Below are 144179 nucleotides of genomic sequence, written 5' to 3'. Positions count from 1 at the left end.
TGTGTTTTTATACTAGGGATCAATCACAGCCAATGCTTCCATACTTGGGAGTGAAGCATAAAGTATTTTTTTGTAAATCAATAATTTTCTGTAATTAAGCCACATCCAGAAAGAAAATAAATAAATCAGCAAATTATTCTTTTTATTGCCATTAGCCAGGATTGCATTTTTAATTTGCCACTGTACACTGCTAATATACTTTAGATTTTGTTAATTTTCATTTGTTTTAGGAAAATGTCTTATGATAGTGTTATGGCCTGAATTGTGTAACATCAAAATTCATATGTTGAAACCATGTCCCCCAATGTGACTGTATTTGGAGATAAGGCCTCTATACAGGTAATTAAGACTATATGAGGTCATAAAGGTGGGGCTATAATCCCAAATGACTGGTGTTCTTGTAAGAAAAGGAAGAGTTGCCAGAGATGTGTGCACAGTGGAAAGGCCATGTGAGGACACAGCAAGAAGGTGGCAGTCTGCAAGCCAAGGAGAGAGGCCTCAGAAGACACTAACTCTGCCAACACTTTGATCTTGGACTTCCAGCATCCAGAACTGTGAGAAAATAAATTTTTGTTTTTTAAGCTCAGCCTGTGGTATTTTGTTATAGCAGTCCAAGAAGACTAATACAGAGAACTATTTTTGTGAACTTGTAACCAGTTGCCAAACAAAAATTCTTTTCTTTGAAAGTTTTACATTTGGAGGGACAAATGATACCATATATGCTTTATTATAATGTGCTTAAGAAAATCAAACAAAGAAATATGGACCTATAGCAATTGAAAAACTGCGAATGCTTCTTTTGTTGGATGGCAATGCTTGTTATTATTTTTGCTTATGGTCCCCAGGATAACAATATTATTAAATTGCATAAAGTTTTAACATTGAATTTTTAAAAAATCAAATGTAGGGTTGAAAATACTTGTATTCCAGTCTCTCAATATGTAATATGGAAAATGGCATACTACTTACTATTAACATTTTAAAATATTTCCATACATGTCTTTCACAGAGTCAAGGGATTGGGCTTTAAACGGATATAAGAGTTCATCAAGTGGTAAAAATAATAACTTAAGAGTGTATATTATATGTCTTATATATGTTATTTTATTTTATTCTTACTATGATATAAGTAAGCAGAGAAGGTATGAGTGCTCCTATTGCACTGTCCAGGAAATGAAAGCTCAGAATGGTAAAGGGTTAGCTAGCAGGACTCACTGTAAGTGAGCATTATTTGGAATTAGAATCCTGGTCTTTTGATGTATACATTGCAATTTTTCCTATCACTCCATACTGACTTACATCTCACTCTGCTTTATTACTAATAAAAAGAATTTACCTAAAACTTATTTTCCAAATATAGTTAAATACACACGTCCAGTTTACACCCATCTTATAGTTTCTGGATTTATTTATTAATTTAACACTATTTTCTTCATCCTTCCTCTGGCAAATTTATCATTCCCCATGGGTCACAAAGAGTACAATCATTATTTTTCATTGCACATGCTCAGGGTTAGAGGAAAGAGACATTTGTTCTTGTGATAGAGGAGGGGAAATGAAGAACTATTGAAGGTAATGTTTTATTCTCTAGGCTTGAAGGTCACATGTCTAGGAATGCCCCCAAAGTGCCATGACTCTGAGCCCATATACACCCTTCTAGATACTTAAACATATTCTAATCACATCTAGGAGTCTCCTGCGATCCCTTCTGAAATATGCTGGCCTTCTCCTGAAGTTGGGCACTGCTACCCTGGCATAAGATTGCCACTCTGCCAGGCTCAGCCATCCCGGACTGGCGTTCATCACTACTGTCATTATGCTAAGCATGTCTGACCACATCCTCAGCCATAGAACCAAGACCAGGCTGGATCTTTTAATGCCTTACTGAAGATTCAGTGATAATGGGGAAAAGTACAACTCAGAGAGTAAATTATCAACCTCTGCTGTATAAACATGATCTCAGAGCCCCCAGGTTCATGCCCATTTTCAGGGTCATACAGTATTCCTAGGCACTGGTCACACACACACATGGCAGTGCCAACTCACACCTCTATTCAGCGTCCTGACTACCATCACACCTCTGAGTATAGTCGCTCCTATCCCAAGACCTCATCTGAAAGAAAACTTTCCTTTTCACCCTACTATGAGCTTTAACTTCTTGTCACAGGATCTCCATTTTTCCTGGTTGATTAACTGAAGGAATATCTTCTCCCTTGAGGAGAAACCCCTCCCCACCCTCACAGAGATGTGGCATTTTCCACTGGCCCCAATAGAACCATCATATCTGAACACAGTAGCCCTGCACCAAGTCGTTTCTCAGGATCCTTGTCATCCAGTCTTAGACAACACCACTGATTAGAAATCAAAGGTCCACAAAAACGTTTACGCTCAAAAACAAATGACTTTCCTTTTTCTAGTTTCTTTCCAGTATGTCTAAAATTATGTCTATCTCTTTCCTGAAATCCTCGACATCTGAGATCCTCATTCCAGAAAACAGCTGCTCGAGCAGTAATACATGCAATCTCAAAGAATAAATCACAGTATACAAGCAGACTACTTTACAAGTATATTCATAAAGCAGAAACACATCTCTCAAAGAAGCAGCAAAATCTGTAGAGACATGTCTTTGCCAGAAACTTATGCACAACAGTTAAAATCACCAAAGAGACTATAGCGTTTCTCAGTGTATAACATCTGCAGTCATGTTTACACACTGAGGACAAGAGGCAGGGAGGAAAGAAAGAGATGCTAAAATGCAGAATAAGAGATCCATGCAGAAAAAAATTCTCCTGGGAGGATTGTAACCAGGAGATAGAAGGAGATGGAAGTTAGAACGTTAAGTGGACAGATTAACCTCAGATAAGAGGAGACGCTGGTGAAGCCTTGGGAATAGAGGTCTGGGAAAAGACTCTAAGCTAAAACTGAAACCTCTAATATGATCTTGGGAATGGATAGAAAAAAAACACTAGATTTATTTCAATTCCACTTTTAGCACCTGGGTGGTTAGTAAAGACCCCTCCTTACCTTCCTAAGTTTGAATTAACCTTATAAAAAAAGAAGTATTACTGCACCCCTGCTTACTTCTCACATTAAGAAACAAATAGAAAATATGTGATCACAAAAAAATGGAAGACAGCAAACCTTCATTAAAGTATATAATATCTTGTTCATAGTCAAGAGGGAATATATACGAGAAGCCTTGTACGGTGGCTGGATAATTATAGGGCAGAGTCATTCCTTCCAGGAGACAGAAGATAGGATTTCCTCCTCATTAGCTTGAATGTCTCATATTGAGTGTAGGTTAATCTTTCGGTCTATGATATGGAACATGGGTCAGATGTTATGAAGGAGAGGCTGTGAGTCCACTAAAGCAGACCACCACCATGCCCACAATGTCATCAAGGCTGCCTCCTCTCAGGACTGGCATAACACGTTATAGGGAAAAGAGAATAAGTTTTGAAATCTTCAGATTTTAATATTCTGGATCCTTTGTTTATTAGCAGTGAATTAGACACATACATAAACTCCTTTAACATATGGTGATAAAAGTGGTGCGTCACGAGGTTGCCAGCTTTTCTCTTTCCTGTCTTAGTGAGGCAACACTGGTATGAGTCACTGTAAAAGCCAGAACCACAAAAACAACATCAAGGGCGACCATGATCAAAATGTCTGGAGAGTCTAGGTAGGCTGTCTTCAGCTTGTCTATGTGGGATGAAGCACTGGGCTTAGAAACCAGTCAGAAACTGGGGCAACGCCATAGAACCTCTCGGTTGGAGTGCCTCATGACTCAGTTTTTGGCCCTCTCTCTGTATATTTTCTCACCCTGAATGTTTTCATTTGGGTCCCTGACCTTAAATTCCATCTTACGAGTTTCCTGGGGTTCCATAGCCTAGTACCACCAACTAAGTGACTGAAACCAACAGGAATTTATTGTCTCACAGCTCTAGAAACCAGATGGTCCAAATCAAGGTGTCACTGTTGGTGGGAATGTAAATTGATACAGCCACTACAGAGAACAGTATGGAGGTTCCTTAAAAAACTAAAAATAGAATTACCATATGACCCAGCAATCCCACTACTGGGCATATAACCAGAGAAAACCATAATTCAAAAAGAGTCATGTACCACAATGCTCATTGCAGCTCTGTTTACAATAGCCAGGATATGGAAGCAGCCTAAGTGTCCATGGACAGGTGAATGGATACAGAAGATGTGGCACATATATACAATGGAATATTACTCAGCCATAAAAAGAAATGAAATTGAGTTATTTGTAGCGAGGTGGATGGAGCTAGAGACTGTCATACAGAGTGAAGTAAGTCAGAAAGAGAAAAACGAATACCGTATGCTAACACATATATATGGAATCTAAAAAAAAAAAAAATGTTTCTGAAGAACCTAAGGGCAGGACAGGAATAAAGACGCAGACATAGAGAATGGACTTGAGGACATGGGGATGGGGAAGGGTAAGCTGAGATGAAGTGAAAGAGTGGCATGGACATATACACACTACCAAATGTAAAATAGATAGCTAGTGGGAAGCAGCCGCATAGCACAGGGAGATAAGCTTGGTGCTTTGTGACCACCTAGAGGGGTGGGATAGGGACGGTGGGAGGGAGGGGATAGGGGGATATATGTATATGTATAGCTGATTCACTTTGTTATACAGCAGCAACTAACACAACAATGTAAAGCAATTATACTTCAATAAAGATGTTAAAAAAAAAAAAATCAACGTGTCAACCGGGCCATGTTCCCTCTGAAATCTGTAGGAGAATCCTTTGCCTCTTTCCAGCTTCTGGCAGTTTCCTGGCAATACTTGGTTTTCCTTGGTTTGCAGCTGCATCTTTCCAATCTCTACCTTTGTCATCCCATGGTGTTCTCTTCTTGTGTGTCTGTATCTCTGTGTCTCTTCTTCTGATGACACCAGTCATGTTGGATTTAGGGCTCAACCTACTTCAGTATGATCTCATCTTAACTTGACTAATTACACCTGCTATGACCATATTTCCAGAAAGTTTACATTCCAAGGTACTGGGGGTTAAAACTTCAACATATCTTTTTAAGAGGTACAATTCAACCTATAACACTACTAATATACTGGTGATTCCCAAATTCATATCTTTAATATTGATTGACCCTGAGCAATCTCTCAGTTGCCTACTTTGCATTTCCATTTGGATACCTAAGTAGGCATCTCAACATGTGCAAAACTTATTAACTGTCCCAACTTCCCACCTCTAAACCTTTCCTTTCTCAGCCTTCTTCATCTCAGTAAATGGGGCTAACATCTGCCTCATTGTTCAATTTAAAAATCTAAAAGTCGGGCTTCCCTGGTGGCGCAGTGGTTGAGAATCTGCCTGCTAATGCAGGAGACACGGGTTCGAGCCCTGGTCTGGGAAGATCCCACATGCCACGGAGCGGCTGGGCCCGTGAGCCACAGCTGCTGAGCCTGCGCGTCTGGAGCCTGTGCCCCGCAACGGGAGGGGCCGCGATAGTGAAAGGCCCGCGCACTGCGATGAAGAGCGGTACCCGCACCGCGATGAAGAGTGGCCCCCGCTTGCCGCAACTAGAGAAAGCCCTCGCACGAACCGAAGACCCAGCACAGCCAAAAATAAATAAATAAATTAATTAAATAAATAAATTAAAAAAAAAAAAATCTAAAAGTCATCTGCTGTTCTTCCCTTACCCTCATCTCTTGCATGTATTCTAGCAACAGCTTTTTCTCACTCTTCTGCCTCCCGGATAGAAGCTGAGTCATCCATTTCTCTTATCTATTCTGCCACCACACAGGTCCAAATCACCATGGAATACAAAAAACTAGCCTCCAAAATTATTTCCTTATATCATTGTCTTTCTATAATCCATTTTTTCATAACAGCAATCAGAGTAATTTTCTAAAAAGATAAATCAAATAATGACATTCCTCTTCTTGAAATGCTCAAAATCTTCCTGCCATTTATAATGACTTTTATGTATTTATTTTTATTTTTGGCTGTGTTGGGTCTTTATTGCTGCACTCAGGCTTTGTCTAGTTGCGGTGAGAGGGGGCTACTCTTCGTTGCAGTGTGCGGGCTTCTCATTGCAGTGGCTTCTCTTGTTGCAGAGCATGGGCTCCAGGCACGCAGGCTTCAGTAGTTGTGGCTCGTGGACTCAGTAGTTGTGGCTCGTAGGCTCTAGAGCGCAGGCTCAGTAGTTGTGGCACACGGGCTTAGTTGCTCCGCAGCATGTGGGATCTTCCTGGACCAGGGCTCGAACCCATGTCCCCTGCATTGGCAGGCAGATTCTTAACCACTGCACCACCGAGGAAGTCCCTAGAATGACTTTTAAACTTCTCACTATGGTCTACCAGGACTAACAAGGCTTGAGTCCAACACCATCATCTCATACCACTACCCCGTTGCTTGACGGAGTCATGCTTGGGGGTCACTGGTTCTAAAAACTCTCGTGTTCAAATTGTCCAGGGTCCAAATATGAGGTGCTCATAAGGATGCAAATGGGGTTGGAAGGAGTGGAGGAGGAGGGAGAGGAGAAGGAAAGCATAGTAACTGGCATTTCATGGTTGCAGAGGAGATATGGAGTCCACCCAGTTTGATAGATCCACTTTAAACAATCCTTTTTTTGTTTTGTTTTAATCTTTATTGGAGTATAATTGCTTTACAATGGTGTGTTAGTTTCTGCTGTATGACAAAGTGAATCAGCTATACGTATACATATATCTCCCTATCCCCTCCCTCTTGCATCTCCCTCCCACCCTCCCTATCCCACCCCTCTAGGTGGTCACAAAGCATCAAGCTGATCTCCCTGTGCTATGTGGCTGCTTCCCACTAGCTATTTATTTTACATTTGGTTGTATATATGTCCATGCCACTCTCTCACTTCGTCCCAGCTTACCCTACCCCCTCCCCGTGTCCTCAAGTCCATTCTCTATGTCTGCATCTTTATTCCTGTCTTGCCCCTAGGTTCTTCAGAACCATTTTTTTTTTTTTTTTTTAGATTCCTTATATATGTGTTAGCATACGGTATTTGTTTTTTTCTTTCTGACTTACTTCACTCTGTATCAAAGACTCTAGGTCCATCCACCTCACTACAAATAACTCAATTTAGTTTCTTTTTATGGCTGGGTAATATTCCATTAAACAATCCTTGTTTCACCCGTCTTCATACCACTACTTTCCATGTTATCTGATATCTCCAAGTTCTGAGCATTGCAACTGGATTATCTTTTACTGATACTTAAATTGAGGTATCTTTTCCCTCTGCCAGGTCAGGTATTTCTCCTCAACTGACTTTTTTAAAAGATTTTTTTGATGTGGACCATTCTTAAAGTCTTTATTGAATTTGTTATAACATTACTTCTGTTTTATGTTTTGGTTTTTTGGCTGCAATGCATGTGGGACCTTAGTTCCCCAACCAGGGATCGAACTCACACCCCCTGCATTGGAAGGTGAAGTCTTAACCACTGGACTGCCAGGACAGTACCATGTCCTCAACTGACTTTCTAGCTTCCAAATTTCATAGCAATCTCTTGTCCATGTGCCTCATCTCATTCTCTTTGGCCTTAAGAATTGATACACTTTTAATTCTTAATTCTTCTTTAGTGAAGTTTGGGAAAGAGAGTAGATACATGTATGTAAACAATCTGCCTGATTAATGGGAAGTATCCTTAACATTAATGGTGATTTCTCTATTTCAACTCTTCTATTATAAGTGGCAGAAAACCCTTAGATTTGGGACAAAGTGAACACTATATCATCTGTATAAGATCAATGAATGGGGTGATAATTAAGAGCAGTGTTTCTCAACTTCAGCACTGCTCTCATTTGGCGACAGATAACTCTTTGTTGTGGGGAGCTGTCCCATGCATTGGTAGGATGTTTACCAGCACCCCTGGTCACTACCCACCCTCCAAGTCATGACAACAAAACATCTCGAGACTATCAGATGCCTCCTGTGGGGAAAGGGGGAGGGGGGATTTCCCCTGGTTGAGTACCTCTTATTTAAAGATAAATTAGAGTACTGTTACCAGGGTAAGGAAGAAGGGGACAAGCACAAGAAAGATACTCTACTCCTTAATTTAATCAAAAAAAAAAAAATGACTTGGAAAACCTTGTAGAAAGACATATCCTAATACTTTTGACCGTGTCAAAAGATACAAACTTCCAGCTATAAAATAAATAAGTCATGGGGATGTCATGTACAACATGATGACTATAGTTAATAACACTGTACTGCATTTTTGAAAGTTGCTAAAAGAGTAAATCTTAAAAGTTCTCATCACAAGAAAAAAATTTTTTTGTAATTTTATGTGGCGATAGATGTCACTTGACTTATTGTGGTGATCATTTTGCAATTCATACAAATACTGATTATATTATACACCTGAAACTAATATAACATTATATGTCAATCACACCTCAATTAAAAAATACTTTTGACCCTAAATTATTCTATGATCTCAGTAAAAAGAAATCAGACTCCAGGAGAGGTGAAGAATGGAAAGAGCCAAGGAGGCTCTGAGAAACTCAGTGGTAGGATCCCTTGATCGTCACACAAGTGTTTTACTATTTACAGCATTCAGTGTCTCTCCAGCAATCAGCATTTCCTTTGTCTACATTACATGTCATTATCAATTTATAATTACTGTATATTTTTAGCAAATATTTATTTCTCACCCACAATATGTCAGGGACCATTGGGGACACTGCCCATACAGCAGTGTGTGTGATATTTAGGGCCCCCACCTTCACGGTGTTTGTATTCATATGGGGCAATTGACAGTAAATAGTAAGCCAATCAATCAATAAATAAATTAACTCTGGCAGTGAAATGTGTTAGAAATGATTGGTGATGGGGGAAGAAGCACAGAAAGCAAGATTAGACTGGGATTCAGTGAAGATCCACTGCAGAGGTGACACTGACTCAAAACCCAAAAGATAATTAGAGGAGATAGTTAAAGGTTTCCCATATGAAGTTCTGAAAAGAAGACTCCAGGAAAAGAAAAGAGCCCAACCATATATGTGTATGTATACATATGTGTGTATGTGTGTGTTGTATGTGCTATGGTCTAAATGACTGTGTTCCCCCCAAATTCCTATGTTGACATCCTCATCCTTAAAGGAGATGGTATTAGGAGGTGGGGCCTCTGGGAGGTGATTAGGTCATCAGGGTGGAGCCTTCATGAATGGGATTAGTGCCCTCATATAAGAGACTCCATGGAGCTCCCTCAGCCCTTCTGCCATGTGACAATGAAAAGACAGTGAATTAGGAAGTGAAAAGACAGCCAAATAGGAAACAGGACCTCACCAGACACAGAATCTGCTTGCACCTTGACCTTTGACTTCCCAGCCTCCAGGACCGTGAGAAATAAATTTCCATTTTTTAGAAACAACTCAGTCTATAGTATTTTTGTTAAAGCAACCTGAACAAAGTCAGTATGTATATATTTGTACATTTAAGTTCACTTTTTCTCTACCTCCTTGCTCCTCTCTGGCTAACTTAGGCCAGCAAACGGCCCATTCTATCGATACTTGCCCGCTCTCTCCTAGCATCACCCTCTTCCACTTTCAGCTCCCACTATTACCTGTCTCATTATTTTGGTGTTTCCTAATTTGAATTCATTTGATGGGCTGAACTTATCTTTTTGTTCCAAGTAATGCTAAAAAGTGCTTGCCAATATAAGGATTGACTACTTTTGGATCAGATGTCCTTTCCTAATCCAATCAAAAAGTCTATCCAATCCAATCAAAAAGTGGGAAAAGGTCAGTTAGCACCAAAATACTTGCCTGCAGTTTCCCTTGAGCAGTACTGCAGTCAAGTCAGTTTCTCTTTAAAGAGTCTGTGGGTAGGCAAGCTTTCTGACTGACAGATCTCCCAAAATCACCAGCTAAATCACCCTTTGCTGTGTACTCAAGGTCTTTCTACCCTTCAGCTCTGCTATCATTCATGTTCCATTTTTAATTTATCACCTGGAGAAATCCCTGGGAGATACCAGAAAAATCAGCCTAACAGTAGCAGAGGTTAAAAGTAAATATATAAGTATATTTCTCCCTCACAACAGTGTAAGATTGAAACTGATTTTCCCCAGACACAGAAATGAACTTATGTTTTATATTTCTTAATTCACATTCTCTGGTGTGAGTCATAAACACATTTATGGAACCAAAAATTATTGGCCAGACATTTGAGCCAAATCACGTTTAAAGCTTTGGATAAAATAGCCATGAGCAGAATAGATGCAACTGTTACCTTTTGGAGCTTACACTGTAGTGGGGCCATGCAGTGACTATTTACCATACCTCTCTGACTGCCCAGCACTCCCTGAGTGCCCCTCCAGTGTTTTGTAAATTTTCCACCTAAGCAAGCCTGCCTCCCTAAGGAAGATCCCCAAAACTCAACATTCCAGGGTCTCTTACAACTAAATCACAGGCATATGACCATAGCCCTGCCCCTCACATGCATTGTTGGTATTAAATGCAAAAGAACATGCCGTGAAGATGAAGGGACACACGGACTCTACATTTTGTGAGGGTTACGTGACATTGCAAAGTCATCCAGGCTAGAGAGGGATCAGTAAGAGGGATTTTTATATTTGGAACCCAAGATGCAGAGTCCTCAGTTAAGCAGCCTCATGGTCTAATTTGTGCATTTTCTACATTTGTGAGGTCCAATATGGTAGCTAATAGCCATACGTAGCTATTGGACTGTTAGACTGTGGCTGGTGTAACCGATAAAGTAAATTTTTATTAAGATTTCAAAACTGCTGCTTCATTTAGTTACTAGAAAATTTTTACATATATTTGGTATTATACCATATACATTACTTTTTATTTGAAGTCTTCAAACTCCTGTGTGTATTTTATGTAACAGTCCATCTCGATTTGGGACATGGGGAGGGGTAAAGGTAAGCTGGGACGAAGTTGAGCGAGTGGCATGGACATACATACACTACCAAATGTAAAATCAATAGCTAGTGGGAAGAAGCCGCATAGCACAGGGAGATCAGCTTGATGCTTTGTGACCACCTAGAGGGGTTGGATAGGGAGGGTGGGAGGGAGACGCAAGAGGGAGGGGATATGGGGATATATGTATATGTATAGCTGATTAACTTCGTCATACAGCAGAAACTAACACACCATTGTAAAGCAATTATACTCCAATAAAGATGTTAGTAAATAAATAAATAAATAAAAATAAAAAGTAATGTAAAATATCTCATTAATGATATCTTAATTACATGTTATAATAATATTTTGGGTGGATCAAGGTAAATAAAATATATCCTTAAATTAATTTCACCACTTTCATTTTACTTTTTTTTTTTAATTAATTTATTTATTTATGGCTGTGTTGGGTCTTCATTTCTGTGCGAGGGCTTTCTCTAATTGTGGCAAGCGGGGGCCACTCTTCATCGCGGTGCACGGGCCTCTCACTATGGTGGCCTTTCTTGTTGTGGAGCACAGGTTCCAGACGCGCAGGCTCAGTAATTGTGGCTCATGGGCCCAGTTGCTCCGCGGCATGTGGGATCCTCCCAGACCAGGGCTCGAGCCCGTGTCCTCTGAATTGGCAGGCAGATTCTCAACCACTGCGCCACCAGGGAAGCACCCATTTTACTTTTTTAACATGACTATGGAAAACTTTACATACGTGGCTCATGTTATATTTTTATTGGATAGCAATTTTCTAGACCAATGGTTCTCAAATTTTAATATGCATCTGAATTAACTTGAAGGCATGTTAATCAGTGTTTTAATTGACAGTAACAGAGGGTGAATCAAGGAAGAATCTGAAGAAGTAACCTTTCAGGTGAGGTCTGAAGTGAAGATTTAGGGAGAAACCTGCTACAGAGTGATGGAATAGCATGAGCTAGGATTCTGAGGCAAGAAACTGATTGGTATTTCTGGGAAGCCCCAAGAGGCTCTTGAGGCTAGACCATACTGGGGAAGGATGAAAAGGTGGTAAGAAGTTGAGAAAGGCAGATGGGAACCAACCTGTGCGTGGCTTCTGTAAGTCTTGGTAAAGAGTCTGAATTTTACTCAAAGTGCAAAGAAAATAGATGAAAGAATTTCAGTCAGTGGATTATGGGGATCTGACACAATTTCTAAAAGATTATTCAGGCCAATGCCTGGAAAACTGATTGAATATGAGTAAAGTGGAAATGAAGAGAATAGTAAGAAGGCTATGACAGCAATAAAGGGAGGTCTAAGTAAAATATGCTAAGACAAGCTAGTGGAATTCTAAATCGCTACTGACAATAATGATTATGAAAACTGTACAAATACTAAAAAAGTTTAGGATACAGTGTTAACTGAAAAGAGCAGGATATAAAATTGAACAGATATTATGCTTCAACTATGTGAGCTACATATGCATACAAAGACTTAAATGAGACTACACCCCAACTACACCAAAAAAGAAAAAAAATATGGATAATATTTTTCCTTTATATTTATATTTTCCTCCAAAATTTTAAATTAATGTAATATTACTTTACAACATAAATTGGAAATTTTTCTTTAGTTAACTGAAAGATTTCTCTTGCCTGTCCTCTTGGTAGGGTGAAATATTTTTATCAGCCCAGAAGGTAAAATTGTTGATAAGTCAAATTTGCATTTGTGTTTATCATGGTAGAGGGTTTCAGTTTATTGTTTTTAATACAAAGAGGCATTCCATTAGATTTCCTATATCATTATTTGCATTACAACCACAAAAAAGATATTATCTGCTTGAAGAATTCCTAGTTTTGTTAAAAATAATGCATCAGATCTCCAACTGGAAAACAATGGTGATCATCTGATTTCAAATCTCCCCATATAACCTCTCAGCAACAAAAAGAACATAATATTTTCCAAACAGTTATGATTTATGTACTTAAACACTTAACAATTGTTATATGCTAATTCTATATCCTCTTGCCCTACTACCCTACAAAAAGAAATCAAAATGTATAGAAACTATACAAGTAGGATTATTGAAGGTGAATTCCTCTATAACCTTGGAGTAGAAAAAGGCTTTCTAACTATCACTTCAAAATCCAGATAGCAAAAAGTAAAATTTAAAAATTTGACCTCTTAAAAATAAAAATTATTTGCGTAGCATAAGCACCACAAGAAAAGCCAAAAGAGAAATGACAAACTGGGAGAAAATAATTGCAACATGTGTCACTTTAAAAGATCTAATATATTAATATACAAAGAACTTTAGTTGAGCAAAAACACACCAATATCCTACAGAAAAATGGGCAAAGATTTGAACATATGATTCACAAAATGATGAAAAATAATACCTTATGAAAAGATGTTCACAGGGGTGCCTTCAAGATGGCAGAGCAGTAAGACATGGAGATTACCTTCCTCTGCACAAATACATCAAAACTACATCTACATGTGGAACAACTCCTACAGAACACCTACTGAACGCTGGTAGAAGACTTCAGACATCCCAAAAGGTGAGAAACTCCCCACGTATCAGGATAGGGTAAAAGAAAAAAGGAAAAACAGAGACAAAAGAATAGGGACAGGACCTGCACCTCTGGGAAGCAACTGTGAAGGAGGAAAGGTTTCCACACGCTAGGAAGCCCCTTCACTGGCGGAGACGGTGGGTGGATGGGGGGAAGCTTCGGAGCCACGGAGGAGAGCGCAGCAACAGGGGTACGGAGGGCAAAGCGGAGAGATTCCCGCACAGAGGATCAGTGCCAACCAGCACTCACCAGCCGGAGAGGCTTGTCTGCTCACCCGCCGGGGCTGGCGGGGGCTGGGAGCTGAGGATCGGGCTTCAGAGGTCAGATTCCAGGGAGAGGACTGGGGTTGGCTGTGTGAACACAGTCTGAAGGGGGCTAGTGCACCACAGCTAGCCGGGAGGGAGTCCGGGAAAAAGTCTGGACCTGCCTAAGAGGCAAGAGACAATTGTTTTGGGGTGCACGAGGAGAAGGGATTCAGAGCACCACCTAAACGAGCCCTAGAGACAGGCGCGAGCTGTGGCTATCAGTGAAGACACCAGAGACAGGCATGAAATGCTAAGGCTGCTGCCACAGCCACCAAGAAGCCCGTGTGCGAGCACAGGTCACTATCCACACCTCCTCCTGGGAGCCTGTGCAGCCCACCACTGCCGGGGTCCTGTGATCCAGGGACAACTTCCCCAGGAGAATACACAGTTGCAACTTCACACCGGCCTCTGCCGCCGCAGGCTCACCCGGCATCCGTACCCCTCTCTCCCCCCGGCCTGAGTGAGCCAGAACCCCCTAATCAGCCTCTCCTTTAACCCCATCCTGTCTGGGCAGGGAACAGATTCCCTCAGGTGACCTACACACAGAGGCGGGCCAAATCCAAAGCTGAACACCAGGAGCTGTGCAAACAAAGAAGAGAAAGGGAAATCTCTCCCAGCAGCCTCAGGAGCAGCGGATTAAATCTCCACAGTCAACTTGATGTACCCTGAATCTATGGAATGCCTCAATAGACAACGAATCATCCCAAAACTGAGGCGGTGAGTTTGGGAGCAAGGGTAGACTTGGGGTTTGCTTTCTGCATCTGATTTGTTTCTGGTTTTATGTTTATCTTAGTTTAGTATTTAGAGCTTAATATCATTGGTAGATTTGTTTACTGATTTTGTTGCTCTCTTCCTTTTTTATATATATATATTTTTTTTCCTTTTTCTCTTTTTGTGAGTGTGTATGTGTATGCTTCTTTGTGTGATTACGTCTGTATAGCTTTGCTTTTGCCATTTGTCCTAGGTTTCTGACAGTCCATTTTATTTATTTATTTAGTATAGTTTTTAGTGCTTGTTATCATTGGTGGATTTGTTTTTTGCTTTGGTTGCTCTCTTCTTTTTTTCTCTCTTTCTTTTTCTTTTATTACATTTTAACGTTTTTATTTTTAATAATTTTTTCCATTGTAATAACTTTATTTTATTTATTTATTTTTTCTTTCTTTCTTTTTTTTTCTCCCTTTTCTTCTGAGCTGTGTGGCTGACAGGGCCATGGTGCTCTGGACGGGTGTCAGGCCTGAGCCTCTGAGGTGGGAGAGCCGAGATCAGGACACTGGTCCTCCAGAGACCTCCAGGTCCCACATAATATCAAACAGTGAAAGCTCTCCCAGAGATCCCCATCCCTACATCAATACCCAGCTCCACTCAATGACCAGCAAGCTACAGTGCTGGACACCCTATGCCAAACAACTGGCAAGACAGGAACACAACCCCACCCATTAGCAGAGAGGCTGCCTACAATCATAATAAGGTCACAGACACCACAAAACACACCACCGTATGTGGTCCAGCCCACCAGAAAGACAAGATCCAGCCTCATCCATCAAAACAAAGGCGCCAGTCCCCTCCACAAGTAATCCTAGACAACCCACTGAACCAACGTTACCCACTGGGAGCAGAGACCAAAAACAATAGGAATTACAAACCTGCAGCCTGTGAAAAGGAGACCCCAAACACAGTAAGTTAAGCAAAATGAGAAGACAGAGAAATACACAGCAGATGAAGGAGCAAGGTAAAAACACACCAGACTAAACAAATGAAGAAGAAATAGGCAGTCTACCTAAAAAAGAATTCGGACTAATGATAGTAAAGATGATCCAAAATCTTGGAAATACAATGGAGAAAACACAAGAAACGTTTAACAAGGAACTAGAAGAACTAAAGAGCAAACAAACAATGATGAATAACACAATAAATGAAATTTAAAATTCTCTACAAGGAATCAATAGCAGAATAACTGAGGCAGAAGAATGGATAAGTGACCTGGAAGATAAAATAGTGGAAATAACTACTGCAGAGCAACTAAAGAAAAAAGAATGAAAAGAATTGAGGACAATCTCTGAGACCTCTGGGACAACATTAAACATACCAACATCCGAATTATAGGGGTCCCAGAAGAGGAAGAGAAAAAAAAGGTCTTGAGAAAATATTTGAAGAGATTATAGTTGAAAACTTCCCTAATATGGGTAAGAAAATAGTCAATCAAGTTCAGGAAGTGCAGAGAGTCCCACCCAGGATAAATCCAAGGAGAAACACGACAAGACACATATTAATCAAACTATCAAAAATTAAATACAAAGAAAAAATTTTAAAAGCAGCAAGGGAAAAGCAATAATTAACATACAAGGGAATCCCCATAAGGTTAATAGCTGATCTTTCAGCAGAAACTCTGCTGGCCAGAAGGGAGTGGTAGGACATATTTAAAGTGATGAAAGGGAAAACCTACAACCTAGATTACTCTACCCAGCAAGGATCTCACTGACATTCGACAGAGAAATTAAAACCTTTACAGACAAGCAAAAGCTAAGAGAATTCAGCACCACCAGACCATCTTTACAGCAAATGCTACAGAAACTTTATAGGTAGGAAACATAACAGAAGGAAAAGATTTACAATAACAAACCCAAAACAATTTAGAAAATGATATTAGGAACATAAATATTGATAACTACCTTAAATGTAAATGGATTAAATGCTCCAACCAAAAATCATAGACTGGCCGAATGGACACAAAAACCAGACCCATATAAATACTGCCTACAAGAGACCCACTTGAGACCTAGGGTCACATACAGACTGAAAGTGAGGGGATGGAAAAAGATATTCCATGCAAATGGAAATCAAAAGAAAGCTGGAGTAGCAATTCTCATATCAGACACAATAGACTTTAAAATAAAAATTACTACAAGAGAAAAAGAAGGACATGACATAATGATCAAGGGATCAATCCAAGAAGAAGATATAACAATTGTAAATATTTATGCACCCAACATAGGAACACCACAATACATAAGGCAAATGCTAACAGCCATAAAAGGGGACATCGACAGTAACACAATTATAGTAGGGGTCTTTAACACCTCACTTTCACCAATGGACAGATCAACCAAACTGAAAATCAATAAGGAAACACAAGCTTTAAATGACATATTAAACAAGATGGACTTAATTGATATTTATAGGACATTTGATCCCAAAACAACAGAATACACTTTCTTCTCAAGTGCTCATGGAACATTTTCCAGAGTAGATCATATCTTGGGTCACAAATCAAGCCTCGGTAAATTTAAGAAAATTGAAATCGTATCAAGTATCTTTTCTGACCACAATACTATGAGACTAGATATCAACTACAGGAAAAAATCTGTAAAAAATACAAAAACACATGGAGGTTAAACAATACAGTACTTAATAACCAAGAGATCACTGAAGAAATCAAAGAGGAAATCAAAAGATACCTAGAAACAAATAACAATGAAAACATGATGACCCAAAACCTATGCGATGCGGCAAAAGCAGTTCTAAGAGGGAAGATTATAGAAATACAATCCTACCTCAAGAAACAAGAAACATCTCAAATAAACAACCTAACCTAACACCTAAAGCAATTAGAGAAAGAAGAACAAAAATATGCCAAAGTTAGCAGAAGGAAAGAAATTATAAAGATCAGATCAGGAATAAATGAAAAAGAAATGAAGGAAACGATAGCAAAGATCAATAAAACTAAAAGCTGGTTCTTTGAGAAGATAAACAAAATTGATAAACCATTAGCCAGACACATCAAGAAAAAAAGGGGGAAGACTCAAATCAATTCAGTTAGAAATGAAAAAGGAGAAGTGACAACTGACACTGCAGAAATACAAAGGATCATGAGAGATTACTACAAGCAACTATAGGCCAATAAAATGGACAACCTGGAAGAAATGGACAAATTCTTAGAAAAGCACAACTTTCCAAGACTGAACCAGGAAGAAACAGAAAATATAAACAGACCAATCACAAGCACTGGAAGTCAAACTGATTTAAAATCTTCCAACAAACAAAAGCCCAGGACTGGACGGATTCACAGGCGAATTCTATCAAACATTTAGAGAACAGCAAACACCTATCCTTTCCAAACTCTTGTAAAATATTGAGGAGGGAGGAAAACAACTAAACTCATTCTATGAGGCCACCATCACCCTGATACCAAAACCACAGAAAGATGCCACAAAAAAAGAAAACCACAAGCCAATATCACTGATGGAAATAGATGCAAAAATTCTCAACAAAATACTTGCAAACAGAATCCAACAGCACATTAAAAGGATCATACACCATGATCAAGTGGGGTTTATCCCAGGAATGCAAGGATTCTTCAATATACGCAATTCAATCAATGTGATACACCATATTAACAAATTGAAGGAGAAAAAAAAAATGATCATCTCAATAGATGCAGAAAAAGCTTTCTATAAAATTCAACACGCATTTATGATAAAAACCCTCCAGAAAGTAGTCATAGAGGGAACTTATCTCAACATAATAATGAACATATATGACAAACCCACAGTCAACGTCGTTCTCAATGGTGAAAAACTGAAACCATTTCCACTAAGATCAGGGACAAGACAAGGTTGTCCACTCTCACCCCTATTATTCAACATAGTTTTGGAAGTTTTAGCCACAGCAATCAGAGAAGAAAAAGAAATAAAAGTAATCCAAATCAGAAAAGAAGTAAAGTTGTCAGTTTGCAGATGACATGATACTAAAGATGCTACCAGAAAACTACTAGAGCTAATCAATGAATTTGGCAAAGTAGCAGGATACAAAATTAATGCACAGAAATCTCTTTCATTCCTCTATACTACTGATGAAAAATCTGAAAGAGAATTTAAGGAAACACTCCCATTTACCACTGCAACAAAAAGAATAAAATACCGAGGAATAAACCTACCTAAGCAGACAAAAGACCTGTATGCAGAAAACTATAAGACACTGATGAAAGAAATTAAAGATGATACAAACAAATGGAGAAATATACCATGTTCTTGGATTGGATGAATCAACATTGTGAAAATGACTCTACTACACAAAGCAATCTACAGATTCAATGCAATCCCTATCAAACTACCAATGGCATTTTTCACAGAACTAGAACAAACAACTTCACAATTTGTATGGAAACACAAAAGACCCCAAATAACCAAAGAAATCTTGAGATAAAAAAACAGAGCTGGAGGAATCAGGCTCCTGGACCTCAGACTATACTACAAAGCTACAGTAATCAAGACAGTATGGTACTTGCACAAAAACAGAAATATAGATCAATGGAACAGGATAGAAAGCCCAGAGGTAAACCCAGGCACACATGGTTACCTTATTTTTGACCTTTTTAAAGGAGGAAGAATGAACAATGGAGAAAAGACAGCCTCTTCAATAAGTGGTGCTGTGAAAACTGGGCAGCTACATGTTAAAGAATGAAATTAGAACACTCCCTAACACCATACACAAAAATAAACTCAAAATGGATTAAGACCTAAATGTAAGGCCAGACACTAAAAAACACTTAGAGGAAAACATAGGCAGAACACTCTGTGATATAAATCACAGCAAGATCCTTTTTGACCCACCTCCTAGAGAAATGGAAATAAAAACAAAAATAAACAAATGGGACCTAATGAAACTTAAAAGCTTTTGCACAGCAAAGGAAACCATAAACAAGACGAAAAGACAGCCTTCAGAATGGGAGAAAATATTTGCAAATGAAGCAACTGACAAAGGATTAATCTCCAAAACATACAAGCAGCTCATGCAGCTCAATATCAAAAAAGCAAACAACCCAATCAGAAAATGGGCAGAAGACCTAAATAGACACTTCTCCAAAGAAAATATACAGATTGTCAACAAACACGTGAAAGGTAGCTCAACATCACTAATCATTAGAGGAATGCAAATCAAAACTACAACAAGGTATCTCCTCACACCCATCAGAATGACCATCATCCAAAAATCTAAAAACAATAAATGCTGGAGAGGGTGTGGAGAAAAGGGAATCCTCTTGCACTGTTGTTGGGAATGTACATTGATACAGCTGCTATGGAGAACAGTTTGGAGGTTCCTCAGAAAACTAAAAATAGAACTACCATACGACCCTGCAATCCCACTACTGGGCATATACCTTGAGAAAACCATAATTCAAAAAGAGTCATGTGCTACAGTGTTCACTGCAGCTCTATTTACAATAGCCAGGACATGGAAGCAACCTAAGTGTCCATCGACAGATAAATGGATAAAGAAGATGTGGCACATATATACAATGGAGTATTACTCAGCCATAAAAAGAAATGAAATTGAGTTATTTGTAGTGAGGTGGATGGAGCTAGAGACTGTCATACAGAGTGAAGTAAGTCAGAAAGAGAAAAACAAATACCGTATGCTAACACATACATATGGAATCTCAAAAGAAAATCGTTCTGAAGAACCTAGGAGCAGGAAAGGAGTAAAGACGCAGACATAGTGAATGGATTTGAGGACACGGGGAGGGGGAAGGGTAAGCTGAGATGAAGTGAGAGAGTGGCATTGACATATATACACTACCAAATGTAAAAATAGATAGCTAGTGGGAAGCAGCCACATAGCATAGGGAGATCAGCTCAGTGATTTGTGTCCACCTAGAGGGGTGGGATAGGAAGGGTGGGAGCGAGACCAAGAGGGAGGAGATATGGGGATATATGTATAGCTGATTCACAGTTATACAGCGGAAACTAACACACCATTGTAAAGCAATTATACTCTAATAAAGGCGTTAAAAAAAAAAGAAAGCATGTTCAATTTCAATCATAATAAGAGGAGTTCAAGAGATACCACCAATCCCATAAAACTGATAAAACAGATAAAATCAAAAGCTTGACAGTATATTTTATTGGCAGAGCTGTGGGCAACAGGCAATCAGATGCAATTCTTGTAGAAATGCAAAATGGTATGTTCCCTCTATAAGAGAATTTGGCAATATTTAACAAAACTACACATGCATGTACCGTCTAACCCAGCAATTCCACTTGTGCTTATTTACCCTGAAGATATAGCTGCAACAATAAGAAAATACATATTCCCAAGGTTATTCATTGCAGCATTATTTGCAATTGAAAATACTGGAAACTATCTAAAGATCCAGACATATGAGAAGGCTATGCAATGAGATACTACAAAGCATTTAAAAATTAATGAGGACAATCTTTATGAACTGATATAGAGTGATTTCCAAAATGCATTATTCAGTATAAAAAACTGAAGTGCAAAATAGCATGGATGACGTGCTACCTTCTGTGTAAGAGAGAAAGGGAAATAAGGACATCTATACCAATAATTCCAATTTCAGTCTATCACCCCAGATTTCTCCCTTTCTATTTCCAATTCCACAATCCTATGATGCATCTAAAATTTCTTTGCCACTACAAAAAATAAGCTGCTCCTCTTTACAAACAAAAAGAAACACATGAGAGACAAACTAGAAAACAATGAAGCTGGTTCCACTGAAGGCATGGGGAGACTGAGATGAAAGGCCTATGGGAAGGACTGACACTTCTCTGAATACATCTTACTGTTTGCTTTTGACTTTCAGAAGCTCTACATATTCAAAAAACAAAATTAAGTCAACAAAGATGGGGAAAAAACCCAAAAGAAACAACAATGATAAAAGCAACAACCTCAAAAAACTAAAACTGAAAACAAATGGAAATAAATGAACCCCACTACATTTCAATTAAATTAAAGTTGGGGCTAGAGAGGGAGAGTTTGACTAATTCAAGTATATTATGAACACACTAATAAATTATATACCCTTAGTCTTGGGTCGAGTAGGGCGGGGGAGTAATGGAAACAATTTCTGAACTCTTTTTAGTGTTCGGTGTTTTTTTTTTTTTTTTGCATTATCATTTTTGATAGTGACATAAGCAAAGTATTTCTGAAACAATTTAAAATGTATTATAGGAATGCAAAACTAAGTTAATGTAAAAAGGGAGTTACAGATGTGAAATGGCAGAAATTGAGGAAGAGTCCTATGGTGATGAATTGGAATTGGAGGTGTTGGTGTAGACTCATATATCAAACATGCATATATTTCTTATCTCTGCCCGCTGGAAGGCCCAAGAAACAAGGACACTCCAGTAGCAACAAGCACATCTAGTGATGAGATCTTGATTTCTAATGCCATTATCCATTAAAAGGAACCAGGACTCCTCAGAGAAAGACTGATTCCAGGGCTGGGGAAGGGAAGATTCAATATGGACCTGGAACATCTTTTATATCAGGAAGTTAAGAAGTGCCTGAAGCAATTACGGGATGTGTCACAAGGACATAGGAGCTAGTTTGAAGGGACTCCACTGGCCAAATGTGGGAGATTTTGAGATTAACAAATTATAAACCCTCAAAAAATAGGAATTCATGAGTCCTTATTGATGATCAATCAATCAATCAATAAAGGAGAAGCATTCTTGTTTTGAATGCCAAGTGCCAATTGGCTAATGCAGAGACAGATTTGGAGTTTGAAAAATCATCATTTTGCAACCATCATAGTAAAGACTGCTTCAAGCAAAAAACATTCATACGTGTTAAATCTAAGGGGGAGAGGGATTTTGCTGAAGAGCAGGACGTTTGGTTTAATGTATTCCCACAGATTGCATATTCCTAGGAAAGGAAAAAGCAGCAACTATATAGTAGAAATTTCCAACAAACCGACCTATACACTAAAGTATTTGGGGGAAAGAGATATGATGTATGCAACTTACTCTCAAATGGTTCAGTAAAACAATAATGCATACACATATATAGAAAAAGAGCAAATGATAAACATATGGGACAAAATGTTAACGATTGGTGAATCTGAGTAAAGGAAACATGGGTGTCTTTGTACTACTCTTGCAGATTTTCTGTTTGACATTATTTCCAAACAGAAAATAAAAAACAAAGCAAAAAATAAATCTACACAAATGTCATTGTTTCATCATACTCTGAGTAAATGAAAGTGTCACAAATGATAGAACAAACAAGAAAATATCCAAATGGTAAAGTTTCCATCTTGTCCTTTGTCCTTCTTTGAATTAGGGACAGATTGTTGGATATTTTACACAAATTTAAAGAAATGATGAAACATCTGATTTAAATAGTTAAATAAAATAGGCTGCATTATGTACTTAGTCGCGATACTAGTATATTTCCTCTAAAATGTGAAGTTCTTACACTGCAGTCTTTTAAGAGCCAAGCATTTAATGCCACACAAGATGGATTACAAGAATAAAATTACTTCCCTGTGGATAGACTTTTAAAACTAAATTAATATTTCAAAGCATATGGCTGTTACATGAATTTCTCCCAATTTTCCTTTGAAAAGCTAATATGGTCATATTGAGCAGGAAAAAACCCTCAAACTTAAATCCCGCTTTTAATTATGAGATACTCATCAGAAATCCTTGTGAGACGTAAAATTAGAATTTAAAAGGTGATTTGGGGGCTTCCCTGGTGGCGCAGTGGTTGAGAATCTGCCTGCCAATGCAGGGGACACGGGTTCGAGCCCTGGTCTGGGAAGATCCCACATGCCGCGGAGCAACAAAGCCCGTGAGCCACAACTACTGAGCCTGCGCGTCTGGAGCCTGTGCTCCGCAACAAGAGAGGCCGTGATGGTGAAAGGCCTGCGCACCGCGATGAGGAGTGGTCCCCGCTCGCCGCAACTGGAGAAAGCCCTTGCACAGAAAGGAAGACCCAACACAGCCAAAAATAAATTAATTAATTAATTAAAAGGTGCTTTGCAGGGCTGTTAATAGTCGAACCATGGTGAAAATGTGAAGATGAGAAACAGCAGTATACTAAAATGGGTATAAGAGCTAGAAAGAGAAACCTGGATTTAAAACCTGCTTCTTTCTCTTAGAAGTCACTTGAGGCAAGGGGCAAGATTCTCTCAGTCAGAATTTTCTAAACCAGTGGTTTGGTTCTAGTTGTGGTACCCAGCAAGCAGCATCCGCATCAACCAGGAACTTTTTAAAAATGCAAATTCTCGGGTACCACCCTAAACCTACCAAATGGAGTTAGGTCCAGTGACCTGTGTTTTAACAGGCCCTGCAGGTGCTTCTGATACACACTAAACTTTCAGAACCATACTTCTAAGCTACAACAAAAATAACAGTAATAAAAAATAATAATAGTAATACAATCCATTTTAGGATTATGATGATTAAATGAGATATTACACATGCAGAAATGATTTCTAAACTGTAGCAAAAACACTCATCATTAATGGTAGATTATTATTGTGGGACATAGAATTGTGAGAGAAAAATCTTAAAACCAATAGTACTTTGTGCTTTTTTCAAACTGCCCTTCTACAAAGCTTCAAAGAAGGTTAATTCCTTAAAACTTCCCACACTTGGTACTAGGTCTTGCACATAGGACTGCTCACTAAGCTTTATTGAAGCTAACTGAAATAAGTTCAGTTGACCAAGGTCATTGGCAAGTATTTTATCTCTTGTTTTTGATATGGTCAAACTGAGAATTTTAAACATCACCGAAGCCAACCAAGCTATTAATTTTGAAAGACAATTTAGCTTCTGTGTTTAGGGGCAGATGCTCTGCTTTGGAGTTACACCATCAGGCACCACTCATTGCTGTGTGACTTTGGCAAAGTTATTTACCCACGCTGGGCCTCCTGACTTTGCTCATAGAACAAGGGTGATAATAATAATAGTATCCACCTCAATGGGATGTTGAGAGTATTAATTGAAATTTTAAAGAACTTAAAAATGGCCCTGGTACACAGCATTCAATATTCTTTCTACGCCCTGAATGCCATACTTAGTTCATCTCCCTTTTACTTCTTCATTTTTTCCCTCCTTGCTTTCCTTTGGGTTTTATGCCCATGTCTGCATGAACACTTTCTTTTCTTGGCATCTGCACATCTTTTAATGAAGATGAAGACCAGGCACACATAGAAACCTTAAATGTACATAAAATGATGTATATACTCTTATCCCCTATTATGAATTAGCACAGCTATTGAAATATCAACTTCTTTGAGGTAAAATTTACATACACTAAAACATACACATTTTAAGTGTACTGTTAAGTGTACAATTCCATGACTTCAGCACATGTATACACCTGTAGAATAGCCACCATTATCAAGATATAGAACATTTCCATCACCCCAAAAAAGTTCCCTCATGACCTTCTGCCATCAATCTCCTCTTCCTACACACACCCTCAGGCAACCATTGATCTGCTTTCTGTCACTATAGATTAATTGTGCCTTTCTAGAATTTCATATAAACAAAATAACAGTAATTTGTTTGTGTCTGGCTTCTTTGCTCAGCATATTATTAGCAGAGATTTATCCGTGTTGTTGCATGTACTTCAAACTTCCTTTTATTGCTGAGGAGTGTTTCATTGTATGGATATACCACAATCTGTTTATCCATGGGTTACTTCCAGTTTTCCTTTCCCATTTTTCTTTTTAACTATATATCTTATGGATTTTCCCCATCATTTTAAAGTTTGGATATAACATGCACATATCCTAATTTACTTAATTGTTCTACCTCTGTTGGACATGTAAGTTCTTTACCATGTTTTAAAATGATAATAAACACTGTTATAAATGTCTTCATGAACTCAAATATTAATGGAATCCAATTTGGGAATAAGATTCTTGGACTATAGTCTTTATCTTTCAATGGTTTAGAAATATTTTCACTCTCTTTTAAATTCCAAGGTTGCAAATGAGAAGTTTAATGTCTGTCTGATTCTTTTTCTGAGACCTTTTTAAAATTATATATGAAAATTTATATGATTTTAATTTATACAAGTTCAAATAGGTCTCTGGGATATGTATATATGCATGCCTCTTTTTTAAAAAATTTTTTGGAACTCACCATTTTACATCAGAAAATTCAAATATTATTATAGCTCAGAATTTTTTAAAAATCTCTTTGCTGTTTGCTTCTTCATTTTTGTTTCTTCTAAAACTGCTTCGAGCCTGCATATTATTCTCATTTTGGGCCTCCTCTATGTGCCTTGGAGTTTTTTAATATTTTTATCAATGATTTCCTCATCTTTGTATTTCTTCTCTATGTTACGAGTATGCTCTCTATTTAATTGAACAGTCTAAGTTGTTTTTGAACGTGACCATTTTATAATTTTTCTGTAATTTTTTAAAAATCTCAAGTCAAGCTTTATTTTCCTTTCCAGAAACTGTGAGGCTGTAGGACCAAGTGATGAAGTTTCTCAGAAGCCAAGGATTAAATGTTTGAATTCTAACTTAAGGGCAACAGGAAGCCACTGAGTTTTAAACAGGTGAATGAATGTGATTAAATCTGTAGTTTAAGAAGAAATAATCTAGCTTCAGTCTGGCTGATGTCCCTTGAGGCAGGAGAATGGTTATCATGGAGACTACAAGAGCCTATACTAGGGCAGAAATGGAGGCCAAAATGCAAATTCATTTGAGTGGGGATTAGGCGTATGGTGATAGAACGGTTATTGCGGCTGAGGGAGAAGGAGAAATTGACCAGGCTTCTTGCTGGACCTGGTGGATGGTTAGCTCTGCAGTGATGCATAAAACACAGTAGGAAGCTCAGGTTATGTTTATTTTGGAGGTGATGTATCCTTGCATCCTCTAATACCCATGTGGCAGTATATTTATAAACTCCTAGCGGAGGACTGACTAAAGTGTTTGTGCATTTGAATTTTGATACATATTGCCACAGTGCTCTCCTTAAACCATACACTGTTTCTGTACTTTCCAATTCTCCTAGGTTTTCCTCACTGGCTTCTTTCTTTGTCTAACATCTTAAACCCCGAAAATTCCCTTCATTTGTGTAAAGATAAAATACAAAGCTTTTCTTCACCCATTACTTCCAAAAGAAAAATTGGAGGGGAGAGCAGGGCGATAAAGGAGCTTATTAAACTCCGTGTCGATAGCCAAAGCAAAGGGTTAGAAGAAGTTCCTTCAGGAGAGGACCAAGCTCCTAGAGTCACTCTATAGAAGGAAGAACTGGAGCGTGGGGAGGAGTCGGGGCCACCCCCGCCCCCAGCCTCGCGTAGGTGCCACCCGCGGAGATGAAATGTGAGCCCGGGTGGCCGAGGACGCTGGGTCGGCCGCTTAGCCCGCCGCCCGAGCGCCGCGGGGACAGACAAAGAGACCTCCGCCCCAGCGCAGCCCCGCGCGGCGGCCCGGGCTCCCCTCGAAAGCTCCCAGGGCGATGGCCAGGTCTCCGCGCCACCCGGCTCTCCAGAGCGCTGCCCTCTCCATCTGACCGCCCTCCAGCTCCCCCGTCCCCTCCCGGTGCCGGGCTCTCCCTTGGCTCCCAGCCCTCTCTACAGACCGGTCTGTCTGTCTCTCTGTCCATCTGTCCTGGCGCGCAACCTCCGGCCACCGGCTTGGATGGACGCGCGGAGGGTCCCCGGGTGTCCAGGGGTCTTGCTTCCGAAGTTGGTCCTGCTCTTTGTCTACGCAGGTCAGTGACCTAGGGCGGCGGGAGAGGGGAAGGGGGCTCGGGGCGGCGCTGGGGTCACACTCCGGGCAAACACGGGTTGGGCGGGATGCGCGGGACCGTGGTGGGAAGTCAGAGGCTGTGTGGTCCCCGCAGACAGGAGCAGAAGCCCGCGCCCGCGCGCTACAGCCCTGGCTTGACCTCCACGCGGTTGTGTTTTGTCCCTTTCCTTACACGTTTCCTTTTTTTTTTTTTTTTTTTCTTTTCCTTTCTCTCTTTCCGCGAAGCAGCTACCCCCAACCCCACATTTACGGGGTTTTGTTTTTATTTTCTGGATAGCGTGCATTTTTTTCCAATCGTATCCAGGACTCGGGAATTTGGGGTGAGAGTGGAGACTGAGCTTTGAGAGGAAAGCATGTTTTTTGAAAAGCACCTGAAGTTAGGGAGGCATCGCTGAGGTTTCAAATAAACTAATCTGATGACTTTTCCATTTCAGTAAATGCTACCCACTGGCCCCTCCACCTCCACATTCCGAATATGCCGGATTTTCCCTTTCAGAAATAAAAAAGCCTTAGACCTCTGTTTTTCTTCTTTAGAAGATGATCCTCAAGTGTGGTGGACAGGGTAATTGGAAGCTTTGAGTTGAAATATAGGGTTTTCGAGAGGCATAAATTCACCCAGAATCTGATGTGTTTTCGCTGAATTTGTTAAGCACTTGCTTATAGGTGACGGGCATCTCATTTCCCTCATCCTAATTATTCTTAGCGAGAATTGCTAATAATTGATGAAGCAAAGCAGTTTTCTTGTTTTGTGACTGATGGGGAGCCCAAAATGGCCTTTCATGGGTTATTCATGTATAAAGTTAATTACACATGCGGCTTTGCATCTGCTTCATATTTTAAAAAACAGGATAAAAGCAGAGTTCTTTGTAAATGTTTTCATGTCTCTAAATTCCTATAACAAACACCACAGGCTTACCTATGACCTTGCAGTAGTAAGTTTATGTATAGCACTGTGACTTGCCTTTCGACACTTACAAAGATATTGCAACCAAAATGAAGACGTTCTTCAACATTCTTACCTGGACATCAGTAGAAGTGAATTTCTCATTCAACCTCGCCAGAAATGAATCACAATAACTTCTACAGAAGTTTCCAATCTGTTTATTAAAATGTAAATTAGTGGCTGTCTATAAGTTGTTTTAAAGATATTTTATTGTAGGGGAATAGCTGACCTTCAAATACAGAAATTTATAAAATAGGAAAAGCGCTTTCTATTTAATGAGGAGAGTCCACATTCTAATGTGTTTCCAGCACTTATTTCTTTTACTTAAGTCGTATAAGGTTTTTAGAATTTGAGAGTCTAACAGAATCAATTGCATTAATATTTGTTTTATATTAAAATCTCTTTATTAGTTCATTTGAAACAATGATAATTCTTTCCACTTCCTCTGTTTACCGAAAGAAAACAAAAATGAGAAAATAGAACACAGCAAATGAAACTTTAATTCCCTTGCTCATCTTCAGTCCCACCACTGAACAACTTTTTCTTGTTCTTTTGTCCATTTTATTCTCTTTGGTGAGCCGAGAGCTTCTAATTTGCACTTTTCCTTCCCTTCTTCCTGTTCCCCCAATGTTAAGTGCACAGCCCCCCCAGGATTCAGGAAACCTGCCCAGCTGGCCAGCAGCAAGCTTGATCAGTTTAAAAAGTTTTCATTCCATTCATTTCTTCTCTCCATCCGCATCCCTCCCCAGTACGCTACAAAGTCATTGCAAGCCAATACTAGGTCGAGTTACCATCTTTGATAAGAAATGATTAGCTAATTGCTTTTGATATTAATTCCTGAGCTCTATTTCAGAGGCCTTTTTATGCTTGCCGTATTCACTCAACTAATATTTATGGAGTGAGATGTGTTGAATAATACATAGGACAGAGGCCATGCTTTGAGTCTTGTCTGGGAGATCAGGTGTGCCCATTACTCTAAGGTATAAAAAGCTGTGTTATAGGAGAGATACACCATGTGCTCTAGGTGTTCGAAGGAGGGGACCTTATTGCTGGCTTAGGAGTATATGCTTCATGAAGATGATGTCTATTTTGTTTAGCATAATATTCTCAGAGACTAGCAAGACACCTGGCCCATAAGAGGAACTCAGGAAATATTTGCTCAGAGAAATTAAATTGAGGAGGACTTTTTAGGACCTACACCTTTGAATTATAGGAAGCCTTGGACATAGGAGATGTAGTAGGATAGAGTGTGAACAAAGGCAAAAATCATGAGATTTGTATATGCAAAAGCAGATAACACAGTTGGGTTGGAACTAAGAGATAAGGCTGGAAGTGAGGATTGGGGTGAGATGGGGGAACACTGCAGAAATAGAATTAATCCAGATACCCTGTTAAATAAATTGCCAGCTTTAATGGGACAAAAACCTATGTGGATGCACTGTCCGTAACCTGAATTATTTTCTCCAAGGAAAATGCATTAAATACAGGTTTCATTCGTTAAGGAAATAAGAGCAAGGTTTCTATACCTGAAGCATCGTGTCTGACTGTGGAGTCACTTTTGGGAAGGGATTCAACGAAGTGTTTATATTATTATCCAACTCCCACTGCAGGCTACAAAGACAGGATTTGGCCAAGGTTTTAACCTTCCTGACCCTAGCCAGTGATTTCTGTCCCCTCCCTTTCCTTCCTTTCTGATCCTTAGCTATAGATTACAAGAGCCAATTCTGAGCAAGTGCTTGGAGCCAGATGCTTTCCTGTACTACACATTTCTTAAGATGGGAGCGGGGAAGCTTCTTCCAGATCCTGCCTTTAACTAAAGTCATTGAAGAAAATTGGAACTAGCTAATTTTCGAGGATGTTAACTTGAATATTAGTAATAATATTATTTATCTTCTGAGGGCCATTGGGATGTTTCATTCATTTACAAGTGAGAAAATGCTTCTGTACTGTCCAAACTGTGATCTTTATAGGATTATTCTCAAATAAACCGGAGAAAGCAACTAACGTATCAAAATAAGTTTGAGGTGTGGTTGACCCCCCAGTTTGGAAATGTTGTGATTGTGAATGTATTTGCCATACTATTAAACTTTCCCTTTTCAGTTGTTTAATTCTGGGAAGTAGACAAGAGTGCTGGAAAATGCCATAAAAAATAATGAACAATGTGTGACAGGATCTAGATGTTTGCTGCAGGTATAATCCAGCTTCTTGGCTACAAGGTTTGGGGCTTGGTTTCCTGTAACATTGGCTCAAAATATTTTGATAACACCATGTCCTTACAATAACAGTAATTGAATCTTCGATAATCATGGAGAGCTTAATAAGATGTCACTGTCTTGGGCATTATCCAAAAGGCACCCCATGAAGCTATTTAAAAATCACTTGTCCTGCTCTGACAGAATAAGGCGGGATGTCAGCTCTCCCACTATCTGAACGGCTTTTAAGAGCATAAAGCAAAACATCCGAGCTAAGCGCTTGAGATAACTGACTAGTCTAAATATTTGACTTAATTAAACAGTACTAAAAATAAGAGCTATAGAAATTCCCTGGGAAAATGATAAAATAAACTGCAAAAAGCAGACACTGTCAATAAATCATTAGATCGTGTTTTCTGTCTTCAAAATTTTGGATTTAAGTAGAGTTACTGAATCTTACAAAGGTAGTTATTTTTTCCTTTCATGTCTTCTTACCACATCCCAGAAGAAAACACTAAGGTTTGTTCATTTATGAAGTAGAATAAAATTGAGGAAAAGAAAACATGAACTTCTGACTTGTTCCACAGAGGCCATGCATTATTGATAAAGGTGAAAGAAATTTGCTGGGTTTTGATCGCATCAATTTGTAAAGAATCATCTTGTCAGGGAGGTGATTTAAAAGCAAAATCTGTATTTTCCTCTCTAGACAAATCAATTACATGGACATGTAGGCATATATATAACATTTGCACTTTTATGTTATGACTTTGACAGAAAAGCAAAAGTCTTATATGATTTAGATAGTAGTTATTGCCTTCAGAGATTGAGTTGGAAATGACCTATTTTGTGATTCTTGAACATGTAACTTAAATTATCAGACTGTACTTAATGTTTTCCTACATGTACCTGAAACTCACATATCCACTGTAATATATACCACTGATTATAACTAAATGATAACCTTAACTTGTTAAACATAAATCATTTAGGAAGAACAAAGAATTTTTTAAAGGTAGGGTAATTTTTATTTAACATTTTGGTATACTTTTCCTTGCCAAAAACATGGAAAAAAGACAGTAATTTGGTTTTGTCAGCTGTGGTATGTCCTTTTTAATCAGAAAATACATTCCCCTCTTCACATAGTGCTGTTTCATAGCTTATTGATTCTTAAATCTGGCATCAAATAAACTCTTAATTATTCACCAGTGAATTATCTATAAGAACTTTTCCCCACAGCTAACTAACTCATTATCTTCCAATCCAAATGGATTGACAGTATATGCAGACTCATCTGTGGTACCTTATGTATACAAACTGTAATTATGAAGGTAAAAAATGGTAGAGAAAGGAAAGCATATAAGGCATTGTGGTGAAAAATATACATTACTTAAATATTATCTCCAGTTGATATTATTCATGTCAACAACACTTTCCATTAAATGTAGTTGAGAGTAGCACCCTAAAGTCAAAAGACTTTACCATTTAAAAATTATTGCAAGAACTCTGTTGACCAATTTAATGTCTGATTAGTTGGATCACTCCTTCCTCCCTTCAGTGTCTCATTCAACCAACTCTGACTCCCAATTATGGTGCTCGATGGAGGAGGTTCAAAGACTGGTCTTTGCCTTTTCCAGATTTATGTCCAATAAGGAAGGAAGACTAGTTTAGATGCTTACAACTGTTTTAGAATTGGGAGCACGTAAAATGAAAGCCTAAATGTGCTAAAGAGTGGTCGTTGACCGATCAAGATGTGAAATAGAGTGATTTTTCGGGAAGCTGGGATTTTCAGAAATGTAACTGCACGGATCTGGTGTTTATTTCTTAGAGGATTGCCTTGCTCAGTGTGGCAAAGACTGCAAATCGTACTGCTGTGACGGAACGACGCCCTACTGTTGCTCCTACTATGCCTATATTGGGAATATTCTCTCGTGAGTATTACTCGACTTTGGCCATATTGATACTTTTTCCCTTGCCCAGTGATGTTTTCAAAAAGTACTAAGTTATAGCTATGAGTAGGAAATTCTAAGATTGCCTGTTGACATAAAATCTTTACTGGAGACACTCAACACTCATCACTATCTAGTGTATTGTATTATTTAACTAAATGTGCAAATTACTATACAAAATAACTTGCTTTTGTTAGAAGGGAGTTTAAAGAATATTTTTTATTGTCTAATTTGTTTTATGATGATAATAATGTAATAGTAATAATAATGTTTTAAGTAGATCATATTCATATATTGATCAATTTTTAACATTGTAAACTATATTTTTTTGTCTGTCTTGTTGAAGGATTAGTAAGTTAGAATTTGTCATTTAATGATAGCCACTTTATTTTGCCACGCATATATTTGTCTGACTCAGCCAGTAGATATCAGGGAAAAGAGACATTATGAATAAAAAACAGTTGAGATATGAAACGTCAGTATTCTACATAATGCATCTAAAGCAACTTTGGGAAACAAGATTAGAGCCCAAGAAATCTAGCCTCAACAGGGTAAAGTGATAACCAACTACAAAAATCAATGAAACATACATGCAGAGAAGGTGTTAAGTACTTCTCTCTAACAAATTAAGGATTTATTTTAGAGATGCTTCTAGGCGAAAGGAAATGGACGAGCAGAAGCTGTCTTCAGGGTTGTATGTCTGAGGACTGTGCAACTCTCTGTTCCTCTACACACACCTTCAAGTTGAGAAATAGAAGGTAGAGAATAGGAACATAAGAATTTCACCCATGGGTGACCATCATCCATGGCTTTCAGGAGTCTGCATTTTGTATTTTTCAAGTGACTGTCAGGATGATTTGAAAGCTGTTCCATTGTGACTTAACTTGTGTTTTATGAAGGTTTACGTGGAGCCAGGAAAGATTAGGCAATCAATAAGTGGTGTGTGCCTGGCTATTTTAAGCATATATCCATTGAGATGGCTTATAAGTCATCCTCGGTTTCCTAAGAATAGAAAACCTGGCATCGCATAGACTTTCTAGAATCAAAGTGGGGCTGATCTTAGGGATCATGTCTCCATGAATAAGGCCAGAAAGAATCATACTTCAGGATATTCTTGAAGACTGTCATGGCGATGGAAGAAATGTCAGGCTGTAATAAAGACTGATGAACAGAATTTAAGCATTCTTTGAAATGCAAATAAACTCTAAAATGTTTTAATTTTTTCTCATGGAAGATTTGGTGGAAAAACATTAAGTCCCTTTACATTTAGAAAACAGAATCAACTCAGAATATAAATACATAATAATGTTTCTCATTTGTATATCACCTCATACTTTTTAAGTAAATTAAAATACTTCATTACTAAACTCAAATTTGATTTTTCCAATGATCTCCACATGCCAGAGGCTGTTGTTCCAGGTAGATGTGTGAGTGGGCCCCAAAGGTGGTATAGATTTGAGGAACCTGGGGTCAGAATGACTCTGATTCTTTGGTCCTCTGGCTCCTGGCCCATTTCTGTGCCCACTAACTACATCACAATGTGTGTGTTGTGCCCCTTTTTCTCACCTCATAGATACCTCCACTCTGATAAATATATAGAAGACATAATTACTTACTAATCAAAATAGTTAAAATTTTTTAAATTCACAGTTGTGCTTTACATGTTTTATATTTGCAATCAGATTCATTTTTTATGGTACCTATTCTTAGAACTAATTTTATCACTTGGTTAAAGTAAAGAATTCATTGAGTTATATCTTTATCTGGGTTATTAGGGCCATGTACTTGTTATGTTTGAAAAAAAGAATTGTGTTTTTTGGAGAGCGGAAATAAACACAGATGGCATTATATTTTAGGCAGTTAAACTGAATTTTCGGTTCAAAATAGAAACCACTAAGTAAATCCCTTGCTAAACAATTCTTAGAGAAAAAAAAAGAGCTTTAAAGTGTTTTCCCCACTGGATAAAGGAGAATACATTTTCAGGATTTCCAGTTATTGTTTAAGATTTGAAAAGAGTTAACTCCACCCAAAGCTTTTCTCTTTTTTGAGTTAGGGTGGGTGTGGGGGGTAGAGAAAGAGAAAATAATTCCAAGAATGCTTACAAAAGTTCTTTCATGCACATGTTTCCAAATATTGCTATTTGGGAACTCATAAGCTATGCTTCTTCTCTTCCAAGCATCCAGGCACATTCTTAGTAAAATCATTTCAATCATCTTAACAGAGAATTTAATCTTCATGGTCATCAGTAAGGTAATAGGGAAGAAAGCAATAAACACAGTGGAATGTTTTGTATCCTAAATGAATAATTTTATAAATCTGGCTTCGAGTCTTGTTTATTTTCAAAAAGAAAATGTCTTGGCTTAGCCTAAAATGAGCTAAAGAGAGTACAAAACACGATTTGGGTCATTCTAGACTGTGTAAATTGGTAAGGTAAGGCACACTTGATCCTTCTTGCTGAGGTCTCTCTAAAATAATCAGAGTAGAGGTATTTAGCCCTTAATAATTCCGTTTACTTCAACTGCTCTTTCTAAACTTTTGCAAATTAACCGTTAAGATTTGTTTTCAAAGATATCACAAGAGCTATCTTTCAATTTACCTTTTATATAGTTGAAAAGTATTATTTTACTCAGGTCTCTCCCTTTTACCCCCTTTTTATTAGTTAGGAATTTTAAAATGTATTTGTGTCTTGTGAAAACAATTTAAAAATTAAACTTTAAAAATAACGTATATACTTTTTAAAATTGAGATGTAATTGACGTGTAACATTATATTGGTTTCAGATGTACAACATAATGATTTGATATTTGTATATACTGCAAAATGATCAGTACAATAAGTCTATTTGACATAAATCTATTTAAAATGGCATGCCTACTTTTGCTCATTATGGTCACAGATATTGACTTCCATATAGAAAAGTAACAGTATTATTTTCCAGAATTTAAGAATAATTTTTGCAAAAGTCAACATATACTATGCAATCAGTTATTTACAAATTCATATTGAGTGCCTGTTACCATGGCAGCATAGGATCCAAAGATGAATAAATGATGTTCCCTGACCTTTACAATCTCACAATCTTATAAGGTAAGAAAATGTAGACAAATAATTCTTCATAGAACTAATCTATGAAGTGTTATTGAAGGACTGAGAAGAGAGAAAGCAGCTAAATGTGTGTGTGTGTTTAGAAAGAGATGTTTAGAAAAAGTCTCATAAATATGAAATTTGAACAGAGTTTTAAAGAAAGAGTAGACACTTACATAAGTGGACAGTGAAGAAAGGGAAGAGCATTCCAGACAGAGACAGTGTCCCCTACGAAGGCAAAGATTTAAGAAAGAAAATGGTCAGTTTGGGAAAACCCATGTTGTTCAGTGTTGCCTGAAAAGGAAGGTTAAACTTTGAATATAACATAGAAATAAATAGGTAAGACAAAAGATACATCCTTATTTTACAGACTTTTATTGGTAGACTACATTCTTTTATTGGTCATGTCTAACAAAACTAAAATAAAATAGTTCAGTATTCTTCTGGAAATAAGAGTTGGTTTTATGTAAAACGGACGCACTCTTAGATACCACTAAGACAAAGGACAAAGGTGAGAAGACACCAAATGAAGATTATTTTTACTTATTCCATAGAGAAAATATTTAGAGTGAACACTTTGAGATGTTACACTATTTAATACCATGTATGACGGAATATGTGACTTTGGAAATTTTTCTCCATTTTTGATCAGGAATGTAACTACCTGACAGTTAGAAACCTCACTGTGTTTGAAAATGAGAATTGGGCCAATTTACAAAGTAAACAATTTCTCATCAAACTGATTCTCAAACATTTCATCCAGCCACTTTTCTCCATGGAAAATAAATATTCTGTGATGAATATGGAAATGGGTATTTCAGTTTTGCTGCTGATGAAATTTGACTGACATTTCCTAGAGATAGGATCCAACATAAAGATAAGGTTTATGGAGTATTGTTTAGAACTAGTAGAATCCAAGGGCTCAGAGGGTTCAGTTGAGTGGCTAATTACTATTACTAATGGGACAGACAAAAAGCAGGACTTTACTGAAAACAAAGAAAGAGTGTTATGTGAATAGGAGAATAATTGTACAATATTGAACATGAACCAAATAATGACTGGGTTGGACATAGTGAGCCAGATGATAAGATATAAAATTTAATCCCCTCATTCAGAAATAGATGTTTGCTTTTCCATGTTGCTTTTGTAGAATGCAGATGTGTCTAGGGATCTTTCAGTGTGCCGTCTGGCCAACACAAAATCCCCACGGGGAAAAATCAAAAGGAAGAACTAATAATGGAGATGCTGGTGAGATTAAGTTTCTTTTCTTCTCAATGAAATGTAAAAGATGTATTGCCCGACGTTTTGCAAAGACAGCTAATAAATATCACAACTGTGATGTTAGAACCATGTTATTCATGAACGCAAAACTGAGTTAAAAGATAAAGGTTTCATATTTCCAAATGGCATTTGAGGTCCCATACTCGCTAAGTAGCTGAGCATTCTGAATAAAATAAGTGAGGCTGTTCAAATAAGGACAGAAACGTAATACAGTTTGAAAGGCCTTTGGCATTGGTAAGAACACTATTTAAATTAAATGAATTAAAATGTTCTTAGGACTTAGATATGGTAAAACACCTCCGAAAGGTACATTCTGAGCAAATCAAAGTTTGTGGGAGTCTTGTTTTTGTTTTAATAATGACAGAAAGATAAATAACTAATATAATGTTAAAATGAATATGAACTTGGTTTTAATGTTAATAAGGTGACTTTTGGAAAGCACCAAAAGGGATGGGGGCTGGTTGCCAGGGAAACCAACCATGTGATTAGGGGGTTGGAACTTTCAATCCCAACCCCCGGACCTCTAGGGAGGGAAGAGGGGCTGGAGATTGATTTCAGTATCAATGGCCAATGATTTAATCAATCGTGCCTTTGTAATGAAACCTCCATGAAAATGCGGAAGGACAGGGTTTGGAAAGCTGCCAGATTGGTGAACACATGGAGATTTGTGGAGAATGGTGTGCTCAGAGAACATTTTTTTTTAGTTTAAGTAATTGAATAAAAAAAATTTAATGTAGTAACAGATAATGTTTGCTATAAGAAGAAAGTCATTGTTTCTCAGAAGACATGTATTTTATGTATTACATAAATACATTTTATGTATTATTAAGAGCAAATATAAATGTGTAGATATCTAGAATTTTTTGAATCAACTCTATTCAATCATAATTGCCTTTGTAAATTAAGCTTCATTGTTAAGAACATAATTTGTTTTTAGGAAGGGCTAGATAAGTTTCTAAAACATGTTCCCAGCAATTTATTTCTATAATATGTACAGAGATATTCTGTGTTCTACAGCTGGTAATGGAGGACATAGCCATGAATCAAACACAGTTCCTGCTCTTGAATTGCTTATAAGCTACTGGGAAACATGAACTTAGAAAACAGACAGTTTAGTAGGCTCTGGAAAGGACTAAATGTAGTGGAATCAGAGAGAAGGAGTTTTTAGTCCAACTTTAGGGTGCTAGGAAGACTTCTTGAAGGAGAGCAATTCTAAGAAGAGCCTTGAAAGAAACGTCAATTGATGAAATCCATCACTCACTTGAGTTAAAAAAACACTTAGCAAACTATGAATAGAGAGGAAAATTTCTTAACTGAATAAAGATCTCAAAAGGAAAAACAAACCCTACCTCAAGAACCATACTCAGTGCTACACTGTTATGACCATTCCCTTTTAAGGCAACTATAAGACAAGCTAGCATCTAGTACCACTCTATTCAGCATCTTACTGGCTTGGTCAGTGTAACCAACGAGACAAATTAAAAAGAGATGATTCCAATTGGAAAGGAAAGAACTAAATTGTTATTATTTACCAATGATATGATTGCCTATACTCCTCAGACTATAAAAACAAATAAGATAATTCATCAACACTGCAGGATGTAAGATCAGTGTACAAAAATTAGTGCATCCCTATACATCAACAACACTCAGAAAACGTAATATATATGTGTGTACACAAATCTCACAACACCAGAAACTAAGTACCTAGTAAGAAATCCAATAATATGTGCATGGCACTTATGGAGTAATATAAATACATAAAAGTTTCAAGAGATGAAAGGGAGACCTAAAGAAATTAAGAGATATACCAAATTGTGGATGGGAATATTGTAAGGTTGTCAATATCGGGTTATGTCAATTCTTCCCAAACTATATGTAAAATCAATACAATTCTAATAAAAACCCACAGGACCATTTTTTATTGAGTTTGACAGACAGAGCCTAAAATGTATATGAGAAAGAAAAGGGTGTAGACAAAAGAAAACAGTTATGATAAACAACAAAATGAAAAGACATGCCTAGGAGACATAAAGATTTATTATAAAGTTATGGAAAATAAATAGTGTCATACTGGTTCACAGATAAACTGATAGAATATAAAGCTTAGAAATTGACTCGTGATAACGGAGATGATTACTGATTACAAACCAGTAGAGGTGGGTTGATTATTTAAAAAATGGTGCCAAGACAATTAACTATCCATACAGATAAACGTTAAACTAGATCACTCCATCACACCACACCCCAAAATCTATCCTAATGGACTAATTACATAAAGGCAAGAAGCAAACATTTACAACATTTTAAAAAAGAGTAGAATGGCATTATAGTATCAGAATAGGAAAGATTTCTAAAGTAAAAGCTAGAAAGCACAAACTGTAAAAGAAGAGATATACTAAATCACTGAACTCTACACTTTAAAACGATGAATTTTATGGTATGTGAATTATATCTCAATCTTTAAATTTTTAAAAAAATATATAAGGCAACAATTCCATAGGTGAAGTGTCAGGCAAATTCCCCACTTGGAGAAGATACTTGCAATTCATATGATTCACAAAAGATTAGTATCCATAATGCCTCAATAGGAAAATGGGCAATGTGTGTGCTCAAAAGAAGTAGTAGAGCAGAAAACCAGAAGGGCAATAAACACATGGAAGATGCTCCCCATGGCTAGCTAAAGCAGGGAAATGCAGTTTAAAACAGAACAAGACTATTCAGAGCTGTCAGGCTGGCAATACTCTGTAAGTCTGATAGCGCCAAGCACTGTGGGCCAACGTGAAAGGGAACTCACTGCTGGTGGGAAAACACAAACCATTATCAACACTTGGGAGCAATTTGACCACAAGCAGAAAAGATGAAGATGGGCATCCTTTAGGACTTAGCAATTTACCCCTTCTACATATATTCCCTGGAAAATCCTCAAATACGCACAAGGAGACATTGTAATGTTGGTTGATATTATTTAAAATAGCAAAACATTGGAAGCAACCTAAATTTCTATCAGAGGAGAATGGATAAGTAAATTAGAGTATATTCATACAGTAGAATGGGATATAGCAATTAAATCCATGCATGTTAGTGTATCATTAGAGTAAATCTCAAAACAGTAATGCTGTGTGAAAAAGAGCTAACAGAAAAAGAATGTGTCAAACATGATACTATTTGCATAAAGCTAAACACATAAAATAATTCTGTATATTATAGAAACATGCACATGTGGTAAATGTGTGGTAAATATGTGGGGGAGGGAAAGGTACAGATGAATTTCAGTATTTCCCAGAACTGAGAGGTTTCCTGGGGTGTAGGACTTTCAGTGCTACAATTTGGGACAGTCCTGGGACAAGTTTGTCACCTTAGGCAGAGGAGTAGGAAGGAGATCTTCAACTCTAATATTTTATTACTTAAAAAATACAAATCTGAAACAGATATTATAAATTATTAACATGTAATAAGTATGGGTAGTGGGTATGTGGGTGTTTTATATTAGTATCGGTAATTCTTATATTTTGGAAAATCCTTATAATTAAAAGAAAGAAAGCAATGGAAATGTTTGATGAAGACAGTAAGAGATCACGTGGACACCTAAGATTTTAAGACCAATTTCATTGTGTGGGTTTTCCAACACCACAAGCAATTAACTCAGTTCTGACACTATGTACCTGGAGAGAACATCAGATCCACAGGTTCCGGGTCCAGTCCTATAAAACTGCTCACACCTCCGCCAACTTTAGCCACCAGTTGCAAGTCCATGGTGTCACCTGAGCTTCTGAACTATAAATTAGAGGTTTCAATGACCCTAGGATTCTGTAAATTTGCTAGAGCACTCACAGAACTCAGAGAAACATTTTACTTACTAGAAAAAAAAACATTATAACTCAGAGACAGCCAGATGGAAGAGCTGCATAGGGCAAGGTATGGGGAAAGGTTTGAAGCTTCCATGCTCTCTCCAGTCATGTCCCTCTCCCTAATTCTCCACATGTTCACCAACCCAGGAAGCTCTCCGAACCCTGTCCTTTTGGGGTTTTATGGAGGCTTCATTACATAGACATGATTGATTAAATCATTGACTGTTAATGATTTAACTCAATCTCCAGCCCCTCTCCCCTCCCTGGATGTCTGGAGGTTGGAATGAAAGTTCCAACCCTCTAATCACAAGGTTGGTTTCCCTGGCAACCAGCCCCCATCCTCAGGTGCTTTCCAAAACTCACCTCATTAACATAAACTCAGATGTGGTTGAAAGGGGTTGTTATGAATATTAAGACACCTTTATTTCTCTTATCACTTAGGAAATCCCAGGGGTTTTAGGATCTCTGTGCCAGAAAGGAGACAAAGATCAAATATTTATTTGTTAATATGAATATCACAGCACCTTGTTAACATGTGGATCCTGACTTGGTTAGGTCTGGTGTGGAACCTGAAATTTTGCATTTTTAACAAACTCCCAGGGGGTTCTGATGCTGCCCATCCTTCAGGCACGCTTGTAGAGAGGGCTGGTGCTCTTTGACAATGTCCTGTACTGCAGGGCAAAGTGATAAAAGAGACTAAGAATTGGGGCTAAACAAGAGGAATAAGTACAGATCAAGTCTGAAGTTTTGAATGATTGCGTAGATAGTGTGTTCTGAGAACTAATGAGGAACATTCAAGAAGGTTCAGAGAGGGGAATGAATTCCATTTTTAATATGTTGAGTAGTGGAGAGTGGGGGTAGTAGGCTTTATAGCCTATAAGACAAATTCAGTGAACCTTTCGTGGGTGGAATGCACCAATTGTACCTCACTGGAGAGCCTGGAGCATCACATCTAGATTTGGGAGTAAAAAGCCTAGAGGTGCTGGTTGAAAAAGGTGTGGGGAGAGTGAATGGGATGTTCTGAAGAGAAGCGTAAGAAAGAGAACAGCAAGACCACCATGGAGCCCATGAAAATTCGGGAATACACTGTCTTTCTCCCCTTTCTGCATCTGATCAGCCTCCTGAAAAGTGTTCTACATCTATTTCAGCTTCCCTAAAAGTGTTCTCCATCCCTTCAAAATTCCTTCACTGTTAAAATTGATCTTTCCTTCACTAATCAGCCTGAATACACCTTCCATGGTGGCGGGAACAGTGAATACCTTAATTCTCTTCTACGTGCTTTTTGTATTTAAAATTATGTAAAAGATAGGATTTGTGGTGTTTTGGTTCATTCTGAATTGAATATGTTGTCATAACAAAGCAGTTTATGTGAGGATCCATCTTTATTTATTCATGCATGGGATTGTGCCCCAAACAAATCAACTCACAGCTGGTCATATATTCCAGGTTTTAGGGGCTACCTTCATTTGATAGAAGTCAGAGTTGGATATTATAAGGGAAAAAGCGTTTAGCGGTGGCAGAAATTATTAGAGTGAAGGGAACTATCATTTATTTAATGCAATCTCTGTCCCAGATGCTTAAAATATATTAGTTTATTAATCTTCAGAATAGCCCCCATTACCTGGGTATTATTCTTCTTCTCTGTACAGATGAGGAAGTTGAGACTCAGAGTTAAGTAATTTGTCTAATTTCACACAGCTACTGTGTAATAAGCTGGCATTTAAAACTATGTGTGCTTGACCTTTTTCTGCTACTCCCCACTGGCTCCTGAAAAACTGATGGTTTCAAGATGGGAAGAATGAAAACTATTTATTGCTATAAGAACTTATGAAGATCTAAACATCATATTTTGGGGGGAGCTTTTTCTTAACTTCAATCTGGATTAAATTCCCCCTATATGTTGCCATATTAGTATCCTTTCTCTGCCCTGCTATTATTTATCACTTTATTCAAGTTCCTAAATGATCTGTCTGTCCTTCCAAGAGGACAAGAAGCAGGTCTGCCAACTTACCATGGAAGGTACGGGGCCTGACCAACTGAATGATCCAGAGTGGATCATTTAAACACAAGTAATCCTCCGTTTAAGCACGAAAGAGCTGACATTTTGTGAGTTCTAAATAAATATGTATCATCTGGGTAAATATTTGCTTAGAAATATCAACTCATAATTCAAATATGTTATTGATTTCAGAGAATTTCTTTCATGGGGTAAAAATCAGGTATCATTACAAAATAAAAGGAGTGATTTCTAGGGAGTCAGCCATCACTTTCGAGTCACAATGTTTATAATAAATTATAATCAGATGATAGGAATTAGAACTCAAAAGGCAATTTGATTATAATGATTTAACTTCTTGTCATATTTCATTGTAGAGCACATATTTGAATGTGCTCTAGCCATGCTCAGTGCTTCAGTGGAAAAAGTTGAAAAATGGCTCCACTACAGAAGATCCAGAACCCAAAGGTAGAAGGTGCTTTGCACTGAAGTTTGCCTCAGGGGTATACTAGGAGGCCTAGCTTTGGTCCTACCTACCTCCCATACAGGCTTTTGCAAAATTCACATACTTGAATATGTCTCTATCAATGAGACAGTATGATCTGCCAGCCTGTGATTCATCAGGCAACAGGCCCCTGTACAACTCTATTCAGCTGCATAATTTTTGGAGATAAAATGTTTTATCGATAAAATTGAGGAGGCAAGAATTATGCACACACAGTGATTTTTAATCCATTATATTGGAAGAATTCTGATGGACAGCTGCTGGCCAGAGCACACTACCTTCCAGCTGTCTCCCAATTGCCAAATGTTAGGATGAACACACCCATAACGAATGCAAATTTCAGAGGGAGATGATAACCACATAAAGTATAATGGGATACCATCAGAATGTTCCATGGGTGAAAGCCTTGGCTGTTTAACCCACAGTAGCTCAGAGATAAATAGAATATGTAGTTTAGATATGCATTCTTAAGGAAAAAGAAAGAAGAAAGAAAATCGTACAGTAAACAAAAAGATGTTTTTCATACCTCTGCCCAAATCTGACAAAAATAGAAAAAAACATGACAAATTACTTCAAACATACTTGGTATGAATTCACACTGTCAAAAAAGGTAAACAGAATGATATCTTTCCGTGCCTCATTTTGCAAAAAATAAGTGCTACCTGTGGTTGCAAAAAACCAGCTGTACAGGGAGACCTTCAAGATGGCGGAGGAGTAAGACGTGGAGATCACCTTCCTCCCCACAAACACATCAGAAATACATCTACATGTGGAACAACTCCTACAGAACACCTACTGAACGCTGGCAGAAGACCTCAGACTTCCCAAAAGGCAAGAAAGTGCCCACGTACCTGGCCGTGTGGCTGAAAGGGTCGCGGTGCTCCGGCCGGGTGTTAGGCCTGTGCCTCTGAGGTGGGAGAGCAGAATTCAGGACATTAGTCCACCAGAGACCTCCTGGCTACATATAATATCAAACGATGAAAGCTCTCCCAGAGATTTCCAACTCAACGCTAAGAGCCAGCTCCACTCAACAACCAGCAAGCTACAGTGCTGGACACCTTATGCCAAACAACTGGCAAGACAGGAATACAACCCCACCCATTAGCAGAGAGGCTGCCTAAAATCATAATAAGGTCACAGACACCACAAAACACCACCAGACGCGATCCTGCCCACCAGAAAGACAAGATCCAGCCTCATCCACCAGAACACAGGCGCCAGTCCCCTCCACCAGGAAGCCTACACAACCCACTAAACCAACCTTACCCACTGGGGGCAGACACCAAAAACAACGGGAACTACAAACCTGCAGCCTGTGAAAAGGAGACCCCAAACACAGTAAGTTAAGCAAAATGAGAATACAGAGAAACACACAGCAGATGAAGGAGCAAGGTAAAAACCCACCAGACCTAACAAATGAAGAGGAAATAGGCAGTCTACCTAAAAGAATTCAGAGGAATGATAGTAAAGATGATCCAAAATCTTGGAAATAGAATGGAGAAAATACAAGAAATGTTTAACAAGGACCTAGAAGGACTAAAGAGCAAACAAACAATGATGAACAACACAATAAATGAAATTTAAAACTCTCTAGAAGGAATCAATAGCAGAATAAATGAGGCAGAAGAACAGATAAGTGACCTGGAAGATAAAAAATTGGAAATAACTACTGCAGAGCAGAATAAAGAAAAAAGAATGAAAGGAATTGAGGACAGTCTCAGAGACCTCTGGGACAACATTAGATGCACCAACATTCAAATTATAGGGGTCCCAGAAGAAGAAGAGAAAAAAAAAGGGACTGAGAAAATATTTGAATAGCTTATAGTTGAAAACTTCCATAATATGGGACAGGAAATAGTCAACCAAGTCCAGGAAGACCATAGAGTCCCATAAAAGATAAATCCAAGGAGAAACATGACAAGACACATATTAATCAAACAATCAAATATTAGATACAAAGAAAATATATTAAAAGCACCATGGGAAAACCAATAATTAACATACAAGGGAATCCCCATAAGGTTAACAGCTGATCTTTCAGAAGAAACTCTGCAAGCCAGAAGGGAGTGGCAAGACATATTTAAAGTGATGAAAGGGAAAAACCTACAACCAAGATTACTCTACCCAACAAGGATCACATTCAGATTTGACAGAGAAATTAAAACCTTTATAGACAAGCAAAAGCTAAGAGGATTCAGCACCACCCAAACCAGCTTTACAACAAATGCTAAAGGAACTTCTCTAGGCAGGAAACACAAGAGAAGGAAAAGATTTACAGTAACAAACCCAAAACAATTAAGAAAATGGAAATAGGAACATACATGTCGATAACTACCTTAAATGTAAATGGATTAAATGTTCCAACCAAAAGACATCGACTGGCTGAATGGATACAAAAACAAGACCCATATATATGCTGTCTACAAGAGACCCACTTCAGACCTAGGGACACATACAGACTGAAAGTGAGGGGATGGGAAAAGGTACTCCATGCAAATGGAAATCAAAAGAAAGCTGGAGTAGCAATTCTCATATCAGACAAAATATATTTAAAATAAAGACTATTATCAGAGACAAAGAAGGACATGACATAATGATCAAAGGATCAATCCAAGAAGAAGATATAACAATTGCAAATATTTATGCAGCCAACATAGGAACACCACAATACATAAGGCAAATGCTAACAGCCATAAAAGGGGAAATCGACAGTAGCACAACCATAGTAGGGAACTTTAACACCCCACTTTCACCAATGGACAGATCAATCAAACTGAAAATCAATAAGGAAACACAAGCTTTAAATGACACATTAAACAAGATGGACTTAATTGATATTTGTAGGACATTCTAGCCAAAAACAACAGAATACACTTTCTTCTCAAGTGCTCATGGAACATTCTCCAGGATAGATCATATGTTGGGTCACAAATCAAGCCTTGGTAAATTAAACAAAATTGAAATTGTATCAAGTATCTTTTCCGACCACAACACTATGAGACTAGATATAAATTAGAGGAAAAAATCTGTAAAAAATACAAATACATGGAGACTAAACAATACACTACTAAATAACCAAGAGATCACTGAAGAAATCAAAGAGGGAATCAAAAAATACCTAGAAACAAATGACAATGAAAGCACGACGACCCAATACCTATGGGATGCAGCAAAAGCAGTTCTAAGAGGGAAGTTTATAGCAATACAATCCTACCTCAAGAAACAAGAAATATCTCAAATAAACAACCTAAACTTACACCTAAAGCAATTAGAGAAAGAAGAACAAAAAACCCCCAAATTTAGCAGAAGGAAAGAAATCATAAAGATCAGATCAGAAATAAATGAAAAAGAAATGAAGGAAACGATAGCAAAGATCAATAAAACTAAAAGCTGGTTCTTTGAGAAGATAAACAAAATTGATAAACCATTAGCCAGACTCATCAAGAAAAAAAGGGGGAAGACTCAAATCAATACAATTAGAAATGAAAAAGGAGAAGTAACAACTGACACTGCAGAAATACAAAGGATCATGAGAGATTACAACAAGCAACTATATGCCAATAAAATGGACAACCTGGAAGAAATGGACAAATTCTTAGAAAAGCACAACCTTCCGAGACTGAACCAGGAAGAAATAGAAAATATGAACAGACCAATCACAAGCACTGGAATTGAGACTGTGATTAAAAATCTTCCAACAAACAAAAACCAAGGACCAGATGGCTTCACAGGCAAATTCTATCAAACATTTAGTGAAGAGCTACACTTATCCTTCTCAAACTCTTCCAAAATATAGCAGAGGGAGTAACACTCTCCAACTCATTCTACAAGGCCACCATCACCCTGATACCAAAACCAGACAAAGATGTCACAAAGAAAGAAAACTACAGGCCAATATCACTGCTGAACATAGATGCAAAAATCCTCAACAAAATACGAGCAAACAGTACCCAACAGCACATTAAAAAGACCATACACCATGATCAAGTGGGGTTTATCCCAGGAATGCAAGGATTCGTCAATATATGCAAATCAATCAATGTGATAAACCATATTAACAAATTGTAGGAGAAAAAGCATACGATCATCTCAATAGATGCAGGAAAAGCTTTCTACAAAATTCAACACCCATTTATGATAAAAACCCTCCAGAAAGTAGGCATAGAGGGAACTTACCTCAACATAATAAAGGCCATATATGACAAACCCACAGCCAACATCGTTCTCAATGGTGAAAAACTGAAACCATTTCCACTAAGATCAGGAACAAGAAAAGGTTGCCCACTCTCACCACTATTATTCAACGTAGTTTTGGAAGTTTTAGCCACAGCAATCAGAGAAGAAAAAGAAATAAAAGGAATCCAAATTGGAAAAGAAAAAGTAAAACTGTCACTGTTTGCAGTTGACATGATACTATACATAGAGAATCCTAAAGATGCCACCAGAAAACTACTAGAGCTAATCAATGAATATGGTAAAGTAGCAGGAAACATTATTAATGCACAGAAATCTCTTGCATTCCTATACACTAATGATGAAACATCTGAAAGAGAAATTAAGGAAACACTCCCATTTACCATTGCAACAAAAAGAATAAAATACCTAGGAATAAACCTACCTAAGGAGACAAAAGACCTGTATGCAGAAAACTATGACACTGATGAAAGAAATTAAAGATGATACAAACAGATGGAGAGATATACCTTGTTCTTGGATTGGAAGAATCAACATTGTGAAAATAACTATACTACCCAAAGCAATCTACAGATTCCATGCAGTCCCTATCAAACTACCACTGGCATTTTTCACAGAACTAGAACAAAAAATTTCACAATTTATATGGAAACACAAAAGACCCCAAATAACCAAAGAAATCTTGAGAAAAAAAAACAGAGCTGGAGGAATCAGGCTCCTGGACTTCAGACAATACTACAAAGCTACAGTAATCAAGACAGTATGGTACTTGCACAAAAACAGAAATATAGATCAATGGAACAGGATAGAAAGCCCAGAGATAAACCCACGCAAATATGGCCATCTTAGTTTTGATAAAGGATGCAAGAATATACAATGGAGTAAAGACAGCTTCTTCAATAAGTGGTGCTGGGAAAACTGGACAGCTACATGTAAAAGAATGAAATTAGAACACTCCTTAACACCATACACAAAAATATACTCAAAATGGATTAAAGACCTAAGTGTAAGGTCAGACACTATCAAACTCTTAGAGGAAAACATAGGCAGAACACTCTATGACATAAATCCCAGCAAGATCCGTTTTGACCCACCTCCTTGAGAAATGGAAATAAAAAGAAAAATAAACAGATGGAACCTGATGAAACTTAAGCGCTTTTGCACAGCAAAGGAAACCATAAACAAGATGAAAAGACAACCCTCAGAATGGGAGAAAATATTTGCAAATGAAGCAACTGACAAAGAATTAATCTCCAAAACATACAAGCAGCTCATGCAGCTCAATATCAAAAAAGCAAACAACCCAATCCAAAAACTGGCAGAAGACCTAAATAGACATTTCTTCAAAGAAGATATACAGATTGCCAACAAACACATGAAAGGATGCGCAACATCACTAATCATTAGAGAAATGCAAATCAAAGTACAATGAGGTATCACCTCACACTAGTCAGAATGGCTATCATCCAAAAATCTACAAACAATAAATGCTGGAGAGGGTGTGGAGAAAAGGGAACCCTCTTGCTCTGTTGGTGGGAATGTAAATTGATACAGCCACTATGGAGAACAGTGTGGAGGTTCCTCAAAAAACTAAAAATAGAACTACCGTACGACCCAGCAATCCCACTACTGGGCATATACCCTGAGAAAACCATAATTCAAAAAGAGTCATGTACCAAAATGCTCATTGCAGCTCTATTTACAATAACCAGGACATGGAAGCAACCTAAGTGTCCATCAACAGATGAATGGATAAAGAAGATGAGGCACATATATACAATAGAATATTACTCAGCCATATAAAGAAACGAAATTAAGTTATTTGTAGTGAGGTGGATGGACCTAGAGACTGTCTTATAGAGTGAAGTAAGTCAGAAAGAGAAAAATAAATACTGTATGCTAACACATATATATGGAATCTAAAAAAAAAAAAAGGTTCTGAAGAACATAGGGACAGGGCAGGAATAAAGGCGTAGGCATAGAATGCACTTGAGCACACAGGGAGGGGGAAGGGTAAGCTAGGATGAAGTGAGAGAGTGGCATGGACATATATACACGATCAAATGTAAAATAGAAAGCTAGTGCTAAGCAGCCGCATAGCACAGGGAGATCAGCTCGCTGCCTTGTGACCACCTAGAGGGGTGGAATAGGGAGGGTGGAAGGGAGACGCAAGAGGGAGGAGATATGGGGATATATGTATATGTATAGCTGATTCACTTTGTTACGAAGCAGAAACTGACACACCATTGTAGAGCAATTATACTCTAATAAAGGTGTTAAAAAAAACCCTACCACAAATAATGAAGAAAAAAAAAAAGCAACTGTACAATGTTAATACAACATTTTTCCTCTATAAACACCAGGAATAATGCAAGGTCAACTTCCAAAGTATTACGTATAGGGAAATATTTGAATTTATATTTATCAGATAAATGGGGAAAACTCTTCTTTATGGTTTCAGTCTCAAGTAATTCCCATCCTCACATTAAGTAAATAGACCTTCTTGCCCTTTGTCAGGTGAAATTAAACAGGAAACAACTCTCTGTGATTCTATTCTTTTTCTTTTTTTTTTTTTAATATTTATTTATTTATTTATTTATTTATTTATTTATTTATGGCTGTGTTGGGTCTTCGTTTCTGTGCGAGGGCTTTCTCTAGTTGTGGCAAGCGGGGGCCACTCTTCATCGCGGTGCGCGGGCCTCTCACTATCGTGTCCTCTCTTGTTGCGGAGCACAGGCTCCAGATGCGCAGGCTCAGTAATTGTGGCTCACGGGCCTAGTTGCTCCGTGGCATGTGGGATCCTCCCAGACCAGGGCTCGAACCCGTGTCCCCTGCATTGGCAGGCGGATTCTCAACCACTGCGCCACCAGGGAAGCCCTGTGATTCTATTCTTGATTAATATTTGTTTTAGCAATAGGGGGTGTAGAAGAACAACCAAGTTCACCAAATTGGTCTTGAGTTCCTGTTCTTTTATGCTGTGTAAACTTTATTCTTCTAATATCATTGACCCTCTTTATTAATTTGTTAAGAGGGAATAAGAGTAACAACTTGCCTATCTCCCAGAATTAGACTGAAGGGTATATTAGCACATAAAAGTACTTAGCAGAGCTTTGAAATATGTTCCTGTCATTAAAGAAAACATTGGGCTTTGAAAACGTTTGGAGTCTGGGAAAAGAGGAAACAAATGGGGAGCAAAGTGACTTCTCCAAGGTCATTCAGAACACCTATGACTGAGCTGCAGAGTGCCCCTTCATGTGCGAGGCTCTCTTTCTGGTTCTCTGGGCCAAAACATGGGCATCTCTCCTCAGGAGAGCTTTCTCAGCCTTGAGTGAAATAAACAGCCTTCTTAATCAAATGTGATTGCAGCCTGATAACTGCAAAGGCAGCTAATTAAGTACTGTCTCCTGCAGCTCAGCCGTTGCTATAAGCATAATACAGCCAAAAAAGTCATGTGCCTTAAGTAGCAAATCTGCCATGTTGCCCTAGGCTGACCTGTGAATTAGAGAAGCTGACTCAAAAACAGGGTAAACAAGTCTAAATAAAAATATATAAATCAGCTTTATGAAAAAAATCATACATGTAATCCCAAAATCAGAGGGCAATGATTTTGCTTTACAAAAGGATTCATTGTAGAGTTCCAATTAAGTTCCTTTTCATAATTTATTTCACTCACAACTTTCCAGAAATATGTAGTGTGCATATGATTGGTTCATCTCTATTGATGACTTGTCAATAATTCATGCAGAAAAAGTATCCTAAGTGCTAGCTGTTTCGGTGGAGTGATCCCAGTACGCTATAGATTTGAGCATGCCTTTGCATATAAAACTTTAGAATTGCCCTGATTAGACTTTTTTCTTAATTGTTAATCAGCAGTTCTCTCAGTATGTCAGTGTTTATGACTTACAAGAATGAAAAGGGGGATGAGTTTGCCTCCGATGATATCATACCTAACCAACCTTAGCAACAACCGCCAGACAAAGTGTTTTCAGTGCCAGCAAATAAATGCCAGATGGCATGCTGAGTACAAAGTCATTGACCATAGCAAGGATCAGCTGAGGTCTATCAGTTCTAAAATGTTTCCTTTTACTCAGCTTGTTGGCTTTAAACAGCCAGCTTACTATACATGCTATGTGTTTCGCTTAGTGTTTCCTGTAAACTTGTTTTTGTCTCCTTACCGTTCATTGGGATGATTGGCTCCGCTTCTGCATAAGACAGAGAGAGCACACCGCGCTCTCTGCTCCCCACTGAGTGCAGCTATAGAATTTGGATGGAATGCCTGGAACAGCTGTTTCAGGTAGATGAAGAGCAATTTTATGCAGATTAAGGAACAAGACCAAAATTCAAAGTACTACCCAACTAGCTATGAGCTTACCAGTTTTTTCCCCTCTGTTTACACCACTCTGGACCAAACACAGCCCAAAATACATAAGTAGGCTTCAGGACCTGGGCAGACAGAGATACAGGAAAATCTCTCTAGTTATGGCTAAATAAGCAAGATCTCTTCATGCTCAAAGACAGTGGGGGAAGTACCCCCAATAGTTTTCTTTGTTCTCTTGTGTGGCTCCTAAGTGACCTTTTGGTTGCCATAGCAGTGACAGTGACAGTGGCAGCAACAGGAGCTGGCAGGAGCCTAGAACTCTGAGAATGGTGAACCTTCCTTTCTGATCAGAATGACGTAATACTAGGAGAATGGGGTGAATCCCCATTGCTTTTTTTTATCTTTGTCCTCCACCTATTCAACCCTGGAAATGAGCCCATTTGAGCAGAGTAAATAAAGCCCCTGTTTCTGACCAGAGAACCACAAAGGGTGGCCCTAGGAATCCAGATCATCAAGATAGAAGAACTTAAGAAAGTGACCCCTAAAGTTGCCTGTGAACCCCTGGGCTCATCTCAAGTTGAACATGCATGGATCTGACCCTAAACAGTACACCATAGAACTTAAGAATTGAGTACAGGATATACAACCACCCAAGTCCTAGATTGGCATTTGAGTGGTGTACGCATGGAACAGATCCAAACATGACTACAGAAGCTTTGAAAATGGAACCTGCATTGAAACCACAACCCACAGAAGTCTGATTGGAATTTGTGGTCTAAATTGAACCTGGTTGGTTGCCAGCTAAAACTAAAATATCAAAATTCCCCATAGACTTAAACAAATCCCAAGGTCTCATAACATAATATTCAAAAAGTTCAAGATATAGTCCAAAAATTACCCAGCATACAGTGAAACAAGGAAATCTTGACTCACAGAGGAAAACACAATCAGGCAACAAAGATGTTGGATTTATCTGATAGAGACTCAGAAGCAGCTCTTATGAAAATGACCCAGAAAGTAAGGGTGAGCACTATTAGTGAAATTACTAGTGAAAAGACTGAATTAGAAAAAAGGAAATAGAAAATATCCAATCTGAACACCATTTTTCCAACAACATTTGCTCACTTCATGTCTCTGTGTCATTCTCTCGATATTTAATGTAACTCTTTCAATATTTCAAACCTTTTCATTATTATTATATTTGTTTTAGTGATCTGTGATCAATGATCTTTGATGTTACTACTACAACTTACTGAAGGCTCAGATGATGGTTAGCATTTCTTAGCAATAAAATATTTTTTAATTAAGGTAGGTATATTTTAGACATAATGCTATTGCACACTTAATAGACTACAGTATGGTGTGAATGTAACTTTTATATGCACTTTGAAACTGAAAACTCCATGTGGTTTGCTTCATTGTGATATTCACATTATTGCAGTAGTCTGGAACCGAACCCAGTCTCTCTGAGGTATGCCTATAGTCAAAAGAAGGCAGGTAAAGGGAATGAATCAAAGGAATGAAAAACAGAGAAAATAAGCAGAAATCACTAATAAAATGATGAATCTAAATCCAAACAGATCAATAATTACATTAATGGTCAAAACAACACCAGATGAAGGACAGAGAATGGATTTTTTTAAACAGACAGAAATGTGTCCTATCTACGTGAAACTCACTTCAACTATCATGATATAAGTAGGTCAGAACTATGGGAGGAGGGGAAAATGGAGTTGGTCAAAGGGTACAAAGTGTCAGTTATGTAAGATGAATAAATTCTGGGGAACTAATGTATAATACTGTGACTATAGTTAACAATACCATACGTGTAATTGAAATTTGCTAAGAGAGTAGATCCTACTTTTTCTCAAGACAGGCACAGGCACACACACACAAGAAAAAGGTAACTGCAAGGTGGTCAATATGTTAATTACCTTGATTGCAGTGATCTATTTCACTATATATGTATATAAAGTCATCAAGTTGTACACTTTAAATGTAAACAATTTTTAATTGTCAATTATACCTTAATAAACCTGGGGGGGGGGGAGTGGAGATGAGCTATCAAGCCAAGAAAAGAAAAATAAATAAATAAAAGGTTGAAAAAAGATTTACCATGCAAACATTAACCAAAAGTAAGAATGGTTATATTAATATAAGACAAAGTAAACTCCAGAACAGAGACATCAGAGATAAAAAGTGATATTGCTTAATGAGAAAAAGGTCAATCAACCAAAAAGGCATAACAATCAAAAGGAGAGGTTCAAAATTTTGATATTTGGTTTTTATAAGCAGCAAATAAAGAAACTAATTTTGTTTTTTGAAACTAACCTTCCAAGAGAAAAATAACATGTGTATGTTGACTTACATGTAGGGTTAAATGAAATTATTTACATTTTCCTTTTCTTTTTCTTCATTTTTAATTATGTCATGTCAGTGAATTGCAGATAATAGCATGGAAGGTTAGATTTACTCTATTCTAATTCTAAACCAATCTAGAACTTGACAATCCCTGGCGTTTTTAATGTGTAAACACCTCAACTAGGAAATGAGATCTTTAAGGAAATGGCCCACATATAATGCACCAAAAAGCCATTGGAGTGATGGTAGAAATATTAATTTAACTTACAGCATGGAGAGTATGCCCTGTAGATGACATAGAATAAAGATCAAGACATGAGCAGCAGAAAATTGTGTCGATAATTAAATTTTGTGATGAAAATGACTAAAATGATTAATTTCAACTTAGGTTTATTTAGAGAAATATATTGTTTCATGAAATGTGGAAGAGAATTTGGGAAAAGAAAAGAATGTAATATTAAACCCAAGACCCTTTAATCATTGGCAGGATTTCCCAACTATGTTCATACATTTTTAAAAATTCATTAAGCTTTTTAAAAGAATGGTCCTGGCTTTTTTCTTCTAATCTAAATATTTATGAGAAGAGAGAGCTTACTCAGAACTGCAAGACCCCAAAATTCATTCCTTTCAGGGTGCAGGAAGGAAGTAGTTCATAAGGGAAAAGAGCTTATCCTCAAACAATTTATCCAAAGCCAGTAAAATCCGTTCTACTTTTTAGATTATGCTATTAGGAAGACTAACCTCCCAGGTGTTTCAATTAATCGATGGTCTGATTTAAAGATCTGCAAAATCTTGTATTTTTTTTTTCCTGTACTGCATCATTAGTTTCAAATAACACTTTCAAGCCTATATTAGCATACAAGAAACAAAAGCATATTTATTCATTTCCTAAATCACATTCAAGCTTTTAAATGTCTTGCGATTATAAACACTAGACAATTAGTTATGTCTGCTCACTGGAAAGTAGAGATTTCACAGCATTTAAATTACTTTAAATTAGGGGTTCCCAAACGTCAGTACGCATTATAATTATCTAGGAGAGCTTGCTAAAAATCCATTTTCTCAGAACCTAATCTAGAAATTCAGATTCAGTAGGTCCAAAATAGGGGCAGTAAACATATTTTTATTAGCCACCTCCCATTAGGAAATTATGGAACAGATGGCCCTTGGACCACACTGGTCTAAATAAACCATACCAGGGTTTCCCTGGTGGTGCAGTGGTTGAGAATCCACCTGCCAATACAGGCGACACAGTTTCGAGCCCTGGTCCAGGAAGATCCCACATGCCACAGAGCAACTAAGCCCGTGAGTCACAACTACTGAGCCTGCGTGCCACGACTACTGAAGTCCGAGCACCTAGAGCCCATTCTCTGCAACAAGAGAAGCCCACGCACCACAATGAAGAGTAGCCCCTGCTCGCCGCAACTAGAGAAAGCCTGCGTGCAGCAACAAAGACCCAACGCAGCCAAAAATAAATTAATTAATTAATTTCAAAAAACAAAAAAACCATACCAAGAAACATTTCATTTTGGACTCCTATTATCTTGTTTAGTAATCAAATTAAGAGATATAATCTGTGATTTCATGAACTATGACTTTTTCATACATACATAGACTTACATAAAGAGTTATTTCATATTACTATGGTGAATATATTAAGGAGCCTTGAAAATAAAATCCTGTAAAGATTTATTTATGTTTGATCAAAGTAATTGGACATAGGAGATCAATGAGTTCTCAGTGACCCCATGGGCAGTCAAATTTACAAAGCTTTTAGCACTGCCCAAAATAGGGTTGTAAAAGGGTGAGACCATTAGAATCTGTCCCATAGGTGGCTACAAGGAGTAAATTTGTTAATACTTGGGAACCACTTTAGAACAGCAGCTGGTGCTCAGTAGTGATTAGCTACCGTCTATTCTTCTCCAATGTGTGTTTCCATTACATCAGTTATCTCATACGTGATAGGCAAATCAGGGATTGGTATTAGTGCAACAGGAAAGTTATGTTGGTTCAAGCACGATTTTTCCTTGGCAAAGAGAGTCAAAAAAAAGTGAGACTAGAATTACAATCTTCAGCGGGTAAGGACAAGACCTTTAGTTTAAATCAGCGGTCCCCAACCTTTTTGGCACCAGGGGCCAGCTTCGTGGAAGACAATTTTTCCACGGACCGCTGGGGCCCGGGGAAGGGGGGCGGCGGGGGGAGGGGAGCGGGCGGAGAGGGGGCGGGGATGGTTCAGAAGGTAATGCGGGCGTTGGGAGCGATGGGGAGCGTGAAGCTTTGCTCGCTCGCCCACCACTCACCTCCTGCTGTGCGGCCTAGCTCCTAACAGGTTGGGGAGCCCTGGTTTAAAGGCTGCACAGGCGGGATCCTTTCTTGTACTATTTTAAGAAAAATAAAAATGAGTGCTCACAGCTGGGGCTCCCTAACCCAAAAAATGCACCCTCAGCCTTACTCAGCTCTTGACTTCTGGCAGATGACATTTCCATCTGCATTGTCTCAGTGCTGGGAAGCTGGCATTTCCACTAGATTGTTTTTGTGCCTTTTTAATATCCTCTGAGGCAGCCTCAGGCCAAAATGAGCTTCCTCCTGGAGTTGGGCAAGTTATTTCCTGAGTATCCATCCATTATTGCTGCTGGGCTACTCTAAGCCCAGTAGAATCTATTGTGACATTAATGAAGCTTTCTCTTCAGAGCTCTTATCTTGCAGGGGCCCCTACATTGTATCTAAGAGCGTGTACTCAAATGGTCATGCATTTTTGTAACACTTGCAAAGTACGATATTTTGACTGTCTCTTTTAAGACCGCAGTCTCTTTCCACTTCAGTTTCTTCATCATCAGGGGCTTTGGAATGGCTGCACCACTTCTGGGTTCCAGATGGGAGAAGTGGAATTGTGGATGCATTCAGTCTAAGTTTAGTATATATTTAGGTGATTCCTTGTCACTTCCATGTGTAGCTAAATTATTGCAAGCCATTCCTCTACAGGAATGGCTCCCCAAAATGATCAAATAGCTCACTGCACCAACTTACCCAGTGCTCTTGCAGGAAGGGTCAAAGTTGGAGGTCCGGTGGCAACGTGAATGTGTAATTGAAGTGTATCTTACAACTATGCAGAATGGAAGTTTATGAGTAGTGATGGAGAAACAAAATTTGACATATAGGAGCCAGAAGAAAGTCTGTGGAAAATTCTTCCACATACAGTATTACTACTTGTATATGAAAGAAACTTAATAGAAGTTGTCTTAAATTTGATGAGTCCTAAATATTTACACAGCATTATCACTAACGAGTTGTGAGGCTAAAGAAAATTTTTACACCAAGAATAACCCAAAGCAAATTTCAATCCCTGAACTAGAATAAAGACTGAGTTATCTTTTTCTTCTCTGTTTGTTGCAAAGTTATTGTCATGTGAAGAAGAGCTGAAAGAATTTGCAGCCAAAAAATGTAGTGAAACATGGGAATTTACCCTGCTGAGCTGTATCAGGCAGTTAGGTAATCTAATGTATTTTCCTTAAAAAGGGTCCTCAAAATTATACAAGTGTCAGACTTCAGGAAACACTGACCACCCCTGGCTTTGATTAGCAAGCTGCGTAGATCTTAACTGGTCTCTCTCTAATCTGTTTTTCCCATAAGTCCTATTATTTTTAATTCATGATATTGTAGAATTTTTTTTTCAAGAATGCATACATCTTGTTATAGCAGAAACATCTGTTGTTGCTGTTGTTATTATTATTATTACCATCGCTACAATTATTGGACCTTGGGATGAGGAGGGAGGAATACATTTAACCAAACCTCTTCAATGATAGTTTTTAAAGTATGATTTTGTATTTTACATTTTATTTTGTAGATTAAAAACTTTCCATTTTGTATTTTAAAAATTGCATTTTAAGAAAATATCAAGAGAATGAAAGCCCACAGAAATTTTTATTTATTTATTTATTTGTTTGTTTTATTGAGGTATTGTTGATTTACAATATTATATTAGTTTTAAGTGTACAACATAGTGATTCAAAAATTTCATAGGTTATACTCCATTTAAAGTTATTATAAAATGTTGGCTATATTCCCTGTGCTGTACAATATATCCATGTAGTTTATTTATTTTATACATAGCAGTTTGTACCTCTTAATCCCCTACCCCTAGGAGTCTGTGAGTCTTTTTCTGTTTTGTTATATACATTTGTTCATTTTATTTTTTAGATTCCACATATAAGTGCTAACACACATTATTGGCTTTCTCTGTCTGACTTATTTCACTAAGGATAATACCCTCCAGGTCCATTCATGTTGTTGCCAATGGCAAAATTCTTTCTTATGGCTGAGTAATATTCCAGTATATATATATGTGTGTGTATGTGTGTGTGTGTGTGTGTATACACACACACACACATTTATATATACACACACCATATCTTTTTTATCCATTCATCTGCTGATGGACACTTAGGTGGGTTCCACATCTTGGCTATTGTAAATAATGCTGCTATAAACATTGGGGTGCATGTATCTTTTCGCATTCGTGTTTTCATTTTCTTCATATATATACCCAGGAATGGAATTGCTGGATCACGTGGTAGTTCTATTTTCAGTTTTTTGAGGAATCCCCATACTGTTTTCCATGGTGATTGCACCAATTTACATTCCCACCAACAGTGTACAAGGGTTCCCTTTTCTCCACACCCTCACCAACATTAGCTAATTGGTAAACCCACAGAAATATTATCCCAACTTTTTCTGAAATTAAAAACTAAGCAGATCATTGTTTTCTTGATATAGTTACTGAACTTGCATTTTGTTTTAAAAGTTACAAACCATTTCTTCCAACTCTGTTTTATAAATCTCTGATATCTAAAGGTAGCAAGGGCCATGTCCCAACTAAGGAAACACCTTATTTATGGGCTTATTTAAATTAAATTATCTGTTTAGTTTTTCATTATTGAGAAGTGAATAAAGTAAACCATCTTTAAGTTTTTTGGGAGTATCATGTTAACCAGAAGATAGAAACTTTACAGGGCTGCTGTTGCCTGTGCTGTCATTCATTAACTTTCCCATCTTGGAATTAAACTGACAGTTGTTTATTAGCATCTTTCTGTGAAAAAAATAAATAAAGCTGCCTAAAGGAAAGAGAGTGATGTGGGTACCCCTTTAAACTGGATGGTCAGTGATGAGCAGATAAGGGGCCCAAGGAGGTGATATTTGAGCAGAGGACTTATCCAAATGGGAAAACAGCCATGTAAATATTTTGACCAATACCACTTCCCCAGGTGGGAGGCAAATCCAGAGAGTCTAAACAGGATCTGCCAAAGGAGAAAATAGAACTTTAAAAATAAAATATTTCAAAATAGCACAAATATCTTATATCTGTAATGAAATATATTATGTGATTTTAACATAAAATTATTTGCCAAATTAGAAATTTAACACAGACCAGGATTTATAATAGAGAAATTTCATCATTTAATGTGTCCTGGAATATTTAACCTGTTCTGAAATAGTTTTGGCATTTAAATTATTTTTTTTCATGTCATTTTATAAAGTATAATTTATCTTATTCTCGAAATATTCAAACCCATAAACATTCAAATCTCTGTAATATAAAAAAATAGATTTTTGTTTTAATTATAAAAGTATCCTTTAAAATTTACCTAAATAATGTTAAGCAATTTTAATAAAACTATCTTTCCTTTTTTTTTTTTTTTTTTTAAACTATTCAGGACCTTTCACAGCCAGAGATTCTTTTTTTTTAACTTTGGGTTTATTTATTTATTTATTTATTTATGGCTGTGTTGGGTCTTCGTTTCTGTGCGAGGGCTTTCTCTAGTTGCGGCAAGCGGGGGCCACTCTTCATCGCGGTGCACGGGCCTCTCACTATCGCGGCCTCTCTTGTTGCGGAGCACAGGCTCCAGACGCGCAGGCTCAGTAATTGTGGCTCACGGGGCTAGTTGCTCCGCGGCATGTGGGATCCTCCCAGACCAGGGCTTGAACCCGTGTCCCCTGCATTGGCAGGCAGACTCTCAACCACTGTACCACCAGGGAAGCCCTATCTTTCCTTCTGACATTATCATTAATCAGTGTATCCTAAGCATCACCAGGGTACATCACAATGTGAACCCATCAAGAGTGTCATTAGAGATGGACCATGACTACAAAAGAATTTATAAAATTTAGTTTTTTAAGTCAGAAAGGAGATTTATAAACATTGCATTCTTATGGTAGACATTTGGCTAATAAATCCTAAATAAGTCTTGATTTATAAATCCTTTTATTGTCCTTAGGATTCAAGTGACTGATTTATGAGTCAGTATGCTAAAATCTATAATTTGATCAGGCACAAATCTTATTCTGTGATTTCTGTTTTGACATGTAATTCATAAATCCTGGTCAGTGTAGGTTTTTAGTTTTCTAAGTGCTCTGTATTTAGCAGTGCGTCTTATAAGTACATATTTTAGGATGTCGATAATTAAAAGTGATAATTTGCACATAATTCAGTTAAATAAAAACAGCAGCTAAGGAGAACTTTCTCTGAAGTCTACTGGGTGCATTGGTAAAAGTGAGCTCTGAACTTATTGGTGATTTCAAAATATTTTAGCTTTAAGAACAGTAAAATATTATAATTAAAATTATCGTTGACTGTAGCTGCCAGGTTGGGACTGGTGTGTCAAAACCCACTAGCTGTCTTCTAATATCCAGTCTCTTTTTTTCTGCAATAATATATTTTTCATAGAGCACAATATCTGCCCAAGGTAAACGCTACATTTGGCAGCCTTCCTTGCAGCATGACCATGTGACTAACTTACAGCCAATGGTCTATGAGCAGAGGCAATGGGCACAACCTCAGTACATATACTCTGGTTGGAATGCAAAAGTAGCTCAGGTCCAGAAGGGAAAAGGAAAGGGTATGGCCTGTGACATGAGGGTACCATCCTTTGAGCCCGGATGCACTTACGCCATGACAGATAGATGAAACAACTTCTCATATTTTAAGACATTAATTTAAATCTCTGTTATAGCAGACAAACGTTCTTTCATTTTTCAACGAATTTTATTAAATGTATTCTTTGTCAGCAACTCTGCTAATCATTGTGGACATAAAGGTAAATGTGATTCAATCCTTGCCTTTGTTAAATGTATTCCTAAGCGGTCATTTGTTTCTTAACCCTTGAATACATAAGAATTGTTTTTAATTTTGTTTTCTGTTTGCTGCTATAATATAAAAATATAATCAGTGTTTATATATAAATCCTTATACAATCTTGCTAATTAACTTAGTACTCCTAGTAATTATTTTGTACATTAGTCAAGATTTTCTATGTAAAAAATTGTCTTCTGCAAATAGAGTTATACTTCTCTCTGATCTGTATGCCTTTTCTTTTTCTTACTTTGTTGCCCTGGAAATATTGAATATAAATTATTAGAGTAGACATCTTTGCCTTATTCTAGAACTTAGGAGTAAAAATATTCCATTAAGTTATGATTAATGTAATTTTTTTTGTTGATCCCCTTTGTCAGATTGAGGAAATTCTGTACTGTTCCTAAAAATTGGGGGTTGAATTTCATCAAATACTTTTTTGCATCTACTGAAATGATCATATGCTTAGTTCTCTTGTAACGTGAATTATAGTGGTTGATTTTCAAATTTTATACTACCTTTGCAGTCCTGGAAGAAACCCTACTTAGTCATGATTTTTAAATTTTTTAAATATATTTCTGAATTTAATTTGGTAAGATTTTGTTATAGATTTTTGCATCTATGTTCATGAGGGAACTTGGTCTGTAATTTTACTTCCTTGTAAATGTTTTTAGTTTTGTTCTCAGTTACACTAACTTCATACAACTGCCAAGGAAGTGCTCTTTCTTCCTCTGTTTTCTGAAAGAAACTATGTGAAACTGATTTATTTTTTTTCTTTAAAAGCTGGATGGAATTCATCAGTGAAGCCTCCTGGGTCTGGAGTTCTATTTGGGGAAATATTTTTGATAATGATTTTAATTTTTAATAGGTATGGAACTATTTAGATTTTCTATTCCCACATATATATTTTTCAAAAATCTTTTTCGTTCCACCTAAGTCTTCGAACTTCATTTTATTAAGTTCATAATATTCCCTTATTGTCCTTTAATATCTCTAAGATCTGTAGTGATAAACCCTCTTTTATTCCCAGTATTGCTAATTTGTATTCTTGTTCGTTCTTTCTTTGTTTCTTTTTTAATCAGTCTACCTTATCTAGAGGTTTCTCAATTTTATTACTAGTTTCAAAGAAGCAACTTTGGGCTTTGTTGATGTTCTCTATTTTTTGTTACCTAACTCACTGATATCTGCTCTGTTATGTCCTCCTATTTATTTTAAGTTTGCACTGCTCTTCTTTTCCTCTTAAGATGGAAGCTTAGATCATTTAATGTCAGATCTTACTTCTTCTCTAATATAATCATTTAAAGATTATAAGTTTTCTTTTAAGCATTGTATAGTTACATCCCACAAATGTTGCTATGAACTTTCATAATCATTGACATGAAAATTTGTTCTAATTTCCTTTATGATTTCTTTTTTGATTCATCAATTATTTAGAAGTGTGTTTCTTAAGTTTAACATATTTGGAGTTTTACTCAATATCTTATTATTATTGATTTCTAATTTATTTCTGTTTTTGTCAAAGAACATACTCTGGGATATTTCAAATTTTGTACTTTAATGAGATTTGTTTGGCCCAGCATATGGCCTGTTTGGTGAATATACGTGTGTACTTGAAAAGAATGTGCCTCTGCATTCCTTAGGTGTAGTGTTCTATAAATGTCAAGTAGTCAAGGTGGTTGACAATGTTGTTCACTTGGTCTGTATCCTCACTGGCTTTTTATGTAGTTGTTCTATTAATTGCAAAGAGAAGTTGTTAAAAAATTCCAACCATAACTGTGAATTTGTCTTTTCATCTCTTTAATTCTACCAATTTTTACCTCATGGATTTTGAAACTCTTTTTGTTCCTAAGTGCAAATGTTCTTCTGAATGTTAAGTCTTCTGATGAATTGACATTTTAACATTATGAAAATATGTATATATTTTCTTCCCAGCCTTTAAGGGAGTCTTTGAATTCAGGGTGCATCTAACTGAATTTTTGTATTTAAAGTACCTTGGATATACAAAGCATATAGTTCATGCCTTTTCAGCTATTCTGACAATCCCTGCCTTTTTATTGGAGTATTTAATTTCCATTTGATGTAATTATTGATGTGGTTGGTTTCAGGTCTATCGGCTTCCTCTTTGTTTTCTATTTGTCCCTTTTTTGTCTGTTCTTCTATCCCACCTCTCCTATCAATTTGAGTTCATTGAAATTACTTTTAGAATTCCACTTTAGTTTATTGGCTTTTTCATTTACCTATTTGTATTATTTTGGTCGTGCTCTACAGATTACAATATACTTCCTTAATTTTCAGTCTGTTGGAAGTTAATATAAAATGTAATAACTTTGCAATCTTTTAGGGTTTCTTAAAGTGCAATCTTATAGGTCTTTTACTCCCTGTAATGTATGCTATGGATTTCATGTTTACATATTACATGAGATTGTACATAAGATGCTATGCATGAATCATTTTCACTTTAAATGATCATAAATATTTTAAAGACATTAAGATCTGAATTTTCATCTGGAATCATTTCCCTTTGACATAAAGAACTTCCTTTAGCTTTTGTTGTAAGGAAGGTCTGCCAGAGAATTATCTTTGTTTTTGTCCATCTGAAAATGCCTTTATTTCATCTTTATTCCTTGAAGTTATTTCTGCTCCAGAGAGAATTCTGGGTTGACAATTTGTTGTTTTCATTTGGCACTTTAAAAGTATGTCATTGTATTCTGGCCTCCAACTATTCTGCTGAGATGTCACTGGTAACTTGTATTTTTGTTTCTGTATATATAAAGTGTCTTTTTTCTCTGGATACTTTCAAGATTATCTTTTGTTTTTCACATTTCCAAGGTGGGTTTTGTTTTTTGTTTTTTGTTTTTCCTATTTATACTATGTAGGATTCTCTGAGTTTTTTGAATCTGTAAAATTTTTGAAAATTTTGCCCATTCTTTCTTCAAATGTTGGGTTTACCCAGTTCTGTCTCTCATTTTCTAGAACTCTATATGTATATGACCGTTTAATATAGTCCCACAAATCATTGAGAGTCTGTTATCTTTTTCCCTTTCTTTTTCTCTTTGTTCTCCACATTGTATAATTTCAACTGAAAAAAAATGAAAAAAAATTTCGATTGAGTTGTCTTCAAGTCACTGACTCTTCTTTTACTTGCAATATGCTATTAAGCTCACCCAATGAATTTTTTGTTTTGGATATTGTATTTTTTTATTTCTAGAATTTCCATTTGGTTCTTTATTCTTTTCTTTTCTTTTCTGGTTTTTTTTCTTTTTAGTTACTATCTTTCTGCTGAGATTTTCTGTTTATCCATTCATTACAAACATATTTCCTTTGTCTCCTTGGGCATAGTTAAAATCCTTGTTAGCTAATTCTAGCATCTGGGTCATCTCAGGATCAATGTCTTTAATTGCCTTTCCTCTTGACTATGTATCCAGTAATCTGAGATGTATCCTGAACATTGTGAAAAATACATGGTAGAAACTGGATTTTGTTATTTCCTCGTGTTGATTTTTTGTTTGTTTGTTTGTTTTATCAGGTAGTTAATGTGGCAAGACTCAAGTTGCAGTCTTTGTCACCTCTGTGATGGATGGATAGTTGCTAAAATCTCTGTTCAGTTCTTTTAGCCTTATCTGACCTGCTGGGAGTTTGCCCCATGCATGTATAGTTCAGAGATGATCCTGAGATTTTCCCACAATTTATGTGCAAAATTTAATGTCTCCTTTCCTCCATCATTTCTCCTTTCCCTGATTTCCACCCTCACTTTCCATCTACTTTGATAGTCCTAAACTCTGTCTTCTGGTTCTTAAAACCAGTACACTACAAGGGTTTCTATCTAAGAGTTAGCTAATTTGCTTAATCTGATTGGAGCATGCCTTTGAACAAAAAGTCTTATCAACAGGAAACACCCAATTCCATTTCCTTCTTGCAAGTTTTGACTCGCTTCCAATTTATGCCTGCTTTTGGTTTCTCTCCAGTGACTTCAGGGAGTTGCTTATTTTTGGTTTTTTTTAACATCTTTATTGGAGTATAATTGCTTTACAATGTGGTGTTAGTTTCTGCTGTACAACAAAATGAATCAGCTCTATGTATACATATATCCCCATATCCCCTCCCTCTTGCATCTCCCTCCCACCCTCCCTATCACACCCCTCTAGGTGGTCACAAAGCACAGTGCTTTTTATATTTTGTCAAGAATTCATAGTTGTTTTCTGTGGTAAGGTTGGACCCATAGGAGATACTCTACTTTTACCATTCTACTGGAAGAAGAAACTGCCCACTCCCTGGTTGTTGCCTTTGAGGAACTCATAGTCTAGTGTTCTAAGCAGAGAGATGAAAAGCATCTAGGGAAAATCTAAGAAAAGTTCTCTAAAGAAATAATTTTCTTAAAACACAAAAGAGATATCTTCCTTAAAGTGGCATTGCCTATAACCTTGTTTTCTCACTTTTATATTAAATCAGAAATAAGAGATACGCTATTATGAGAGGACAAAAAGATGTGAATCCCAGGCATAATAAAATGCTCTTTATGAATGCATCAAAGCTTCTGATAAAACAGCATTGAATGCAAATGTCTGTTTCTTCCTGAAGCCTCACAAAGCAATGACAGTAAAGAAATTAAGAAAAGGAAAAAAAATACCTCACAAGGACAGAGAGAAGATAACAGACAACAAAAGTAACATTTTGAAATCTGTGAAATAGTCTAACGGCTGGCAACTGCTTATACTAGAGAAAGCAATGATCTGTGTGTTGCAGCAGAAAGCCAAAAAGCTAGTCATTTCCACACAAAACTACAGAAATCTTCAGGGATTGGAGACAACTGGTGCTTGAAAGGCAGGTGTGCAAAAAAAAAAAAACTGAAAATTGGAATGTGGACTGAACATCTTTAAAAGAGAAGGTAGACTTCCCATATCCCCTCTCCACCCATGCTTCATCAACAGAAAACCTGGGGTCGATTTTGGAGAGGTTTTATCTACAGCCTCTGGATTTGGAGATAGCAAGCACAGTTGAGATTGGAGGGTGAGTTATGAGTTACTGTGCTGAAAACAGAGGGATTATGGGAAAATCTTCCCACTGCAGAGAGATTTGTTCTCCACCTGGCTCCCAAAAGGCCTGCAACCAGGCCCACATACTTGAGGCTGGAGATTGGTGAATTGCCTTCTGCAAAAGAATCGACCCACCCAAAAGTAAAGACCTACAGTAGGGATTTTTTAACCACAGAGTCTATGAACATGAATGAGAACAATAACTCTTTTTTTTTTTTTCACTAACCTCTGAAAGTTAGCATTTCCGTCATTTCTGAATGTGGGCAAGAAACCATCGTAGTATTAGCAGTATCTGTGACTTTGTCACCAACAGGAGTCATAGATATGTTCTTGTCACATTACTCATTGCATATATCTTGAAAGAGTATTTACACTCATCGTTATTTCAACAGTTATTAGACACAACTCTAAAGCTTATTACATGATACATTAATAAGCACATATTACTGTATCACAGATTTAATTTTTAATATTTTGATGTAATTGATTTCTTGCATTTAAAAACATTATTCTGAAACAGGCTTCACCAGACTGCTATGGCACTGAAAAAGTTAAGAACCTCTAAACTGTGGATACAGGCATTTGGAGATTTCCCCTAACCAAACGAATGATCCCATGATAGCAACCTTACGGTGAGACTCACAAAGTGATAAGCCACACTCATGTTTCTGAATAGGGTTTTTTTGGGCCTCACTTTTAAATATGATTTGACAGCTAAGGAAGACCAGACATTTGAGGACAACCTCTACTATGAAAGGTAAAGACAGAACAAAACAAAATCGAATCAAATCAGAAACAAAGAGGGGAGAGAAACAAAGTGGTGAGAAAATGAACCCATGAAAGTAGAATCATAATTAAATCCTAAGAGAAATAAGAGACTGTATTGTGTTCATAAAAGAAGACCAGGACACTACATACAAAGGAACAAGGAACACGAGGGAGCTCTTAGAAATTCTATTAAGAGAACTTCAATAAAAAGCTCAACAGACATGCAGAAAATAATATGAAGGACATTTCTGTTTTGCGTCTTCCAGGAAGTAGAGGAAAAAGTCAAAGAGATGGAAATGGTATTTTATCCACCTTACCTATTATCCATTTCCAAAACACCTCCTGATCTCTACTTCTGTACACTATCACTGCACTACAATGCCCTCACCCACACCTACCCACCCCTACAGTAGCACATGAGAGAAGGTGAGAAAATGGGTTGGTTGTAGGTAGGGCATCAGTAATTTGCTCTTTCCATAGGCTGCAATATCAGATCAATGAAGGTTCATCTCTGTAGTGATCATTACTGCTGCTCACCAAATATTTCTAATTTTCTACTTACCAGCCTCATGGTAGTAGGCTGCTCTCTCTGCTGTAGTTTGAAGTTGAGCATTGCTCTGCGACTTGATTTGGCCAGTGAAATGTGCAACGCTTCCAGAGAGAAGCTTCCAGAGCTGGTTTACTATTTGGCCCATGTTCTTTGTATTTCAGTGAAGCCTCTGCCAGTCTGGGTCACTGAGTGCAGATACAGGACAAGTACCCCTTCCTGCCAACCTCACGTTGGATATAAAGCTTGAACACTAGATAAACCTTGCTCGGACCAAACACTGAGAGCTTGAGGTTGTTTGTATTGAGTATAAACTAGAATCTCTACCGTCTACCTCCCTGCATGGCCCTTTAAGTGTTCTGAGTTGTGAACCAAAGGGAAATGCCACACAGAAGAATAGGATAAAGAAAGCTGAGTTGGACACTTTAATAGCCTTGATCTTTTGCATAAGTTACCTGGGTTGCAGTGGTTTTAAGTCAAACACTGCATTGACCCATACCTGATTCCAGCACCACACAGCCACTGAGTCCCTGCACATGCCATTCTTTCTACCTGATGAACTCTCCCTAGACCTTCTCCTATACTCTTCAATCAACTAATTAACTTGTGTTCACCTATCCCAATCCCCTCCAACATCACTTCCCATGAAAACTTTTCTAAACCCAGATGCCATGCAAGGTCCCCAGGCGTTATGCTCCTACACTTGTCCTTTTCCTTCACAGTGTTTACAATGATCAGGGTTTACAGTTACAAATTCTTGGCACTTTTGCTTGACTTCATGAGTGCAGCATCTCTGTCTGGGCCTGGCACACAGTAGGTGCTCAATAAATATTTTTTGAATGAAGAAACACATGAAAGTAGCATCCAGAAAGTTGAGAATAAGTCTGGAGAATACAGAAATTATGCAGTATTGGGGAAAATGCAGAAATAAAGGTCAAGGCTGGGATGAAAACAGAACCAGTTCGAGGCCTGCAATTTAGTGGTGCCCCGGTAACATCAAGAAGAAAATCCATTTCCATTCTGGTGTCTCAGGGCTGCTAGTGTTATAAAAATAGTGACTAAAAAATCAAAGGGAAAATGTTATCATTTTCTTTCTACCTAAGTACTGAATTTTAAAAGCAAAGCTTCAGGCCCTTTGTAGTCACATTAGAGTGACTCCTGCCATGCTTTTCTAAAATGAAAACCTCTTAAGTATGGAGGAAATGGTGTTTAAAATGTACTAAGGTGACTTACACCATCCAAAAAAAGTCTTAAGTTCCTGCCATACCTGATTTTGAAATGTTATAATTTGACATTGCCTTCCTTTGATAATACACACAATTTCTTCATTCACATAGACTAAACCTATACCCATACCCATTTGTTAAAAGCATAATAAATCTTCATACAGAAAAGCAGGCCTTAATACCTGTAGGGATTTCAAGAATATATCACTTCTGCTTTTTTTTTTTTTTCCATGTTTCTCTGGCAATTTAAGGCTTATGTGGCGAAGAAGACATACCAACTTACCGGTGGTCTATTGGATAGGCAAGTTGCCAATATCCTCCGGTGGAGATTCCTCAGAGTTCACTCGACTCCTGAACCTGATGGAGAAACTGAGGCAGCCTTTGGAGGGTGGGATCTGAGAGTGGCTACTGAATCACCATGACATCACATGCAGAGAAAAGAACCCTCACAAAGCAGCCACTGTGTGTAAAACAAATGAAATTAGAGAGTCCCCTGGATTTTAGAAAGAACTGTAATAAAACCTGGTTGGAAACTCATTAACTTCACTCCACAGCCACTGAGTGAGGTACTAGTAAAAGTTTCTCATGTCTGCTGGCCACCCACCCCCACCCCCGATCCAAATTAACAGAATGAGCAAAACTTCAACAGAACACTTCTTTATAATAGCAAAATTATTCTGAGCTGAGATGCCTCCATTCCTCCTTTCATAGCTTCCCTCCTCCCTCTTTTTGCCGTCACTTAGCAAAGAGCAACTTTCAACTGTTTTATTCTTTTATCCAACATGACACCCACCCTGGGCCAGGCTGTCTCTGGGCCCCCTGCTCTGGCAGGGACTACACCTCAGCTGTCGCGTTGTCAGTAGACAAATTTCCAATGACTTATGGGAAACAAAAGGAACGAATGGAAGTAATAAAAGTACTAGGGGTAGGATGTGTTTCTATCACAGTTATTCTGTAAAATGGGAATAGTCTTATTTTCTTTGCCACTGTGTGGAATAAAGTTAAATATGTAAGACCTATGCAAGCAGCTGGTACCTGACAAGTTCCCAGAAGGAGACAGCACACTCAAACTGGAAAGTGAAGACAGTTTAATAGAAGGACCTTCAATAAAGGTGCAAGCAGGGGCTGGAGAAACCAAGAAAAGATGGTGCAGTATTATGGACTCAGCAGCAGAGAGCTTCTATCACCCCTAACTGGAAAGGGACACGGGGAGGGAGGAGTAGCCAAAATCCAGAAAGAGTAGCTCCCAGCAGAACTATGGCTGTCTACTGAAGGCAGCCAACTGGCAACAACTGACTGGATGGGAGCCAGAACATCATGGGTCCCATTCTCACTCTCCTCTCAGCCTCCAATCTCCCACATCAGGCTTCCATTGGCCAAACCCAAACAGAGCTCAGAGGGCACATTGATCTCTGATGCAGTCATTATGGGTCAGCAAGATGGAGAAGGGTGGAGGGTGGGTCAGAGGGGCAAGAAGATAGTACCTAGCACATTGACACATGGTAGAGACTCAGTGTATGGTCACTGATGCTGGGGCTGAGAAGTGAGAATCGTCGATTCACTCAATTAACATTAACCCTTTGTGAAGCCCTTATTATGTAAAGGAAATCTGCTAGTTCCTGAGAATACAAAGAAATAAGACATCATTTCTGCCTTGAAAGAGTTGTAATGGAGAAATCAGACATGTAAACAGGCAAAGGACAATAACTTATAGTGATATTAGTGAAATATTGACAGTGTCTTCTTCTAAGGTCATTATTGTGAGCTTCTGGTTGACAAATTGCTTAAACTGACTTGAAATAAACACTGACAGAGTGCCAGAAATACTGGTGAAGAGCTTACCACATGTGCTTGAGGCTCCAGGTGTGTGGTGCAATTAGAATTTGATCCTGAATTTTACATTATTAGAATCAACCTTAAAGCAAATACATCTGAGTCCTAAATTCTTAACAAAAGCTTGTAGGCCTTTTGCCATGAAAGAATAAGTTGGCTGGCTATGTCACGTACACCAGTGCTGGCTGAAGTTCACTTTTACAGGTCTTTTCACTCTCAGAACCTAGCACTGAACACAAAACACACACACACACACACACACACACACACACACATACCCCACCACCACCACCACCAACAGCAATGGTAATATCAACAGCCTGGTCAACGCTTTGTGATAATGTGCTGCCTGTAGTGTGGCCAAAATAACAGGATACTCAACTTTTAGACACCAGTAAAATTTCTCCATTAAAAAATGTAATTTTATAAAAAAAAAATGTAATTTTATTATAATGAAACGATCATGCAGGCTGATTATGAACAGCTTGGATTCCATAAGCAGGTTTTCAACTCCAGCGACTTCCATAACGCACAAATACAGGCAAACTGGCTGACGAATCTAAGCTTTGCAGCACACCCCAAACCCTAGAGCTTGGGTTTGCTCCAGTCTCCCAAGGAAGACCTTGTTATTTACTTACCACAGTTATGGCATTGCTCACCAACACTAGCAAGTCAGCATTCCTGTTGATAAATATTAGTGTTGCTACACAGTTCATCACTGTCACTGGAAATGACAGGTTGGGCACAATAATATAAAATTGTCAAGAAAGAGCTTTCGAAGAACCTTTGTTTCCTTCATTTTGCAGATTCGCTGTTACCATACGTCTAAGGGTTAGCTCCTTAGCCACTCCAAATACACCTCTGCCGCTCAATCATTCTAGCAAACAAACTTGTTTGTTTTAATAACATAAAATCCAATAGCACTGAACCACAGTGACCTCTGTCAAAAACAATGCTACCTATAGTTGAGATTTTAAATTAAGTGAAATAGAGACTAATGATATTGTTTATGACTGTGCAACCCATGTTCCCCTGTGCCTTCAGGATCTGTGTACGGACATGCCATGCTATTGGTCTATCCATCCTCCAAGCCTGCAGTACTGTGCTCTTGTTCCCAAATCGTGCTAACAGCTGCTGCTAGCTCCAGCAAAACCATGTTTTGTATAGATTTAGGCAAAGCCAAGAGCGATCATTTGTATTTAAAATATATGTATTTAACATATATATATGTTAATATATGGCTCAATCTATATAAGGTAATTTATATCCAGTTTATCAGAGACTCAATTATTTCATAAAACTCTATATACCTTTTAAAAAATATGAAAAGGGAACATATGTAAGAAAATCTGATGTGATAGACACATGATGGGTTTTGAACTAAGCATATTTCTATTCAAACTGTCAAAAAAAATATTGCCACCTCTGCCACTTGTTAACTAGGTGACCTCAGGCAAGTTAATAAGCCCCTCTGAGCCTTACTTTAGGTTAAGTGGCAATGACAATATGCATCTATTGGACTGTTGTGAGAAATAAGTTATATATATGAGGTGTCTTTGTAAAGTGTCATTGAGAAGGACTCAAGAATTGTTTTAATCTCACCTATGCCCCTTTGTTTGCTCTTAATAGTGGACGAGATGTGTGTGAAATAGATACTAAACCAACAAAACTTTACGGTGTTAGCCTGCCTGCCCCAGAAAAACCTTTGTTGAAAAGGCTCATGAGAGATTTATTTGAATGTTCTTTCTTCTCTTACACATTTTCTCCTCCAATGGCCACATACAATCAGTAACCAAGCGCCTCAATAACTGTAGGTCAAATTGATTTCTGATCAGGAAATTGCTTCTCTCTGAGTATATAAATAATGGTACCATCCCAACAGATTGAACTGATTCTTAGATTTTACTTTCACTTTTTTCCTCATTTTAAGATCTTTCCAAAATTGCATCAACAAATTTCTGGAAAATATTACTTAACAAGAGACATCTATAAAGAAACCAAAGGCTTTTAAATGCTAACCTTTGGCTCTGAAAGCAGAAATCTAGCTATTAATCAAAATGATAGTATTTTGGCATAAAATATTCCTATTTCTATTATGTCAAGATGGCTTTTCTGTAATGATATTTGTTTCTTTTTGATTGACAGTTGACCAGATTTCTAACAGAACATTTCTGGATTTTTACTCATTTTAAATGTTGCTGAATTTTTTCCTTGATCCTTTCTTTATAGGATTGCTAGAGTTTATTTCTTGAGCTTTCTATGTGCTGTTTTTATAAAACAGTTCACTCTATAATTTGAGCTTTTTTTCCCAAAAGGTAATAATAATGCCTTAACCTTCAGTACCTCTGACTTTGTTGAGTATCGTATTTCTGGAGACCCAACAGGTGAACAGAACTTGTGATCACTGAGCTATTATATTATTTGAACAAAATATTCTCCTGGGACCTGTAAAAGATTCTGATCCCTCAAACCTGAATTTAGCTTTGAAGTTGGCAGCAGAACTCTTTGTAAAATAACAGTGTTCTGGAGGAGCTGAGCTTTCTTTGTATATGATTCATCTGGCCATATTCATGCAAAATAAAAGAAATGTACAGAAGCAGCAATCAAACAGAGTATATTCATCCTAACTTAGGCCATTTTTACTTCATGATGAAAACAGATCTATTCAACTATCAGCAATTGTTATGTAATGAAAGATTCCTAAATTTAGGGAGAATATAAAAAGCTACTTATTAGATCTTCTTTTTCAGTTGGCCTTCTAAACTTCGAGGTTTATACAACATTCATTGGGAAAAAATAAGTGATTTGACTTCATGTGACTATGTAGACTGGATTATTTTACATAATTACAATATGCTGAGTTTACACACTTCATGCCTGCAAAAACAAAACAAAATGGAAAGCCATAAAATTTCAGAAATTTGGTTAATTCCAAATTCTAAGCCCCAGTTTAATGGCAGGACTACTTATTTTGGTAGTATTTTGACCTGTGGAGAAAGAAAAGAGGAAAACTGGCAGTGCTTCTGGGCTTTACTCCGGCTCTAATTTGCTCTAAATGTCCAAATGTACTATTATATGTTTCCTGGGCAGAATAGAGTTATTTGAGGGCAGCTACTCCCTAACGTCTGATCCTTCATGTTTTGAATACACTGGCATATTTGCAAGAAAAAAAACTAGAAGAGTCCAGAGCCTCTTCATCTTTAGGGTCAACTTACTTTATTGTCTAATTCATTACGAGTGATTGACCTGAACTCTTGGCTTCTTTTATACAGGGATAGGAATGCTTGGTCTCAGGCAGAGTTTGAGAATTAACAAGGCCATAGTGTTTGGAGGACATGTGATGTGTTCCTAAGTGGGGTTCCTGGATTTTAAAAACACTTTCACCTTGCTTATTTCCTTTAATACCTAGAACCCTGAAGTAAGGGCAGGAATTATTCTACCACATCAAACATGAAAACAAATAAAAACCAAGAGCCAAAGAGGTAAAGAACCTTACAGAGGATTTACACAGTCCCTCAGCTAATAGAAAGTTGTAGTAGGACTCGAAAAGAAGATAAATATCTCCACAGACAAAAAAAAGGAATAGAAAATCACAGGTGTTAGGGCTGAAGCCTCTGGAGAGGACACAGGCAGGGATGGTTAGATTGCTGATCTGAGATGGGAACTTGGTTTTCTGCACCTAACACTAGGATACCAAGGTGGAATATATGTTCATGGAATCCTGAAGTTGGAAGTGGAATTCATTTTTTCATTTGAAACACTTATACATTATTTGAAGTATAGCGGGGATTATCATATTCATCAAATAAATTATAATTAAAAATGGCTGTCATAGTTTCAGGTGCACAGCAAAGTGACTCAGCCATATGTATACTTGCATCCATTCTCCCCCAGACTCCCCTCCCTGAAACTATCACAACATTGTTAATCAGCTATACTCCAATATAAAATAAAAAGTTTAAAAAGATTTTTTAAATGATTATAGTTTTAAAAAAATGGCTGCCATGATCTTAACATGGAAGTAGCTTTTACATTACAATAAGAGGTTAAAATGTAACTTTCGTAAAACAGTTTAGCAATAAATTAGCAGCTGCCTATAGTTAACTTTCAGCAAGGTAATAAAACACCTACAAAGTTAGCAGAGTGAAATGGTTTAAACTGTAGGCAATGATTATAGAGGTTCAAGGGGGTCAGAGGGTCTAGAATAGCTTTAAGGAATAAGTGGATTTCTTCAAAAAAAGGAAAAGCTTCCATTTAATATAGTGCTATAAATTCACTCACTAAATATTCCACATACACATTAGAATAACATTTTTAAATTTAAAAGTTGTTATAGGGCTCAGAAATAAAATAAATAGCTCCACGGATAAAAAATGAATAGAAATACACAGATGTTTAGTCAGGGCTGAAAACTTTCAGGAGGGAAGCAGGCAAGGATGTCTAGGAATTAGTTTCCAAAGTTGTGTACTCATTGTAGGGACCAAAGAGCTGGGGGCTGAAACCAGACTAACTTCTTGAACCTGCAGGCTATTATGAAGCTAAGGTCAGCTCACCCACCTATCAGAGAGGCTGAAATAGCTGCAATAAAATAACATGATAGAGCCGTTGAAAATGGTTCAGAATAAATATTATTTTAGAGTCTCGAAGACATGAAGAAGGCCATTAAAAAATTTGGAAGAGCAACAAAGAAAAACAGACAGAAACAGAAAGAAAAGTGAAGAAGGTGAAGAAGGAGGAGGAGGAGGAAGAGAGGGAGGAGGGTAGGGGAAAGAAGAAATAATTAGAAATCCTGCAAGTTAATAATGTGGCATTGTCATAAAAGAAAAATTTCATAGAATAAGATCTGTGTATGGTTGAAGAGAGATTTAGTGAATTGGAAGATGGTCTGGAGGAATTTATAAGGGACACCAGAAAGGAAATGACAGAGGGAATATTCTAAAATCTTCCCATGTTGGTTATCAATTTATTGTTCCTTGGCTCCAAGTTCACCCTTCAATATATTCTCTGTGAGAACAGATGGAATTCCTTTAAGCTTTGCCCTTATAAAGTGAGTGTGATGTTAAGCTTTCTCAGTAGAGGGCACTGGAAGTACATGGAAGTGGGAGGAGGTCAGCAGTGTGGGTGTGAGGACATAAGGTGGAGCTCTGCTCCAGCCACCCACCCAGAATGCAAGATCTCTCAATACCTCTGCAGCTTTGGCCTGACAATAACCTTTCTCTGGGAGCCTTTAACCACAGAAACCAGAGCCCTGAGAGCTTTCTGCTTGCACAAAAGTTCTCTTGCCCACACAGGTACCTGGATTTCTTCTGTAGGCTCCCTACTTGGCAGAGCATTCCCACCAAACCTCCACTCTCTCTGCAGATGCCCATTCAGCCCACCAGCACCCACAGAATTCCCACTTGCTCTACAAGCCCAGCCCCTGGTTTCTGATCATCTGGCCCAGTCTGCTCTCCAGAGGCGGCCTCCTCATTGCCCAGTGACTGCAGACCACCTCTGGCCAAATTGCAAACTTCTCTGCTGTCCAGGGACTGAACTACACCTCCAGCAAGTGAAACTTTCCCAGTCTGTCCTTCTTGGGTACCCTCCCTGAGCCCTAGCATACCATATAGAATTTCTATATATTTTATAGCTATTATTTTATCAACCTTAATAATTCTTTATGTATATACTTCCCCTGTTTAAACCACTATGTGGTCTCTATCTCCGGATACAATCTCTGCACAGTTTGGAAAGTGAATGGAGACACGAATTAACTTTAAACTTACTTATGCTAGCTCTACATGTTAAACCCACTGAAAGAATAAAAATAGAATTTCTGAACTAGCACCAAGAAAAAGGCAATACATTGAATCAATTTAACCAACCTATTAGAAGATAAAAAGGAGGGGAAAAAGCAAAGGGGAGCCATGATTATAAACACACACACACATACATACACAATAATGCAATAGAAAGGTCCAAAATTATCATAATCACAATAAAGGCAAATCGACTAACTCACATATTAAAGGACAGAGATGTTTAGGTTGGACTTTTTTCATTTAATCCAATGATTGGATTTTTACAAGAGAAAAAATGACCAAAAAATGTTAGCATATAAAGGAAGGAGAAAGATACATTATGCAAGTATTAATCAAAAGAAAGCTTAGCATTATAATTTTAATCAGCAAAAAATCTAAAGCAAAGAGCACTATTAAGCAAACTTGAAAGCAAAAGGCTCCATTTTATAAAGAGACTTATGGAAAAAAGGGACAGTGCACCATTTCAGTTATCATGAGGAAGATACACAATCCTACTCCTATGCATCTATCAACATAGACTTAAATTATATAAAACTAAGGGTGACAGAACTACAAAGAGAAACTGATAATGCCCTATAATGACAATGGGAGGTTTAACACCCTTCTCAGAAACTAGTAGACTTTTCAGACATATAATATATAAAGATTAGAAGATTAGAACACAGGTAAATATGTCAGAAAACAGAAAATTTACTTTCCCTTCAAGAATACATGTGAGATTTACAAAGTAGGAGTACAAAGAAAATTTAAACATATATCAAGAAATAATGTCATGCAAACCACTCAAAGTACAATTAAAATTAAATATCAAGCACATAAATGTAGTTAAAATACAGCAACCTAAGTTTAGCATCACTCCTAAATAAATTTTGGGTTAAAGGGAGAATCTTACTGGAGATTATAAAATGATTTGAAATTAATAGCATTAAAGGTACTACAGACTTTTCTGAAATGCAAACTAAACTACTTAGAAAAAATATATAATCTTAAAAAGATTAAAAATAATTGAGTTAAGCACTCAGCTCAGGAGGTCTTTTTTTTTTAACAATATTTATGACAATTAGCATTTATTGAACAATTATTAAACTCTAGACACTGTTGAAAGTGCTTTATATGTTGTGGTTTTTTTAATTAATTAATTTATTTATATTTATTTTTGGCTGTGTTGGGTCTTCGTTTCTGTGCGAGGGCTTTCTCTAGTTGCAGCAAGCGGGGGTCACTCTTCATCGTGGTGCACGGGCCTCTCACTATCGCGGCCTCTCTTGTTGCAGAGCACAGGCTCTAGACGCGCAGGCTCAGTAGTTGTGGCTCACGGGCCTAGTTGCTCCGCGGCATGTGGGATCCTCCCAGACCAGGGCTCGAACCCGTGTCCCCTGCATTGGCAGGCAGATTCTCAACCACTGCGCCACCAGGGAAGCCCAGCTCAGGAGGTCTTAAAACAGAAATAGAGTTTCAAAGAAAGTAGAAAAAAGGAAATGATAAAAAAAATCTTTTCTGCACCACTAATTGGAATATAAATTGGTAGAACCTTTGACACATGGTGAAAGGGGCATATTCAAAGATGTTTCTTGGAGTCTTATTGTCATGAGAGAAAAAAACAACTAAATAAACTCCAAAATGTTCATCAAGGAGGGAAAAAGTAAATAAATTGTGGGATATTCAGGCAATGTAACAAGCACAGTGGTTAAGAAGAAACAATTTTGAGTAAAAGAAAATAACTTGTAGAAAAATACGCATAAGTAAATTTTTAATAATAAAACACTCTATCATTTATGGATACATATCTTTTAAAAAGTAGAAAATGTGAAACTCTGGCCCAGCTAGAGCCCAACCTCATAGCAAGGGTTGTCTTTGGAGAAAAACATAAAGAAATAAGACTGTGGAAGGATATATCATAGACATTATCTGCAATTATTTATTTTCTTAGAAAACTGTCTGAGGCAAAATGACAAAATGTTCATGGCATTTTATTCTAGGTGATGGGTACATGGTTGTTTGTTGAGTGACCCTCTGTATGTTTATGCAGAAGGTTAAATTGGCAAAATTTTTAAAATTACAGAAAATAAGAAGGGGAGAGGGGAAGGATTGGGAGAGGGGGAGGGGGAGAATGGGAGGGAAGGAGAGAGACAGAGAAAGACAGAGGGAGACAAAGAGAGTGAGAGAAAGAGAGGGAGGTGGGGAGGAGCAAGGCATCATTGGGTTGCCGACTTCCAGGTTGACGGCCAGGCACCATCAGTTTCTAGGCATCTGAATCCAACAGAACTGCCTAAACCTCAGTTAAGCCTTTATTTCTCCACCACACAGTGCTTTGTTTCAGAATGTCTTGTAGAGTGTGTTGCTGGAGAAAGGAGACAAGGATTTTATATATATAGGCCAAATATCTTTCTTTCTGCTTTCCACAACATCAGCTAATGACTGGAGGGACCAAAACATTGAATGTAAGCTGTCTGTGAAATTGTTGGATTAAATGCAAGAGTAGCAAATTTGAATATCCTCTTGGATTCAAGTTGAGTGTATGCACTTTTTAATGACACTGAGTTGCATTTAATTTCTGTCCAAACTTACATTTTAAGAAATGAAATGGCTAAAGAATAAGAATGTCAAACGGACTATATACAGATACATACATTGTTTGAGCTCTAAGAATACCCCAAACACAAAGTAACCCTCAGTATATGAAATGTTTAAACATAACAAGTATAGGCAACCCCTAACCTCCAAGTAGAATACAAATGTGTGTGCATTTATTTGTCTTACTGTCTAATCTGGATCTTAGAACTAAGACACCAACACACAAAGTTTTTGCCAACATTCATTGCTTTGAGGCCCTGCTAACCAAAGCAACAAATGCTGGTGAAAACTTTGTGTGTTGATGTCTTAATAAGCTTGAGTTTTGATAATAAAACATCATAGCCCAGCTCACTTAAACAACAAACATTATTTCTCACAGTTCTGGAGGTTGGGAAGTCCAAGATCAAGGTGCTGGCAGATTTGGTTCTTGGTTAAGAACATCGTTCCTGTCTTGCAGAGGGCTGTCTTCCCACGTATCCTCACATGGCAGAGAGAGGAAGCTCTGGTGTCTCTTCCTCTTATAAGTACACTAATTCCATCATGGAGACCCCACCCTCCTGACCTCATCTAAACCTAATTATTTCCCAAAGGTCCTTCCTCCAGATACCATCGCATTGGGGGTTAGGGCTTCAACAAATGAATTTTGGGGGAACACGAGCATTCAGTCCCTGACAGTTGGATATTTATATATTAAAGTTAACAATACTAGAATCTTAAAGAGTTTTTCTTTCTTTTTCTTATTTGAGTAAGATACAGAGTTTGATTAGTTTTTGTAAAATGAGTAGCCACTTACAATGAGGTCAAGTTGAGCAGGTGCTAGTACTTTGCATTTCCCATTCAACAATGTGTTCTTTCCACAAATATTTACTGGCTCTTTTCCAATGGTGGAGATGTTCTGTCTCTGCTCTGTCCAGTAGGATAAGCACATGTGGCTCTTGAGCACTTGAAATGTTGCTAGTGCAAATGAGGGACTGAATTTTTAATTGTATTTCATTTTAATTAATTTTAACTAATATTTAAACACCACAGGTAGCTGGTGGTTACTGGATTGGACAGAACCACACTAGACACTCTGCCAGAAACAGAGCAAGAAACAATCCAATCAAGATTCCCTGCTTACTATGGAGCATTTATGGGTGGGGGCAACAGAGGGAGAAGAGTAGAGATATCAAACATGCAAATGAATGCACAAAAACATTTATTAAAGGCAGAAGGCTGTAATGAGATTGGCAACTTCCTTAGAATGAGGGTCAGCAAGGCTTTTCTGACAAGGGGACATTTGCTGTGGAACCTGGAAAGTCAGCCATGCAGAGGTGAAGAGCAAGAGCATTTCAGGAAGAGGATTCAGGCAGAAGAAAGTTTGGAGTGGTCCAGGAATGGGAAGAATATGGGTGTGGCTGGAGCATCGTGACCCAATGCAGGGGTCCTAGGGAATGAGAAGGAGATGCAGAGCATGTTGACATGGGTCCAATCACGTAAGGCCTGGCAGACCACAGTCAGAAGTTTGGATGTGACTCCTAAGTGTAGTGGGGATTTTAAATAGGGGAATTAAATGATTTCATTTGTATTTTATTTTAAAGGTCATTTGCTGCCATGTGAAGAATTGTGAGGGGCAAGAGAGAAAGCAGAGACCCAACTCTGGAGCTATCTCAGGGGCAGAGGAGAGAGAGAATGGGGGCTTTTCCTCAGATAATGGTGTGGGAATAAAGAGAAGTGGACAGATTCTGTATATGTTTTGGAGGTAGAATCAATGTAATTGGGAAGGAAGTTAGAAAAAGAAAACTTCTAGCCAGAAAAAGAAAACTTCTGGATTTCTAAAATAGAGGCAGGAACAACTGTATTCTTTTATTAATTTAACAAATTATCTTTTTTTCCCAACAGCTTCCTATTTTCTTTTTTCTTTTATTTATTAAACTATAGTTGATTCACAATGTTGTGCTAGTTTCAGGTGTACGGCTTCAGGTTCTTTTCCATTATAGGTTATTACAAGATATTGAATATAGTTCCATGTGCTATATAGTATATTCTTGTTGTTTATCTACTTTATATATAGTGGTATGTATCTACTAATCTCTTACTCCTAATTTATCCCTGTACCACCCCTTTCCCTTCTGGTTACCGTAAGTTTTCTATGTCTGTGAGTCTGTTTCTGCTTTGTAAATAAGTTCATTTGTATTGTTTTTTTAGATTCCACATATAAGTTTATATTATGTAATATTTGTCTTTCTCTGTCTGACTTACTTCACTTAGTATGATAATGTCTAGGTCCATCCATGTTGCTGCAAATGGCAATATTTCATTCTTTTTATGGCTGAGTAATATTCCACTGTATATATCATACCACATCTTCTTTAACCATTCCTCTGTCGATGGACATTTAGGTTGCTTCCATGTCTTGGCTAAGCAGCTTCCTATTTTCAATCTGTCTTCATTTCATCCACCAGAGTGAGACTTCTAAAATAATCCAGATTATAGCTCTCTTTTTTCTTACCCTTTAGATACTTCCTCATCACATTACATACACAGGTCTAGACACTTAGGATGGTCCCAAGCTCTTTGCAGTCTGGTCTGACCTTCCCAGACTTCCCCTCAGCCAAGCCCCTTCCCAGCCTGTGTTCCCACCAAACTGGACATACATACCTTCATGCCTGTTGTTCTTTGCGCCCAGGACAGTCTAGCGCTCCTCCTGTACCTAGAAAAATTTACTCATCTTTCCAGTCCCAGTAATCCCTGGCAGAATTCAGTATCCCAGGGATAACACTGCCCTTGAATTCATTTCCCGAATGATGTTTTTCACCATATATTATCATTAGCTGTGTCTATTATGTCTCTCCTGATAGAATGTGAGATTCTCATAGTCTTTTTATCTTTTTTCATCATTATATCTCCCAATGTATAATGGATACCCAAAAATATTGGCTGAAATAAATTAAGGTCTATTCCAGTATGAAAAATTATAACAGGTAAAATAAAATATTTTCTCCAGAAAATCAAGATGTGGAAGCAAAAGGTCCATTTCAATCAAAGCAGAACTGAATTTTGTGAGTAAATTGTTCACAAATTGGGAGAGTGTTCTCCTGATATATCAATAACCCTTAAAAAATACTATTTGTGCATTTTTCTAAGTCAGTGTGTCTTAAGTTCTTTTTTTTTTTTTTCCCTGAGGGGGAGTGACATCACAGGTGCTTTGAAATTGTGATCAAAACTGTTGGATCATCTAACAGATTCATATCAATATACAACTTTGCAAATAATTTTAGCGGCTTCCAGGCCCACTATATTACACTCTTCTGTGAGCTTTTTAAAAATAATATACAGTAAATATTCTCAATAGTTGGAATATTGCCCACGTTGTCAGTTATTACACTACAATTCTCATAGTGTGTGTGTCTAATACTACAGTTGGTTTAAATGTGCTTTGTTCTTGATGGCATAGAGCTTTGACAGAAGACCACACAGGACAATACAACATCAATGTGAAACTGTTGGTGAATTTCACTTCAGATAGAATTCATTTGTACAATGATGACAGGGTTCCTTTTCAATCCACACCACCACAGATCCTTTCCTGAAGGACAAAACAGCTAACAAGGAGCTCCATTAAAGAGGAAAAACATTATATACGCTACCGTAGCCCACTAAAGAAATGGATATAATTTATTCCTAAACATGAGCAAATATTTTATTCTGTCTCTTCATGTTCTCTTCTTTGAAATATGATGGTCCTGTTTTTGACTCTGAGGTGATGTCAGATGAGATGTGGGTAGGTATATTGAAAAGTATAGCATGTATCCTGCATCTGATGAGACAATATTTTGTTGATCATTCTCTTTGGAATGAGATACACTCAAGAGTTCAACAGAGGCAGCAGTCAATCAGAAATTCTATTTAAAAAAATAGATGGAAATTCCATTACCTGGTCAAAATTAAAACAAATTGAAGGAGGCCATTATTTGCTATTATTGATTGATGTGAATTTGAATGTTCCTTTCAGATAAGTTAGTCCTGATGGCTTTTATTGGAAATTGTTATTGAATTCAGTGTCCATTTAGTGCACCACTGATTTACAAAATTTAAGAATTAAGAAAATACCTGAGCATATCTCCAGGTGAAAATTTACTGGCAGAGCTGTGTCTATGTAACTAGATTTCGTTAGTATATGTATAAAGTACTTTGAGCCTAGGCTAAAGAGAATGATAGGTTAATTCATGGGGGGACCAAGTTTGCTGACTTTTAACCTCTTAAAAATACCTCTCACCTGGATTACTGCTTTGCCTCTTAACTTCATCTCCCTACTATATCCTCACTCCTGGCAGTCTCTTCTCAGTCCAGCAACCAGACTGATTCCTTTGAAAAACCTAAGGTTGAATCATGTCACTTCTCTGCTCAAAACCCTTCAGCAGCTCCCCATTTTCATGCAGAATAAGAGCCAAAGTCCTTAAATTGCGTACAAGTCGCTCCATGACCGGCCTCTTGATGTCTGACCTCACCTCCTACCATTTTTCAACTTTAGCTACCTGGACTTCCTTGCCTGAATATATGAGATGTGCTTTAGGCTCCTGCTCTGGCTGTGCCATCTGCCCGGAACGCTCTTGCCCAGGTGTCTTGCCTCACTCCTTCACCACCTTCAAGTCTCTGTATCTCAATTCACCTGCATCCTTTCTCTTGATTCTCCTTATCCTGCTGACTTATTCTTTTATTCCTTATAGAATTTAATACATTCTGACAATATTTATACTTTATTTATTTATTATGCTTATTGTCTTTCCCCCACTCCTTCCAGAATGTAATATCTTCAAGGACAAGTATCTTATTTGATAATACATCCCAAACATCTAAAATAGGGCTTGATACATAGTAGGGTCTCAATAAATACTTGCTGAATCAAACAAATGAATGATTGGCTGTACAGCCTAAGTTTTACATATTAATTTATTCTGAGGGTACAAAAATGAATAAGAAGACATGATCCTACTCAAAAACTAACTGACTACCTCTAACCTTTGGAACGATATTAAAATGTTTGCCATTGATCACAGGCCTGAGTGATAGGGCAGGGATGGTTCTACCAAGTCTATTCAGCTTTGGGAGAAAAGACATCTGTTACAAGGATTTCAGGGCTACTCCAAAAATGTACATTACTGCCTATATATTTTTAACTGAGAGTGATATCCTCTTCTTGGGCCCTTTACTTTTCTTAAGGTAATCACTTGGCGAAAAGTAAATTGAACCATTGGTTTGTGTATCAGAAGGCTAATCTTTAGGCAGATAGCACTCTGGGAGCGTCGTAAAGTATGGAGCTACAAAGAATAAAGTAGCATAATTTCTGAAGAGATTAAAGCAGTAGGTTCAAGAAGTTACAGTCCTGGACAACAATGTCAGGCGTCTAAGTCTGGATCTCAGATGGCTGCAGATACATAGGAGCTGATTTCTGCTTTCATGACCCAGACACTGTCTCAGCATTGCCCTCCCAAATGCTCAGGGAGTGGCTCCACCCCATTTGAAGTCAGCCCTTCCTTATTAAGGATCCAATGTCTTCATCATGGCTGTGTAGGTACTGTGACACAAATATTCAGTGATGTTGTGGGCCAAGACCTCAGGGCCATGTGAGAGGAATACCGATATACCTTCAGGTCACAGTCTGTTCAGGCTGCTATAGCACAATACCATAGACTGGGTGGCTTAAACAACCAATATTTATTTCTCTCAGTTTTGGAAAATGGGAAGTCAAAGATCAGTCAGCATGGTTGGGCTCTTGGTCAGGGATCTCTTCCTGGTTTACAGACAGCTGCCTTCTTGCTGCAAAGATGGAGGGCATGGCAGAGAGAGAGCCGGATCTCTGGTCTCTTTTTATAAGGGCACTAATCCCATCGTGGGGGCTTCATCCTCATGACCTCATCTAAACCTAATTACCTCCGAAAGGCTCCACCTCCAAATATCATCACATTGGGATTAGGGATTCAACATCTGAATCTTGAGGGGACACAAATATTAGTCCATAGCAGTACCCAAGAAATACCTGTATATGCCTGTTTGGAAATCTTCTAGGGTCTCTTAGATGTTTAATGAAGAATTGTCTGGGCTCCCCCTTTCCCACACCCTCCAACCTCCAACCTCTGTCAATATATCTGATTCCTCATCTCTCTGAATCTTCTCATTTTAGAAAAAAGAATAAAGAGGAAAATATTTTATATAAACTAAATATACCTCATGGATGAATACATTTACTGCTGCATTTTTCTTCCAGTTGCAAGCCACTTCTGAGAAATAATTAGGTTTATCTAACAGCAGTACTTGAAAGATTAGAAGTAATACTGTATTAAAACTGTATATAATAACATGAAAAGTAAAAAAAAAAAATTGGATACTTGAAGGAATAGGTTCAGATAATCCTAGTATAGGGTGTTCTGTTTCTTCCTTGTATATCTCTTTATTCATAGGCACATATTTTTAGCCTTCATCATAGTCAAAATTATAATTGGATAGATTATCCTAGTGAATTTTTAAATCCTGGCTAAACATTTCTTTTATTATTCCCTAAAATCCCTTCATTACTTACTAGCTTGTAGAATAATTTTAAGTTAAGCAAAGAATTTTGAAGCAAATATCCCCTAAAATATATAACATATTCTAGAGTCCGGTAAGTGGCTTTATGCTTAACCATTATCATACATAATAGACACAGCTACTATTGCCTATTTGCAGAGATAATTAAGACTAATTATATTTGGGGAAGCCTCTGTAAATCTATCAAAACTAGAGAACTTATCATCCAGCAGTCCATTAGTTTGGTGTCCTGACATCAATATTTTTAAGCTGCAATTTTCAGAAGATATGTATTTCATGCTTTTAGCCTCAATAACGGTGAATTTTCTTGTAATCACTGCAAACTCAAGATTATTTCTTCATAATTTAGTACCCTTTGGTCATCCATTAATAAATGCATTAATATTTATCAAATGAGAAGAAAAAAGTCTCTCTTAATATGCTTGTTAAATGCCTTAAATATAAGTTTTGCCCTCTAATCCAAATCGGCTATCAAATGGCCCTTGTGAACTATCAGAGTGTCAGGATGATGTAAATTATGTAGTAAAAGAAATCATGCAGTTATTTAAGTAGAACTTCTTGGAAGTATGAGATCGTAAGATGCAAATTAGTGTATTTCATTAAAGACTTTGAAAAACAGATTGTATACCATAGGCCTGTACATACTATTGGTAGTGGAAAGTATTTTTAGAATCAGATCCTCACATTGGCTTTGCAAGTGGTATAAAACAAAATCTACTGTAAACCCATAGTTTACCTTCAGTACCAACTTCTTCTGTTTCATACAACTGCTTCATTCTGAAGAATTCCAGTGACCAGAAAGGATTGTATTAGCTGGAAAGAACCAAGTCAAAAATAAGGGGGCTAGAGAAAGTTCTGAGGGGAAAATTGCCTACACAGAGGAGCCTAAGAACATGAAATTTCATTTACACATTATTCTTTAGTACTTATAGTTTTTTAAACACCTCCTTTGTATGACTGACACTATCAGGCACGGTGGGGAATAAAAAGATTTGTATAAACTCTAAAGTTCATAGAATTTATAGTAGGCACACAAGTATTATTTCAGATCAAATATAGAATCACATAAGTGGTATAGAAAGAAATGTAAGAGTGGGAGAGAGAGCATGCGAGATCATTTCTGAATAAATAGATCAAGGCAGATTTTATTGGGGAGGTAACATTTAACATAGAGGGCACAAGGTGTACAGTGGTTGACTGGAAGACAGTAAGTAGCCCAAGAGGACTGAACAAAATAAAGTAATCATGGAAAGGAAATATATACTAGTTTGTGAAAGGCTTGGAAGGCCAGAAATCCAAAGCAACCAGAAACCTAGAGCAACCAGCATGTTCTTAGATTACTGTATGTACCTGTTTGTACGTGGGACACAGAAAACCCATGAGCTGTGAGCCCAATGGGCCAGTAATAAAAGAGACAAAAGCTGCGTAACTTACAAGGAAAATAACTAGAGAAAACATGGGAAAAAAAATTAGTACTATCATACTTACCATGTTGAACTGTAAAAAAGACTGTCCATTCATAATTTTTCTACCTTCATTATACATTTAGTAAAATGTATGGGGCATGGTTAGTGCTAAAGAAAAGTTAGTTCCCTCCCACCATGGCCCCTTCCAGGCTCTGTTCTGTTCCTTCCTCTGTGTCTCTTGTCTTCCCCCAGAGCTAGGGCCACTTAATCCTTCTTTATAGGCTTTCCTGCTCTATAGATCCTAGAATTAAAGCTAACCCTGGGCTTCCCTGGTGGCACAGTGGTTAAGAATAGGCCTGCCAACGCAGGGGACATGGGTTTGAGCCCTGGTCCGCGAAGATCCCACGTGCCACAGAGCAACTAAGCCCATGAGCCACAACTACTGAGCCTGCGCTCTAGAGCCCACAAGCCCACAACTACTGAGCCCGTGCCCCAGAACTGCTGAAGCCTGGGCGCCTAGAGCCCATGCTCTGCAACAAGAGAAGCCACCGCAATGAGAAGCCCACACACTGCAACGAAGAGAAGCCCCTGCTCGCCGCAACTAGAGAAAGCCCACATGCAACAACAAAGACCCAATGCAGCCAAAAATAAAATAAATAAAGTAAATAAATTTTTTAAAAAAATAATAAGATGGGGCAATTCCCTAAAAAAAAAAAAAAAAGCTAAACCTAATCAGGAGTAATGCAAGGAACCCCTACCCAATATTTAGGACTCAGCTCGGTCACCCTATTGGTAGGAGTTCAGCTCTAATCTTGAGTGTTGTTTCTGTCTTTGGCCTTTGGCCCAGTCACCTCCTCAGAACCCCAGTCTCTCTAAGACCAAGTCTCTATCTTCTTGCCAAACTCCACAGCCCCCACTTTATTCTCTTTTCTGTTGTCTCTGCTGCCCTGGACCCTGTTCTGGTTGATAGAATCTTGCTATTTATAATGAACATCACCCAGGTTTAGGGCCTGACTGGTCTGCAGCGTGAGATCGCCTGCTTCTGGATTGGGTCTTCGGTTTGTGCCCTTCAAAGCTCTTGTTTGCTTTTTATGGAACTGAGCCACCCCTCCCCACAGAAGCTTTTTTAGAGCACTGACTTGGGTCTTTTGCCACGCCACTGGAATTTCCCTTGGACCCTGCAACTCAGGAAGTATGCGATTGCCTGTGTACTCAGCCCTGGCGTGGTTCCTGGCACGAGTCCCTTGGTCTACAGGGATCTGTACCAGGCCTGTCCACATCCGCACCATTCTTAAAGGTACAAAGATGAGTACAAGTCTTATACTTAAGGATCATATAATAGAGTAGGGAAAATGAGACAAGTGCATGACTAAGCAAGGCAGGATATGGTAAGTGTGTCAGAGAAGCGAGAATTCATACAAGAAATCACATTAGGTTGACACATTTCTGAACTGCCATGTTGAAAACATTTGAGCTGGGCTCTAAGTGTTAGATATCAAAGAGGAGCACGCAGCTAGAACAAAGAAGCAACATAAACAGACAAAAGGTGCCAGGGAAAGAGTAAGTAGTGATGTGAAGGCTAGAGAGAATCTGGTCTAGAACTAGTATTAGAGATCAAGGCTGTAGTACACAGCCATACAGGCTATGCACTGCCCAACTCCACAAGGTCCCATTCTTACACATTGGGGGTTGACAAACTTTTTCTGTTTTATCTGGCCAGATAGGAAATATTTTAGGCTTTGCAGGCCATGTAGTCTTTGTTGTAACTACTCAACTCTGCCTCTGTAGCTCAAGAGAAGGCAAAGACAATATGTAAACAAAGGAGCGTGGATGTGCTCCAATAAAACTTTATTTAGTGTCCACTGAAATTTGAATTTCACAAAATTATTCTTTTGATTTTTTTCAACCATTTTAAAATGTAAAAAAATGTGTTCTTAGTTAATAGGCTATACAAAAATAGGCAGCAGGCCGGATTTGGCCCTCAGGTTATAGTTTGCCAACAATGAGATAGACTCAATGCGAATGATACTCCTGGATTGTAAGACACAGTGGCCATGTGGAAAGCCATTGGTAGTGTTTATTAAAGACAAGCATAATATTGTCAAAGCTAGATAAGAGACAGATGTGAGATAGGAAACCAATTCTTTTCTTTTCTTTTTTTTTTGAGGAGGCTAGTTCTGAGGCTGCTGTCATAGTTCAAGCTGTGTGTGTGTGTGTGTGTGTGTGTGCACGCATGCACTATTTTTGACACATTTTTGAACTGCTATGTAGAAAGTGACTTTTGACCTAGACTTTGTTTTTCTACACTCTCTATTCCAAAATGACTATACAGTGTATGACCATCAACCTGGCACTGTGACCAGCTCTCTGAATGTCTTTTATACAAGAGAGTGGCAGAAGTGTCTAAAGAGAATAAAAGGAGAAAAGCAGTCATTCTCAAGGTTGTAACAGTGGGGGAGGGAGGGACCCAAACCCTTGAATCAAAGCAGTAGTGTAAGTTGTCAGCAAGAGGAAACAAAGGAGCATTCACTTTACAATATCCTGGTCCTTCCTATTTTATCACAGCGTCACATAAAACATCTTACAAAATTCACCATGCTTTCTGTTACTCTCCATTTGAAAAGCCAGCACTTCGGCAGGTGTCAGAAATCTTGGTATGGTTACCTTCTGCTTCAGAAAGATTTATCTCATTGTAGATATGCTGTCTGCGTTCCAGCACGTGGCTGTGGGTAGCTATTTGTGGCTAGCCTTATTGGACCCATCTTCTCTTGCTCATCACAGCAGAGTTATGTGGGCCAGCGACTAAGCAGCAAAACTCCACGACAAGGTTCAACTAGAAAATTCTCATAGGGATTTTTATATGTTAGTTACCCTAATACCGACTGGTTTATAGTCTTTAACATTTCAGGCAAGCAATCTGTAATCTTTAAAAAATAGTAAAGATGTTCCTAATGTTTAGTATCTGTGTGCGCAGTACTGTTACTAGCAGCAAGAAACAGCTTCTGAACTACAATAATGGGTGGAGGTCATACCTAGGTGAATATATGCTTAATATGGGAAATACTTTTCTATTAGATATAGATACATACAAATGGAATGAACTTTCTCGTAGATAGTAAATGGGATGCTAAGTCAATAAGAAATTCTCCTTAAGGACAATGTGTTAATTTGGTAGGATACTGGAGCAGGTGACTGACTTTTCCAGAGAACCCAAAGCATATTTTAATAGTAGAATCTACATCTTTGAGTATTTTGCATTAAATGTATTTAAAAGATTACATTTGTTATTCACAACATTTCTTTGAATAGAGCAGATGGACAAATAGGTATCATTATTAACATTTTATCATCATCAATGATCTTGAGGTACTAACAAAATAATTATGTATAAATTCAGTATCTTTTTGAAGTCTGACAACACAGGTACTCATGAATTACCCAAATCTATAAAAACCTACTAAAAGATTTTGATAACTTCCTAAATACATTCCAATGAGATTTTTCAAATAGCTGACAGTTGGTCAGTATTACACCTTATCCTAAATACACATCAATCCTTGGAACATAGGGTTGATGTTGTCACCCAATAGCTGATCCAAGTGTGGAGGCCATATGTGGAGACCGTGGAGCCATAAGATGCACAGAGGCTGGATTACTTAGTCACTACATAGAGGAGAGCTGCCGTGGTGAGTCACCTAACTTAAGCAGACTTCCGTTAAGGAAGAAATAAACTTTCTCATTTAGTCACTGAAATTTGGGGGCTTGTCACAACGGCACAAACTCAGCCTATACTAACGTAATTCATCTAGATCTTTTCTGCAGCTCCTATCAGCACTTTACCATTATGTCCTAATACTCCATGATCCCTAATTAAGATGTTTGAGAAAGTACAAAAACTGCTCTTTGGTGCCATGGAGAAAATAAGGCAGGAGAAGGCGACAGGGATTGGTTAAGGTTTCGGTGCCTTTAGGTGTTTACACGGAGTGGTCAAGGAAGGACTCACTTAAGAGAGAACTTTTGACCAGTGACTCAAAGCCATGCAGATATCTGCAGGAAATGCATCCTAGGCAAAAGGGAATATTCAATCATCTGATGTTTTCAGAGAAGCAAAGAGACCAGTGTAGCTGAAAGGCAGTGACTGGAGGAGGAGGAGAGTAATGAGAAATGAAGTTAGAGGGGGAAAAAAAGCACATTATAGAGGGCATCGTGGGCTGTTATAAGGACTTTGGCTTTTGCTCTGAGTGAAATTGGAAGCCACTGGAAAGTGTGGTGCTGTGTCGTGACATGGTTTGATTTATATTTTTAAAGAATTGTCTTCTAAAAGCATATTTATGACACTAAAACGTTATTTACAATGGATGATGTTGTTGCAATATAATCCTGGCTTCACTCATGTGTCGTTATGATCCTTGACTAATTCTCACCAATCCAATACTGGTGGTACTAGCTTACAGTGCAGACTATATTGATGACAATAAGACTTCCATCTAAGTTTCCCAATGATACCCTAGGCTGCAGTGCCCTGATTTGAAACACTGCCATAAAGCTATCAAAGAAATCTTTGCAAGAGTCTTTATTCTCCTGAACCTCCACTGTAAATTGTCAAAAAGAGTTGGATATAATTTCATAGCATATGAAACCAGCACTTGGAGCGTCCTAGACAGAGATGCATTGATCTCACAAACTGATTACTTTGTCATTTCCACCTGGATACCCAAAAGACATCTTTTGGCTCAGTATATCCAAAACTAAAATCATTCCCCACTCCCATCTACCTACTCCAGACATTATGTTCACTGTATTCCTGTTTTCAGTTCAGAAAAACCCCATTACCACAGTAGTTCAAGTCAGAAAACCCAAAGATTGGTAACCATTTCTAGAAGTTCCTTCTCCTACACACCTTTCAAATTCACCCCTTCCCCTTTCTTCCTCCAACACACCTTCAAATCTAGCCCCATTCCCTCTCTTGTGAACTGCTGAGTCAGCCCCTAATGCATCTCTCAGGCTCCATTCTCTCATTGGACACTGCTAAAGGAGCATCTTTCTAAAATACAAATCTGGTTGTGGCACCCTCCTCCTTGTAAAGAATGAGCTAAACTCTTTGGACTTAAAGATCCCCGACCATCAAGTTTCTGCCTGCATTTTACCACATCTAGATTGCAATTTTTGCTGCACCACACAAAACTGCTTGTTGTTTTCCAAACATCACAAACAGTTTCACACATCTGTGACTTTGTGTATGCCCTCTGCTGGAATATTTCTTCACCTTGTCTAACTGCAAAATTGCTCCTGCTTTCAGCCTCTGCTTATATGCTATATCATTTGTGAAGTCTTCCCTGATGTCTCTTCCAGGGCCCCTCATGTGTAACTTTATTTCAATGGTGACTTTGAGCTTACATCTGTCACCCCCATGAAACAACTCTTTGTATGTCAAGCCCCTAAGACAGAGGCATAGTAGATACATAGTAAGTGCTCAGTCCATGTTGAATGAATTAATACTCCAAAATACCAGTCTGGCTCTGTTGCCTGGCGCATAAGGAAGAGGATGTCATGTCTGTATCCCAACATCCTATGATGCTCAGTGGGTAGAAAGTGGCATTATGCTGTCACATTGTTTGTGAAGGAAAATATAGTAATTTCTTTCAGCAGTTTTTTGGGTAAGTTGAACATAAATGATATTTTAATATTGAACTTGTCCTTACTGGTTTTTTTCTGGCATTTTATTGCTCCAGATTGATTTATCTTTGTAACTCTTCTTTGGCTTGCAGCCAAATGTTATTAAATGATTACCATTCTTCTTAGGGCTGACCTCATTTTCTTGCTTACTGGATACTTTGGCTATGAAAGGGAAACAGGTTGAGAAAAATCAGCCTTTGGTTTCTTGGTTCATATGGGGATCTGAATTCTGAAATTTGTGTCAAAATAGATTTTATTTAAGAGAGCAGCTATCTAAAACTAATAATCTTTTTGATGCGATGGTAAATGGGATTGTTTCCTTAATCTCTCTTTCTCATCTTTCATTGTTAGTGTATAGGAATGCAAGCAATAATGGAAAAACTAAAGATGTCCGATTTTCTTAAGAAATTACATTTCAGTAATACAGCATTGTTTAGTGCTTGTATTTGGCTCTTTTATTCTTATTACAGGACAGCATATGTTCTGAGTTGGGACATTGCTGTTTTTGCCTGATCAACTTGAAAGCCCTCTCTAGTTGGCATAAGGCATGTTTGGTTGAATACTGCAATAATATGCTGGTGGCTGAGTCATCTGTTTTTACAGGACTGGTACTGTAAAGAGCTGAGTCATATGTCTTGTGTCAAAATTGAGTGTGAATTTTAGAGCCAAAAGTAAAATGAACCCTTGAGTGTACTCAAGTGAAAAATCACAGCAACTTGTGGGCTGAGGGTTTTCATAGCTACTATTTGATTTTTTTTTTTCCAAGCTGCATTATTTTACTCTTTGTATTTTCATGCAGCAAGTGGAAAAATCCAAGCTCAGAGCTCACTGTTACTGTTATGGAAAGGACGATGTTAGAAATGAGTCTAGTTCTCTGTGATCAGCTATAAACCTTGATCCCCTGCTTATTATGAGCTTCATTTGCTTGTAGAGTTTCCAGTGGCCAAGTGCTCAAATGAGGGGCCAGGGTCATTTTTGCAAGTGGGCAACTACTGAGATTAGGTAGAGAGCCCACAGAGGTCTCAGAACTTTTTTTCAGATAAATACCCAGAAGTGGAATTGCTGGATCTTATGGTAGTTCTATTTTTAATTTTTAGAGAAGCCTCCATACTGTTTTCCATAGGGGCTGCACCAATTTACAATCCCACCAACAGTGGACAAATGTTCCCTTTTCTCCACATTCTCACCAGCTTTTGTTAGCTCGTCTTTTTAACGCCAGCCATTCTAACAGGCATGATGGTTTTAATTTGTGTTTCCCTGATGATTAGTGATGTTGAGCACCTTTTCATGTACCCATTGGCAATTTGAATATCTTCTTTGGTAAAATGTCTCTTCAGGTCCTTTGCGCTTTTTTTATTAGAGATATATATGTGTGTGTGTGTATATATATATATATATATATATATATATATATATTGTTGAGTTGTATGAGTTCTTTATATATTTTGGATATTAACCTATTATCAGATATATTATTTGAAATATTTTCTCTGATTCTATAGATTGCCTTTCCATTTTGTTGATCTGTGTGTATGTGTGTGATATGGAATTCTTATAGCCACATTTATTGTTCCTTTATTGTTGACTTTTTTCGCAGTTGTCTTCATGCCATTTCACTGAACTTGCTGTTCAAAAGTCCTCTGGACTAAAGAGAATGTTAATAGACAAACAGAGCTAAAAAGTACAGATATTAGAGCCTTTTAGAATAATCTTGAAAATTAATATAGGTAAGCAATGGGGGGGGCCTGAAAATTTCTCTTTTTTTAAAAAAAAAAGTGGACTTTTAATTTTTTTGCCCCATCTCCCTTTGGCATGGATTTTTTAGATTTAGAATTTTCCAAAGGTTTTTTTTTTGTCCTTTGCACACTACACTTTAGCTTTTATGATCACCTGAATGGGTAATATCCAGACAAGTGTTTTATCGTGACTTTTAAAAAATGTTACTTGATCGGGAGCAAGCTGATGATTTCTGTCAACTCCTTATTAGAAGTCTTAAATCTCCAAGAGGCCACGGCAGTGAATGTTCTTCAAGAGTGGTCTCCAGGCAACAGGATTCCAGGAAGATACTGCAGAGGACACAAAAGTGAACAGAAATAAGATGAGACAGTGAGTTTGTAAAAAGGAAGAATTCATAAAAAATATAGATGTATTTGAGAGATACATATCAGAACATTCTAATGTCTTGGAGAGAGGAGTTAAAAGGAAAAAATATAAGCCATAATTCATTTCTTAAATTAAAACATGGGAGTTTTTAGTTATTGATTCAGGACTTGTTTAATAACATTTGAATTTTTGTCAAGAAAATGTAAAGCTCATTAACATACTCTTAAAATATAATTTTGGTTCAATTTTGATAATATACCTCACATTACTGAAGTAAGTGGTTAAGGAAAGCAGGACTCAAATGCTTGAAAGTCAAGAACAGACTTTAAATTTTCTCACTAATATCCTAAATAAATGAGGTCACCGAATATTCTCTCCATCATAATAGTATCTTCCAGTGCTTTTAATGGTGATGAAATTACCCTACTGAAATTAGAATTAATGTCATGAGACTGTTTTTGTGAACTCCAGTGTAGCTCTAAAACTGAACCTTGTGAAAAAAAGAAAAAGTAAGGTTAAGTCTATTATGAGTTCCACCTACTTTTATCTTCCTTGTCCCACCTGCCTCCAGAATCAAGTATAAAACAGACACTTTTGACTACAGCAAATACACTCAGACCATATCTCTAGGGAAGGATATAAACATTTGGGCAAAAATAAACAAGCACATGGGAATAAGGAATAAAAAGAAAAAATCATCATCAAAACTATTCATCTATAGGAACTGAGCACCAGCTGTTTCACATACGGTATTAAAGATAAGAAGAACTTAAATAAAATGTCTTAGCTTTAACATTAGCAACAGCTGACTGGTGTATTACAACATAAACAATATGAAATAGAAAATATATTTGGAGTTAAATATGTTATAAATAGACTTATGACACCTGTTTTATGTGTACAAGGAATCAGAGCCTTCTAGAAAGAAAAGACAGACACTGTAATATCTTGTCCTTGTAGATACAAAGACCAAGAGAAATTGAAAGGGCCAAAATAAGGTAACTATTCTCTATATGCTGGAAGGTTTACAGCCTGAAATAATTAGTGTACAGGAAGGAAACAGTGACTTTAACTTTCTCTAAAAATATTTAAACTCATAAATAACTTGTTCTTTTCTTATTGCTTTACAAATGTAACTTACTCTTCTTATCAAACTTGCTATGCATTTTCATCTGCCCCCTGAATATTCTTCAAAGCAAGCAACATTCAGATCCCCATTTCATCTCTATTTGCAAGACCGAAAAAAAAAGCAGTTATCAAATTTATACATAGAGAATGAATTCTGCCCCATGCTGCATTTTGAACTGGGGAGGAAAGTATCCTTGATTTCTTTGCTTTGGCTTTATTTCTGAACATTTCTGTCTTTAGTCCTTTGCCTTCCAAGATAGACTATTCTAAATTTCCAAGACACGTTGCTTGATTTCATTACATCCTGGGTGCATAAATCAGTGTTTTATTTTAAAAATTTAGCAGGATTTTTTAGAATGCAAAGAATATTTCACTATTAATGGGTTTATGGTCTTGGAATGTCAGGTTTTGTTATTGCTTTCATTTTTCTACTCAGATATTATGCATATTCCTTCCTACCCTAAGGCATTGAGGTACTAGGGTAAGCAAGCCAAGCTCCTTTGCTGGATGTTTTTTCCATATTCATTAAAATATACTTATCCGTTGATACTTAATAATCAGCTCTCTCTCAGGATGTGCTCTTCATCTTCAGTACATTTTCCTGACCATCATTAATTCTTACAACACTTCGGAGAGGTACCTAAGTGGGCATCACTGGTCAGATTTTCATTCAGTCTAACTGGGAATCCTTCCATCAAGGTGACAAAATGAAAGTGGGACCCATTATCTCCACCGTACAGATGAAGAAAACGAGCACAAAAGATTAAGTGGTGAAGCAAGGAGAAAGAGAGAGAGGCTGTGTGAACAGAGTGGAAACGATTTTTCAATCCCAGCTCCCAATCCTAGCTCGTTTGTGTTTGATCTTGTTACAAACCTCTCTCTCGACTGGGGAGAACAGATGGAACCAGATGGGATGCTTTAGAAACTTCTGTATAAACCTTTCTCCAAGAATTAATAAGAAGTGATACAATTAAAGGAAAACAAATAATCACACCATGATTTGTGATTCTCAATTGAGCACTAGGGAATTGGTTAGCATCTATTCAGAACGGGTTTTGCCACCTTATTGATATGGTTCTGAGGGAAAAATTGATTATTAGGATTTCTTAGAAGAAATATCCATCGTTGCTTTTGAATGTCTAAACAGTACATTGAACAAGCATGATCCCACTGCCATTTTACAGGAAGCTTTCCCCTCTGATGGCTGAAACTTTGCCACATCTGTGGCTTTCCTGCTCACAGTTAGTCCTTAAATCTTCTAAGTCTCAAAACACTCTCATTTGGAAAGGTTCAATGTCTAATTTGAGATGTCCGTAAGCATTTCAGACTTCATGCCAGACTCCTCCCCATCTTCTAGCTGAGAACAGTAGTTGGTGGGTCACCTGTCTTCAGGGAGAGGGGCATGGCCAATTGCTCTCTTTTCCCACCCATTTCACACCCAGCAGTCCCCCCTCCCAGGGCACCCCACCAGTGTGAGAGCTGCAAAGGGGAAGAGAGAAAAGGAAGACATAGGAAGGTTCTGGCTCAGCTCTTGATACTTAACTGGATTCCTGCCCTCTGCTGGGTCCCTGTGACAGCAGCCCCGAGGACTCAGAGCTTCTCCTTTGCTGGCTTGGTGGGCTTGTTGGCATCCATTTCAGGTGGCCCCTGTCCCTTCCCCCTCTACCACCTCTGGCCTTCCATCATCCACTCCACACACAGACTCAGCAGTCTCCCCTGTTGCAGCCCCGCTGCCCCCTGGTGGTTCTCTCAGGACCTAGAACAGCTCCCAGCTGACTCTTTATCCCCCATAACCCACATCTAGTCCGCAGATAGATAGTCACATCCCTTGCCTGTTCTGGACTGAATGTTTGTCCCCTACCTCCAATTCATATGTTAAGCTCTAGCCCCCAGTGTAATGGTATTTGGAGGTGGGGCCTTTGAGAGATAATTAGGATTAGATGAGGTCATGAGCCTGGAGACCCCATGGTAGGATTAGTGCCCTTCGAAGAAGAGGAAGAGACACTAGAGCTTTCTCTCTCTGCCATGTGAGGACACAGTGAGAAGGCAGTCATCTGTAAGACAGGAAAGGGCTCCTTGATCTTGGACTTCCCAGCCTCCAGAATTGTGGGAAAATAAATGTCTGTTGTTTAAGTCACCCAATCTATGGTATTTCTTACAGCAGCCTGAGCTGACTAAGACACTGCCCTGTGTTTGGCTGGGGTAAAAATTCCCCAGACCCAGCCCTTTTACCCCTTTTCCCTACACTGCCACAGACCCCTCCTCTGGCCAGAAAATACTGCATTCTGTTCATTTTTTCCTCCCTTTCCAATTTTCCTTCAAATTGCTCAAGACCATAATTCTTCTCCTTCAGCCAGTCTGGTCCATTCACTGGTATTTTGGCATTCCATGTGCATTCAGACCAAGCAGCTTTGCACTAATACAACCTCCTGCCTGTCTGCCCAACTTCATTTCCGGTTTCACTCGTGAATGCCCTTAGATCCTGCTCTACTGGACTTTTGCAGTGCCCCAAATGCCCTGTGTTCTCTCCCTCCTCCAGTGTCTTTCTCTTGCTTTACTGTATTTGTTTCCTATGACAGCTGTTACAGATTACCAAAAACTGTAGCTTAAAACAATAGGAATTTGTTTTCATAGTTCTGGGGGCAGAAGTCTCAAATCAAGGTGTCAGCAGGGCTGTGTTTCCTCTAGAGGCTTTAGGGAAGAGATTTTTCTCACCTTGTCCAGTGTCTAGTGTTTGTTGACATTCCTTGGCTTGTGTTCAGACTTCTGCCTCCGTGGTCACATTGCATTCTCCTCTTCCGCCTGTCAAATCTCCCCAGTGTGTCCTTCATAAGATGTTTGTCATTGGAGTTAAGAGTCCACCCAGATAATCCAGGATGATCCCTTGATCTCAAGATCCTTAATTTAATTACATCTGCAAAGGCCCTTTCCAAATAAGGTAATGTTCACAGGGTCTGGGAATTAGGACATGGACATATCTTTTGGAGGACCACCATTCAACCCACTATGCTTGGCAGTGCCTTTTCTCACCTCCCAACTGGTATCCCTGTCTCCACTCTTGTCTCAGGCAATCCCTTTGTCATTGTCACTGACATCCTCCTGAAACACAACTGTCTTCTTGCCACTGATGCCCCTGTTTTATAGTCTCCCTTTTACCATGGTTTTCAGGGCCCTTCATGACCTCATTGCTGTTTAGCTCCCCAAGCCTATCTGCAGCCATTAGTCAAACACCTTCCTACCATCAAAGCTGTAGACAGTACTTGCTCTACTGATCTTTTCTCTCTTAAAATGTGCCCTATTCTCTCCCGATTTCCCACAGGTTGTTGCCTCTTCCTGAATCCTTTGTTTTCTTTCTTGACTAATTTACCTTTCAAATCTCATTTTAATTACAACTTCCTTAATATTCCTAAATATCTTACTATCTAACTGTCTTTCTTCCATGGTAGAGGTCAAAGCAGATGCTTTCTGGATCACTATTGTGCCCGCAGCTCCTAGACAAACAGATGAATAGGTACTTCATCCATAGCTGATGAATATATGAAGAGATACGTTCCTCACTCTTTTTTCAATAACATCAAATGTAAAAGATGGGAATCTTGTCAAACTGATGCCAAATTTAGCTGCTTAGAGTTTAAAACCAAATGAACATATATGATATAAATGAAATGGAACTCAACTTGAGATCCAATTTAGACATTTTAATTCGGCGGAGGGCATAAAATCAATATTTACACGTGGGTCTCCTGAAAGACCCATGTTTTGCTTGTCTTTCAGTGTAGAAAAGAATGTGTGTTTCTTAGGCATTTTGAAACATAATGTTTAGGAGCCTTGATCTTAAATTGATTAATTCCCCCAAAAGCAATTAGTTTCACATTATCATGCTGTCAGAGGGAGTATGTACGATGCTTTCCGAGGTTGGTCTTGTGGACGTAAGCCACACTTCACTGAGTCCATGGCATTTAAATAACTTGAACTTAAAATAGTAAAAGACAAAATTATATTTCTTAGCCCCATGTGATACTAGAATTTCCCTTAGGGAACAGTAAAAGAAGCAAAGTAGTAGCAGAAGGGAAAAATAAAGGTCAAGATTTATAGAACAGAGCCGAAAGTTTCTGCAACCATTTTTCTTTGTACGCATGCTTCTGATAGCCCTCTTGCTAGCTGATTTGCTTTTAAAAAATGACCTTGTCTTTCTTACAGAATCAAATCCAAATTCTTGTTAAAGGGTCTGTTTTATGTTCTATGAATTGAGTAATGCAAGATTGATGAAACAATCTTTGAAATCATGAACTAGTGAATTGATTGGCATAATTCCAAACAGTTTACATAAAATAAGTTATTGGTGTTGTTCCCTGGAATTTTTATGATTTAGATTTCCTGATGAGGGTACATTGGTTAGGAAAGGGTTCATTTGCAAATTAAAGCTGAGCAAATGTGAGAATATTTTAAGGACCAGTCAAAATTATTAAGACTGTTGGCTTTGATTTCAAGTAAAGAAGAAAAAATAAAAAGCCTTGATGCCAGTAAATTGAGTACTTTTAGTAACCTTCCTACATCATCAAAACCAAGTAATTAATATGTTAGTGTCCAACAAATGCCTTTCATTACTAGTAGATATTTTCAAGTTTGTCATTCCACTGGACCTTAGCGGTCCAAAAACAGGAGAAATTTGAGAAACAGTTATAAACGACTAAAGGAAATTAAGGTACACATTGCCATTAAGAGTCACTCACATCTGATAGGAAATTAATCTTTCTTGCTGAATGTGGGGTAGGTCAGCAATAGAACAGGGCATTGGATAAATAAGAGGTCTGAACCAACTGGCAATTTCTAGGTTGCTGAACTAAATTTTCTCCCCATTTGGGAAGCACTGATCTGCCTATTTTCACAGAATCAAACATATATCAATTGTTCAGTTTCTTTATTTCTATAACATTTTGTTAATATTTCACTAGTTTTGTACATTACCAATCAGAAATATTTTTCTATGCTGAATATTCATGTGTACACCCATGATTTCTTCCCTTATTTTAAGTGCATTTAGTAGACTGAGAATATGATATGGAATGAGGACTGAAAAGAAAATAACAGTAATATTCATAATGATATTTATTCTGTGTAAGTTCTGTAGATGGAAATGTTTTGACTTAAATCACTATCTCTTTTTTGTTGAGAAATTGCTGCTAAAATCACTTCTTTTGCCAATTTCACATATCTGAGTCCACTTGGTGTTTCTTTCCCCTGAGCTCTATCCTTCGCCTCCTGAACCAATTTCAACGGAGACAGAAAGCTTTTAAGCAGCTTTAGATCTTTTTGTTACTCCAACTCATTGATTCCTAATTCGGGCTCTATATTAGCACAACCAGGGTAACTTAAAAAATATAATATCTGGATCTCATCCCCAGAGATTCTAATTTCATTGATTTGGTTTACAGGTGTCAATATTGTTGTGTGACTTAATTTCAATCTAATATGAAGCCAGAATGGGGGACCAGCCTTCACTCTGAGGCAACATCGGATTGGCTCTCATATTCTTTACCAAATCAGGTGCCTTGTGGGGCCCATTCACCTCTGTCACTCGAGGAGCCTGAGACCCACACCTGATTCCTTACAAGTTTCATCTGTTTTAGGAGGCAGTATTTCCAGGGCCCACCACGGGACTTATATTTTGTTGCCTGAGTTGAAACCACTTATGATGTCTCATCCTGATGACGAAATTCTTGCGCCCAAAACAGAAGCTCAGAGACGTCAGGTCACAGAGGTCGTCAGTGGTGGAAACAAGATTTATACCTTGGTATGCTGAATCCACATCCTGTGCTCTGAGTCACAACACCGATGCCTCCGTCAGGATAGCTAGGCTATGCTGCAGAAACAGATAAACGCTGAAATCTCAGTGGCTCAACCCAACGCCATATTATTTTTTGATCACATCAGCAGCTCACCTGTGTGGCTCTCCCTGACGCCATGGCTCAGGGACTCCGCCTCCTTCCATATTGTGGACTCACCATCCCAGAATCGTTTGCTTCCAGCCACCCAGGCTGGGGTAGTGAAAGGAGGTGAGGAAGGAACACCACCTCTTAACCGATCTTGACAGGAAGTGACGCATCTCTTCCTTCAGTATTCTGTTGGGGAGAATTAGTCACACAGCCCCTCCCTTCCAAGATGTATGGACAGCTAGGAAATGTAGGGGACCAGGTAGCTCTTACTGTCTCCATAGCAACGCTGCTGCCAGCACTCACCTGCCTTAGATGGACCTGTGGAACTAAAGATTATGACCCCCTTAATTCTCTGTTTCTGTGTTTCTTCTTGTTGGATCCACCTCTCTGCCCAGTCTGCAGTAATTTGGTCAGAAGAATCTTGACTTTATGGTGATGACCCACACTGTAATTTGCTATTCTGCCCATCCACACAGGTAATATAAGTTACTTAAGTAACTACTGTTTACCTCATCCCGCCAGACTACACAGCTTATGTTGGCTAGTTATCTTCTCCCCAGTAAGAGAACTGTCATTTTTTCGGCCATTCTTCCTAAATTTTAACTGTACTATTAGATGCAACAGGATGAAGTCTGTCTAAAAAGAGACAATACTGATGTAATACCACTCTAGTGGTTCAAACCAGGCATAATTCCCTCCCTGTATGTTGCATGGCTATAAGAGTGAGTAGCTCCCTGGCCCATTGGAATTTCAAAGAATACAGTGAAACATTCAAGCACATTATAATAGCTGCTCCTAAAATTGCAAGAATCCATCTGATTTTTTAATCTTTTATTCTATTTAGAAAAATCATGTAAAATATCTTCCACAACTGTTGTGTCATGGTATAGCTATTTTTGCCAAGATCTTTGAGACAAAACTATGACTTTCCAAAGTATAAATAATTAATAAAGAGTTGGCTTGATAATATGCATGAGTGCATGCAGTTATAATTACTCACTTAAAATACTGAATACTACCTTGATGATTTTTACATCTCCACAGACTTGAGATTGTTGCTTATACTGACAATAAATGAGATAAGAATTACTGAGAAGAGGTATTCTCTTTCTATCTCAGAATTGGAGGTGATGTTGCGGAAGAGACTTGTATGAATAAATATAGCTTAAATTACAGTTAGCCAATATTCATTTTCTCGGACTGTAATTAATTATCACACTGAATTTTAACTTGCTTCTAATCTTTCTTCAGTGTTCATTAGGTTGAGATTTCCACCTCTGCTTTGCTTTCCTTTCTTGAACTGCAGCAGCTGTATTATTAAAGTGGAATTTCTGCTAATTAGTTGTGGTACTGGGGAGCTGGAGGGGACATTGGGCATCATCTGATCCAATTAAGATTCTAACTGCACAAAGACTTGGATCGGAAGATCAGACTGCATGAAGCAATCTAAGAATAACTCAAAGACTATTATTTTTAATTTATGTTTTACAGAGGTTTAAGGACATGCATTTCAGAGAAGGGCAATTAAGAGTTCACTGATTAGACAAATAAAACAAACCTCCTATCTATGCATGCTCATTATGCTAAAAGTTTATGTAATGCAATATTAAAGAGTATATATGCTTTTTATAAACATACTCATTTTCGGAAAACACACTTGGTTGAAATCAGACCAGTAGACAACAAGGGTAAGCAAAGTTTATCTCCTGCCCTCTGACACCTTCTGGGCCTGACACTTCCCTTCTTTCCTATGAAAGGTCAGAGCTTTCCCTCTGCAGAGGTCCCTTCTTTGAGAGAGATAAGAGATCTGGTGAACTAAATCTACGGAAGTGTCCCACAGTTACAGGGAATTATTCAGTAATGGAAAAGATGCCTCCAGACTTAGTGACTTTTAAGTGCTGGGAGTGTCCAAGAGCTTTGCATGCCTGCAGATAGCACAGAGTTATAATAAGCTTTTAGGAGTTTGAATTTGATGACCTAAAGGCACCGATAACTTTACCTTCCATGTTATATGTTCTGAGTTTTTGAACTCCCTCCTCCCCACCTTCTCCCCTGCGCCACTTTCATTGTCAGGTTCAGTCTTTCACCATGTTTTGCCCAGATAATTACAATGGTCTTTCAATAGGACCACTTGGGTACAGCCTGGTACCCATTAAATCCACTCTTCACATTACTCTTAGATTGACCCATGCTTGCAGGTTTTCACTTATTTTTCCATTCATTCCAATAAAAAGGTCAAGTTCTTTACAGTGTTATTGAAGACCCTCCTAATTGCCCCCCCAAACCCCTGCTTTTCCTCCAGCCTCATCTGTGTCTTTTCTATTTCAGCAACTCTCAATTTTTCATGGTCCCTTAAACATGTCACAGTATCTTACATTCCTATGGCATTTATACCTTGTTCCTTTGACCTTAAATGTGTTTCTGCTCTAATCCCCTCAATCTCCATTGATTAATTCCTCATCTTCCTTTAAGATTCAGAAGGGGTTACCTCCGTCAGGAATCCATCCATCCTCAAGCACCCCCCAAACATGCATATACACCTGCACCTTCTTTCAGTGATATACATTCTCACACACACCCATCTCTACTCACACACACACTCGCACATTTGCTATCCTCTGCTGTCATAGAACCTACTCCATGCTTCCCCTGTTTGCAATCAATGCTGTGCATTATAATTATTTACATACGTGCAAATGTGTCTTCCCCAGGCTCTGTCTTCCTTGAAACGCTAACATATATCTAGGAAATACTCAAATATGTTTAATGTTATATAATTTAAGATTCTTTGAAATAAGGTCTTTCAAAACATGGCCACTAGAAATCCTTAGAGTCCCAAACCTGTGTATTTGTCTAAAGTTACTTTTCTGACTTTCTGGTACCACATATATATTTAGGTGAAAGATGAACAGAACTGAGATTTGTCTCTATCTATCTGTCCTTCATTCTTTTTTTTTTTAACATCTTTATTGGAGTATAATTGCTTTACAATGGCGTGTTAGTTTCTGCTTTATAACCAAGTAAGTGAATCAGCTATATATATATATATCCCCATATCTCCTCCCTCTTGCATCTCCCTCCCACCTTCCCTATCCCACCTCTCTAGGTGGTCACAAAGCACCGAGCTGATCTCCCTGTGCTATGCGGCTGCTTCCCACTAGCTATCTATTTTACATTTGGTAGTGTATATAAGTCCATGCCACTCTCTTACTTCGTCCCAGCTTACCCTTCCCCCTCCCCATGTCCTCAAGTCCTTTCTCTACGTCTGCGTCATTCCTGTCCTGCCCCCTAGGTTCCTCAGAACGATTTTTTTTTTTTAGATTCCATATATGTGCGTTAGCATACGGTATTTGTTTTTCTCTTTCTGACTTACTTCACTCTGTATGACAGACTCTAGGTCCATCCACCTCACTACAAATAACTCAATTTCGTTTCTTTTTATGGCTGAGTAATATTCCATTGTATATATGTGCCACATCTTCTTTATCCATTCATCTGTCGATGGACACTTAGGTGGCTTCCATGTCCTGGCTATTGTAAATAGTGCTGCAATGAACATTGTGGTACATGACTCTTTTTGAATTATGGATTTCTTCATTCTTTATAATCCCAGCTTACAGCCGTAAACTCAGACTTGGGCTTGGAATCCTAATGTCAGCTATACAAAGTTATCTTGTGTGTGAATGACTGTGCCATTGTTTGCCAAATTCTTGCCTCTGCTCCTGAATTGACCACCTCTATTTCCCCCACGTGTTTCTGCATTGGTTACATAGAGCAGGTCTGGGGACAGGCATTTGACCCAAGCTGGGCTAATCATGGTATTCTTGGCCTTGGCCAAGTGGACTGTTCTATAGGAGGGTCCCCAACTCCACCTGAGCCATTCACATTCCTTCTCTGGGATTGAATCTACTGTAATGAGACATGATTGAAATCAGTTTTCCTCTCATGGATAATTATACGGCATAAAACTCAGAAACTGTTTGTAGCTATTTGATTGATGAAGAAAGCAAGAATAACTCAAGCCAAAAAGTCCCCTTCGAGAACTGGTTGGTTTGCACTTATCTCCACTCATCAAATTTTCTGAACAAATGTCCAATTCCTATGTTAGATTTGTAAAATGAGTTCAATGAAGATCAAATGCATATAATAATAGTAATATTAATAGTAGCAATTAAATGTTTTTTCCAGATATATATGATCATATATGAACATATTTAATTTTAATTTAGGAAAACAAGAATCTGAGTGAAGATTCCCTGAACTATATTACTTGACATACTCTGTATACTGGGTGGATTCCAAATGTCATGATCTGATTAGCTGTGATGAGGACGTATTGCTTGTTAATGACTTTAAGAATCATTAAAGTGAGTGTGAGGCTAGATTCTATGAGGCAGCCAAAGTGTGACCATTCTGATCAACCACATTAGGCTGGTGCAGGTGAGGTTGTGAACAAGACTTTCAGAGAGGTGAGATCAGGCAGCCTCTCTTGGGTCTGGGCAGCCCCAGCCTGAGAGAGTTGTGTGCAGATAATAAATGTCAGAACTGAGCAAATCATTGGCAGGACCAGAATGGAGACTTCCCGCAGATGGTGATCAGTTGCAGGTTTGTCTCGGCAGAGGATGGGGACTTGCTAGGGTCCGGGAAGAGGACCACAGTTGTCTGAGTGGGCTGGCTACCTTGTAATGTATAGTCTAGCAGTTGACAGAGCCACATGTGAAAATACTGTATTTGGTGGCCCATGGTCTCACTGCCAGGGATCCATTACATCATCAAGGTCTGTTACCTGTTTCAGCAGTTAATCTGGAAAGGTTTACAACCTCCACCCCAGTCCTATGGGAACCTTATTAAATTTTCAAATGTCTAGGCCTAAAAGGTAGTTGCTGTTCTGCCAGATCAATAATTATATAAGCCTCCATATTTATTTGAAACTCTCCATGCTGGAGTCAATGGAAAGGAAATCGGATTATTCTGAGGGTTCTGATTTTCATAATCAGATTCAGTCTCTTAAATCTTACATGCTCTCAGGACTTAAATCTCAACAAATGGATTTGTAATAGAAATCCTTAGAGTTAATGTTAAAAAAAAAAACAGAACGGGTTTGTGATTTTTTTCTACTTAAAATATGATAAAAAGGTACAGGAAGAAAAAGAAGAAAGTCCTGTCTAAAGTAAACATCATAAGCAAGTTAAGATAATTAGCTCAGTGTGAAGTTTCAGCAAAGGTCACTTCAAAGGGTGAACTGTGCCAAAGCATTATAAATGTAAGTCTAGAAGTAATTGGGAAATTTTTAGGTTTAGAAGGCAGAGGCAAGGAAACCTGTGTGGCTTGCCTTCTGCCTGTACCTACTTAAATCTAGTTTATGATTCCATGTCTCGTTTATTCTTCATTTCAAGACATTTTTATGGACTGTATATGGAACAGCAAGGGGCAATCATCCACATGGAAGATATTCCGCACTCCTGCCTCTCATTTACTACCCAGTTCAATCAGTCATCAGGTCTCAAGGTTTCAATTTCCCCAACATTCCAGGAATCCTTTCTCTCCACTTCCTCTCTGCTTCCTAAGGAGACTTTGTTCATCTTTATATGCCTCGTGCTCACGAGAGTGTCTGGCACAGCAGATAGAGTCTATAAATGTTTGGTGAGTGGATGAAAGAATATGAGCAAGGCAGTCCACTGCCATATAAACAGCTCTGGGGTGAAAATTAGGATCGCTGAGCTCTATTCTTTACCACGAAACTAACTAGAAGATCGTTATTTTACCCTCTCATGGATTTGATTTTTTCACCTGCAAAACAAGAGGGTTGAATTCTATTTCACAAAAGCATCCTCTGGGTCAAAAAACTATTATATGCAAGTAAGAAGTATTAAGAAATCACTACTATTCTCTTGAGTTTATTACATTCATTTAAAAAAAATGTTCTCTTTTGCTGAGTATGATCAAATTTTTAAATTATTTTATTGACTTAGTCTTCTATGCCTGGAGATAGTGGCCTTTCAAAATCTCTCTTTTTGTTTAGTATCCCATACATGCCTCTAAAATCCTTGAAGACAGGTACCATGTATCACTCAACTTTGCATCCCAGCACCCAGAATAGTGCCTAGCACATGGTAGATAACCGATATATATTTCATGAATAAAGTGATGACTGTTAATTATCTAGTGATAGCTGTTTAAAATTACAAGCATAATGACTGAGGAATAAATCAAACATCTCAAGGCCATAACTGGAAACTTCAACCAATTTAAGTGTGGGTCAATACTACTTTTCCAAATATTCTTGTTAAATAAACAATGAAATGAATCACATTTGTGAATATTGCAAGAAACGTTTCTGGAAACTTCTGTAACTAGAGTGACTGAATTTAAATTTTGACTTACACTATGTTATGCTGTGCTATCTCAAGGCTATACTGACAGCTAATCAGATCATGACATTTGGAATGCACACAGTATACAGACTATGTCAAGTAATATAGTTCAGGGAATCTTCACTCAGATTCCTGTTTTTCTAAATTACAGTTAAATATATTCATATATGATCATATATATATATGGAAAAACGTTTAATTGATATTATTAATATTAATATTATTTTATTATATGCATTTGATCTTCATTGAACTCACTTTACGAATCTAACATAGGAATCTAACATAAGTTGTTCAGAAAATTTGATCAGTGGAGATAAGGGCAAACCAACCAATTCTCAAAGGGTACTCTTTGGCTTGAGTTATTCTTGCTTTCTTCATCAATCAAATAATTTACTATCGCACTCCAGTGATAAAGCGTTATCGTGCAGGTCACCCTAGCGTTCACAGCACATTCAAGACCATTTTTTATTCTTTTTTTATACCTCTTTGACATCTAGGCAACGTAGGGATTTTTTGAAGGTCTTTCACTGAATCATACAAGTTTAACTCTACCTAAGATGGAAGATAAGTGATCTCAATTTAATAGAAGTTGAATGCAGTCTCATGCTTTCTTGGTTCTGGTATGCTTTTCTGGAACCTTTTCCCGGGGATCTCAGAGTACCTGTGCGCTGCTTAGAACTATTTCCACGTGAAATATTTCTTTTTGTTTACCCAGTGTGCTTATTGGAGCAAAGAAGTTGTATTAGGTAAGATTAGGTCAAGCAGTGTAGCTCTCTCTCACACACACACTTAAACGAAAATAATAGAGGTTTTAATAAATTTTTAAAAAAACAGTGTGTTTCTGTCTCATGTAAAGGAAACCTAGAGATAGGCAACTTGGGAGTGATATAGCATCTCCATGTAGCTGTTAGGGATGCATACTCCATCAAATTCATACCTCCTGCATCTCTAGGTGGACTATCCTCATGGACCTACATGGAGACGAGAGCTCAGGCACCACACCCACATTTCAGAAAGCAGAATGGAGGGTAAGATAAGGAGGAAGGGACAACAATCCCTGAGTTGGTAAATGAAGTAAATGTAAACATTTAGAGAAAAATTAGTTTCTAATTTTATTATTCTGAGGACTACAGAAAAGTTACCTATAAAGCCCCAAGGATGAAGATATGTTGAATGATGTTATTAGACAGAAGGACTAAAATGGAAAAAAAAGGCAAAATAAACGTCTTTAACATATCTGAATTTTACAGGATTTTTTTGCAAGTAATATAGACTTATTGGGAAAATCACATGGATTGGTGTTTCTACTCTTCATACGCATTTAACACATGGAATTGTAACAATATTTAGCAATAATTTAACCACTTGAAGTTATAGTCATCTTATTTGATATATATATAAATGTATATGTAGATAAGTAGGTAGAGGTAGATACAGATTCAGATATAGATACAGATATTGATATATTTAGTTCTGGGGACCCACTATTATTCATTAAAGTGACAGAACTAAATACTCTCTATATTGAAAACCATACTCCATTGAGCTTGTTTTACTATTCTTACTCTTCTGTATTGATTTATTAAAGCAACAACAAGGAAAACGCATCATTTTTAAATTAAGCCAGTAAGAGTTTTGCTAAAGTTATAGACTTTATAAATTGTGAATAGGTGTAGAATAAAATATGGGTTTTGAAGATTTTGAGCATGAAAATATTGTATTACATATTTTAATGCACTGGCTGAAAGAACAATTATTGAGCTAATGAAAGAGTCTGAAGAAGAATTTTGCCAAGTTTTATTTTTCTCATGTGTGCTTTTTCCTTTCACCCCAACAGTTGAAATGATATTTTTTCATTGTTTTAATTAATCACTTATGGATTATTATAAATATATAGGATTATTTAATATTTCCTCTTTAATAGAAAGATAAAATGCTTTTGCTGCATTTATGACTTTCTTTTCATTCTAATAGTAAATGAACTCATTTTAAGATTATTCTTTTGAAATTGTAGGCAGTCATTCCAGAAAACTCTCTTCTAAAAGTTTTCTCACTTAATGTACTTCTTAAAAACTCTTATCTTCATTTGAAAAGTTTCTCCTAATGGAAATATTCTATAATTCTTCCTGCATCTTATGTAGGCATCAAATATCTCTGTGGCCATTTTTTCCTATTTAATAGAGACATATTAGTAAATTATTGCATGGGATATTCATAAGTCCTTTGTATAAAATAAATTTGTAGGGCTTCCCTGGTGGCGCAGTGGTTGAGAATCTGCCTGCTAATGCAGGGGACACGGGTTCGAGCCCTGGTCTGGGAAGATCCCACATGCCGCGGAGCAACTAGGCCCGTGAGCCACAATTACTGAGCCTGCACGTCTGGAGCCTGTGCTCCACAACAAGAGAGGCCGCGATAGTGAGAGGCCCGCGCAGCACGATGAAGAGTGGCCCCCACTTGCCACAACTAGAGAAAAGCCCTCGCACAGAAACGAAGACCCAAAACAGCCATAAATAAATAAATAAATAAATAAATAAATAAATAAATAAATAAAAAATTAAAAAAAAAAATGCATTTGTAAATTGGTCATGTCAGAGAAAGAAGAGAAATAATCTAACGGCATTCTTTGCATATTTACTCTTTACCTTAAACATTAATAGTAAAACCATGTCAAGGTATCTGTATTTCTAAGTTGCTGTATAGCAGTACCAAGGTTAAAATGTGTTGTAAATATTATTGTAACAATTGCAACATTATCAGATCTTTTTTACTTATGAAAAGCTATTTATGGAATGAAATATATTGTCTCTGAGCCTTGTTATAAACCCCGGTTTCATATATATTAAAGCCACTACAAGTACATTTAATATCTTGATTATAAAGTCTCATTTTGGTACACATTTCAATCCATAATTTTGTTCGAAATTTTTTTATTATCTGCAAATGGTCAAAAACCATCCATGGAGCTAAACAATACACACTGATACTTAGATGTGTCCACAAAGATTTTTGGAGAACAGAGAAGAAAGCCTGTGGGGTGTCTTTCCTCTTGACACCAACCAATTCTCATATCAGCTGGGTGTCCTACAGTTCAATTTAATTCTGACGCACACTACCTGGAGAGAGTGTCAGACTCCACAGGTGTAACGGTTCGGTCCCATAAGACTGCCCTTATTTAGGATGCCAGTCACAAGTATTGAGTCCCCAGGTTATACACACATCCATGCAACTTGACTACAAAGTCAGGGATCCCCCCAACCCTTTCCTTCAGGTTTGACTAATTGTTAGAATAACTCATAGGACTCAGAAAAACTCTTTACTTACTATTACCAGTTGATTATAAAGGATACAACTCAGGAACAGTCAAGTGGAAGTGATACATAGGGCAATGTATGTGGGGAGGGCCATGGAGCTTTCAGACCTGCTATGCCCTCTCCAGGTGCTCCACTCTCCTGGCACCAGGATGTGTCCATCAACCTGGAAGTTCTCTGAACCCCATCATGTAGGGGTTGTTATGGCGGTATCCTTGTGTAGGCACGATTGATTAAATCACTGACCATTGTTGATTAACTCACTGACCATTGTTGATTAACTCAGCCTCCAGCCCTGCCCCAATCTCTGGAGGTCAGAAGTGGGACTGAAAGTTCCAACCCTCTAATTATGCTTTGGTCTTTCTGGAGACCAGTCCCCCTGCTAAAGTTATCTAGGGGCCCCCAAACACCAGTCATCTCATTAGCATACAAAAGACACTTTAATCACTTCAGAGATTCTAAGGGTTTTAAAAGCTTTGTGCCAGGATCTTGGGGCAAAGACTAAATATTTATTTTTCATTATACCACAAAACATGAGTAATTTTTGTATTGAAATAGCATCAGAAATGTACTAGAGTAAACAATATTAGTAGTGGCAATCAAAAGAATATTCAGACCTTGTAACTCTTGTGAGTTTCTCATTAATGGAATTAAAAGAGCTTCCAAATACCATTAAATGATAGATTTTTCAGTACAAATTGTCTGGCCTGTGCTACCACTTGCTTTGTTACAATATCATTATTGACGTAATGTTTTAGAAAACGTCATCTAGGGAAAGGCAGCATTAATTTTTTCACAAGTGAAATAAATCAGATTTCAGTACTTTTTCTACAAAGAGCAAGATGGTAAATATTTTAGGCTTTGTGACCATGTGGTCTCTGTCACAACTACTCATCTTTGACATTATAGCACCAAAGCGGTCAAACAACAGGTAAACAAATGTGTTTGGCTTTGTTCTGATTAAACCTTATTTACTGAAACAACTTGTGGGCCCCATTTGGCCCATGGCCATAGATTGCCTACCCTTGGACTAAAAATTGACCAAAAAAAGTCATTCACTATAATAAATAATTATAATGGATAGTTTAAAAGAATAATTTGTTTATATAACCTTGGATTTTTTGTCTGATGATTCTTGTATGTAACCAAAAAACTAAATGCTTTTGTTTAGAACTGAGCTCACACAAAATTATTAAAGGCACGAAAAGATAATTACTTGTGAAATTGTAATAAAAGGTGTTGCAGTAGCCTCCTGAAAACAGAAATTTCTCTTTGCATATACATTTACATGAATTATGCTTTATAGTCCAAAATACCAGCAGTTAAAAAAGAAAGAATTAACAACATCAAAAAGGAGTTATATTTCGTTCTTCTCCAAAGAAAAATGCCCTTTCAGGTTTCATTTGAATAGGGAATTAACACATGCCTTTAGGAAATACTTTCATTACAGAGAAAGAATTTTGTGGGTGATGATAGTTCCTAACAGTTTAATAATTGTGGGTAAGGTTAGCTTAATTTGTGTATTTATTAAAGATTTTTGAGCACTTTTAATATGTATAGGAAAAGGTTCAAAATCAGAGGAGATATATATATGTAGATCAATGGCAATGTTTTTCCCTAAAAACCCAACTATGTTTTTAAGAATATTCATCACATTTTTCATCTCGTCTATAAAAATGTTTTTATATTATGCTTTAAAAAATCACTTTACAATTTTAAACAATACCATTTATTGCAATATTTTATTTTTTCAGAGTAGATTTACATTTCCCTATTCCTGCCTCTGTGTACAACTTTAAAACCCTAAATATTATATATAAAACAAACAAGAAAATTCTGAGAGGTGAAGAGAAGAAGGCAGAGCAGCTAGGAACTTCATGGGCTGAAGAACAACATGACATGACAGTGAGCTCCCTGGGTTTTCTTTTTGCCTCATTTCTCCCACGTTTGTAGATAAAGAAGCTGGCAACCCATAAACACCAATAGGAGCAGACAGTAAAAACCCCAACAAAGGCCTGATCTCTGCAGCCAAAGTCCCCAGAAAGAGACAGCCTAGCAAAACAGAAAACTTTGAGACAGTAACAATTTAACTAATTTGACTATAACCCAACACCATAAGAAAAAAAAAAAAAAATACAGCCTCATCCCAATGCCTATCAGCACAGGTCAAGTGCAGAACCTAGACAGAACAGAAAAGCTGCAAAATATATGGAACAAAACTGATAGAACTGAAAGAAGAAACAAACAAATCCAAAATTATAGTTGGAAACTTCAGCATCCCTCACCAACAATTAGTAAAACTAGATAGAAAATCAACAGGATATAGAAGAACTGAACAATATCATCAACCAACAGAATCTACTCAACATTTATAAAACACCCTATCCAACAACAAGAAAATATACAGAACCCAAAAATACTCCCAGACAGCATGGCCAACTTATTTTTGACAAAGGTGCAAAAGCAGTGCAATGAAAGGATAGTGTCTTCAATAAATGTGCCAGAGAAGTTGGCTATCAACGGGCAAAATAAATGAAACTCGATCTAAACCTGACACCATACACAAAATTAAGTCAAAATGGATGATAGATTTAAATGTCAAACATAAAACTATAAATCTTTTAGAAGGAAACATAGGAGAAAACCTTCAGAAACTAGGGGTTGGTGAAGAGTTCTTAGACATGACAACAAAAGCACAGTTCATAAAAGAAAAAAATGATAAGTTGTACTTCATTAAAATGCAAAACTTACTCTTGCAAAAGACTGTAAGAGGACGAAAAGACAAGCTACAGGCTTGGAGAAAATATTTACAAACTACTTATCCGATAAGGGAGTCATACCTAGAATTTACAAAGAACTCTCAAAAGTTCAACAGTAAAAACACAAATAATTCAATTAGAACATGAGTAAAAGATATGAGACATTTCACTGAAGAAGACATATAAATGGCAAATCAGTTCATGAAAAATTGTTCACTAGCTTAAGGGAAATGTAAATTAATATTACAAAGAGAAAGCACTGTACACCCATTAAAACAGCTAAAATAAAAAATAACGACAATATCAAATGCTGGCAAGGATGTATAGAAACTGGATCTCTCCTATACTGCTGGTAGGAATGTAAAATAGTACAGTCACTCTGGAAAATAGTTTGGCAATTTCTTTTAAAATAGAACATATGCTTATATATCCTAGCAATCCTACTCCTGGACAATTACTCCAGAGAAATGAATACTTATGTCCACATAAAAACCAGTACAAGATTGTTCATCGCAGCTTTATAAATGGAAAAGCCAAAACTGGAAGTAAACAGAATGTCCTATAAGAAGTAATGGTTAAACAAACTGTGTTATATCTATACCATGGAATACTACACAGTAATAAAAAGGAATGTATTGCTATACAGAAAAGCCAGTATGGCTTCTAAGGACATAATGCTGAGTGAAAAAAGAGCATTTCAGAAAGTCACGTACTATGTGATTCCATTTGTATAACACTCTTGAAATGACAAAATTATAGAAATGGAGAACAGATGAATGGTGTCAGGGGTTATTGATGGTGGTGGAGGTTGGACATGACTGTAAAGGAGGAGCCCAGGGAAATATTTTGGGGTGATGGTATAGTACCTTGCTTGCTGAACTGGTTGCATGGATCTATGCACGTGTTAAAATGACACAGAACTGTACACACACTTTATACCAATGCCAATTTCCTGGTTTTAATGTTGTACTTTAGTTACCTAAGATGTAACCATTGGGGGAAACTGGGTGAAGGATACACAGGACCTCTCTGAATCTATAATTATTTTGAAATAGAGGTTTAGAGAAGAGAAAATGTGCAAACCTTGTAATGCATTCTTTCAAAAAAAGAATATATTCCCTAAATAAATATTTTCAAGGATTTTATGATGCCAAATTTCTCAACTTAATAGCTTCTCTCTTTCCAACAGTTGACTAAACCAAATTATTTATATACTGGAAGGTGACTGCTTATTTTTTAAATTAATAACAGACTAAATAATGCTATAAATTTTATACTTGCCATGTCTTAAATAACTAATTTACAATTGCTAATGGGTATCAAAGGATCAAGGACATGAAAATCATGATTTAATCAAAAACCTCATTTAACACATTAGTTGCAACCTCATTATTGACCTCAAGGGCAGGCACTTATGCTGAAGCCGCCAACAAGAAAACAAAATGTGACTGATTTTTTACTTTTCTCTATTTAAAAAGGAATTAATGAATATAAATATGTCCCAAGTTGATAGCTTCCACAACACATACTTTGGAAACTCTACACCTGAATAATTAGACCATTGATTATTTCTGGAACATAAATTAAGTCCTCCAATTTAGTCTTATTTAGACCTGAAAATTACAATAAAAAAAGAAGTTTCCAGATTACTTTTAGTTTTTTTTAATTTCAAGTTATCACCTTTGATAAATCTTTTTTCTTGAAAAGACATATTTATTGAACTGCTAGACTCTGCCATTCTTTAATTGCTAATAGCAGCCCATCCAAATATGTCTCACGTTCTACTTTCATAATTTACTAACAAAGTTAAAATGCATGTGGGTATATTTTAAAGGAGTCTATTGGAATGCATAATGGTATTGTTTTTTTAAATGAGTAGGGAAAAGTCAGAGAGAGAGAAGATCTCTTCTGAATAGTATAAATATACGTCCACAGTCCCTTATCTGCAATTCTGAAGTTCTCAAAAACTCTGAAAAGTAAAGGTTTTATACAACTCAATTGGTGGCAAGACTGAACCTGAACGAACCTGGGGCTTTTTTTATAGCTTCTATGTAATACACGAGTGTTAATATTCCTACCTTTACTGCAGAAATGTACATGTGTTATGCTCAGGATGCTGGCCCTGGGAATATCATATAATATACAGTATATGCATGTTCCCTTTTCAAAATCTGAACATTCCTGACTTACGAGACACATCTAGTCCCAAGGGCTTGGGATGAGAGCTATGAACCCGTCCTAGAAAAGTACAGGATAGATGTTCATATAGCACTTGAGAATAGGAACTTATTTATGTGGCAAATGAATCTAGGAGCACAGTTATTTCATAACATTAAATTTGGGAGGAGAGTCAGATAAGCACCAAGCTGACCTTTATTTCATTAAGAAGCAAACTGGGGCATTGAGCAACTTGCCTGAGGTTACCCAGCTACAGTTGGAACCATGGCAGTCTGGCTTTAGAAGTCATGCTTTTAAACCACAAAGATTTTGTTACTGAAGACTTAACCTGAAAGCCTCCTCTGTCATAGCAGAATGAGACTGAGTCTCTAAGCTGAAAGCAGGAGGATTTTGTGGAAGTCCATACCCTTATGGATAAAACCCCAGGCTCCAGGAAACTGGCAGCCCAGTTCAGATTCCCCAAGTATGAAACTGGAGGATCCTTTTAAGGAGTAAAATGAACAGCTACAGAGAAAAACAAAACTATGCAAACTGGCCTCAGTTGATCCTTTACTGCAGGGTTCGTTCACGTGTCCAATACTAGCTTTGCACACTTAACTCCCAACCAGCTATTACTAAGTAGCAGCTTATTACATAGGAATAGATTCAGGGATCACCAGACATTTAAGGAAAATGTCAAACATGAAACAGATCAAAGTAAACAATCAATAAGAAGGAGCCTAGACAGGACAGAGGAAACACAAAAAACAGACAAAGTTTCAAAGAATATGTCATGAGTACTGTTAGAGGTTAACAGAAGAAATTACATCCATAAAAGCAAAAAAAGGACACTATAAAACAGGTGTTGCAATAAAGGATAAGATAGAGCACGTAGAAGTTAAAAATATGATAGCTGAAATTTAAAAGTTCAGTAAAAGTTTGGAAGATAAAGTCAATGAAATTCCCCAGAAAGTAGTTCAAGAAAACAGAGATAGGAAAAATCTGAGAAGTTATCCAGGAGCCTCAGAGGTTTATTTCAGAATAGGCTTTCAGAAAGAGAAACAGAGAAAATGCTGCAAAGGAAATTATTAACTTATGGAATGGTTTCAAGAACTGAAACACATGAGTCTTTTTTTAACATTATCCTTAAGAACATATTTAAAGGGGCACTTGTCATGTAGTCATGGAACTATAGTTGAAAGGCTGAAGAATCTTTATGAGCCTTTTCAATAAATGTACTTTCGCTTTTCCTTTTTAGGGGCACAGCAATTGCTGGTATAGTATTTGGAATCGTATTCATCATGGGGGTCATTGCTGGAATTGCCATATGTATCTGCATGTGCATGAAAAACAACCGTGGGACGCGGGTGGGTGTCATCAGGACCACCCACATCAATGCCATCTCCTCCTACCCTGGTAAGCAAAACTGCTTACTCTTTCTGAAGGAAGAGTCAGATTTGTTAGTTATGCTATACTCCTGGGGTAGAAGACTCTCACTGGAATAACCTCCAAGTATGTAGGATATTTCTAAATTAATGTAGATTGAAGCTCTAACTTTCAATGGAGATTACTTAGATCCACATAATAAAATCTACCTCCTATTTGAATACATTCATATTTTCAGTGGTTGTCTTATTGACTACAGTTGCCAATCAGCCATAGTTAAGAGAAATAGACAATTCACACCCACTGTGTCTATTTGCTAGTGAGTTCTGACAAATAATTATAGAGAAAGAATAAGTTACATGGCTGAATTAACTGGCATCTGATTCAATAGGTATGTATGTCTTGAGAAAAAGTATTGAAGAAAGTTTTTATGTGTCCTCCTTATGCAAAGAAAACAGTCTTGACATAATATTAAAATTATCAGCAAAAAGGTAATTTATTAATAATTTGACAAGTATTTCTTGAGAATTTACTAGAAGTTCCACATATAAATATATTGAACACATAAACAAAGTGCTGCATTTTGCCTTGATTTCAATAGCATTTTTAAGTCAATCTGTATATATATAATTTGATATATAAAAAGGAGTCAAGTTCTAAATTTAGCAAATCCTTAGGAAGATAATTTTCTATCCATACTCATATCCTCTCTCTCAGTCCCTATAGGAAAGGAATAAGGTAACTTCTACATCCAGTCTGCCCTGAGTATCAATTCCCTAGTAACGTCTCTCCTCTCTTAACGTTTTCGCTATCATCTTCAGCTTGAGGGAGCAAATTTCAGACGACTGTGAGCATGATTGTTTCCCCTGTCCTCTTTTGTCCATTCTCCCTGTTCTCCAAATCTCCATGCTAGAGTGCTTCAAGGCTCACTCCTGTGTCTTCTTCTATCCTGTATCAACGCTTACTTCTTTGGTTCTATCATTTGGCCTCATGGTATTAAGTACCATTTATATGCTAAATGCCTTCCAAAGTTATATATCTCCTTTCCAGACCTCTTTCCTGAATTTCAGACTCATTTGATCCCACTGCCTGTTGAACATCTCCACTTGGATGTCTAATTAATATATCTCAAATTTAACATGTCTAAAGCTGTACTTCTGATCATCCCCCCAAAGCCTCCTCCACTCACCATTTACCATCTCAGTTGATGGCATCTCCAGCCTCCCAGCAGCTCAGGCCAAAGACCTTGGCGTCCTCCTGGACTCCTCTCTTTCCCTGACATCTACATGCAATCTAACAGGAACACTTCTCAGCTCCATCTTCCAAATATAAGAGTATCTGACTACTTCTCACCGTTCCTTCTCTGGTGGGAGCCACCATCAGCTCTCCTACTCATTCCTGTGAAAACATCCTAACTGCTCTACCAGCATCCACTCGTGCCTCCCAGGGGTCTATTCCAAACACAGTAGCAAACTGAACACATTTAAGATGATTAAATGTCAAATCATATCACTTCTCTGCTCAAAATTTTCCAGTGGCTCCCCATTTCTCCCAGGGGAAGACTTAAAGCCAGTGGTTTCTCATTTTATCCAAAGTACAAGACCAATTCTTTACCAAGGCCTGCAAGGCAATGCATGAATTGGCTCCTCTTTTTTATTTCTCTGACTTCACTTCCTTCTACTCACCCTCTTGCCACCTGGCTCCACTCATACTTTTTCCTTGTTGTGCTGTGAACATACAAGGCACACTCCCATCTAGGTTTGCCTAGAACACTGACTCCCTCACTTAATTCAAGTCTTTGTCAAAGGTCATTTTCTGAATGAGGCCTTCCCTGATCACCCTACTTAAGATTGTAAAGTGTCCCTCCCCCATAGCACCCCAATCCTCCTTACTCTACTTTATGTCCAGAGTGCTTCTTTTAATCTTCTAAGATATCACATTGTTCACCTAATGGTTAAGTTTATTATTTATTGTCTATCCCCTCTTTCTGGAACATTAGCTCCATGAGGCAGGGATTGTTGTCAATTTTATTCACCACTCAATCCTAAGCATACAAGACTGGAACTGGCATGTAACTGGCACTCAGCAGACATGGTTGAACGAATGAATATCATGACAAAATCTGATTTAATTATATCAATGCCTAGAAATTTTACCTTCAGTTCCACCCTGGAATGTATAGCTTTTACTCACTACGAAAGCAATTCACTATTTTGAATCTTTCCAACTTATAAGAATATCGTTAGGGTTAGTATAACAATGTTAAAACTATGGTATAAGGAAAAAATAGGGGGAGTTATTTTTTATTCTTCACATCTCCTTATTTTCACCTGGCCAATCCATAACCCAAGAGAAGAAGAGGAGAGTCTGACAGAGACATTAATTGGAGAGAAGGTGAGGAGAAGCACTCTGTACATAACGCTCCAGATTCACTTTTCTTGATCAAAAAGTGTAGTTAAAATTAATTTTTAAAATATTTTTTATAAAACTAGATTAGAAAATGCAAAATATTTTAATGTGTTGTCTTGTGTTTTCTGGGGTCTGAGGTTTCTATTTCATGCATGGAAACAGGTTTTCAAAAACTTTATTCTAGTAGCATTATTTATACTGGCAGATCACAGCACCATGTTGCATTTTCAGTAAATGCATTGTTCTGGGAACTGAATAATGCAAAAAACATCATAAACCTTATGGTGGAAACATTTTCACTGCAAAAGACTAGGTCGTCGAAAACATGATTTGCTTGATTACTTCTCATTTCCTTCTCAAAGTCCCTAATTAAGCTTTTACTTAAAGGATCAGGAAACAACACAGAGTAGTACTGACTGCTTTTCAAAATCTTTCATCTATGGAAATAAAAAATAATTTTACCCACATTAATTAATTAACCCTGTGCTAATTGAATAATCACTCAAGTTATTGAATAGTCCCACAGCCTGAAGGCCACATAAATGGGTAGAAAATAATTTAGTCAAGGTTATCTCTTCCCTTGGTGAAAGCACTCAGTGGGGAACCCTACAGCGAACATTACTCTGCACTGGGAGGAGATTACCAAGAACAGGTAATCTGCCACACCCAACCTATCGTTGGACAGTGACCATTTGAAATAGTTTTTTACTCCTGCCATGTTGGGTGGCATGAACTGTGTCCTGTTTAATGACAACTATTTTTAAAACCATCAGTGTGAAAACAAGAATTATTTGTCAAGACTTACATTTCCCCTACTTTCCAGAACTTCAGTATAAACAAAAGAAAGTGATTATATTAACTCTTTTTTAAAAATGGGTTTGGATGACACACATCTGAAGGAAAATAATGCAGAAAGAACAGAAGAAAAGGCCTGGCAAAGATATAAAAATCAAATGCCATGAAGTACATTATTGAGTCCCTAATCGTAGGTAGGTAGGTAGGTAGATGATGGATTGATAGATGATAGATAGACAAATAGACAGATAGATGATGACGATGATGATGATGAATTTAGATAGCTAGCTAGCTAGCTAGCTAGCTAGATAAACAATGAAGAAGGATCTGAGTTTCTTGGTAACAGAAAAATGCCAAAAGATGCATGTAGAAAGAAGTTGTGGAACTGGAAGAAAATTATCATTTAAAACCATCATAAGAAAAATTTAGAACAAGATTCATCAATTGATGCTAAATCTGGGGGACACGTTGCTGAGGAGCAGGATATTTGCATACTCTCAACCTGTCTACCTCCAGATTTCTCATTAGTTACAAGGAGAATAATAGTAACTACATAGTGGAGAAACCAGACAACATCTTGACGAGGAAGTAAAAATTAATATCAACAAAGAGGGACAGATGTACATCTTGCACCTTTGGGTGTTACTTTGAAGATCGTACAATTTCATGTGTGTAGTGTTCTGGCCGGAAGCTCATAGCCTGAATCTTAACATGAGAAATTATCCGACAAACCCAAGCTGAGGAACATTCTATACAATAGCTGGCTTGTATTCTTTAAAATCTCTTGGAAATATTTCATTAAGAAACTAAGGGGCTTCCCTCGTGGCTCAGTAGTTAAGAATCCACCTGTCAATGCAGGGGACACGGGTTCAAGCCCTGGGCCGGGAAGATCCCACATGCTGTGGAGCAACTAAGCCCATGCACCACAACTACTGAGCCTGTGCTCTACAGCCCGCGAGCCACAACTACCGAAGCTGCACGCCACAACTACTGAAGCCCACACACCTAGAGCCCGTGCTCTGCAACAAGAGAAGCCACTGCAATGAAAAGCCCGTGCACCACAACAAAGAGTAGCCCCCACAACTAGAGAAAGCCCGTGTGCAGCAACGAAGACCCCACACAGCCAAAAATAAATAAATAAATTTATTAAGAAAAAACAAGGAATCCAAACTCCATTTGCATCATTGAATTCACAATTGAGGGCAACCATATTAGTATATATACTGAACATGAAAAGACTCATGCACTCAAAGGATTTGGTGATATGAGGATGGTCTCTTCTGATTGTATCTATTTTCTTAGTGAAATAAGAGGCAAGTCTTACACTGCAAGTGGCTTGAGGAGGTGTTTGTAGCTAAGGAGAAAGAAAAAAGCATGAAACAGTAATATCAGAGAGTGGAGGGGTGGTGAAATGCCTAATGCGCAATTTCCAAGCAATGCCAAGGGCCTCCACACTTAAGAATATGGTCATGCATTTGAAGTGAGATGAGTCAGCATGATCGTGCATTTTGCTCTAAGCATATTAAGCTCCTAGATACAGATCTGGGGTAGCCAAAATGCTGGACTGGAGCTTTGTCAAGCAATGGGGAGAGAAAGAGATGAGAAAGTTGATGATAGATGCACAGGAATAATTTTTGTGATGGACCATAAATCTAAGCTGAATGAAGAAAGACATGAAGACAGGAAAGGGGTGACATCAGTTTAAATTTTTTTAATGCCATCAGTAAATCAGAAATCCAGGTGAGGTCCAAGATGTATTGGGATGTATATTCTAGAAAGATAAGTGGGTGGTCATATTTACAAAATGGTACCATAATTGGTTACAGAAAGGGTGAGAAACAGATTTTTGAAGGCAAAAGGCCCAAAGGACTGAGAGGCAGGGTTACATGTGTTAAAAACGGATTAAAGAAGACAATTTAGGTGATGCAAACTTCATGAATCAAAAAGTCTTCATGGGGAGAACAGTAAAATGGACAGAAGGCAGGAAGTTTTTATAAGGTGAAGAATAAAGAACGAAGAAGAGAAAAATAGAAACTATCTGATTGGCTGGGGCCACGGAGGCAGCCTTGTTTGGGGTGAGAAGGAACCAGGAAGTTAAGTATAGAGCCCAGAGTTGGCTTGGCGTTTGGGGATTCGTTGACTGGATATACCGAGTTTCTCATCAAGCGGAGCTTTTCAAGGACGTGAAAGTTACCTAAGCTTCAGTTTGCTGATGCGGCAACCCAGGCAGGCAGGAGTGGTTCCATCTTGGAGCTAGAAATGTATTTCAGCAAGTGGATGTTGAAAACACCTAGAATGATAACAGAAGTCGTGATGCAGAGAAGAGTAATGGGCTTGATACTAAAACTTCAACAAGTGAGATTTTGGGGTAGAGAGAACCACAGATATTGATAACAAGGAGGAGGAGAAAGTAGCAGAATCTCATGGCATATGCTACAAAAGAGCTCAGGTTTTTGGTTTTGTTTTTTAACTTTTAATTTTATATTGGAGTATAGTTGATTAACAATGTGTCAGTTTCAGGTGTACAGCAAAGTGATTCAGTTATACGTATACATGTATCTATTCTTTTTCAAATTCTTTTCCCATTTAGGTTGTTACAGAATACTGAGCAGAGTTCCCTGTGCTATACAGTAGGTCCTTGTTGGTTATCTATTTTAGATATAGCAGTGTGTACATGTCAGTCCCAAACCCCCTGTCTATCCCTTCCCCCCACCCTTCCCCCCTGGTAACCATAAGTTCTTTTGGATGGACTTAGAGATTGTCATACTGATTGAAATAAGTCAGAGAAAGAGAAATATCATATGATATCGCTGATATGTGGAATCTAAAAAGAAATGATACAGATAAACTTATTTACAAAACAGAAACAGACTTACAGACTTCAAGCTCAGGTTTTTAAAGAGGGAAATTAGTTGTTTAAAAATGGCTGAATCACAGGGAACACGCTGCATACCTCCTGGTCCCATAAAACGTAGGATGTGGGAGAAAAAGGATAGCTCTGATTTAATAGTGCTGCAGAGGAAGCTGTCCTCTCATGGAAAACCAGATTTTAATTAAATTAGAAAGGTGAAGCAAATGTTCCCTTTCACTCCCTGAGATAACTGTCTCATGTATTCTTCTCTCTTCTCAAAACTCGAAAAAAACCCTCAGCCTTTCTCTCTCTCAGCAGATAATTTCTCAGCCGATGTTACTTCTCTGAGAAAACAGACACAATTGGAGGAGAACTTCCTTATATTCCGAGCTGGGGTAACACGTAAAGGGATGAAAAGAGGGTGAGGGTACAAAGGGCTTTTCTGATGACAGACTTTGTGTTCCACTGAGCACAGTGAAGGGGGTGGGGAAAGTTGGGAAAATTAATTAGATTAGATATGTAAAGCCTTCCAGAGCTAAAGATCTACACTGAAGGGTGCTCTAGGAGCTTGTCCTTCTCACGCTGACAGAGGGATGTAAACGTGACAGGACGTGTCCTGATGTTATCTGAGAGGAAGGGAGACGCTAGGTTCTAATGACGTCACCCTTTCCGGAGGTGCATCTCGGGCCATTGTAGAGAAAGAGACGGGCAGCGCTGTGTTGTGTGGTGAGGAGCAGGCAGTGGAGGGCCTGCCAGGAGCTCTGTGGGCCTCTGCTCTGAGTGGGGTTCAGGTGAATTGTGAGTAGTGGGGTTTGGGGGGAGGGTGAGGAGAAGGTTTGCTCCTAGTAATAATGTTAGAAGTTGTCCTTTTTTTTTTTTTGGAGTATAATTGCTTTACAATGTTGTGTTAGTTTCTGCCGCACAGCGAAGTGAATCAACCATACGCATACACACATCCCCTCCCGCTTGGACCTCCCTCCTCCACCCTCCATCCCACCCTTCTAGGTCATCACAGAGCACCGAGCTGAGCTCCCTGTGCTATACAGCAGGTTCCCACTAGTTCCCACATGGCAGTGTATTCATGTCAAACCTAATCTCCCAATTCATCCCACCCTCCCCTTCCTCCCCCTGTCCACATGTCCGTTCTCTACATCTACGTCTCTATTCCTGCCCTGCAAATAGGTTCGTCTGTACCATTTTTCTAGATTCCACATATATGCGTTAGTGTACGATATTTGTTTTTCTCTTTCTGACTTAACTTCACTCTGTATGACAGACTCTAGTTTCATCCACATCAGGTTCTTTAAAAAACTAAAAATAAAACTATCATATGACCCAGCAATCCCACTACTGGGCATATACCCTGAGAAAACCATAATTCCAAAAGATACATGCACCCCAATGTTCACTGCAGCACTATTTACAATAGCCAGGACATGGAATCAACCTAAATGTCCATTGACAGATGAATGGATAAAGAAGACGTGGTACATATATACAATGGAATATTACCCAGCCATAAAAAGAAATGAAATTGGGTCATTCGTAGAAGTTGTCTTTTAAAATAAGTCATGAGTGATAGAAGTGTCAGCTAATGCTAAGATGTGTTAAAAGATAAACTGAGGCATATTAAAATCTTGAAGAGTTTATTTGAGCAAAAATGGGGCAGCACCAAACCCAAAGTGGTTAGGAGGGCCCTGCCTTATACACAGGAAGCATGGAAGCAACAAAAGGAAATTATTTGATTTCCTTTAACCTAAAGCCTAGTTGGCTGTTTGTGATTGGTTGTCCTTAGCGTTTTGATTTCATAACTTTGAGGCACTTGCAGCTTAGATTTTGGTTTGCTTACATAGACACCATGGCATTAGAGCCACCTCAGTCTAATAACCTCCTTGTTTAATTAATTTAACAGTTGGTAATCATATTGCAATATATAAATGTATCAAATCAATACATTGTACCCCCTTGAACTTACACAATGTTATGTCAGTTGTATCTCAACTGAAAAAATAAATTTAAAAAAAATGTTAAAAAATAAGTCATGAAATTTCACCTGTCCTATCAGACAGTAAAACCATTGAAAATCAATAATAATTAAAATCAGGTGTTTCTGGTAAAAAAAAAGATATGCCTTGGTAATTGGAACAGAACAAGTGATTAAAATTTCACAAACTGTAAAGGAGAGATAACAAAACAATGTGAAAAGTGAGGATTAAGAGGCAACACTTCAATACTTTGGCTTAATCAAAATTTAAAACTTAGAAAAAATAAACTCTGATGTAAAATAACAGATGTAAGGAAGCACCAAATATATAAACTTACATGGAAAAACTCAAAACTAGATTGGTTATGAACCAGATATCTGAAAGACAAATGTTTAAACTTGGAAACAATACAGAAGAGATAAAAAGGATGAAGAACCCATGTATATTTTCTTAGATACAAGTTTTAAACTTCAGGATGTCAATAAGGTAAAAATACCATAGCTAATCATTTTGACAAAGTTATTTTTAGAAAGGTATAGAAAATATAAATAACTGTGTATACATATTTATATCTTGTTATCTTAATTGTATCTTACTTCTAATTAAGATCCCAGTTTGTAAATTACCAGCCCAAAACAAACCAAAAAATCACACAATATGAATTACAAATAATAAACAAGATGTAAAACTATCAAAGAAATGTAAAATTAAGGGATATTTTAATAGTGAATTTTTGTCACTATTAAAATTACCAAAATATTAAATGATAGCCAGTTAGTTGATTCCGGGAATTTTATTCTAAAAAACTAAATCAAAGTAATAAAAAGTCTATATGTAGAAAGACATTTGTCACTCCACTATTTATAATAATAAAAAATTGCTAATCTCAAAATAAGTGAATGGTAAGTGGAATAATGTACAGCTGTTAACAATAGAGTTCATGAAGAATATGTAGCAGAATGAAAAAGACTGTTACAATACAGAGTGAAAAAGCATAGACTATTTTACATGACTACAAGGATATAAAAACACAAGTGACTAGAAGGGAGTATATAAAGATATTGTTTGTTAAATTGTGGTGACAGAATTATGGATGACTTTCCTCTGTTTCCAAATTTTCTAAAATAATGTACAGTTTTTATAACACCATGCACCTTCCCTTTACATTTGTTTTAGAGATGTTATGAGTGGGTAAAAAAAAATTAACTTCCTCCTATGAATTGCATAGCATCCCTACATTTTGCAAAATTCTACACAACTACATTGACATACATGATAAATGACATATTTGCCCTACTTAAGTCAGAGAATTAGAATTATTGGTTATGAAAGAATTTCAAAAACACCATATCTCTAGCTGCATCCATGTATCTTTTAAAGATGATTTGACTTTTAAGAGAGAACAATACCTCTTAGGGTTAACCAGGAATTCTAAAATTGATACCCTGAAAAGTTTACTTCCTAGTGAAACATTTTTATCTGTAAGAAAGAAAGATAGCACAGTCCACAGTTACACCATTATTATTTCGAAATGTATTCCCGCAGCTGGTACTATAAAAGATGTGCTGTGCTTATTTCATGATGGATATAGTCCTCCAGATACCACTCTTCAGCATTATATTATCACCTCATCAAAATACAAAGGCTCTATGAATGAAAGAACACTGTTTCATATCTTAGCTTTTCGTGTTCAACATGCAGCTGTATAAACCATAGGGAATCTCCCTGAAATGTCCTCCAGCAGTTTTTATGCAGATGGAAAAATATAAATGCTTTGTTACTGAAGCATAAAGACACACCACAGCTTCATGACAGAGAAGAATGCAGAGTCAATCTGTAGAATCATCTGGTGTGTGCTTCTCAAGTGGGAGGCAAGGAAAAGCTTCAACATAAAAACAGCTTAGAACCCACATGCTTATAAGAAACAGTTCAATGGGAATCCAGCTGTAACTTCCTGTTTTACATGGAGGCCGCATTTCTTGCCTTGGATAAAGTTTATTATAAATCTCTCTGTCTCAGTCCTCTTGGATATAATGAAGCAAAGGAGTAGGCGTAATGCAGAGGGAATGTGTGTTTAGACTCTGGCAGGAGTTATTCCATTTTGCTGTAGAAAACAAAGCTTGGAATAGGCCAGCCTCCCCGGGTCTAAAGCAGCCGTGGAGAAGCTGCCTTCTCCACAGATCTGTGTCCTCTGATCTGAGCCCTCGGCTTGCTCAGCCCACAAGGGACTTGCAAAGCCTTTGCTCACCATTGCATCCCTCAGAAGACATCCCACCCAGTTCTGTGTCTCCATCTTCCTCTTGTGTCAGGTGCCTCAATTCTGCTTCTTCACATCCCTAAGTATAGGCAGATCAGTAAATGGTTTAAATCATCAAGCTCCTGGTAGAGAGAGCCAAGTTAGAGAGATGCAGATGGGAAAAGAGTCTAAAAAAGAGTGGGTATATAGATAACTGATTCACTTTGCTGTACAGCAGAAACCAACACAGCACTGTAAGTCAACTATACTCCAATACAAATTAATTTTTAAAATAATTTTTTAAAATAAAGAGATTCATAAGAAACTTTGTGTTTGCATATAGGGTGAAGCCCTATGTTTATACATGCATATTGAACAGAATACTGTCATAATCTTATTGGTAAGAGTACAATTTAGAAGACGTTTTAGAAATAAGTTTGTTGAAATGTTGCTTGTTCTTTTCTGCCATTCTAAAAGTAAAAGCTTGGCTGTTTATTTGCATTATTATAACACTAGTCTTGTGGTTTAGGCTACATTCACAGTAAGCAATTAAGACATGTCAATTTCCAACTAGAATCATGATCTTGATGATAAATCAACTACTGGAAAATCATCAGAGGGATTGCTGAGAGGTTGCTCAGTGTTGCTGAGTGATTTGGTTCTTGAAGACATGGAGTGCTCAAGGAGTACCTCTCTTCCAACCCTGGAGACGGGATGGAGAGCACTACAAAATAGACGTCTATATATAGTCATAACAAACGTATTAAGTGTGATTTTAAAACACACTGACATATAATAGTACAATAAAAAATTAAAGACACTTTTTCAAATAAGATTTAGAAAACTAAATTCTCCATCCTCATTTCTAAACCTGTTTGTCCTCCTTTTTTTTTTTTTCTTATTTCTGTAATGGCTCCACGACCCTCCAAGTTACAGGAGCCCAGTACCAGGTACCCAATACCTCGACACCTTCTTACTCTCGACCCCTTTTCCACCTACCCAGTCATCACTTAAGCACTCAGCTGCTCAAGGGCTCCAATAATCCCCACCCCCAACTTCCATGAGTCCCTTATCATCCCTCACATATGCTACTACATCATCTCACCTGTTCTTTGCTCCACCTGAATCCATACTGCCGAAAGAGTCATCTTCCTAAAGCATATTCACTAGCATATTCAAAAAATTTCTGATGCCTGCATATCGCACACTCCTTATGTGATATTCAAAGCGCAATGCCCATGTAGCCTATCTTACACCCAACAGTTTGTACCTCCCACTCCCCGACCCCTATGCTATACAACACGGGAATATAGCCAATATTTTGTAATAACTGTAAATGGAGTGTAACCTTTAAAAACTGTATGAAAAAATATTTTTTGGCTGTGCCACACAGCATGAAGGATCTTAGTTCCCTGACCAGGGGTGGAACCCATGCCCCCTGCATTGGAAGCGCGGAGTCTTAACCACTGGACTGCTAGGGAAGTCCATAAAATTGTATGAAATTTTTTTAAAAATTACATTAAATTAGAATTTTTTTTTGAATTTTATTTTATTTAATTTTTTGTACAGCAGGTTCTTATTAGTTATCCATTTAAATTAGAATTTTTTAAAAGCCCACCATGATGGTGATACAATCAGATTCCTCAACATCTTTTCCCGTTTCTCTCCTCCATGTATTTTTTGCTTTGAACAAAAGTTCCCTCTTGCTTTGGTGCTTTTGCTCAAACTTGAATCATCCTTTAGCCCCTTCTCTATCTGCCCCTTCTGCATCATCTTTCCAAGAAACTCGCCCTAAGCCACCAATTCCAAATACTTAGCCAATGGTACCACTTTTTATAGCACTTGCCCTTTCATACATGTGTGTCGTCAGCCTGATAAAACTATGATTACTGAAAGCAAAACTTATGTCCTCCCCCAAAGTACCCAGCCTAGTGGCTCAAATATAGTGGACACTCAATTATTGCTAAATGCCTGATGCCCTTCTCCTTTTCCTTTCCAGTGGCACCGCCCCCCTATAGTTACGACCATGAGATGGAACACTGTGCAGACTTGCCTCCTCCGTACTCCCCGACCCCAGCACAGCGTTCCCCACCCCCTCCGTATCCTGGAAATTCAAGGAAGTAATCCTTCTCCCAGAACAGAATATGTGCCAATCAGAGATCTTGCCCCCCAGAATAAAATGTCTCTACTCAGAAACAGACAGGAAAGGATTGCCCTAAGGAATACCCTTTTGGGTTAGACAATTTGTCAAGTGGAATGTCCAGGCTAAGAGAAGAGATTCAGGGTTTCTACCCTACTCAGAGCTGATCCCATCTGGGGTATTATGTTGGGTTCAATGGGACCACATTTGAAGAGTTCTACTGATCAACATAAGCACACTCAGAAAAGAGTAACGGATAGACAAAACATCGGAAATTCATGTTGCTTAACGAACAAATGAAGGAAATTGCAACATTGATCCTGAAAAAGAGAAGATTTATGTAAGACAAGAGGATAACCTGGACTACCTAAGGAAACAACTATACTCTGTAGCTTTAAAAGTCAGAACTAGAATTGTTCAGTCTTTTTGTTCATCGACAAATGCAGATCGAATGCCTGAAAGCCTACTCTGCGCCTTACATTGTTGGAAACACTAGATGGAAGTTACAGGAAGAGAACTTTAGTTTTAGTATAAGAAAGGGCTGCTGCAGCTTTCGTATTGACTAGATTGCTTTGTGAGGCTCCCTATCACCAAGACTCCAAACAGAACCTGGCTGACTACCTGGTAGAGACATGCTCGAGAAGGGAGAGCTAAATTAAATGGTAGATGGGTTCAATGGGCCCCCAAAGCTCCGCTCATGTTTTAGGTAGATATGAGGTGAATTTCTATGCCATCAAGAATGAAAATAACAGAGATAGTTGAATCCATCTAATTTGAGACTTAAAACAATCAAAAGGACTTAACAGCTGCTTGAAGCCAAGAACTCTTCAGTGCTAGATACTGCCACCTAAAAATCATCTGATTTTATTTAGTGTATTATGATAAAGGTTATTCCAACTGTGAAAAAAAATTGTACCAAGTTCCACAAGCAACAAATACTTCATTTCAGATTAAAAGATGAGAAGCCAGAATCCCATGGGATTTTACATCAGGGAGTAAAATTTCAGAACTCGACCAGGAAGATATACAAAAGTTTACAAAAAGAAGAGGGGAAAATGAAGTTTGGATTCTGTTCTGTGTAACTCCGCTCACATGCAGCTTAGACAAATTTCTATTTTTCTTGTAATATTTTAATAATCTATTCTCTTGAAAAAGTTATACAGTTAATGGTAAAGTAAGATATTGACATCAAACTGTGTTGCCTTTTGCCAAAATCCATATTTTATGAAGTGCCTACCTTCAGGTGTAAAAGTTTTTAATAAATAATTCTAATATGCCATACTTTGCTGCAAGTGACCTTAATCAACATTTCTGTTTTTATGAGGGTCCTTTCATGTATTTTAAATTGTACATTGAGAAATTATTGGGAATAGATGATTATATTTGTTTGTCACTTTTCAATTAAATCTAAAGTGTTTAATCCAACATCATCAGCACAATTCAGTGAAATCCCAAAATGATGCTAATGATTTTTCTGAATAAAACAACCAAAAGAAATGTCTTAAAGCAAAAGTTATAGTTCAGGAACTCAGTAGCTGTAGTTGGGAAACTCAGTAGCTCATATAAGTAGCATATTTTACTTTCAACTACATTGATCTGACTGAAATACAGTCTAACTGCCAGTGAAATCTAAAAGCTAGATTTGTTTGGAATGACTTGCTTGATTTTTAGGCACTGGTGATTTTCTTGCTTATGAAGCCAGAAAGCATTCAAGCATTCCAGTCCATACTAGTAACTGAGATTTTAGCACAATTTTAACAGTGCATATGCTTTAATTTATCTCCCTTCTGCAAGTGCGATCAGACCCAATTACACTGTAGCTACACAATTCAAAGTGCCAGAGCCTCTGTGACATTAAGAATGATGTTTCCCAATGCACTTAAGAAAAAATGGAGAGGAAAGGTCCAGCAGAAATTGAATTCTCATCATCTTCGCTGTCAATAAATGTTTATTGTGCATACCTTCTATGTTCTGCAAACATGACCCACATAGGAGCTATTACAATCCACACCATCTCTCTTTGAGTTTTTTTATGGCCTCCCTTAAAGCATATCACAAACCCACACACCTACAATAGATGAGTATTTTTACTATTTGTATTTAGTGTCACAATCGCGTAAATGTGCACTATATCAGTATAGACTTTTGGAGTTCACTGATTATTTTCATAGATGACACATCTTGGGGGGAAATAGTATATGATGTGAAAGCTTTGAATTATGGTTATTTAAAAACTAATGTATTTGCTATGTCCAAAGTGTTTATAATAAGCAATAAAATGAAATAACCCATTATAACAAGAGTTATATTTTAAATTGTCTTGCGTCTATTTTGTTTCACCCTCCATCTCTGCCGATTTAGCCTTGTTCTTCTGTACAGGAAACATGGGACTGGAGCCAGATAAACTTTGTTTTGAATCCTGTCTCCTGCCTGTATGACGATTTGAGGCAGGCCACTTCATCTCTCTAAAATTCAACTTTCTGCTCTGGAAAATGTAAATAGTAGAATCGACTTCATCAGGTTTTGTGAAAATTGGATGACTACGCATAGCATTGTACATATTGTGCCTGGCATGTAGAAAATGTTCTATAAATATTAGCCAAAAATAAATTAACAAAAGAATAACATAAGGATGACAGCCTCTAGAACTGTGCTATCTAACACATTAGCTACCAGTTACATATGATTATTTCAATTTAAATGAATTTAAATTAAACTAAAGGAAAAATTTAATTCCTCAGTCTCACTAGCCACATTTCAAATGCTACATCATCTCATGAGGTCAGTGGCTACCTTATTGGGCAGTGCTGCTCTAGAAAGTCCTCTTTGCAAAATGCAAAGAGGTAGCAGGAAGGAGTTGAAGAAAAAAGCCACTATAGTCATCTTGTCCAGGAGGAACTGTGGACTTTGTCAGTTAACTGGGATGTCCTTCACAAATGTGTGAGGCCATTGCTCTGGAAGTAAGGTGGTAATCTGCAGGAGAAGGCGACACGTGAGCAATGAGAGACCCACCCACAATTTCATCAGGACCAAGGATGAGGAAGCTACTGCAAGAACTGGAGGGCTGATGGTAGAGGGGAGACCCCAGACCTGGCCCAGGAATCAGTGAGACGGGGCCACAGCCCGTGCTGAGTCTAATCAGTTCTGCAGCTGCCCTGCTCGGCTCTCGAATCCATTACACGGACATCCAGGGCCACCCACGTCCCTAAGATGTAGCATTGAGGTGGACTCCATCATCGTCTTGTTCTCACCACCAAAGGAAGGCAGCACTCACCACGCATCCACTTACTCCCAACTGGTCCATGTTCAGCCAAACCCATTTTGCCAGCTTTTGGCTGTAGGTCAGACTAGATTGAGCCCATCAAATCACGGAACTCTGGGTGCTATTATTTTGTGTTTTAACTTAATTTAAACAACCCAACACCAGCATGCCAAAGCTACATGATCACCTTACTCATCACCACAAAGACTTCTAAGGACTGTCAGATCCTCAGTCAGAACCTGCTTGAAATGTGCAGTTTTTATTTTTTAATTACAGGCGCAAGCTGCAGGGAACATGGCTGAACTTGTGTAAGTTCAGTGCTTTTTCTGTGCAGCCCCACTGTGTGGTATGGTCCAGTCCAAACTATGTCAGAAAGGAAAGTGACATAACTAGCTTGAAAAAAGATCTATAGGTGATTCTGATTTCCACCCTAACCTCAACCATACCACTGCCTCCTATGACTGGTTAATGCAGAGGAAAGAGCAAAGGCTTCAGAGTAAGATTCTAGTTTCTCTCATCTCTGTTACCTTCTGAGTTATGTGTTCTGAGCCAAATAACTGAGTTTCCATAACCTCAGTTTTGTCCAAAATATATTTGTGACTAACACCACCCTTGCCAGGATGTTGCAATGATTAAAAACAGTATAGGTAGGACAACGGTCATAAAGATTCTATCAAAAAAAAAAAAAAGATTCTATCTATTGGTGACACAAACGTACATACCTAATTCTCATTCCAACCTTTGTGCCCCCAATCCCAGGCCTTACCACTTCTATAAGCAGGTGTAACTGTTATCCATCACTGTGTAACAAATTACCCCAAAACTTGGTGGCTTGAAACAACAACATTTATTATCTTGGTTTCTATAGGTCCAGAATCTGGACGTCGCTTAGCTGGTCCTCCAGCTCAGGGACTCTCACAGGCTGCAGTCACGTCAGTGTGCAACAGAGGAAAGATCAGTCTCCAAGCTCACTCACATGCATGGTCGTTGACAGGAGTCTGTTCCTTGCAGGCTTTTGGACTGAGGGCCTCAATTACTCACTGGCTGTTGGTTACCCCTATTCTTTACCATATGGGCCTCTCCTTAGGGCAACTCAAAAATACGTCATCTTGCTTCCCCAGTGCAAGCCAGCAAGAAGAGCCATAGAGTGAAAGAACCTGGTAGCAAAACATAGTGCTAGCCAGAGGGGAGTGACAGACTTAAAACCTAATCTTGGAAGTGACATCCCATCACTTTTGCCATGTCCTGTTCCTTAGAATCAGGTCCCTAGGTCCATTCTGTACGAAAGAGGAGGGGATTACACAAAGGTGCAAATACCGGGAGGTGAGCGCATTCGGAGCCATCTTGGTAGTCAGCCTACCAGAGCAAGGATAATTCATCTCATTGCCTTTAAATTCATTATTTGGAGTTTAGGCAATCTTGCCTCTAACCAGAATGTGCCAACTGAGCAGCTGAAAGAATACCAGGGCCATGCTTGGCTGTGATCAAATTGCTTTTAGTGACCTGGCAGGGGTAGAATGGAGACAGCAACAGAGGCCCATGCGAACTGGGTAAGTGCTGCATTCCTAAGGAACATTGAAAGGAGACTACATTTGCATTTTTCATGAACTTCATTTACAAGCTGTACTAAAGTCCATCACATTTTGACAGGGAATGAAGTACAACACATACCACATACCTTCTGGACAAGTCTTAACGTGGTCCCAGTTCTAACCTCTGTTTCAACTTTGTTCCAAAATATTTAATCTTCATCAAGAAAAGAATTCCAAGACAAGTTTCCAGATGAGTGTTCAGTGGATCAAGTTGCTACCTAACCTAATCCTGAATACCTTCACTAAAAATGGAAAACAAACCCAAAGAATGTTTGGGACTGCAGAAACATGTGCTGGGAATGTTTGCCTTCTCTGGATGCGTTAAGGAATAACTGGTTTAAAACAATGATACACAGTTAGACTCTTCGATTCCTATTTCTGCTCTGCTCCCCCTCTGATACCCCAGTCGTGAGGAGCTTTTGAGTGTTTACCACCTGCCATTTCTTAGGGAAGAGGAGGCAGAGGAATCATCTTCTGAATCACGTTTGGTAGTGAGTGATAAGTGAATAAGAGATCTCATATTGTTTCCATGGCCTGAAAGATCAATAATTTTTTCTGATTAAAATCCAAAGAGAACCAAATGATCTGATTTCCCCATTTTTGTATCTTGAAGTCAATGTCTTCATTATCACACATCTTGCATATTATCTTCTCTGTTAACTGGGAACAACTTGAAAGCAGTTCAGAAGAATGAAACTGTTGAAGTTCAAGTTCTTCTGTTTTGCCTGTGAAAATGCACGTGGAGACCCACCCCCTGGGTCTCACCACCACGTGAACACACAAGACAAACTCCCTCACTTCCTTGCCTGGGGATAGGCCTCTCACTTCTGTAAAACCCCTGCTCTTCTTTCCGGATGGAGCTAAAGGGCTTATACTCTGAGAATTCTGATCATTCCTCCAATTAGAACTGAGTCCCACCTCTGCCCCTTTTTGTACCTATCTTTGTACTCCAAGGACTATCTCTTGGACATCTGTCATCCCCAGGTTGTTACTCAACTATATTTGAAATATGAAATAGATGATTGAATATATTAGGTCAGCAAATAATATTTGGCATTAAAGAAAGTTGAAATAACTTTAAGAATGAAAGGAAGAGAGTTTATAGTGAGTAGCATATTCTAAAAGGGGTCCAAAATCCAAGATATGGGTCAGGGAAGTGGGCAAAAGGCTATAGTTTTGTGGTTTTTAATTATGATGCATGTCAATCCAGATAAAGCTGGATTGTGTTTTTAAACACAAGTTAACACATGTTGGCTAAGGTAAATGCACACGCTAATCTTCACTGACTCACTTAGTCAAAACAAGACAACATGCTAGTTTGGGAGAGGCACTTTCATAATTCTTCAGATTAAAGTTCAGCTTCTCATTTTTTCCATAAGAAAAATACCAACCAAATATCAGAAAAGAATTACCTCATAAATCACATTTCCATAGAATGGATCCTAATGTAATGTAGATTTCAGAAGCATTGTCCAAAGGATCCACTAAGGGCAGTTTTACTAAAATATGATGTCATTGTTTTCATATTACCATTCCTTCAAGGTATGTTGGAAAACCACTGAGTATTCTGAAATGAAACAAAAAAGACCAAAACTGCTGGAAACGGGTAATAAAATGGCTACCAGCTTTTGTGCTATTACTATTTAATATGTACAGAGAGCAATAGAGCATTTATCCAAGTCCTGAAAAGCAGTAATACCATTGTAAAAAAGATTGATTCTCAATGGAATCCTCCCTAAAAATATCTAACTTTAAATCATCATAATAACAATAGTTTGCGGGGGGTGGGGGGGGGGTGTTGGTGCCAGGCACTGTTGTAAGCACTTTACATTTAATTACATTTAATCTTCCAGTCTCATGGTCTAGGTATTAAAATTATCCCCATTTTGCAGGAACTGTAGATACATCACTTCACAGTCCTAAAAAATATCTTTCAATGACAATAAACTTTTAATGCTGCAAAGAAATATATCTATATCTACACTTTGCTTGTAACAGCTACCCATGGCAATCTTGGAGCTGATCATAGAAGCTGCCTTTTCATGGCTTGAGTTCCAAGTGGATGATTGTACATGTTTGAACAATCATGATGACTCATATCCTTCACTTGGTCCATCTGTTGCAATTCATCATTTAGTCTCCATCGGTTCCAGTTCTTACATACACCGTGGCTGAGATAGAGAGTGACAGGACCCTTTCATTTCTGATACAGCACCTGGTCCCAGCAGATACTTTCACTCAGTTATCTCCCAGGTCATGACTTTTCACCTGTACAGAAACCACTGTGAATTTTCAGTGGATGCTCTATATTTTCTTTTGACCAGACAAGAAATGAGTCAATATTTATGGAAAAGGGATAAAGGAAGGAGACATCTGCAAAACGATGTGAACTTTTAACTAATTTTGAAGGGATAGTCATAAATATTGGTAAGAATGAATAAAAACTATAAAAATTGGAGTCTACATTGTACACATCTCATATTGTTATGGAATTGGTTGTTGGTTTTCTGTTGTGCATTTTTTTTAGAAACTCGAGAGCTCTACAGAATTTTAAAAGAAAAAATACATATAAGCAAGAAAATATTAAAGGACATTAATAATATGTTAGAATAGTTAGGGAAGGATTTTTAAATGAGAAAAAGGTAATAGTAGCCTTCCAGATAATTCTGCATAAACAGCAGAGTTCTATGCCAATCAAAAAATACAACAAGTTTTGCCCAGCACACAGCTGTCTATACATGAATGTCAAAATTAAAATATTTATGAAGTCTGTGCTTCTCCAGGCCATACTAATCTAATAAATGATATTTCTCCATCTTGGGCCTCATTTGCTACTGTAGCACTTCCACACTCCTGCAAAGTACAACCTATAATTATATTTGGGAGTCCCCAGAGGATATTTCTTATGGCCTTTCAGTTACCAGGTTGCATCTTCCAGTTTCTTTTTCTCCAGCTTCCTTTTACTGATGTAATTGGCTAGACATTTGCCAACCACTAGATTGCATGAAGGTCACGTGGCACTGCCATGCTGCTGACGACCCCTGTTAAGATCTGTGAATTGGTTTGCTGTGCCCAGACACCAGGATTCCTTCCAGGAGCTGCTATGTCGCAGTATCACTGCCCACTATTGCAGTGGCGGAGCTATCATGAAGAATAACCCCGGGGTCTGTGTCCACCTCCAGATGTTGTTGAAAGCTATTGGCCTCAGGTGCCATTAGAGTTAGGACACACACATCCTGAGGCCTGGGCCACTAAAAGGGTAGAGAATCCAGTATGCTAGAGTTTCCTCTGTTTTCTCCCTCCCTCAACAAGCCAAGAAAATGTTGCACTATGAGATAAATGGGAAAACACTTCTTTTTCTTTTACTGAAGACTTTAGGCTCAAAGCAGCAATACTCCATGTTCCCAATATCTCAGGGGTTAATTTGTGAAAATAGATCTTTCAGTTTTGACCTCACATCTTCTCCTCTCCCTCAAACTTAGACATGGATCTATAAGGAAAGGACAAATTTTAGACAAATTCTAGTGATAGACACAGTGATATTATTATTAAAAAACATTCCACTCTCCTCTGAAGACTGAGACATTTTTGGGGAATATAACTCTGGCTCTTTCCTCTTTTAAGATGAACGTTACCCAGGAGACTTCATAATCTCTCACGGAAGTAAACTCTTCGTGGACACACTCTACCACTCAGTCCTTCAGACATGTCGGAGTGAACAGTTTAAGCTCAACATGGGCAACTGCCTTCTGCACTACTTACAAAATCCTATGATTTCAATGACTAGCCCATTTCTCCCAGGAAAGAATAAGTGGCCAAAAAGTAGCACTTACCTGAAACTATTGTTTGGCTGAATTCAAATGAATTGAGGGAATAATTTTATCAAACTATTTAGATGGACTCATTATTTATTTCAATCTTTTATATGAATTGACTATCATTTTGGATATCTGTAGACAAGTTCTTAAAGATATGTCAGTAGAAACCAAAATAAGGGCCAAATCCAAAGGTCTCTTCGTCGTATAATGATTTTTGAGCAAATGTATGGTACACGCCGCAACAAAAATCCTGCGTGCCACAACTAAAAAAAAAGAGATCCCACATGCTGCAACAAAGATCCCACATGCAGCAACAAAGACCCCACATACTGCAACTAAGACCCAGCGTAGCCAAATAAATGAATTTAAAAAAAAATACCTTTTTGGTATCTTTAGTGTTGGATGAACAAAGTGTTGAATAGAAACAAAAGGTAAAAGAACCTTTTGCATTAAACCTTTCTGTACTGCCTACCTTCCCCCTTGCCCCTCTGGATCTAATCTCTACCCCTCTCCCCTCTATCTCTGCCTCAGGAGTATACACTGCATGACTGCATCAATGAGCTCCCTTGCCTACTAGGCTTCTGGTTGAGTCTGGTCAACAAGGAGCCCACTCAGAATATCATGAGGAAAACAGAGTAGGGATAGGGCATTTACTTGGGGTATTTCTGTGGGCTGTATCTCTCAAACAAAAGTCTCAATTCCCATGGGATGCCTTGTCCAAACAGCTATTTCTGTTAGCTCCCTCCTCTGGCCCATTCAGGACTAGGGCTAATAAAGCTTCCCCTCTGATACTAGCCCAGGGGTCCTGCATTATCCCTTGTTGCTTCCCTACACTTACCTATGCATTTCACTAAACTCTCTTCAAATTACCCTGTTTGACTGTGCCATTAGTTTCTTGCCCTGACTGAAACACTCATTCTTAAACAACAACAGCAACAAATCTACACATGAGTCATTTAATGTATTAAAGTAGACCAGAGTCTCTTCTCAGCTGCTCTAGGTTTCATCATATATTTATTTGTGAAAGCAGGCAGGAGATCGGAGTTCCAGTCTCAGCTCTACCATTAACTAGCTTCAGGACAGTGAAGAATTCTCCAGGGCCATTATTTTCTTAAAAACAAAATGAAGGTGTTAGACTAAATGATCTCTAAGATCATTTTTAGCTTTGCGTCCTATGAGGGACTAATAAATTACTATGTGGCAGCTCCCAAGAATGAAAAAGCCAATAAAAAGAATTGCATAGACTCAGAGCTATAAGGCACCATGGGAATATTTTTATGTAACAGCTTTATTTCTTAGGTGAGGAAACAGACACAGAAAAGAGAAGAGACATATTCAAAGTCACTGGTGATGAGCCAACTTGTTGGTGGCAACTAATGGGATCCCAAAGTCCTTGCTCTTATCCACTGCACCATGCCACTTCTCTACACAGCTGTTGGTTCAGGTTGTTACTTCCATTCTCTTTGCAACCTCAGGGCCTTTGCACATGCTGATCCCGGTTTTTCTCACTGTTCAGATCTCAGTTTAAATACCAAACCATAAGATAAGGCTTCCCTGACAACCTGGTCTGAGTAAGTCTCCAACTACCCCTTACCATTACTCTGCACCACTATTTCCTGTGTGTTGTCTTCACATCACTTATTCCAAAATGTAATTAAATATTGTTTGTTTACTTGTTTCAATTCTGTCCCCTTTCTCCACTAGACTGTAAGCTCCCTGAGACCAGGGGCATGTCTGTTGGATGCATAACTCTATATGTGGCCCCCTAGTAAAATTCCTGGGGCAGTATAGGCATCCAAAAGAAAGTATATATTGAATTCACTATTGAATGTCTTTTACAGAACAACAAACTAGGGTATAGACTGTAGTTGCCCAAATGCTCTCATAAGAGAAGAGTAAAGTTAGGTGTAAGCCCTCAATTCTCAAATTTCAAGGGATCATCTCAGAAAATTATCTCCCTCCCTCTCTACTCTTTTTCTATACTGCCTCCCTTAAGGGGCACGATTCACAGTGAGGGCTGGTGGAAGAGGAAACAGTAGGCCAGAGGCTCACAACTCTTAACTAGATGAAGTAGATGAGATGTTCATCTACACATAAGGGCTCACAGGACCACTAAAGGGCAAAATGTAGCTGTGTATGTGCTTTATCTAAGGTCAGGCTTATAGCTGACATCATTACCACCGCCACCCAGGCCCAGGGGGTCTCTGGAACAACATGGTAGCATGTGAGTTGACACAATGCCTAAGGAGATGTTACTGGCATTTAGTGTAGCACAAAAGACAATCCTGTAAAACAAAGAATTTTCCTGCCCCAAAGGCCACAGGGGCCAACATTTTCCCCCAGATTTTGTTTCCTCAAGCACCTCAGAGTAAACCCAAAAGGAAAAAAATCCACAATTACATGAAGTATCATTAACTTAGAAATGTTTCAGATAGTTAATGACCCCAAGACACGCCGTTAGCAGTGAATTGCTCCACTGACTGTGCTGGTCTGAGGAACAAGGGAGTATTAATAAATCTTCTACCTTCATTCTCTTCTTCAAACTTCAAAGACAGGTGGTTAAATAGCAAGAATAGCTCAAGTAGTGTTTTGGTGTCTCTGGGTGCAGTTTTGCTTCGACAGCTATGTTTCACCCAAGTCATGGACATGTGTTCCGGCCTCCCAGTGATGGATGCAAATATCCATTGTTCAAGTCAGAATATACTTCTACCTGACCGCAAACTGTATTCTGTTCAGAGCGAAGCTGCTGCGTTTTATTGTTGGTGAAGAGGCGAGTGGTAACTTGTGGAAGTGTAAGTTGTTGGAGTATGAATAATTGATGTTGGACATAAGTCCTTTCTTTTATGGACTCCATTCATTAGGGGGAAATCCAATCAGGAAGCATGGTTTTCATGACACCAGGCTTAAGGTATGTCTTTGGAAATAAAAACATTGGCTTTTTATATGTCCTGGGCTTGAATTTAAATAAGTCAGGTCCTGTAACTGTGAGAGACGATTGAAATTAAAATATTAGAGGTCACTTTTCTACTTATATAAGGAGAACAAAACAGAAAATTACTAAATGGTTCAATTGATCTAATGATATCTCCAGGCCTAGGTTTAAAAATAAAATAAAGTTGGTAGATTTCAAAGGAAGGATATGATAACCTCCTTCCAGCGAGTTACCAAAAAGTAAGCCTGGAACATTTGTGGACACCCTCTTTAGAATTACTTTCATTCACTTATTCATTCATGTATTTGGGTATTTTTTTCAATCAATAGATTTTTTTTTAAATTGCAGACATCTTTTATGTCAGGCACTAAATGCTGGATTGATAGCAATGAAGAAAATGGACAAGGTCTCTTGACTTATAGAGATTACAGCAGTCTCTGCTTACTATATATGAAAAATACCAGTCGCTACAAAATCCATTAATCGGATCCAATTGTAGGAAGTGCTGTGAAGGCATATCAGTCCAAGATGCAACCTTAGAAGTCGTTAAGCTTGACCCCATTATCTCAAAGGTGGGAAGGATGAAGCAGAAGGAGAAGTGACTTAAGTGAGTGTATACAGGGGAAGCAGCATGCCTGCAGCTCACACCAGTGAAGCGATTTTCTTCTGCGCATAAGGCGGATAGGACCACTAATAGGCAAAATACAGCTGTGTATGTGCTTTAGCTAAAATCAGGCTCATAGCTCATGTCATCTAAAGATTCTTCCTTAAGAACATTTGTCTTCTAAACCTGAGAGTTCTTTTTTTATTGTTTTAACGTGACCAACACTGACTGTTTCCATTTAGTTTTGTTTATTAAGCCTATATGTTATATTTATCTATGATTTGTTTGCTTGTCAGTTGGTTGGTGGGCTAGTTTTAGCAAGGCTTAACTACTTCACGGTTGTAAAAAGCCCTTTGTACAAGCCAATCAGAAAAGGCTACCTACTGATGACTCCAATTATAGGGTATTCTGGAAACAACAAAACTACGGAGACAGTAAAAGGATCAGTGATTGGCAGGGGTTAAGGGGGAGGGAAGGAAGAACAGGCAGAGCACAGAGGATTTTTAGGGCAGTGAAACACTCTATGATACCATAATGATGGTTACATGTCAAAGCCCGTAAATGTACACCACCAAGAGTGAACCCTAAGGTAAAGTATGGACTCTGGGTGACAACGATGTGTCAACACAAGCAACAAATGTACCATTTTGGTGTGGGATTTTGATAGTGGGAGAGGCTGTGCTTGTGTAGGGCCTGGGAATATATGGGAAATCTCAGTACCTCCCCCTCGATTTTGCTGTGAACCGAAAACTGCTCTAAAAAATAAAGTCTATTTTTTAAAGCCCTTTATAAAGAGACAAATCAACAATTCAGTAAAGAAGGAAGAGACAAGTACTGCTATCTAGGCCTACCTTTACTGATATGCCTTCATTCGTTCAACAGACGTTGACTGCACACCTACTATGTGACAGTCACAGCTCTAGGTGCTGGGGATTTAGCAGGGAACAAAAACTCCCTGGAGCTTCATTCTAATGGGGGAGAAGGACAGAATAAATAAATCCATAAATAAATAAGTAAGTAGTGTGTCAACTGTGGAAAAGCTCTGAAGAAAATAAGCCAGGTCAAAGGAGAGAGGACAGAGTTGGGTAGCAAAAGTTTTTTTTTCTGGTAGGAAGATCAGGGGACTCTTGATTTAATGCCATTTAAGTAGAAAATGTAAAGTAGTGAGGGACTGAGGCTTGCAAATATCTAGGGCAAGCGTGTACCAGGAAGAGGAAAGAGCAAAAGCTAAGAGTCTGGGATGGGAGAACACTCAACCCATCTGTGGCAGAGCCAGGAGGCCATTGTGGCCGGAACAGAGGGAACAAAAGGGAGATGAGGTCACATGAGTATCAGAACAGATAGGGGAAAGCCTTGTCAGCCATGATAAAGATTCTGGATTTCATTCTGCGTGAAATGGGAAGTCACTGGAAGACTCTGAGGTATATAATGTTACTAGAATGCGAGTGTTTAATTCAAATGGCAAAATGGTGTGATATACGTTCGCTGTAATATTTAACACTCGTATATTGCTCTTCAGATTTCAAAGTGCTTTCATCTGCATGACTGCATTTGTATCCTCCTAGGGGTGTTTAACGGGAAAGTGTGAGGAAGAGCTGTGAAATAAAGATATATATGGGTTAAGGCAAATATGCAAATGCACAGCCTGAGACTGTTTGGAATTAGGCCATGGTTATCTGTCCCATCGTAGCATGGTTTCCTTTATCAGGACAGCCCTTCCTTTAGCACATCCTTAATGGATATTTGTAGACTGTAGAAGATAAAGAAAATTTTGGGAATTGGGTCACTGCCGTGGATCTTGAGGGGGCGGGGAGCAGAGCTGGGTTGCTGGGTAGCAGTTGGGACTAGCTTACAGACAGGTGGTACTGGAATAAAATTAGGAGTACTTCAAAG

At 37.9% G+C, this 144179-nt stretch overlaps 1 protein-coding gene across 1 annotated transcript; it reads left to right on the top strand.

Moving 5' to 3' along the window:
• The first annotated feature begins 26934 nt into the window (after positions 1-26934).
• CYYR1 (cysteine and tyrosine rich 1) lies at positions 26935-132370 on the top strand. Its single transcript, XM_007164269.3, has 4 exons — positions 26935-27242; positions 32241-32343; positions 117535-117692; positions 129938-132370. Exons 1-4 carry the CDS (start codon positions 27170-27172, stop codon positions 130060-130062), a joined length of 459 nt encoding a protein of 152 aa, XP_007164331.2. The 5' UTR covers positions 26935-27169; the 3' UTR covers positions 130063-132370.
• The last annotated feature ends 11809 nt before the right edge of the window (positions 132371-144179 follow it).

The sequence above is a fragment of the Balaenoptera acutorostrata genome, chromosome 4, assembly GCF_949987535.1.
Source record: "Balaenoptera acutorostrata chromosome 4, mBalAcu1.1, whole genome shotgun sequence".
Lineage (NCBI taxonomy): Eukaryota > Metazoa > Chordata > Mammalia > Artiodactyla > Balaenopteridae > Balaenoptera > Balaenoptera acutorostrata.
Note: the sequence above shows the minus strand (reverse complement) of the source record. Positions and strands in the feature narration are given on the sequence as shown.

Coding starts and splice junctions, on each gene's coding strand:
- CYYR1 (XM_007164269.3), top strand. CDS start 27,170: ATGGACGCGCGGAGGGTCCCCGGGTGTCCAGGGGTCTTGCTTCCGAAG. Junction 27,243..32,240: donor CCTGCTCTTTGTCTACGCAG/GTCAGTGACCTA, acceptor TTTATTTCTTAG/AGGATTGCCTTGCTCAGTGT. Junction 32,344..117,534: donor TATATTGGGAATATTCTCTC/GTGAGTATTACT, acceptor TTTCCTTTTTAG/GGGCACAGCAATTGCTGGTA.